The sequence below is a fragment of the Xiphophorus hellerii genome, chromosome 10 (genome assembly GCF_003331165.1).
Source record: "Xiphophorus hellerii strain 12219 chromosome 10, Xiphophorus_hellerii-4.1, whole genome shotgun sequence".
Classification (NCBI taxonomy): Eukaryota; Metazoa; Chordata; class Actinopteri; order Cyprinodontiformes; family Poeciliidae; genus Xiphophorus; species Xiphophorus hellerii.
Genome location: NC_045681.1, coordinates 556,119 through 693,388, shown reverse-complemented (window position 1 = coordinate 693,388; position 137,270 = coordinate 556,119). Strand labels below are relative to the sequence as shown.

Here is a 137,270-nt window from a genome sequence, read left to right as displayed (position 1 = left end):
CTGGACTGACTGACTGGCTGGTAACTGGACTGACTGGCTGGTAACTGGACTGACTGACTGGCTGGTAACTGGACTGACTGGCTGGTAACTGGACTGACTGACTGGCTGGTAACTGGACTGACTGGTTCTCAGTCAGTAGAACCTCCATGACTCCCAGCAGCGCCGCTGTTGTTGCTGCTGCGCAGCGACTAGCAGTTTTTATGGGTTTGGTGCCGCTGTGGAGTTTAGTTGTTATGGTTCATTGATTTTGAACATCTGGATGTTTTATGGCATAAAGAGGAGGGCAGGAACCATTCTCACGGCTGATCGTTGCTGTGGGACTGATTAGCCACGGCGCAGGGCGGAGCTGCTGATAACTGATGTTGGGACGATAAATCATCCTGAAGTTATTGTGATAAATATTGTTTTGTTTTGAAATGCTAATATCACCATAATAATAATAATGCAATGCTAACCCTAACCCTGGAAGACATTTTAAATATCCAAAATAAATAAACAACAAATAAAATGGGCAATTTTAACTTAAATCAATAAATTCACTAAATGATTATTTTACCTGCATTTTACTCGTTGCTATAACTATTCTGAACACATAAGTTTAGCAAAGTATCAGAAAATCAAACTAAAATCCTGCTTTTATTTTTTTTCTCAACAAAATCTTGACAGTGTAATTTCACATTTTTCACCATTTTTTAGTCATTAAACTCAATCTGGTTTCTATTAAATCATTTTCTTGTCCGTTTCAGAAGCAGAAATCTTTTCTCCTGACTGACCGCCGCGTTTCAAACTTCCTGTCTTGGTTTGAATCATTTCACAGACCAGGAAACGAAGCGGGTCGACTGTTTTTGTGCTCCTGCACTAATTACAGTCTTTAGATGTTGGATTAGAGGCTGTTTACTCCAGCTGCTGCTCGGTCAGCTCACATCAACCTTGTTGTACTCCTGCTTCACTCCCTACTGACATTTAACAACAGAAGAAGAAAACATGCTCCTTAAAAATACTCCGTCCAATTAAACCCACCTGGCAGCGCCAAAAAAGAACAAGAAGAAGAAAATCCGTCCTGATCAGCAGACAGAGACGCTGCAGTTCACACATTTCATTTAGCTTTTTATTTCAGAAGGTTGAGAGCAAAAACGGTGCAAGTTAGCTTAAATGTTTTTGGATGGAATCAAAACCAGAAACAGGAAAGAAACAGGAGCGAAGAAAAAACAGGAAATGATGGAAAAAAACAGGAAATGATGGAAAAAAACAGGAAATGATGGGAAAAAAATCAGGAAATGATGGAAAAAAACAGGAAATGATGGGAAAAAAATCAGGAAATGATGGAAAAAAATCAGGAAATGATGGAAAAAAACAGGAAATAATGGAAAAAAACAGGAAATGATGGAAAAAAAATCAGGAAACGGTAAAACGACAACAACAACCAGGAAACGGTAGAAGGATAGAGGCAGAGAAGATCTGCAGCTTCCTGGGCGATCGCTCCAGATGTCAGCAAAAAGAAGAAGGTAAAACTGGACTAAAAATGTAAAATGTTCTGATAAAACTAACATATAAAATATTGATTATTGTGATGATTAATATTGATTGCTCATGTTTAATCATATTTTTATCTCATATCTTGCTAAATGTTTAGCTCCGTCCTGAATATTTATCTTTCTTTAAATCAGCGATTCTTTTCGCGTCGACATGTTAGCTGAAAACAGGAAGTGACGTCTTAGGGGGAACATTTCCTGTTCACGTTTGATTTGCTTTTAAATTGTTCCTGAGCAACTAATAAAGTTTAAGACTTCCTGTTTATTCCAGAGAAGTGTATTTACATTAAAATGAATCAATATATTATTTCTGTGAAAACCTTTTCCCTGTAACTTTCCAGCTCAGCTCCATCAGATGTTATCTGGTGTTTTACTGCAGAGCTGCTCAAACCCTCCTGTCATGTTACAGGATGTTAGGAAGTGGATTTCCTCTCTTGTCTCACAGCTTCGTGCCTCTAACCGCCCATCAGTGACTCAGCGCTGAACTAACATGCTGTCAGCTGCGTTACAGTCAGACTTACAGAGAGCTACAGAATCAGGTCGGAGAATAAAACCCGGAGAAACCAAAAGGTTCAGAACCCGTCCGTCTCTGGGAACGAGCAGCTTTTATTCCCACCATGTTTTCTCTGCTGGTTTTCCACATCAGAGACGAGCTGGAGTCTCTGTTTGTCCCAAAATCTGCCTCATCAAGTTCTGAGTCAAAGTGAGTCAGTGAGAAATTAAATTCCCCTAATTAGGTCAGCAGATTTGCCTCCTTTATCCTTCTGCCTCCCAAACCTCCAATCATCCAGACAAATCTCTAATTAATCAGCGACGCTTCAGAGGCTGCAGCCAGTTTCATCCTTCACTCCAGAACAACACGAGGTGTGTGTGTGTGTGTGTGTGTGTGTGTGTGCGTGCGTGTGTGTTGGGGTGTGCATGTGTGTGTGTGTGCGTACACTTCACACAGAGCAGGCCAGTCATAATAACTGTTACTGAACGATAATCATCCCATAAATTATTGCAATAAACAATAATGTTGTTTTGAGATATTTTCCAATAATATGATTTTAATGCAACACATTTTCAAAGATCAAACTTTAAATTCTAACCTTTTAGCACAGACATTTTAAATATCCAGAATAAATAAATAATTATGATTTATGAAGATCTGTGAACAAAATTATCCTTCAGAAAAAGATTTAGTTGATATAGCAACATTTTTATACAACTTTTTTTTCAGTTTTCAATTCAGTTCAGTTCAGAAATACTTTATTGATCCTGAAGAGAAATTAAATGTTGAAATTTAAATTCTGGCTGTGGTTGGTTCAGAGTATTGTCGGTACTTTAACGTGTTCATTTGTTAAAAACCCGGAGCCGGAACTTTTGAATTAGCGTTTCTGGTACGGCCGTAAATCTGACGCACAAGCTAATCCCGCTAACAGTGACGGAGGACGAAGCGTCTCCTCTGGTCCCACTGGGATGATTTCTGTTTCTAAACCATCTGATTGAGAAACAGTGTTGTTGTGTTCATGTGTGTAAAAGCAGTTAGCCTAGCAGAGAAGTTATTCCAACCTAAAATAGCATCTGAATGCTAGCATGTAGCAGCTAATGCTAATGTTAGCATCCACAGTCCAGATTTCTAAAGAAGATCTGATGATATTGTAGCGGCTAAAATCCTATATTTTAGGCTACTGGTTGTTGTGCTTGAAGGCGTTGTTCTTACGTGCGTTCAGTAGAGATTCATCAGGTCGATCTTTAGTTTGACTTATAAAAAGGTCATTTATTGAACAGAACAATGTCCATTGTTTGCTACTTCAATGTAGCTACACGTAAATTCGACCTCAAAACCTAAACCAAACACAGTGGAAAACTGTTGCCTCTTCCCACTAACAACACCTGAACAGAATCACCATTGACCTTAAATACCCATCCCCCATCAGACACACAGAACTCAAAATGAAATTCGCCCCCTGGTGGCGATAAACACAGAAAAGGTTAAATGGCTCCTACACGCCAGCCCCTAATTGCGTGTGGCAGAAGACATAGCAATTACTAATCTTAAATTAAAGGAGCCACAAATAAAGATATGTCTAAATGTACATAAGAGGCAAATCAGGTTTACACATTCATTATTCTACCAGTTTAACAGTTTGTAGCTTCACATAACAGACAAATTTTTGTTACAGGTCTTTCAATAATGTTCGTTTTTGTTTGAAGATGAACCACTCGCACCAAACCCTTTTTATCTGGAAAAGTTTTAATAACTTTCCCTAATATCCAAGACCCTCGAGGTGTTGTGGAGTCCATAACTACCACAACATCTCCAGGGATGAAGCACCTTTTTTTCTTTATCCATTTTTGTCGTTCTTGTAATAACGGTAGATATTCTCGGATCCAACGTTTCCAAAAGAGGTCTGAAATGTATTGGATTTGTTTCCACCTTCTTTTAGCGTAAAGATCTTTTTTGTCAAAGAGTCCTGGCGGAAAAGCTGGTTTTCCCTTCAGGAGCAGCAAGTGGTTGGGTGTTAAAGCCTCAAGGTCATTGGGGTCCTCTGATAACTTTGTGATGGGACGATCATTAAGTATTGCCTCTGCTTCACAAAGCACAGTGTGGAATCCTTCATCGTCCAACATTTGTTGACGAAGCACTGAGTGCAAAACCTTTCTGATCATTCGAATGAGGCGCTCCCAAACCCCGCCACAATGTGATCCAGATGGTGGGTTAAAACTCCATTTAATCCCTTTGTGTGCCATGGCCTTCTCAATTCTTCCATTATTTAGAGAGGCTAGAGCTTCTCGTAGCTCTCTTTCTGCTCCTATGAAATTGGTGCCATTATCTGATCTCATGTGTGAAACTTGTCCTCTTCGAGAGATAAATCGACGCAGTGCATTAATACATGAGTCGGTATCTAAAGAGTACGCCACTTCAAGGTGCACGGCCCTGCTTGTCATGCAAGTGAACAATACTCCATAGCGTTTTACAACACTGCGTCCTCTTTTCACACCAATAGGCCCAAAATAATCTACCCCAACATTTGTGAATGGTGGTAGATCAGGAACCACTCTTTCCTCTGGCAAGTCTGCCATTTGTTGTTGACCGGTTTGTCCTCCATACAGTCTGCAGAAAGAACATGTCGCTATGACCCTTTTCACAGCTGAAACTCCATTTGTTATCCAAAATTTTCTTCTTACGACTGAGAGGACATGATTTCTACCTCCATGACCAAGCTGTAAGGGAAAATGTCGGAGGATAAGGTAGGAGATGTGCTGGTCCATTATGTCTAGGAATTTTTGTTCCTCTCTTGACATTTCCTCTTGTTCTGTAAAGGATTTCTCAGTAAAGTCATAGTTGTATTGGCTCGTCAGAAGCTCTTCAATTTTATCAACTGTAGTTCTGTTGACATGAACTGAAGAGTAGCCATTTTCAAGATCCTTGTAACCTTCTGCTGAAGCATTTATAACCCATCCTAGGAGGCTTCTGATTGCATAGGGCCCTTCACCCCTACTATTAACCACCTCCCAAGGTTCCATTAGTTTAGATGCATTTGTGCCCACTAATAGGTCTACACCGGCATGTATACGAGGAAAATTAATGTTCTTTAAGTATGACCATTTTGACAGCTCCTCCTTACTGATGATATTATCGGTGGAAACTGGCATTTCTTTTTGTGTAAACACAATGGGAAGCTGATAGAAATGGCTTCCATTTATTTCTGAAATCTCCAGCCCTTTAATGATAGATGTTGTCATTGTTTTACTATGACCCATTGTACGGAGATGAATCTGAGCCTTTCGACCTTGAATGTCGAGTTCATTAAGAAGTCTTTCCGAGCAGAACGTATCAGTGCTCCCTGGATCCAGAAAGGCGTATGTTTTAATGATCTTAGTTCCCTTTGAACTTTTCACTTTCACAGGCAGGATGGGAAGAATGCCTTTATGGTGGCCAGCCCCAGTATGACCACAAGTAGAGGAAGTTTTACAGCCCTTTTCTGCCTGATCCAACTCTTTCTGATGGGGTTTTTCCTTCTGTCCAATGTGCAAAATGCTGGGATGCTTTTGGTTACAGTGTTTGCAAGCGATGCGCTTATCACAGTTCCTGCTTAAATGTCCTGCATCCAAGCAACCAAAACATAAACCTTTGTCTTTTATAAAGTCTAGTTTTTCCCTGTGCGACCTCTTTCCTAATTGTCGACATTGTTCCAATACATGCCCATCCTGTGTACAATACAGACAGGATGAATAATTCGATTTGTCAACAACGGTTACTTCATTTTTGAGAGACGGCATGTTACAGTCATCTTTAACAGAAACATGGGTGACAAAGCTGTTTCTTTTAAACTGCGACTTTATTTGAGGTTTGCTAGGTCTTATGATTCCCCTAGCAGGTTGTAAGTCCTGTATATCTCCAAAAATCGGATCAGAGATTATCCTAATCTGGTGTTCAATAAAAGCAACAATATCTCTGAAACATGCTCTTTGACTAGTTCTCTCAAAAATCTCATTTGCCTTTGTTCTCCATTTTTCTCTTAGTTTAAAAGGAAACTTTTGAACCAAGATTTTCATGTTAGCTGGCATGCTTAACTCATCCAAATACTGCAGTTCCTCCATTGCATTGCAGCATTCACGAAGGAACAGTCCAAATGCTTTTAATGCTTTAGCATCTTCACCTTTAATGTTGGGCCAACCAGTGGCCTTTTCCATGTAGGCTGCAGTAATATTAAATTCATTGCCAAAATGTTCTTTGAGGAGTTCCTTGGCCGCTGCATATCCTCTTTCTGCAGTCATATGAAGGCAACTACGAATGAGGTCTCTTGGTTGCCCCCTGGTGTACTGTTCAAGGTAGTACAAACAGTCTCCTTTACAACTGGTCTTTGCTTCCACAGAATGTTCAAAGGCTTTCATAAAGGAGTTGAACTGTAAAGGATTTCCGTCATAAATGGGAATTTCTCTGTATGGCAGTAACTGGCTTGTTTGCATTTGAACCAGAAGAGCTGTTATGTCATTCTGTTGTTTCAACACATTGTAGAGGTTTCCAGCAGATTGACTTTGGTTTGATGGAAGCAAACTGTTTTGAGTGGTAACATTGGGATTGGAGAAAATACTAGAAGCTTTAGAAATTTGAACAGCAGGGGGAGCCGTTTGTGACACCAAAGTATTGAAAACGGAGTCATCCACCTGAGGTGGAATATGCTTTTCATAGGTTGTGTTTAGCTCTGACTCAACCTCTTTATCCCTCAGCAGTCCAGCATCTTCTTGAAGCTTCTTTACAGGTTTGGTAACCAACTGTGAAGCTTGTGAAAGTAGTAAGGTAGGTTTGATCTTGGGTCTAGCACCCTTTCTAACATATGAATCCATTCCATCAGAATGCTTAGATGTAATGCTGCCTTTAGTGCTGCCCTCTAGAACCATTAGCTTGGCGTTAGCAGCAGCTATTTTGGTGTCCATCTCAAGTTGCTCTTTTCTTTTCTTTAACAAGTATTCCTGCTCCTCCAGCACATGCTTCTCCTTTAAAGCAGCTGCACATGCCAGGAGTGCAGCCCTTTCTGCTTCTGCTTTTATTTGTTCAGAAAGCATTGAAGATTTGCTGGTTGTTATAGAAGAACCCCTTTGACTCCCAGCTTTTCTAAAAGACCTTAGGGAAACATTTGAAATGCTGTCATGAGGTTCAATCTGCAGCTCCTCCTCTATCATGATCATGCCACCACTGGCAGCCTTTGGTTCAGCTTCGTTATTTTTACTCTCATTTTCTTTAATATCATCAGGCACACTGACTGAGCAATCTTGAGCCTCAGCCAACCATTTATGAGTATCAGCAACAAAATCATGAACATTCAACATTTTAGCTTGAAACCATATGTCATGCTTTTGTGCTTCACCAACCGGCAATAATCCCAACAAACCCTGGTGTACCCTTTGTGTTTCTTCAGACAAAACCAAAAACCGTTTAAATTCTACCTTAATGTCATTCACACACCTTTGGTCATTTTTCAACACTGTAATAGTTTGTCTTAATTTTGTGAGCTTATTTAACTTTGTTTTTCTTTCACTTTCTAAGTTACTGATTTTCACCAACAAAGCTTTGGCTGTTAATTTCACTTTTCTTTTTTCAGTCTTCCATTGAGGCCTTTGTGTTGGACTTTCCTCTTCACCCATAATGTTATTATGACCCTCCTGATCCAGATCAACGTTTTCCTCTTCTGCCATAATGGCCATTAATAGATATCAGCGCTGACTCACATATCCCAATGATGCGTTGGCCGGCACTGATAATCTGCGTCCCGAGGTCCGCTGCTACGAATCTCAGTGGCTCCAATAGCTCGATCCATGCAGCTCTGTTCCCAGCGTCCGATGTCGATCGCTCCTCTGCGGTTCCGGTTCCGACGCCTGGTGTCCCGATCGCTCCTCTGCGGTGTCGGTTCCGACGCCTGCTGTCCCGATCGCTCCTCTGCGGTTCCGGTTCCGACGCCTGGTGTCCCGATCACTCCTCTGCGGTGTCGGTTCCGACGCCTGGTGTCCCGATCGCTCCTCTGCGGTGTCGGTTCCGACGCCTGCTGTCCCGATCGCTCCTCTGCGGTTCCGGTTCCGACGCCTGGTGTCCCGATCACTCCTCTGCGGTGTCGGTTCCGACGCCTGCTGTCCCGATCGCTCCTCTGCGGTTCCGGTTCCGACGCCTGGTGTCCCGATCACTCCTCTGCGGTGTCGGTTCCGACGCCTGGTGTCCCGATCGCTCCTCTGCGGTTCCGGTTCCGACGGCTCCAATAGCCTGCGTCGGTGCGGCGTCTTTGCGGCTTCGTGCCTCCACAATGCAGAAGAATCGATGGATCTTCCAAACGAGGCAGTTTTCCACCTAAATGTAGCGGCTAAAATCCTATATTTTAGGCTACTGGTTGTTGTGCTTGAAGGCGTTGTTCTTACGTGCGTTCAGTAGAGATTCATCAGGTCGATCTTTAGTTTGACTTATAAAAAGGTCATTTATTGAACAGAACAATGTCCATTGTTTGCTACTTCAATGTAGCTACACGTAAATTCGACCTCAAAACCTAAACCAAACACAGTGGAAAACTGTTGCCTCTTCCCACTAACAACACCTGAACAGAATCACCATTGACCTTAAATACCCATCCCCCATCAGACACACAGAACTCAAAATGAAATTCGCCCCCTGGTGGCGATAAACACAGAAAAGGTTAAATGGCTCCTACAGATATTTATTCAATAACTGAGCAGCAGAAAAAAGTTTTTGTTTATTGAAAATGTTGCATATTTTGTCATTATTTCTTGATTAAAATGCAATTTATTAATTACAGTCTCACCATTGTTTTACATATATGGTGTGAATTAAGTTTTGATTAAAGTTACAGTTTGAAAACGTTTCTGAGTTTGGCAGAAATAATGTGACTAAAATGAATGGAAGTGAAACGAAGTCCTGAATTAGATGGAAGTATAAGGGGGTGTGTGTGTGGGTGTGTGTGTGTGTGTCTCTTGAGGTTCCTTGTGTTTACATCAAAGGCAGACGCTGCAGGCGTCTTCACTGAAGTTTAGTGAAGTAAAACTTGGCTGTTATATAATCTGATCTTTGCTGGTCGCCGTGGTTCTGACCCAAACGGGTCGGCTGGACCAGCAGCCGTAATGAGAGCCGAGGATGAAGGATTTCTGCTCCAGCCGTTTTCACAAGACGGGATCAGCCACAACGTTCATTATTTACCTGGCAGTTATAATCAAATCGCCTTAAAGGGACGGATCACAGGCTGGTTATGTGTAGTCAGTACCCTACCTGCAGCAGAAAACGTCTTCATTTTGTATAAATCCAGATAGTTGTTCCTAGAAGCTGAAACCAAACCGACCCAATCACCAAATGGATAAACAGATAAATGTCTGGATGAGCAAAACAGAAGGTTTTATCTTTGGACCTAAAAGATAAAAGAACGATCTAGAGTTATAGATCTAGAGTTGTAGATCTAGAGTCAGCTTCAGTTGTTCCAGCTGTAACGCAGAGATCAGGCTGACCTCTGACCTCTGACCCGACCCGTCAGACAGTTTCCAGGCCTGAGGTCGTTTGTCTGATCGGTTCTGCAGCCGTTGATTCATCATGTCTGTGAAAGTCGGATAAAATTCGCCGTAACGGTTCAGACTATATTCTATTAATCAGATTGTTCTTCATTTGTCTAATGAATTCAGAATAAACACCAATATTTATATAAAGTTCTGAAATGAACATTTATTGGGCGAATAGATTGTAGGTGACACAGTTTACTATAAAACTCTGTGATTCACTGGGAGACTTTGAGATCTAATTTCTTTCTGCCGTTTCTCTGCTGTGATGGTCGACTTCAGGCAATCATGGCGCTGCGGCGGCGCGGCGGTCAGAGCTGTTTACGGCGGCGCTGCAGTCAGAGGCTAATAGGAAATTCATCTCAGACTCTCAGCTGGTCTGAAGCAATCAGTCTGATGGGATTCCAGTTGCTGCTGCTGTTACATATTCAATCTGTCTCCATCCTCTGCGGGTAAACATGGCTGCCTGCTGGCTGGAGGACGGCGGCGGCGGCGGCGGCTCCACTCCTCCGCTCTGAACCTGAAGCTGCTGCTCAGAGTCTGAAACATGAGCTGGACCAGAACCAAGGCTCATCTTCTAAAGCTCAAATCTTTGTTCTGCTGATTCTGAAAAAACACAATTTCACAGTCGGATGTTTCCACTAAATAAGAAATAAAATCAAAATTATGTCAATAAGCAATAAAAATCATGGATGTGAGCATGAGATGTTCATAATTCAGCCATGGTGGCTCTAGCGCTCATCTCCTGTCAGCCAATCAGAGGAGACGTCATGTTGGAGCAACAAGCCCCGCCCACCTTTTGGTGAAGCTGCTGTCGGCCATTTTCCAGCAGAGTTCTGTTCTCGCAGCGGCCAGAAGAATCAGAACCCAGACGGGTTCTGGTGGGTTTCATCTGAACCTCTCCAGCAGGAAGCCACAGCCGAGCGCCATGCTGGGTCCGGTTCTGACCCACAGACGGAACCGCCGGTCCGTTCGGACCTGCTGCCACCGCAGGGCTCCGACGCTGCATCCATTTCCTCATTTTGTCCTAATATGATGGAACGGCGGCTGGAATCTAATGAAGCTCTCCGTTTCCATGGTAATGTGCAGAGGAATAAAAAGGCCCGGTTGCCATGGGGTTTCAGGCGTTTTCATTTTATTGAGTTAAAAGCTCCCTAAACGCTCGGCTGGTTCCTCCATCAGTCGGCCGGAAACAGAACCAGAACCGACTGACTAAAACCAACAGAGGGAGGTCAGCCACTAATGAGCCGAGCAAACACTGAAAAATGATTTTATAAATCACTGTGGACCAATCAGCTGCCAGATCGTCTCTGATCAGTCCGCTCCATTTCAGGATGAAAATCAAATTTCTTCATCTGACTGATGAACTAAAGAACATTAATGTAACATTTCTCATGTGATGTCACATTTTAACTGACAGCCATCTTGGTAGGCAGTTGCTATGACAACAATAAACAAGCCACAAGCTCAGAAGTAGCTCTCGTTCCTATAAAGTATAAACAATAAAAGTACTTTATAACTACTACAGTACTCTATCCGCCTGTGTAATACTAAGATAAACATCAGTGATATTTACTGTAGTACTTAATGCTGAACTAGCAGCGTTAGCTTAGCTGATGTAGCTTTTATCTGCTAGCTAACAGGACATGTAGCCTTGTGTTTGTTACTACATGTACTCACTCTGCCAGTCAGCAGAACCTCGTTTTTGATACCAAGAGTTGGTACGTCGTCTAGAAATCCGTTTAAATTTGACTGTATGGATTTCAGGCTGTGAAGCTCCTCCATGCTGGATCAACTCTTCCTGTTCACTAAGCAGTGAACTATGTCACAGTAGGAGGTCAGAGGCAGCGCGTTCACACCGTCTGACATGTTTCCGTTCTCCCTCTCATACGGGTCGATCCCCACAGCTCACATTTTCTTTACATATATTTCTCCCATTGTTCTGATGCTTTGCGCTGCGCTGGACCACCAAGATGGCGCCGGTCACTTCCTGTTCAGATTTGTGTGAACTTTGTCGTGGGAATGTTTTTCTGTTTGTGTTTGTGGGACCGTAATTGCTGTGACACACAGTCATACAGTTACCTAAAACTGAAATAATGATCCTATTTATAATCACAATGTTACTATTAAATATGGTGATAAAACTTTAAGTCCAGCTGCACCGTCTGCATCAGTCAAAGACGTTTCCTCATCAGAGCATGAGCAGGTTGCTGCAGGTTGCTGCAGGTTGCTGCAGGTTGCTGCAGGTTGTTGCAGGTTGTTGCAGGTTGCTGCAGGTTGTTGCAGGTTGCTGCAGGTTGTTGCAGGTTGCTGCAGGTTGTTGCAGGTTGCTGCAGGTTGCTGCAGGTTGTTGCAGGTTGCTGCAGGTTGTTGCAGGTTGCAGGTTGATGCAGGGTGCAAGTTGTTGCAGGTTGTTGCAGGTTGCTGCAGGTTGCTGCAGGTTGTTGCAGGTTGCTGCAGGTTGTTGCAGGTTGATGCAGGTTGCTGCAGGTTGTTGCAGGTTGCTGCAGGTTGTTGCAGGTTGTTGCAGGTTGCTGCAGGTTGTTGCAGGTTGCAGGTTGATGCAGGGTGCAAGTTGTTGCAGGTTGTTGCAGGTTGCTGCAGGTTGTTGCAGGTTGTTGCAGGTTGCAGGTTGATGCAGGGTGCAAGTTGTTGCAGGTTGCAGGTTGCTGCAATGTATCTGCATCTCTTCAGTTCCCTCTGATCTTCAGTTTGGTCTTCCTCAGAGCCAGGCTGGGGTCAAAGTTCAGGTTCCTCTGAATTGTTCCTGAAAGTCCTGCTGAGGAAGGAACTCCATCTGTCTAAACCTGCTCCTCCTCCTCTTCTCTTCCTCTTCCTCTCTTCCTCTCCTCTTCCTCTTCCTCTCCTCTTCCTCTTCCTCTCTCTAACTGAAGTAGATTTTATTTTCTGGAGGATTCAGTGGGATGGATGTGGGTGGAGGCGTGGGAGGTGGATGATTGGAGAGCAGTCGGATGCTTTGGCCTGATGGCGGCTGCCTGCTCAGTAACAATGGTCCGTCTGTAATAAGACCCCCCCCCCCCCCCCCCCCCCCCCCCGCCCGCCAACAAAAGGAAGCGTTGGAATTAGGAACGGATTAAACGTCTATTTTAACGTCTTCTGTCAGGTCCAAACGGAGGGAGAGACAGAAGTGGGCCAAGCTGCGGTTCTGAATACCAAGTGCAGCTAAAAAAATAAATAAATAAATAAAAGAAATTAAATAAAAGCTGCAGCTGATGCTCCGTCTGCAAAACGAGTTAAATAAAAACAGAGCTTCTCCAGCAGGTCCAAACCTTTCGCTGCACATTTCATACATCTAGCTAAACACTAGGGCCTTGTTGCCATAGCAACGGGGATCGGCTGTGTGTGTGTGTGTGTGTGTGTGTGTGTTTCCAGCTCTACTTGTTGCTCTAGTGAAGCAGCCATCAGGCTGCTGCTCAGCTTCACCTCACGATTCTTCTTCCTGTTGACACTTTGCTCTCACTTCTTTCCTTCCTTCTTTACTTCCTCCCCTCCCTTCCTTGGCTCCTCCCGCCCTCGTTGCCGTCGGTTACCAGGTGTGTCGTCTGTGAGCATTAAACAGAGCAGAACGGTTGCTGGAGCGTTCTGGATCCTGGTTCGTCTCTCACGGCCAACGTGTCATGATGCTGCCACTACCAGCCGCTGCTGTGTGGAGCCATGAAACAGGAAGTTCTGGCAGAACGGGAGGAAATGAGAGAAACGAGGAGGGGAAGAACAGAGGAGGAGCACAGGAACAGGATTTATAATCACAGAACGACACTCGACCCGAACAAACTGAATAATTAAAGAATGAAGCAAAGAACATCATTAATTACTAATTATCTGCAAACTCATCAACACAGATCATTTAGCAACAACTGCTCTCTGGTTGTTCATTAAACGCTCTGGAAAGACTTTTTTTTTTTGAACAAAGACTTTATTTTATCAGATCAATATTCAAAATCAATGATTAATACAATAAGTCAGAAACAACAATTTCCAATACAACCAGACAAACAGTTGAACAACAACAACCAAACAAGTCGGCGAGCTGAAATCCAGGATTTTTTACATGGGGGATGAAATAAAGGAAAAATCTTTCTCGAGTGACTTTTGTCTTTATTATAACGGAGATATGTGTTAAATCTACATATAAAATATGTGCCTGTGTGTTTACATTTATCTTACTTACTACAATATTAATTGGAAATATGTCTTCAAAGGGTTCCATCTTTTCTTAAATAAGTCAGTGGACAAGTTTAATTTTGCTGTTATTTTCTCCATCGTATAAACGTTCACTAGTTTCTCTTTCCATTGATTTACAGTAGGGGGTAAAAGTTTATACCAACATACTGTTATCATTTTTTTGGCTACGAGAACAAGGATTCCAAACAAGTACTGTTCTTCTTTACTTAAATTACTTGGGGGAATTCCCAGAACAAAGATCCGGGGGTTCCAATCAATATAAGTCTGCAAAATATTTGAAATTTCCTCTCTAATTCCCTCCCAAAATTTCTTAATCTTTGGGCAATCCCAAAAGACATGAGTGTGATCTCCAACTAGTCCGCACTGTCTCCAGCACAAATTTGATTTAGCTTGATCAAATTTGGAAATAATATATGGAGTTTTGAAATATCTAACGATTATTTTCCAATAAAATTCTTTCCATGTTGGACTGTTAGTCAGTTTATGTCCAGTTACACACACTTGCTCCCACTCTTCATCTTCAATCACAACATTCATTTCTAGTTCCCATCTTTCTTTTATCCCAGGAGATCCCGTCGACAGACATGATTGTAAGCATTTGTATAAATTCGACACAGTATTTTTAGATTTTTTTTCTTTGGTGATCTTTATAAAGAATAATTCTAAATCAGTAGGTCGTGACTTACGAAGGGACCATTCGGTGTGGGACATCAGGTAACTTCGCAACTGTAAATATCTATAAAAATCAGATGTGCTCAATCCGTACTTCTCCTTAATCTGGCTAAAAGATTTCAGAATCTCCCCTTCAAACAAGTCATCAATAAAAATTAAGTTCTTGCTTTGCCAGGTTCGAAATCCTGGATCTTGTCGCCCTGGTTTAAAGTCTATTATATCCAGAATTTTTGTAGCTCTGGATATAGATTGAGGAGCTTTCATATTTTTTCTAATCATGTTTAAAGTCCTTTGAGTGCTTTTCATCCATAAATTTGTAATTTTGTACTTATGCCAGATTTCAGTCGAGCAGAATACAAGGGCCTGTAAAGAAAGTTTAGGGCTTGCGCTCTGTTCCAATGTCAGCCACGTTGTTTCTTTATTCTGTGTTAGCCAGCCTACACTTGCATGTAGTTGTGCTGCCCAGTAATATAATTTTAAGTTTGGTACATTAAGACCTCCATAAGGTTTACCACTGGTCAATTGAGTAAGTTTTATTCTGGCCTTTCTCTTCTGCCAAATAAATGTAGAAATCATTTTTTGCATTTTATTTAATTTTGTCGTTGGAATCCAAATAGGAAGGGCCATAAACAAATACAACAATCTAGGGAGAATATTCATTCTGATTGATTCAATCCTTCCAAAAAAGGAAAGCGGTAAAATATCCCATCTATCTAAGTCTTTTTGAATTTGGTCCAATAGCTACCCAAAATTTGCCTTATATAATTTGGAAACATCTGTGGTAATATTGATTCCCAAATATCGAAATCCGTCAGGTGACCAGTTGAAATTCACTGATTTGGATAGTTCTGCGGGCCAGGAGCCTCTTAGCATCATGGCCTCTGACTTTGATTCATTAACTTTATATCCTGAGACCACACCAAAGTCCTTCAAACATTTTAAAATATTTGGTATAGAAGTTATTGGGTCTCTTATATACAGAATGACGTCATCAGCATACAGTGATAGTTTGTGAGTCCTGATTTTATCTGGTATGCCTAGAACTGATGAGTCTGTTCTTATTAATTCTGCTAGTGGTTCTATACTGATAGCAAACAGGATCGGTGAAAGGCAGCAACCCTGACGAGTTCCTCTTTTTAAGGGGAAACTTTCTGACATATAACCATTAGCGCGTACTCTAGAGGTTGGACTGGAGTACAGCACCCCAAACCAACTGATAAAGTTTTCATTAAAGCCCATCTTCAATAGAACCTGCTTCAGGAACAACCAATCCACCCGATCGAATGCCTTCTCGGCGTCTAGGCCGAGAAGCATGGATGTGTGAGGGCTTTGTTGACCAATTGAAATTATATTTAGGGTACGTCTGATATTATTTATTCCGAGTCTATTGGGTATAAAGCCTGTCTGATCAGGATTGATAAGTTTATTAATAATCTTTTGTAGTCTTTTGGCCAAGATGGCACTTAAAATCTTAACGTTATTACAGAGCAGACTTATTGGTCTGTACGAGGCGCATTGTGTGGGGTCTTTACCTTCTTTGTATATGACCGAGATAATTGCTTCTGCCCATGTTTTAGGTGGATCTTTGGAACCTAAAGCATAATTAAACACTCTGTATAGGAGTGGGATAAGCTCAGCCTGAAAGCATTTATAGAATTCTCCTGGAAATCCGTCCGCTCCAGGTGATTTATTATTTTTAAGCTTTCCTATAACAGATTTTATCTCTTCTTCGGTAATTGTCCCCACTAATGATTTAGCCTCCTCCTCGTCAAGTTTATTAAGATTAATTCGTTGCAAAAATTGCCTAATTTTATTTAATTTGTTAGGATTAGTCTCCGAATTATATAGTTGTCTATAGTATTTTGAAAATGCATTTGCGATTTCTTTGGGATGAGATACTAGTTTTTTGGATACTGGGCACGTAATCTTTTGAACGGTTCGACTTGCCTGCGATTTTCTTAGTTGAAATGCTAATAGTCTACTTGCTTTATTTCCCTGCTCATAGTATTTTTGGTTTGTGAAACGTAAAGCGCCCTCTGCTTTATAAGTTAGAAACTCGTTCAAATCTTGTCTACATTTTCTAAGTTCCTGTAATACATTATCTTCATTTGTTCTTTTATGTTTAATCTCAAGTTTCTTAATCTGTTCTTGTAAGTTTTCTTGTTTTTTCTCACGTTCCTTTTTAATTTTTGAAGAGAATGAAATAATTTTACCCCTCAAGTATGCTTTGGCTGTGTCCCATAGAGTAGATGGTGAAATCTCGTCCTTATCATTAATATCTAAAAAAAACTTTAATTCGTCTTTTATATATCGGATTGTCTCCGGATTATTTAAAAGTGATACATTCAATCTCCATAACTTAAAAGGTTTCTCCAGGTCGACATTTAAAGACATTATCACAGGTCCATGATCTGAGATAGTTTGAGGTTCAATATGACAGTCCACCACTCTGTGAGCTGCTTGTTTGGGAACGCAAAAGAAGTCTATTCTGGAATGGCTTCTATGAACCTTTGAGAAGTGAGTATAATCTCTGATCTTTGGATGTTTTGCACGCCGTATATCAACCAGCCCCAACTCCTCCAATAGGCTCTTCAACGCTTTTGTTTTTGATAATTGATATTTTTGTTCTAATGGAAATTTGTCCATGTAATGATTCAAGACACAATTAAAGTCTCCACCTAAAATAATCGTTCCTTTTGAATGACCCGCTAAAATTTGGGCTAGCTCTTTAAAAAAACCTGGATTATCCTCATTTGGGGCGTAAATATTCATAATTGTAAGAGTGGTTCCTCCAACTGAACCAACAACCATTATCCAGCGGCCTTCTTTATCTTTGAGTACGTTTTCTGCTACAAAGCATAAAGAATTATGAAACAGTATTGCTACTCCTCTTTTTTTGTAGTTTCCATAGGATGCGCTAAATATCTGTCCCACCCAGTCTCTCTTTAATTTAGCATGTTCTATCTCATTTAAATGAGTTTCTTGTAAAAGCCCAATTTTACAATTCAACCTTTTTAATTGCGTTAGAATTTTTTTCCTTTTTATAACGTGATTTACTCCATTAATATTGTAAGTAACAATTTTCAAAGTCGTCATATTTATATGAAAACAAAAAAAAAGTTACATCCCTCCAGTAATATATTGATCCCTATGCAAATATCTCTAACATTCAAAATCAGCTCGCCGAAAAACAATGAACAGAATGAACAAGTAGTCAGATCTTCATCTTCACAGAACTTCCAAGTATCCATGTGCTGCTCTTTTTGAAAACACAGGCAGCACACTCCTGATGTAAAATGGACAGGGATAATGGTCTCCCTGGGCGGAGTACACCTTGTGTGTAAGCAGTAGACCACATAGTCTCCTATTCTACTGCACTAAATGCCCAAGAAAAAAAAAGGGAAAAAAGTAAAACACTCACTGCGAATACGCCAACCGATAGTCCATAAGTATTAATGTAATATTATACCTGCATGTCCTTATTTATACTTTTAACAAGATCCACCTTTGAATAAAATGTCGGCTAAATCAGGATAGAATCAGGTAAAACAGTACCGTCTCAACCCTGCTTGTGCTGATCCACCGAGTTTAGTATGGCCCTGATGTCCATGTTATCCAGACCTGGATCGGCCCTTCCACGTCTCCCCTGGGTCTGCCAATTGTTGTTTAGCAAATCTCTCTCCAGGACGTCCCGCTCATCCACCTCCACCGGGATCCCGAGTTCCTTCAGAGTGGATTGGGCCTCCAAAAGAGAGGAGAAGGTCTTGACACCCTTATCCAAAAACAGTCTAAGTTGAGCCGGGTATGGTGACTGTGCCTTTATGTTGCGTTCCTTCAGCTTTTTAATGACTTCACGCACTTGTTTTCTTTTTCTCTGTACCTCGGTGGAGTAATCTTGGTCAAAGAAAATGTTGTTTCCCCGAAACTCCACGTCCCGCTGCTTCCATGCACACTGTAGTACCAGCTGCTTAACATTGGAATCCAGAAAGCGAACTATTATGGATCTCGGTGGAGATGTCGGCTTCGGCTTCGGAACTGTAGCTCTGTGGGCTCTTTCAATGCAAATGTCCGTGCCTTCAGGCAGCTTCAGCGCAGATTTAAAAAAATCTTTAATAAACGGGATCATCTCTTTTCCTTCTGAATCTTCCTTTATCCCATACACTCTTATATTGTTCCTGCGCATCCTATTCTCTATATCATCCAATTTTGCAGCTACTTTGGCGTCTTTTTTGAGTAAGTAAGCTAGCACCCTTTCCTGCTGTAGGCCACGATCTTCTGCGTTACTCACTCTCTCTTCCGCTGTGTTCAGTCTCTCTTCCAGTGAATCGATTCTCTTTTTTATTTCTGCAATCGATGCCTCCATCCGGGATTGGGATTCTAAAATGTCTCGTTGCGCCGTTCCAGATTCTTCTCGAAATTTGCGGAGCTCTGTTAGCATTAGCAAGTCGGTCCCTGTTTCATTCTGAGTTAAGCTAGCATCAAGTGTTAGCTGTTTCTGTGTCGTCTTCGCATCATCATTTTTCCCCATCTTCTGTTCTCTTCTTGTAGACTTTTGTGACGAGGTCATTGTAGTAGCGTCTTCTGGAAATGTAGGTGGAACTAAATTTTAATAACAGGTAAATTAAAAGATATTTCGGTCAGTGTGTCGTCTGCAAGCGTCTCTACTCAGGCATGCCGGAAGCGGAAGTCCTGGAAAGACTTTTAATAAAATAAATTTAGTAAAGAGCTGAGTATTTACAGGCTGAATATTTCAGCCGAAGGCAGCAGGACGATTTCTGTTTCCTAAAGACGTTTTGCCTCTAAAACCTGTTCCCCTCCTGGCCTGTGGGGGCGCTGCACCAACAACCACTGAAGGAAACGACACAAAAACCTCTGAAGACGCTGAGAGCAACTTCCTTCTTCACCAGATGGAAACAAGATGGAGGCGTCAGATTTTAGTGTTGGAGGATTTCTCTTTAGTCTTTGGATAAAGACCAGGAGCCATTTCTGCTGCTGGCGCTAGGCTAGCATGTTAGCTTTGGCTGTTTTTACTCAGAATGCCCGGTGCTGTAGTCTACTTCCTGCTTTTGGAGCGGTTCTCTGGTCCGCTTGGTGTTCACATTCAAACTGAACCAGAGTTTACTTCAACCGAACCCAGACTGAGGTTTGGTGGGCCAGAGGTCAGAGGTCGATTAGCATTCACACCTCACCACCTGTGACCTCAGTGACCCAATCAGTGTCCTTATCGTCCTGCTCCCCAGTTTTCACCATATTTCTGCCTCTGCAGACCAAATCTCTCCGGTTCCAGGCAGAAGTTCGTTGTTCTGTTTTTGCTCTCGTCTCTTTTTATCGGTCAGATCGTCGATCAGCGCGGCTCTCACAGCTTTTTATCGCTGTTATAATTCCTGATAAGCTGATTAAAGGCAGACTTGACGACCTTCCTTCATATCAGACACAACTGGAGCATTTCAGTGACTGCTGAACCCTGAACGCTGCGGCGCGTTAATCAGCTGCGGCTTATTAGAGCAACGTTGCCAGTTTCTCTGGTGTCCTCCTGATTTGCTGTGTGGCTGTTTGTCCACTTAGTGCTGATGGAGCTCAGAGGCAGCTGTTCAAATGAACTGTGATGGCCAAAGACTTTATATAAACACTGCTGCTGGGATTTTAATGGAGGCAGATGAACACTGACAGCTTTACTGCTGAGGTTTAGTGGAGCGGCGCCCCAACCGGAGAACGGGTAACACCGGGCGGGGACTCACACCGACTGACAGCAAATACTGGAAAATCATCCTGGACAAAACTGGAAACGGCTTTTCAACTTTCAGAGAGCAAAAAACAAAAGTTTATTTAATAGAAACATGTAACAACAAGGTCATAAAAATATCTAATGTCATTTTAACCAGCTGTTCATGGAGATTATATTCATAATTTAACAGAACATCAGAGATGCACTGTAAAACAAAGTTATGATGCATATTAGATCAATCAGAAACAAGCTGATCAACCAGGAAGATAAAAAATACAAAACAGAATCAGAACCAGATCAGAAAGTGGAGGCTGTGTGGATAGAAATACAAATGTTTGTGATTTGATCAAGAAATGTTGAACACAAATAAAAATAAAACTAATTTGAACTCAGACCTGAAATGCCTCCAGCTTTCATTTCTCTGTAAAGAATCATTTTTTCCAGCTTTTTGACTTTTTGTCCTTGTTAAAAGTTTTTTCCCAGGAGATTAAAACATTTATGAGATAAAACAAAAACAAACTTTATGCAGTTCATGTTAAACTGAGAACATCCTGAATGCATCAGTGACTGAACTCACACTGTAAATAAATATGCTTTTAATTTTATTACAATCTTTTTATTGCAAGAGAAGATCTGCCAGACTTTGTGCAGCAGGAAGCGGATTGTGTTTGATTAAATCAAGTTGAACAGATCAGAAGGAATCCTCCAGAGACGCTGAGTGGAAACTGGGCTGCAGATAAAGCTGCTGTTTTAAGAAGCTGAAACTGGTGAAGTGAGTTTCTGAGGGTATTCTCTGCAGAGCGAGTCGATCAGACGGGCGGCTGCAGCACAGAGCCGCGTTTCTGCTTACCTGGCTGAGCAGCGGCTCCCTGCAGGAGCTTCTGCAGCCAACAGAAAAACTTTCTCTTATTTTCATCCTGGGTTTGAATTATTTAAAAGTTGTGCTTCTGTTTGTGCATTCAGAGCGTTTCCCTGCGGAGCGAGGAAGACGCAGCGGCTGAGGAGGAAGAGTGGCTCGGCGTTGATCTGTTGTGCGATTCCTCTGTTGGAGCCGCAGCAGAAAAATTACAGCTGGAAACATGAAAATGATTCTTTGGCCACCGAGCCGCTCTGCTCTCCAGATTATTCTGGAAATGCTCTATTCATGCAGATGTTCCATTATGGGCCTCCTACACACCGGCTTCAGCGGGACGGAAACACAGATGGCGTCTCTGAGTGTGTGTGTGTGTGTGTGTGTGTGTGACATGACAATAATTCAATGCAGGAAAGGGCAGAGAAAGAGACGCAGGAAAATGGGCTGAAAGAGGAACAAATCGAAACCTCCAGCTGAGTTTGGATCCCGTCCAGAACCGGCCCGAATATTGACACATTTTCATGTTTCAGTTTGTTGCTGCTTTCGTCCTGACGGTCCGGTCGACCCGGTTCTACTGGAACCAGAACTCCACCATCTGCTCCACCTCCTGCTGCTGTGGTTCTGAGTCACACCAACCTGTTCCCCTCCTGGCCTGTGGGGGCGCTGCACCAAGAACCACTGAAGGAAACGACACAAAAACCTCTGAAGACACTGAGAGCAACTTCCTTCTTCACCAGATGGAAACAAGATGGAGGCGTCAGATTTTAGTGTTGGAGGATTTCTCTTTAGTCTTTGGCTGAAGACCAGGAGCCATTTCTGCTGCTAGCGCTAGGCTAGCACGATAGCTTTGGTTGTATTTACCCAGAATGCCATGCACTTCCTGCTTTTGGAGTGGTCTCCAGTCCGCTTGATGTTCACATTCAAACCAAACCAGAGTTCAGTTCAACCAAACCCAGACTGAGGTTTGGAGGACCAGAGGTCAGAGTTAGCTTAGCGTTCACACCTAGCGGCGGTGCTGGCCTGTTTGGCGCCCTTGGTGAACAACCCCACCGGCACCCACTTTCCCTCACTTTCTTCTTCTACTAACATCCAATTAGCATTATCTGCTGTTACTTCAGCTGTTAACTTTTTGTTTCTCCCAGCAGTTTCTCTAGAAGCTCCACCTGCTCCGGCGTTCTGTTTTAGCAGTCGGCTAACAGGAAGTTCTGAAACATAGAAAGATCTCCTGGTTCTGTTCTGCTGCTCTGTCTTCTCAAACCTCCAGATGGCAGCTGGTACTGAGCCAGGTTCTGGTTCTGGTTCCTCTCCACTTTCGCCCCCTGCTGTCCAGGAGGACAACGACTCGATGCTCTGCTGAGTTTCCTCAGATTGAAACTTTTTAACCTTATTAGAATAATAAACTAACGCATTAACTGATAACTAGATTAACTTGAAATGGCTTTCTTTGTAAAGTGTTTTGAGCCGCCATTGTTGTGAATTGTCGCCATAGTAACAAACTGAATGAATATACAGTAGATTTTATTAAGATTACACCAAGAAATATCCAATCAGTTCAGTCTGAACATGAATATGAACAGATTCATGTTCAGACTGAACTGAACATAAACAGGTTCATGTAATCAGTCGAGTAATTTTGTTGTTTAATTACAAATTACCTTATTTTCCAGAGATAAAGACAAACAAAGATAAAACATGGATAAATGAACCTTAATAATGAATATTTAATAAGTAGCAGAAAAGTTAGAACATTTTCCAGGTTGACCTGCAGAGAAACGTCCTGCCGTCGCCTCTCCGCGTTGTTAGAATATCACACCAAGTTTGAAGCTCCTTGTTTGTTAAAATTAATATTTTTAGAGGCTCATAATGACAACTTCAGAGGAGAGGTTGGTGAACATCCCACAATCAAAGGAAGTGTGTCCCCGACCCGTTTCCTGTCTCACCCTTCTACTCCCCTAATTGCCCACCTGTGGGCGTCCTAATTAGCCCTAATCAGGAAGAGGAGCTCACCGGAGACCGAGAAGGCTGGGCGAGAAAGCAGACACCACAGAAGAAGAAAGAGGGCCGTGCTGCAGAATCAAGGTTAGAAATGACTTTTAGTAAATTAAAACAAAGTACTTGTGGCATTTTGAGAGACGAGCTAATGATGTGCGCTAAAGCAGAGATTTATTACTGCGCGCTCTGCAGAAGGCTATTAGCTGCAGCTTTGATTTATTCATCGGAGGAACCAAGCGGCACAATAAATATGGAAATAACTGCTGGCCTTTTCAGACGGCGGCTCTGGAGAGGCAGAACCTGGATCTGAAGCTTTCAGATCAGACCAGCTCATCATGGAGCCACCGGATTAATCACAGACACACCGACATGTCGCTCAAATCTAAAACCACATTATCCTCCCAATTTATGTCAGAAATAATCAGAGCAGATGAAAAATAATCTTAAATCAATGCTAATGTTGCTTTATTTACTTCATGATTAATATTAATGGTATTATTGTTTCCTAGTGATTAATAAAACTAATCCTGATTAAACCTGCAGATTTTCTGCCACCATTGAAATGTTACTGATATATTTTTAGTTTTTGTGGCTCTAGTGGCAAATAATAAAGTTTATACAGGAAACGGGACGACTGTAGAGTTACACTGTAAAAAGTTAACAGCAGTAATTAAGAGAGTGGGAATTCATATTTCACCATTTCATTTATTCATCCATAAACCTCAGTTTCAAACTAAATATTTACTCAAGCTAAATGTTTCGCTAAATATTTAGCTCCTACTCTACAGGAGCTAACAAAATATGAAGCTCCTAACTAAATTTAATCTGAAATACTTGATTGAAACTTTGTAACGGCGCCTCAAACCGAAGGTCCCAGGATCACCAAACCTTTTACGATTTCCTCTTCCTCCACCTTTACAGCATCGCCTCAATTTCTAACAATATTTAGTTTAGATGTGAGACAGAAGGACTCACTGTTCCTCAGGATTGTCTCTTCAGTTTGGTTTTCTGTTTGATTATATGATGGATCTATTAAGTATTGATCATTATATCGTGGTTTATCACTGCTGGTAAAATATTCAGCGTCTGGATGTGAAAACCTGCTGGAGGAAAACCGCTGCATGTTTTATTACCAGAACATGTTGAAGTTTCTGAGGTTTGCAGCTTTAATGTGTCAAAGTGTGAAACGTCTGAACCTGTTTAAACGTGTGGAGAAGTTCTGGAGACAGAATATTTACCTGAGTCCGTTTACACCAAACACTGTCAGCCTGCCTGTCTCTGAGGAAAAACCCAACAATAATTCTGTGTGTAATAATGCCAACAACGCCGCTGTGCTTCAGTGTGAGCACAAAGCATCATGGGAGATGGCGCCGCTTCCCAAACACGTGAAAGCTGCTGGCGTCCGGGCAGACATCAGTCTGCTCTGAATATAAAGAGTCATATTCTCTTCTTCTGGAAAAATCAGATATAATCAGTGCCAGCTTCATGTTGCACTGCAAAAAGTAATTCTGGCAGTGTGTTGAATTCAAGTTATTTGTTTTACTTTATTTTTGATCATTTTTCTGGTTGGATCATTGTTCGCTCTGGTTCTGGATGCTGAGCAGCTGGAAGGATTTCTGCTCTGACTGTTTTACTTTCTGACAGGTGTGATGGGTAACCGTGGCAACGAGGTCCTTCCCGATTGGTCAAGAAGTCGAGATTTGTTTTCCATTTATGTTTTTATAAGTCTTAGCAACAAAAGGGAGAAGATGAAACATCAGAGCAGATATTATGTTTTATCTGACAGAGTAAAATATTTTTTTTATGTCAGACAGATGGTTGGAGTAAATAAAGGTCAAAAGGTCAAGGTGACGTTCTTCATGTCATGTGGAGCAGGAAGGTTATCCTGAGGCTTCAGTTGTTTTCTCAGAAAGTTTTTGATTTAGTTTACAGAACATAAGATCTGTTACCCTGCTTCGTGTTGCCGATCAGGTTCTGTTTAAATGACTGGACTGGCTGACCCCTAGTGGATGGAAATGTTCACTACATCAGGATGTAATCTCCTCTTTATCGGGTTAAACTGTTTCAAACCAACTCAAGCGAAACTTTAAAACTTTTTTGCAAAACGGAGGAAGGTTTTCTGATTTCTGCCGTTTTCATCAACTTTTTCTGATGTGATGCTTCAAAATTTGCATAAAAAATGTTGGTGGGGACTCGGCTACAGTTAATTCAGGATTTCACACAGAGCCAGGCATATCAGGCAGAGATGACATCATAATTTAAAACTGATTTTTATATCTGCTGGATTCTCTTTGTCTGATATTTGGGACAAATATACAGAGTAAATCTGTAAGGAAGCCAGCAGTTTTTCACAGAACTGATAACTTTAACTCTTTTTCAGCAGTTAGAACTTCGTTCTGCTTCAACACCAACAGAAAGTTAAATCCTGCAGAGGACGCTCCTCTTCCTAACACATTTCTTCTCTCTTCTTGTTCTTCTGACCTTCATCTGTCTCCATTATTACATTTTCATGTCATCATTTAGATGTCAAGCGACGGCTGCATGCAGAGAACCCAGCCTCACCTTTATCCCGGACATGAAAGATGGCGTCCAACTGATGTTTGTGGCCGTCGGAGTCGGACTGGAGCGGCTGACAGCTACGGCGCTGGAGCTGCCGCCGTTGCTCCGCGTTGCATCACGCCTCGTCTTCGTTGGACTCCGACGGGTTGCTGCAGACTTGCAGATAGATTTAAATGAGATCCGTGGACTGACTGTTTGTGTTGCAGAACCGCAGGCTGTGTGTAAACACGGTGCTGGATGTCGCCGTTCCGGCTGGAGCTGGAATCCTTATTTCACTTCGTTAATTAAAGACAACGGAGAACCGGCTCAAACTTTCTGCCAGAGAGCGGACAGTTCTCAGCTCAAAGTAGCAAACGTTTTTCTGGTATGATGGAATGTTAATGCTGTTTACATGCTATTCCTGTTTTAGCTCAGAATTAGCAAACATATTTCTATCTGCTCACTAACTAGGAGTAAGATTTTGTTTAGATAATTTGTGTCTGAGCTTTGATTCCTTAGATGTTCCTTCAATATTTCCAAAAGTGCACCGGTCCCTCCTGAAGCAAATCCCCCCTCACAGCATGATTCTGCCACTCCCGTACATTACAGTTAGGATGGTGAGCATCCCAGTTTTTCCTCCAAATGTAACAAAACCTTTTATGTCCAAACAGTTCATTTTACTTTCATCAGACCTCCAAACACTATTTGATCTGAATTCGTTCCCAAACTGTAATCTGACTTTTTTTGTTTTCGCGTTACGTATCTTCAGTGTTATCTGTGTTTTTAATCCAGCTAGCTTGTGCAAAAAATGGAACAAATTGCACATCTTTCTGAATTTTCCCCATAATTTGAAACACTCAGATGAGAAATTTTAGTTTTGCCTTTATTGCTGCTCAACTTTGTTTATGTTAACTGTTTTCTTGTTAAACTGAAACCTACGCACCTGACTGGGTCTCACAACTTTCATCTGTTGCTCTTTAATTAAAAAAAGGTGTTTATGTTGTTTACTCAGTTATGCTAACATCTCAAAATAACACCTCTGAATATGTTTCTGGGTTTGCTGAAAGCAGAGGAAGCTGCTGCTGCAGTGGCTGAACTGTTTCTGGAGGTGTTGGATGATCCTGCTACTGCCAGCTGGGCTTCATCTCACAGGTTAACCTGACAACCTGCTGCTGTCACATTCAGCTCCTCTACTGAGCGGCTAAATGTTGGGATGAAGCTGGGTGTTGGTTTGTTGGCATTTCTTACTGCCTGCATCGTGTGTGTGTGCGTATGTGTGTGTGTTTAATCATGTGCATTAATGCCTGCAGCCATCCCCCCCGGCTCTGTGTGGAAACATAATGCGATTGCCACCAGTGGCTCTGATGTCAGTCTCGCTGTGATTCATCATCGTTCAGTCATTTTTTCACTCCTTTAAAAACAACTTTCTATCTCATCAGAGACTTCCTGGAAGACCAATCAGGGACGTTTTCCACGGTGACAGACGCTGAAGGACGACATCCACTGTCAGGAGATCCTGAAATCTTCTCTGGTTTTTATTTCTCACTCACCAAGGTTCAGCGTTAAACACCTGGTCTGATTTCTCGTCTCCCTGTTTAGAGTTTTATTACCAGAATAATAAAACTCTGGTAATGAACGCTAACTATTAGTGTTTTATTAGAATAAAAAACGCTAATAGTTAGTTACAAAACTAGTTCAGACTGATTCTTCATAATAATTTCTGCTTCCATCAATCTGTGATCAAAGGAACCTCATGATAGATGATCATCTATCATAGATCATAAGGATCTATCAGACTGGAGCAAATCTGCTCCATGTGTCTGAACGATACATGGAGACATTAAAGTGTCTTTTTAACATTTGTTAAGTTTTAAATATTAATCCATGCTTGGAGTGAATAGTTCCTCCTTCTCTCCCTCCATCCTCCATTTTGTTTTAACGAAGCGTCACAGAGAGAGAGCACCACCTTACTGCAGACCGTGTTTAAATTTACACCCAGGAGTTTTTCAGTCTTTGGAGTTATTCAGTGAACAACCGTAAAAAATATTCAAAACTCCTCATTGTGTTTGATAAAGGTTTCTTAAAAGTATTCAAGTGGCCTACAGAAACCAGATAGTGAAAGCGGAGTAGTTGAAGCAAAATATCAATATTACGGCATAAGCCCCACCCATAACATTCTAACCAATCATATCCCGCCTCTGTGTTCCGTACCGGCCCTTCTGACCAATCACAGCTCACCTCTCAGAGTTCTGTACCGGAGGGAGCTGCGTAGCGTGGCTCCGCTGTAGCTTCACTAGCTCCGTGGATTAGCGGTGTTCCTGTAGTTCTCCGTCTTCATTTTGTGAACTTTGAACTCGGTGAATCTCGTGTCCAGCTCAGTTTTCTTCCCAGGAATTCAGGTAAAAACAAAAAAGAGTCCAAATATTTTCCTTCAACGAAAAAGAGCCGCTTGAATTTCTTTCATTCTTTTAGTAGCTTCCTCTTTGTTGTGCCGCGCATTCGTATGTTCTAGTACCGTCTCCATGGTGACGTCAAAACCTAACGTGTATTTACAAGATGGAGGGCAGATTAACATTTCCCCGGCAGTTTATTTAAATAATATTATTAAATCCTTCTGTAGCCTTTTGAATGCTAATTTAGCAGAGCCATAAATGACCAAACTGCGTTTTTCTTCCTGTTGTCGGAAGGACTGACTACATTTCCCATTACTCTGACATATGCTGCTGCTTTTTCTCTCCTTCAACCACAGTTATTGGCTCTAGTTCATGAATCATTGCTCTGCTCAAATGACAGATAATCTGTTGCTAAAGAACAGATGTAGTAAATTTTTTTTTTAAAAAGATTCACGTCCATTTCTGGGGTAGAGTGTGTGAGTGTGAGTGTGTGTGTTGCTGCACTCTAACCACTAATTAGGCTGAAGACATCCAGTCCTTATGGCATTTGACTGAAAACTGTGAAAACATGCATAGTAATCTTCTGCTGTTGGTTTGCTTCATGCTGGTGGCGTTCTGCGCTGACTGTTGCTGATGGTTTGAAGGCGTGATAACAACGCATGCAACATGTTGATGCACCATTTATACGACCTCTGACCTCTGCACCACCAGTCCAGATTCGGCTGGTCTGGTTGCTGGAAAATGCAGAATGTTTCTGGAGTGTGGATTGTTGGAAGAATCTCATTGTTTTTGGATGCACCTGATCAACAGCCAGGTTGATGGGAGAACAATCTGAAAGTCTGCAGGAGAATCCATTAACAACACCTTCAGGCTTCAGCGCCTTGGTGGGATTCATTCACAGCGATCGGAGCAGAAACACACAGAAATTTACCGCTGTAATTACTCCTTCTGATTGGACGAGTTGAGATATCACATGAGAGCAAAGAAGTTATTAGTTTTATGTAAAATCGAGTTTTTTGGTCTTTCCTCATCAATTAGCTTTGATCGTTCATGCATGGTTGAGAAATCCTTAAATCTTCATGGCAACCATTCAGTTGTTAAAACGCCTGGGTGGACCTAGCCCCGCCTTCGAGGCGCAGCTCCTCCCCCACTCAGCTCCTTCGGACTAGCCAGCAGCAATTAGCAACCAGCAGGTGGAGCTGCTGAGCTCATTAAAGGAGCTGCTGCTCAGTGTAAAAACATTAAAGGGTTAATAGAGGAACCATGTTGGGATGACTTCCTGGAGGCGGAGCTTCAGAAAGAGCAGGAATTTTTAAAGAGAGAGAGAGAGTTAAATCAGGAAGTTAAATTTCTTTTAAATCATATATTATATATCTAAATAGTATTTTTATGTAACATTTTATCATGGACTGAAACCTCCTGATAATCTGGAGTTGGATCAGAGTTTTAAAATGTTTGGCTTCATGTCGTCCTTAAGGAAAAGCGAACTTCCCTCCACTGTGGCCTGATAAACGAAGAGACGGATCAGAAGTTCTCCTCTGTCTGCTGGCTCAACTGCCATGTTGATCCGCTCCGAACAAAGAGGCTTTTTCCAAGCCGCTGAACAACCCAACTATCCAGGTGTGTGTGTGTGTGTTACCATAGCAACAGATGTGCGTTAGTGAGAAAGGCAGAGGGGGGTCCACTCCATGCAGTAATGTGAAGTTCTTGTTGAGATCAGAGTGTCGGCTGCACTGCCAGAATAAACATGATGAGAGGAACGAATCAGCCTCAGACATTAACATGGGTTTGGGAAACATTTCACCAGAACTACGACTCAAAGCAAACCGAAATACAGTTTAGCTTTTATTGGTCATAGTAGGAGTTTTAGTTTGTTCATACTTTATTTTTTAGTATTTAGTACATAATCCACTCGGTGGATTATGTTTCCATCGAGTGGATAACGAATACTCAGCAGAAGGTACTATTTTCAAAAAATGTAAATTATTGTTGGACAGCCGACTGACTGGCGTTTTCTCCCAACTTTTGCTGTCGCTGTTTTGCGTAGCGCCACCAGGTGGATTATGGAGGGCCATAATTTGCAGAAAACTGACTGAAACTGATTGGTTCATATCAGATTAAAAGGCTAATAAATAGATTCATAAAAAAAAAAACAAGGATGTTATATCTATAGTTTCAGTATGTTTTAGGTAGTTTTATAAACACAAAATATAATTCCATATAATGTTCCAGTTAGTTATAGCTAGAATTATAGCTAACTATAACTAACAGTTATATTTATAACTGGAATTGTTAGTTTTTCCCCGTTAATTATGTTTTCATTTACTCCTGTTAAAGTTAATTGGTTATTAGTTGTTAAAGTTAACTGGTTATTAGTTGTTAAAGTTAACTGGTTATTAGTTGTTAAAGTTAACTGGTTGTCTGTTGAGTCTTTGCCATAACGACCCTGGTTTGTTCCTGTCCTAACTCTGAGTTTAGCTCCCAGTCAGACTGATGTTTCACCTCCCGTCACGGTTTCCTTTCTCCTCCTCTTCTCCTCCATCTGCATCGTTTTGCTTTATATTTCTGTAGTTTTGGTTGACTCATTACCAGGATCAGCTGTCGGTGGAAATTCGTCCCGGCTGCTGACAGCTGGACCGCTGCTGCCTGTCACCTGACCTCATTATCTCCCTGCCCAGCTGCTCCACGTTACTAATTAGTGTCACTTTAATAAATGAGCCGTTGACACTTCCTCCCTGTCAGGGTCCAATTGGTACCGGATCAGTTCTAGTTTTGTCTTCGCTGACCGTAAAGCTGCTGTTTATAATCCGTATTTACTGTCGGCTCGGTTTTAATGAGACGCTGACACCTGGGAGTTACCTGTGGGGTAAGAGGCTCAAACAGGAAGCAGTCACACCTGCCCCACCCCAATCATCCCGGGCTACAGGTCCGTGTCCCGGCAGGACAGGAAGTCATTAAGACTGTCAGAAAAAGCTCAGATTTACATCCTTCAGCTTAATAAGTCCATGCTGCTAGCATACAGTACCAACTTTTTCTATAAAGCTCTTTAGAAACGGCTGAAACAAAAGTATAAACTGTAAAATATAGTAAAATAATAGTCATAAATAAGGCATAGGAGCAATAAAATATTAAACACAGCCAGTTAAAACCAACAAGGTCAAACCATGTCTCGCTTATTACTGAAAGCTGAAGAATAAAAATAGGTTTAAAGCTGAGTTTTATCTGTGAAGGATTAGGAAGCTCCGCCCCCTCTGTGACCTTCACACCTGCAGAGCTGCAGCTCAGCCGACCTGCGGGGCCGAGACGGTAAGCAGGGATGAAGATGTTCAGAGAGGCAAGGCGGGTCGGGAAGGTCGTTCAGACACTTAAAAACAAAAGTAAGAATGTTAACATGAACTGTAAAATCCACCAGCAGCCAGTGAAGTGAGGCCAGCACAGAGGTGATGTTTTCTGTTTTTGGAGTTTGAGTAAAAAGGGATTCAGCAACGACTGACTCACTCCAACATGGAGTCCACTGCAATAAACTCAGAGATGAAATAAAAGCTTAGATCTGGACAGAAAGGATTTTATTTTTCACAACCGGTAAAGATTTTAAAACTTCTCTACGTTAAGATCACTGTCTAACTTAAAACCTGGACCAGCGACAGTTTATTTAAAATAAGCTGTGAGGGATCACAGGTCCACTGTTGCCTTGCAGCGAGAAGGTTCTGGGTTCGATTCCCGGGGTCTTTCTGCATGGAGTCTGCATGTTCTCCCTGTGCATGGTGGGTTCTGTCCGGTTCTCCGGCTTCCTCCCACAGTCCAGAAACACGACTGTCAGGTTAACTGGTCTCTAAATTCTCCCTGTGTGTGTGTGTGTGGTTGTGTGTCCTGTCTGCTCTGTGTTGCCCTGCGACAGACTGGCGACCTGTCCAGGTGACCCCGCCCCTCTCAGAACCTTCGCTGTGGAGGCAGCAGCTCCTCCTGACCCATTAGGGTCAAGGTGTTAGAAGATGGATGGATCACAGGTCCAAACAATATCACCTCTGTTAGGGCTAACCCCCTCGTTTTTCGCGGCGGTTACGTTCCAAAAAGAACCTGCGATAGGCGAAATCCGCGAAGTACTAACCTTTATTTTTTTACAATTATTATACAATAAAATACTACATAATACATTGAAACCAAAGAACAAAACCTTTTTACAGGCCCAAACATTTGTTTAACAAATAAAAAGTACTGTATAAACATTTTTTTTTTTTTTACAAATAACTACTGTACTGTAAAATAATAATTTAATACGAACTGAAAGCGGATTCCTGTGCCCGAATTGCGGAGATCAGCGCCACCCCACCGCGACCCGAGTTATTGGATTAGAACGGGAGAAAATAAAAAATGATTATGAAAAAAAACAAAACAAAGTACAGTAGCACAAATAGTGACTCTCGTGTATTTCACTGCTCTTCTGACTGAGCCGCTGCAGCCTGACTCCGCTCTGTAGCGGTTTTTCTTCTAAAGCCCGCGGTGCAGGTGTGTTTTTTCGAGAGAAGAACATAGTTATCGGTAGCTGCTGTCGCTCTTTTTTCTTCTGGGCAAAAAGATTCTTATAAACCGACATGCCACCATCGATTATGTTAAATTTGGCAAGCTGTTTTACGTACGTGTACATATTAAACCGCAACGTTGTTGACACACAGGTAGAGAAGAAGCGGAGAGACTGTTTAGCCAATCAGAAAACAGAACACAATGCAAGATGCAAATCCACGAAGCAGCGAGACGGTGAAAGGTGAACTGTGAAATAGCGAGGGTTCACTGTACTCTGATGTTTTGTTACTCATTCTGCTGCAAGCTGGCTCAATTGTGACGCGCAAGACGTAACCGGTAAAATCCGGTTTAGGATTTTCAAAATAAAAGATCCGGAAGTAGTTCATTATTTCTTGCGCGGTCCGGTACCAATTGGTCCACGGACCGGTACCGGTCCGCGGCCCGGTGGTTGGGGACCACTGGTCTAAACCAGTGGTTCCCAAAGTGTGGGGCGCGCCCCCTAGAGGGGGTGCAGTGCCATTGCAGGGGGGCGGCGGTATGAATGAATGAAAAAAAACAAAACGTTACACAAAAGTGTTTCACTGTAAAGATGGTTTGTAGTTCTGTTGCAACCTGAAGTGTGAAATAAACTTCAGTGGAGTTTGAAAACAAAATATGTGTTTAGGCCTGTCACGATAAACGGTAAATTAAAATTATCGGCATTATCGTCTCTTCCGGCCTTTTTCTCTTTCTGTTGATGACACCGAATGAAAAAAGGCTCAACTCCGGTGCTCTCCACTGATCCTCCTTTACTTAGTGTAAAGCCCAGCGCACACGAGCTGTCGGCCGATTGTCGGCCCATTTTCAAAACCTGACGGACCCAAACATTAGCCGACAGAAATCCTAGGTATAACGGTTCCATCGGGTTCGGTCCGGTGTTCTGTCAGATAGCCATGCGTTGTCAGATCGTCATACGCGTATGACAAACTGATGGCTATATCTGTCAGATCAGCATACGTTGTCAGATAGTCATACGCTTAGCTCAGACATGTATACGTTGTCATTACCATATGATTTTATTTAATCAGCAACATAGAATCATGACGTAGATCATCATACACTTTGTTATTAACAGTTATATGGCATCCTGACTTAGCGGTTAAGTAGGTTAATGAGTTTTACACGGGCCTGTGTTGTAATTGACTGCAGCTGCAGCCAGACCTGCTTTAAATACACTTTGAAACCATGACAACGCATGTATATTTATCTAGTTATCATATTATGTCATATTATAAACAATTTAATGACTTATTTTCGTCATAACTTGTTGCGTATGCTGAACTGACAACTCCACTGACGGTCGGACTTCTTAATGCGCATGCGCGGGCATGCGTACTGACTGCATGTGTGCTATCCTGACAGCGTATGGCTATCTGACAGAACAACGGCAATTTCACCATATTTTATATTTAATCATCTTTATTAAAACGGTGTTAGATCGTCATAAAGCTGCTAATGTAATAACACTTTATTAGCCACTGTATGACTTCCTGATGCATCTCTTAACCTGTCGGATTGCCATACACTTTGTTATTAGCCACTGTATGACTTCCTGATTAATACCAATGACATCAGTTGTATGATGTACTATATTTAATGTAGAACATTTTACTTCTGTATTTTTAATAATCCACACTGTCACTGGTGGGGTAAAACTGTTTAATTTAAGTTACACTTTTTACATTTGAACATGTCACCCATGTCTGTGGCACATTCTTTGTGTGTCCACCTTGAGCAGCAGTCACACTGTATCTGTGAAGTGGACAGAAAAAGAAAACAGTTATGAGTTAGCAAGTGTAATGTGTTTGAAGCGTTAAGTTGTACAGTTTAGTTGTTTACCATGTCAATGATGTTCTCTGAAGCATTACAGTGAAGCATATTGCATTCCACACAGTACTCTTCCACCTTGTCTGGGAACAAATAAAGGCATTTAGAGTGTACTTTACCAAAAATAGTCAAGTACTACCTCTTTATATTCTGTTGACAAGCCATCATGTTATACTAGTACATAACAGAAAATACTGCAATTTAGTATGTCATATATCTTTGGATTTTTTTAATGCTTTGGACTGTTCCGGTATAGCCTAAGGGAAAATTTGTTCCGTTTGGAATGAAAAATTCGGTGATATGCTCCTAAGCCATCTTGTGTTTTTGATTGTTAGAATATTAACAAAACAGATCAACAGGTTTCACACAGACTTCCACAGTTCCCTGAACAGTGGAACTGGTTCTTAATACCCAACATTAATAAAATTTCATGTGTTCTGACCAAAAACTTCTTAGAATCATAGCTGTCCAAAGCTATAAATCTCCGAACATTCAGCCAGTGGTAAATTTTTCGGCATACTTTCTTAAAGTTTGCCTCTGCCCTCTGTTGAGTGTCAATGGGTAGGAGCCTTCAGAAATAAAACTGAAGACTTCCCCCCATTTGCACTCCATGTTTGCTATAAATGACACAAGAAAACATGTAAATTGCATCAACAAGCATTTAAACAAGACAATTCATTAGACACTGCAAATTGTTCAAATATATAATAATACCCTGCTGCAGCTGCGTACACAACAAAACACACCTACTCCTGCTACTAAACACGCCAACTGGTGCTGCAATAATATGACATTTCTGTGAAATATCAGCTCTTAGGACAAGAAATACAAAATTAAAATAAATTAAAAAAAGTTTGTAGTGAAAGCTTCTTCATATCCATCCTTTTTTATTCCGATTTAATACAAAAAAACCTTGTAATCAACATATTTATGCATGTGCATCCAACAATGCAATACTTGAAATACTGCAGAAAACACAACAGCGAGTTTAAATGCAATTGAGAGATCCCAATTTTTTATTGACAACACTGGTGGATGCCATGTCCTTCCTGGCAACGCCTGGTGAACACAGGGACTTCAAGTGACTCAAGAACATCTCCTGTCTTTTATTAATTGAGGCAAAAGTCACACTGACAGTGACTAATACATAACCCAGGTGGCTGTACTCGTGTATGTGATCTGTTAACCTGAAAAGCCTTCATGTTCCAAAAACAACCTCAATTTGCATAAACTAAATATGTGTAAATGTAAAGCACATATAAAAACAAAATTAACATGAACGCTTTTTATATACATTAATGAAGATAAGGATTTGTTTCAAAAGTGAAACACTGGTTTTGCCCCAGTTTCAGTGTGGGTAAAAATTGCGTTTTCATACGTCTGATTCATTTAATGTTGGTAACGGTGGATGCCAACATTAAGTTCATCTATGTAGATGTTAAAAAGGTGAGAGGACAGTATACTTCCCTGTCTTACTCCGGAACATGAAGGCTTTTCAGGTTAACATATCACATACACGACATGCTATCCAAGTTAGCAGACATGTTATCCAACCCAAAAATATCAAGGAACTGGGGGACGTGAATTTAAACAGGGCGTGTTTTGTAGTTTACTGCAGCTGCAGCAGCATTAAATTTAATTTATTTACTTACTTTTTATTGTGTCTCTTCTCGCGTATGACAAGCTGACGACTCCTCTCAATATCGTGGACCTCCTGCAGAATGCGCATGCGTGCGCATGCGCTCTTACCATATGTATGCTATTCTGACATGTATGGCTATCTGATAGAACACCTGTTGTGTGGTGTCCAACAATGGGCACAAAATAATGGCTACAAGTTCAGTGAACTAATTGTAAAACCAGGCATTAATCAATGCTTTACTACAATCTACCTGCAATGCATGTGGCTAGTGTCAGCGTAAAGTCCTGACTGAATGAAAATCATTATAACCTATTTACGTCACGTTAACGAAGAACAGCTGAAAAGTTACCGGGTTTATCAACTGCGGTAGCAATTTCGCTCCAACTCCTCCTCTTGTCATTTCTATATTCTTTGCATGTTGAATAAACATTAATGTTGTTTCCACATATCATCTCCAATGTCTGCTGGACTTCGGGTTGCTCCGTGTCAGCTGTTTGGGATTCCCCTCCGTAATTTCCCCTCAGAAAACACTGAGGAGAATCCTCGCTTTCTGATTGGCTGCCTGTCGCATTCAACAGGCTGCGTTAAGATCCCAGTCTGGGAAAAACCCTGATTTAGATCGGAGAGGCAACGACGATCTACCGTAACACACCACACACTACAGGATAATCGGTTACGAAATTGCAAGAGTCAATCTTAGAAAGACCAACTTTCTAAGATTGTTGTAAGGGGAAAAATAGGAGCAAAAAATCATGTAGTGTGAACTATTGCATCAGGTAGTCGATGTGCCCATTTTCTCTATTTAAATCTAATTATTACTGAAGGGCAACATAATATACAGACTTCATAATCTGCACTCTTTTGGTTGAATGCAGTATTTATTTCCACTGTGGCTTTATGTTGTTTAGGTTTATTTCAAGTAAATTTTTTGTTAATGGAGACTGAGAATCCATTTTATTTTTGTTTTTGGTTATTTTGTTTATTTTGTTTATCAGTTCCAGTGTTTAGTGTTCTTTTGAAAATAAAGTGTATCTATCTTTGGCAGGAAATCACATGCATTATTACATCATTTCCATTAAATCAGTGTAAAAAGGTCTTCAAACAATATTATCGTTTATCACAATAATTTTTGAGACAATTAATCGTTCAGCAAAATTTGCTATCGTGACAGGTTTATATGTGTTTAGGTTTATGTCTGGTTGAACGATGTGTGACCAGCTGATTTTGTTTCTTTATTGGGGAATTTTATTGTAATCTATAGGGGGCCCAGAAGAAAGTCTTTGGGAACCTCTGGTCTAAAATGACACAGAACAATCGATCAGCGTGATTTAGTCGTGATGGGATGATTCTGTGGTTCATGGTGTCAAACAAGTTGAAATGTTTTTCAAGAAAACACAGAAGAGGTTCTGAAGACCCAGCTTTTATTTTGGTAGTCCACTAACAGGTATCGGAAAGTAAATTTGCATATTGGTCAAAAATTTTGCTCAGACTATTTAACTTCAAACTAAATATAAATTTAACAAAAGCTAAATGTTTAGTTCTGACCTAACTACATATTTAACTACTGACCCTGCCCATAGTCCTCCTTATTGCTGATCATTTCTGACTGTGTAATGTTGAGACGTTTACTCCAGACACGCACCATACATGCACGCACACACAAACTACGGACACAAAGATTCTACACAAAAGCCTTTTGTTTTATATGGAAACTTTCTGTAGAAACGAAACTTAACTTTAGTTAATTTAGAGCATCGGATGACCACTGGGAGGACCTTTAGTGACGTGACACATCAGCAGACCAGGAGGCGGACCTTAGGATATAAGCAATGTGTCTTCCGTGTTTGAGCAGATGCTGTATAATTTCGGTTATATTCACTCCACAACAAATTAGCCTGTGAGGGTAAGCGTCTCTCTTTTCTAGCGCTAAAAAAGAATAAAATAAGTAAAGTCTGATTATTTGTGTCGGCTGATTTCCTGCATGTGTGGTCACATGGTTCCGGTCCGTCAGTAAACTCATAAGATAACAGTAACTTTACAATTAGCATCCCATAATGATCTCAGTCTATTTCACCCTGTAGTTCCAACCTGTGGAGACCTGCAGGTTAAATTCCCTGAACTTTTTCTCAGTGCTTAATTAGCTTCATGAATCAGGGGAGAAATGTCAACAACCAGAAGGAAAAGCTCCTGCATCCAAGCTGCTCTCAGGCGGCGCTGCGCTAAACTTGTTCCAGGACTTTTTTACGAACCATTCAGAATCATTTTTTGTGAACTGAGTGAAAACTATACTTTTACTCCCCCCTTTGAATCCATTTTCAGAAGAAAGACGTGTTTTTACCAGTATTGTCTCGCTGCAATACTGTCAAAGATGAAAAGTGTTGTAAAGTCACCAACGTACAATCATCTTGTCATTTTGCTGCTTTGCCTTAAAGCGTCTGTCAGGACATTGTTCTGGGCAACTTTACTGTTTGTGCTTCACACTCTCATTAATCTTGTTTCTTATTTTCTGTGCCACTAATCAGTTTTTTCTCCGCTCAGCTGATTAAACTTGCTGTGATTAAACGACCCATGGTTATAAAAACAAATCATAGCTTGCAGATTCCTGGGCCGACTCCATTTATTAATTCAATAAGAACAAATTAGTTAGAAAGCAGCGATGCTTTGCATGTCCTGACTGTTTAAATGTTGTGGGATGCTAATTTCATGATACCTGAGGTAAAATGTTTGCTTTGAATGAAGACCAGAGGAGTTCATAACGTATTCACATCCCTCAAATTTGATCTTTCTACCCTTTTTCTGTTTTGTAATCATATTAAAATCTGAAACATAGATGAATTTTTTGGAAGAATTTTATGTGATCAACCAAATCAAAGTGAAAAAATACACATTTTACATTTGAAATGTGAATTGTGAAATTAATTTTACAGGTCCATCTTTTATTTAATGAATTTGCTTATCGGCAACTGAACTTGAATATTACCCAAACACTTAGTGCTTAGCTAGCTAAATACGTTGGTTGGAGCTAAATGTGTAGTTTGCTAGCTAAATATTTAATTTGTCAACTGAATATTTTATTTAGCTAGGATTTAGGTTGCTAGCTAAATGTTTAGCTTCTTTCAGGAAGCTAAACATTCTGGAAGGAAGCAAAAAATAGCTTCCTATTCCTAAGAGGAATATTTAGAAAGCTAAATATTCTTAGCTAAGTAATTATATAAAATATAATAGGAATATGTAGGAAGCTAAATATTTAGCTACATATGTAGCTTCCTTCCTAAACAGTTAGCTTGCTAACTAAATATCTAATCTGGTGCTGAATATCTAGTTGGTAAACTTAACATTAAACTTGCTAATTAAGTATTTAATTTGAAATTGATATTAAAACATGAATGAATGACATGGTGAAAATGTGACTTATGACTCAATAATCCAAATTATTGCTGTTAATTTTGGATTGTGTAACTTTACAAGCAGAGCAGGTATAAATCCTGACAAAAATATAAATACATTCATGAGATCTGGATTGTTAGGGATTTTTTGGTATTATCATTTTATTCTTACTTTAGTTCACATTAAGTCTATAGATCTTTGTGATTTTCTGTTTAAAGTGTTCTCTTCTTTAAATGACCTGGAGGTCACTACTGTCTGTTCAACTTTACGAGAAATAGATAACACTGAGTTTCTCAGCCCTTTTGCAAGAACACCCCCTAATTTAGTAAATACCTGTGAACAGTCGTATTTTGTTTTCTTGACAGTATTGACCGAGATTTGAACCGGGCTCAGACCTTTGATCAGATATCACATCTGGACCTGGGTTGTTAGATGTTTGGGTTAGAAGTTTTACGACCTCTGTTGTTTTTCCTGACTGCCCTCTTGCCTGTTCTCCTTTGACAATAAAAACAGGAGCTCATGTGAGAGCAGTTCAGAATGCTTTGTGGATTCCTCGGAGGAAGGATTCTCAGAGCCTTCTCCCAGGAGTTCTTAAAGCCTTCTCCTTTTGCAAAAGCTTGGCTATAAAATTCATATACGTTGTCTGTGGTTCTTTCTTTTATTTAGGTTCGAAAGGAAAATACCTATCATGGATACTTTGTGACGTACTTTTACAGATTAATTCAACTTCATAGCTTCCATCTGAGCGAAGCAGATTTGCAGCTGCTTGGTGTGGTAGACGAAGGGCCGCCTGTGCTTTTAGCCTGGGACTTAAATATGCAAATATTTCACATACAGTAACAGTGGAGTGATGAGCGAAGTGGATGGCAGACTGTGACCGAGTGACTGCTGGATGTGTAAGAACCGAGTCAGAAAATGTGCAGAGAAACTGCAGAAGCTGAGCAGGATGAGATTGATTTTGTGCTTTGAAGAAGTAGATCAGAGGGGCCCAAAGTGGGTCCTGTAGGCCCGGCATTCTGCACGTTTTAGTCTCTCCCTGGTGGTACCAACAACCTTTTCAGCAGGTTAATGATCTTCTTAGACCTTCTAACGAGCCATCATTGGATCCAGGTGCGTTAAACCAGGGAGAGAACTAAAACATGCAGAATGCCGGCCCTCAGGGGCCACTTTGGGCTCCCCTGAAGTAGAAGAAGAGAAGAATCAGATGGCTGAACAAGTTAAATATGAGCCGCTAGAACACAAAACTCACCGTTCTTCACATTCAGACTGTTTTAAAGGATTATTTCTCTCTAAAGATGGATTAGCCTCCCTTTCTAAAGGCAACAGTCATGTTTAAAGGTGACCCACTTTGCTTTCTTGAACAAGTCAGGATACAAAACATGATTTTTTTTTTTTTTTTCACAAAATCATTTTTAGAAAATGAGATTTCAGTCTGCTCAGTTCTAGCTCCTTTCAGATTGAGTAGTTTTAGGGCGTCTGTCACTTTAAATCCAAATAAGCTGCTGCTCGCCACGCCCCCAACTCAGCGTTTACAGACACATGCGAAAATGGCTGCAAACACATCTATCCATCTGTACACCTTAGAACAGCATCAGTAGAGCATCCTGCACAGCCAACCAGAATGCAGCAAGTGGTTTCTGGAAAAGACAAATCTCTTGCCTTTTTCAGCAGCCGTTGTACAGCGGGAAAACCAGCTGACCACACATACTGGAGCCCTGCCTGGGTTGCTAGGCAATGGGTAAACGGGTCAGGTTTCAGGTTTTAAAGGAAGTCCGTGTTTCAGCTGTTTTGCAGACTGTGGCTCAAACAGAATAACATCAGAATATTCACACCGGAAAAGTTTCTCTCGTTTTCACAGTAAAAAAAAAAGTTGATTGTGTCTGAATGAAAATGATTTCTGTTTCCTCTTAGTCAAACTGTTGAGGGTTAAAAAAAATAAAATTATTGAAAGGATTTCAGTAATTGCTTAGAAAATAAAGGTCTGAGATCACAAATGTTAATATTTTACCTGGTATATAAAACCAATCAACATTCTTTAAGATTTTGGTCCAGGAGCAAAGAAATAAAAACAGTTTTCAGTCCAGGGTTTTTTTAAGGCTAATTTGATGTGTTTCTTTAATCCAGGGTAATCCAGGGTAATCCAGAGTAATCCAGAGTAATATTCTGGTTACACAGAAACAAACTGAATCCTTCAGTTTTCATTCAAACCTCCCTGCAAAACAAAACCTGAGGCCAGAGAAGAGAAGGTTCTGTTTTAACAGCAGTGTGTGAATGAAACGCAATCTCTGTGGGATGGACAGCCTGCCTGCTCTGCGTGTGTGTGTGTGTGCTCTGTGTGGGTGTGTGTGCTCTGTGTGTGTGTGTGTGTGTATCTGCTCTGTGTGTGTGTCTGCTCTGTGTGGGTGTGTGTGTGTGTGTATCTGCTCTGTGTGGGTGTGTGTGTGTGTATCTGCTCTGTGTGGGTGTGTGTGCTCTGTGTGTGTGTGTGTGTGTCTGCTCTGTGTGGGTGTGTGTGCTCTGTGTGTGTGTGTGTGTCTGCTCTGTGTGAGTGTGTGTGCTCTGTGTGTGTGTGTGTGTGTGTCTGCTCTGTGTGGGTGTGTGTGCTCTGTGTGAGTGTGTGTGCTCTGTGTGTGTGTGTGGCAGTGACTCTGTAAGGATGAGTTTAGTCGTGTTGTTTGTGACTCCGGGCGTTTTGACGCCTCCCGGCTCTTCCTGTGGATCTAGCCCATAATCTCTGCCTGACTCCCAGGTGAGATAACTCAGCTTTGTGACATTTCAATATTCTGACTTCTCCTCTGGAATATCAATTAAGACCAGCGCTGCGCTCGTTAATTTCTCTTCTCAGAGATTCCCTGCTGCTCTGCTTTTGTCACTTTAGGCTCATTTTGTTCCAAAAAATAATAAAATGCTCTCACTATGGAAGGATAATTAAATATCTGCAACAAGGAGATTTCAACAAACTTTTGGGAATCTTAACTTCCTGAAATACTTTTAATTTGTCACTAATCCTGAAGACAAAAATGTTCATTTGCTTTTCTCTTTTCCATTTATCAGTCCGTCCAGACTTACATATGTGTGAACAGTTTCCGACCCCAAAGCGACGCGCAGAAGAACGTAGCAGTCACCTGGCAGCGCTTTGTTTATTCAGTAAAGATGGCCGCCGCAGCGCTTTAGCTGCTTGTACCTGGAATCTCGTTCTTTGGATTAAGCTCTAGATAATTCTCACTCTGATAGGTGAGGGTTGTCATGTAAGACACACCAGAAAATCCAGAGCATTAGCTTCTGCTAATTCTCTTTATGTTTAGCAGATTAGCATTAGCTTCCACTAATTATTAATGATTTTTGCAGGTTAGCTTGCTTTATGTTTTTCAAATGAGTTGTCATTGAACCTGACTAGCTGCGCCCACCACTGGCAGTAACATATTTCCTCTATTAGAACCGCAGCGGCCATTTTGAAAAATGTCCACCAGAAAAAGTAAATACAAGAAAATGTGATTGCTATGGTTCAAAATATTTAGGGCTATAAGTTTGTCATGACGACTGCCAAACATTAAAAAATATATATTAATTTGATTTCTTCATAATCCAGTTATTTATGATTTGACACCAAAATATTAATCTGTGATAAATATTGGCACATTTAGTACAAAAATAATTTTTTTTGATGATCGTATTGGATTTGTTAGTGCTGAGGTGTTTTTATTTATTTATTTATTTTAAAGCAAACTCCTGACTCGTCTGTGTCAAGTCAGGTTGTTTTATCCATAGATTTTGCTGAAATATTCAATTATCTGCTGCACTGCTCCTCCATCCCAGGAGGGGAAGATTATTCATTATATTTCATATGAAGATGAAACTGCTGGTTTTTGCCTCACACACCAACAACAAATCAGGAAGGAAAACTTGTGCAGCGTCGTTCTTTCCCGCTAGATTTATGCAATCAATTCCAACACAGTGGGACTTACGGAGCCCTGGGGCTCAGCAGTTCATGAGTTTACAAAATGACTCCAATAACGCTTTCTGAGGCGCAATAAAGAGAGGAATCATCTGAGTCGGTTTTTCTGCTCCAGAGGAAAACAACAGAGAGAGAGCAGACGCTGGAGTGAAGACAGAGGGAGGCAGGAAGAGGAAGTAGAAAAGAAAAGGTGGATTTCTGCGGCAGGTTTACCCAGAATGCAGCTGAAGCAGCCGCTGACTTACTGAGTCGCCTCTGAGCTGCTGATGAAAGAAGCTGCTGAGTAACTTTGTTTGGGATGAAGTTGCAGCAAACAGCCCAGAATCATCAACACCACGGCAACGGCGAAGAGGGAGGAAGAGGAGGGCTCGTACCCTCCTCTTCCTCCCCCTCCTCATCATTTCTACCCTCAACTTTCTCTTTATCTCCCTCTTTAGAGCTCTTCCCCTCCATCTATTCTTCCCCACCTTTCCACAGCCGTTGCCTTGGCAACAATACAAAGAGATTTCCTTTGCAGCTCTGTCACCATGGCAACGCTTGGCTTTCCTCCAGGCCGTTGTTAGAAGGAGGCCACGCTCCGTGTCCACTCCAGCCAGCGAGAGCTGACCGCTGGACGCTAATCACTCCCAGTGTCCACCAGGCGTCCATCATCAGGCGTCCATCATCAGGCGTCCATCAGGCGTCCATCATCAGCGTCCACCAGGCGTCCATCATCAGGCGTCCATCATCAGCGTCCACCAGGCATCCACCAGGCGTCCATCATCAGCGTCCACCAGGCGTCCATCATCAGCGTCCACCAGGCGTCCATCATCAGCGTCCACCAGGCGTCCATCATCAGTGTCCACCAGGCATCCACCAGGCGTCCATCATCAGCGTCCACCAGGCGTCCATCATCAGGCGTCCATCATCAGTGTCCACCAGGCGTCCATCATCAGGCGTCCACCAGGCGTCCATCATCAGGCGTCCACCATCAGCTTCCACCAGGCGTCCATCATCAGGCGTCCATCATCAGTGTCCACCAGGCGTCCACCAGGAGCGTCATGTGCTGCTGCAGACGGCCGGATCGATTTAGCCGACCTCTTTAGTGTTTGTTTCCAGCAGAAACTCGATGGAGTGATTAAAAGGTCTAGACTGGAGTGACGTTCATCTTGTTCAGTTTTTATTCCTCAGAATCTCCTGTGAAAATGGAAACTTTCAGAGTTCAATCAAAGGAAACACACAGCGCTGCCTGGTGGAGGACCAATTATTTCAGTCACCGGCCGACCTGTTGATCTTTACAGCCTCCATGGCAAACCAAACATAGTTTCTTTCAGTCTGCTTTAATCCGACTCCAGTCCGTTTATCGAGAAAGTCCAGTTCTGTTGGTGAGGTGTGAACGCTAATCGACCTCTGACCTCTGACCTCTGGTCCTCCAAAAATCAGTCTGGAAGTGAACTCTGGTTCAGTTTGAATGTGAACACCAAGTGGCCCGGAGACCACTCCAAAAGCAGGAAGTGGACTACAGCGCAGGGCATTCTGGGTAAATACAATCAAAGCTAACGTGTTAGCCTAGTGCTAGCAGCAGAAATGGCTCCTGGTCTTCAGCCAAAGACTAAAGAGAAATCCTCCAACCGCTAAAATCTGACGCCTCCATCTTGTTTCCATCTGGTGAAGAAGGAAGTTGCTCTCAGTGTCTTCAGAGGTTTTTGTGTCGTTTCCTTCAGTGGTTCTTGGTGCAGCGCCCCCACAGGCCAGGAGGGGAACAGGTTGGTTTGGGTCAGAACCACAGCAGCTGGAGGTGGAGCAGATGGTGGAGTTCTGGTTCCAGTAGAACCCAGTGGGGTGTCCTTACTTTTTCCTGAGAACATTTTTGTGATTTTACTCAAATTCTAAAACAATTAGAAAGTTGAGAAGAAGTAAGTTCTCTGAATGATGTTGGTCCATTTGGACCCATTATGGCTCCCAGACAGACAGATGCTAATGCTAATGCTGCCCAGCTGCAGCAGCTGAGCAGCATTAGCTGGATCAGCGCCGGCAGCTGACAGGAGACTTGGCCTTTTGAATCAAAAGCTGGTCGAAGAAGTCGAGGCGTTGGGTTTGTGTTTTGGCAGGAAGGCGGCGGTTGGGAATTTCTCCGCTCAGCCTGGCCCGGTGCTGCGGTGGCTGATTACAGCTCAGTCAGGGCGTTAGCGCGTTGATGTTTCAAACCTTTTGTCTGAATGTCAGAGAGTTGATTTCTCCTCCAAGAACTCCTCCTTCACTCCAGAGACGGCCGGCTTTCAGCGACACTGAAAGGGCGAATTATCACCAATTCTTTCATTTTATGAAGAGGAGGAATCTCTCATTATTTCACTTTTAGTTTCCCTTTAGTTGTAGCCCAAAGGCGGCAAGAAGCTGTTGGCTCAGCCTGATTGGTTTGGTAGATCCAAAAACTCATGAAAAAATTAGACAAAATATCATTTCAGTTCAGAAGCAAAGATCAGAATTTGGACTCAGTTAACAATTTGAAGAGAGAATTTAATTTTAATCAAAATATTGACACAATAAGCAATATTTTCTATTCAAAAATAATTTTTGCTGCTTAATTACTGAATAAATAGAATATGAGCTCAACAACAAATTTTAGTGTCTAATCTGTTCTTGTGGAAGGACTGTAGAACCGTCTCTGTCTTCCTGGTTCTAGTCAGAACTCCAGCAGCAGGTTCTGGTCCAGCAGGTTCTGGTCCAGCAGGTTCTGGTCCAGCAGGTTCTGGTCCAGCAGGCTCTGGTCCAGCAGGCTCTGGTCCAGCAGGCTCTGGTCCAGCAGCAGGTTCTGGACCGTTGGTTTGTCAGTCAGACCTGCTGCAGGAATCAAAGCCTGGATGATGAACCGAGTTAAAAACAGGAGGAGTTACAGGATATATTAGAAACATTTTTTGTTTTATTTTAACCCAAAGATTATAATGACAAAAGATAAACTGAGCTCATAAAAAGGTCAAAGAAACAAAACTGAACTCAGGTAAAAAATGTAAACAAACTTTCTGCACAAACAAACATAACTGACCTACCAAAGAAACGACACCCTGGGTTTATATTCTGGCTGATCGGACCAGTTAAGACACAACAGGGTAACTAAACCAGAATACAATTACAAATAACACAAAAACTAATTTCCGTACAGATAAGTTTGGCTAAACTAAAGACCCAAAAATGAAAATCAAAAATATTAAACTTTAAATACTAATATTTACTTAAATACAACACTTATCTAAACAAAGAAACTACAGATTCCCTCCTGCCAGCAGGAACTAGTGGTTCTGTCCAATCAGCATTTAAACCTGCTGAGCCCTGGCCCATCTTTAGTCTGGCAGCTTCAAGGCAGGTAAGGCAACAAAGAGTTAATCTTAAGCAAACAAAATTAACTAAGTTGATATAAATACATATGCTAACTAAATGTGCGCGCTAACAAATAGAACAAATGTATCCAAATCAGCTAATAAATGTTTTTATTGAAACTAAAGTGTTGTGTTTGTAAGAAAAAATATAAATTGTGCATAAAAAGAGTTACCGACATCGGAGTGTGGCCATGGATTGGCCATCACAGCCTGGATGAGTTTCTCTGATCTGAGACTTTAGTCCTTTGGTCCTGGAAATGTTCTGCAGGTCAGAGGTCATCCATCCTGGACAGACCGCCCTCACCAAACTGTAACAGTGTTCAAAGTTTCCATTTTAACATAAATAATCTGTTTCGTGTTCCTGCAGCAGCGCCTCTGGATGCTCGTAGTTACGGTGGGAGTGTGTGTGTGTGTGTGTGTAAACGGTGCTGTCTCAGCAGGGGGTTAGAGGGACAGTTGGAAATAAAGAGCCATCTGACAGGTCTGTGCTGAAATGCACTCTGGGTAAATAGAAAAAAGGAAAGAGAGAGAGCTGCCCGTTTGACAGCCAGTACCACCTGGTGTGTGTGTGTGTGTGTGTTGTAGTAATTGGGTAACAGTCTGACCCTCAGTGATCCATTTCCTGTCAGTACGGACAGAGAGACCAGCTGCTGTCCAGGTGAGTTAGCAGCTCCAGTTGGCTTCTGGATCTGTCCTACTGACGCCCCGCTGCCCCCACAGGGCAACTTGATGCCCCGCTGCACCCACAGGGCAACTTGACGCCCCGCTGCCCCCACAGGGCAACTTGATGCCCTGCTGCTGTAAAGGTTATAGAGAATAAAACTAACTAAAGCATCAACAAAGAGTTCATTCTGTTAAAAACCGGCTAACATTTAGTTAGCAGATTAAAGAAAATAAAATATAAACTTAGTTTATAGAAAAAATGTTAATACAATTATACGACCGTACATCTTAGAAAAGCAGAAGTGGAGCCTGCTGCATGACCAACCAGAAGGCAGCAAGTGGTTTCTGGATGGTGAGTCAACAAGAAAACTCTTGTCTTTTCCAGCAGCCATTGTACAACAAGAAAACAAGCTGACCAAACCTGCTGGAGCTCAGCTTGGGTTGCTAGGTAACAGTGCAGTGCCCATCCGAATGTGACTTAACAGTTGAAACGGCTCATTTTGCAGATGCCAAAAAACATAAATTCATTACCAAAAATAGTTTTTTAAGCACTTTGGTTGCTTTTGGAAGCAGCAGAATCAAAACATGAAGAACAAAAACCTGCAGAAAGTGAATTTTGGAGAATAGATCTCCTTTAAGTAGAGCAGAAAGCCTTTGAATCTTCTGTTATCTGGACGAGGCGACTCTGAGGGTTGGCTCTTCCTGCCAAATTATCTTCAGAAAAGCCGTTAAATACACCCTCACTCTGACTTTGACTACGCCGCTGTCTTGTCTGACATTGATGTCTCTTTTTTTAACAGCAGCGTATCAGGAGGAGGAAACCGCCGCAGACGCTTCAGGCTGATGTTTGAGGGAGAAACGCCAGCGAAGCAGAATTACAGGTAAAAAAAAACAGATCATCATGTCGCTTGTGGTTATGATTCACAGCCGGCGTGAAACGTGATTTGGGTTCAGGTTGTGAGCATCACTGAGGCTCCAGAGAAACGACCGCGCTGCGTTTCTTTCTGCTTTAAATCCTGGAAAAAGTCTCAGATGGAACGTTTTAAGGATTTATTTTTACTCTATTTTCCATAAAAACCAGCAGCAGCTTGAAACAAACCTTCTGTCATGAACGGTGCGGTGAGACGCAGCAGACCCAGGATGCAGTGAATAATGATGATTTAATGAACAAAACAGTCCAAAAACACAGGCAGCCAGAAATCCCACAACAAGCGACGAGGACCCGACAAAGAACAGACACACAGGTGACACTAAATACACTGGGGGTAATCAGGGAACAAGAAGCACCTGGGAACTAATCAAGGGGAGAACAGGACAACACGGAGACACAGAGACACCGAAAACTCGAAATTAACACACAGAAAACACAGAACACGACACCTTCTTCTAAAAGGTTTCAAAGCTTTCTGCATGTTTCCTCTGATTTATCTCCAGTGATGAGGCTGGAAGGCCTCCTCACCATCACCCTAATGTTCAGTCTCTGTCAGAATACAGTTATGATTTTATTCAGAAACATTTAAAGGCAAACATGAATAACAGTGTGTTCTTACACTGAAAAAAAATCTGAGTAATTATAGTGCAACTAACTTCTAAGTAACTTTTCTTAGTAACTTTTCTTAATATTGATTAAAGAAAGTTAAAAAAAAGTTCAACTTATAACAAGACATTTTTGCAGTAGAACTTGTAAAATAAAGTACAGAATAAAGTTCCTCATCTTTTTGTTTTTACATTTATTTGTGTCTTGATGATGTAATTTCTTTATCAAAATGATTCATTATATTATGATGGTGCAGTTCTCTGTACCAGTTTTTCATTCGTCTTTTATTTGACCTTTACTTTGTACATGTTGTCTCATTCAGATACAAAATCCAATTTTCAAGACAGATTTTATTTAATAAACTAAATTACAAACACAGCAAACAAAACAATCATCTTTGGTCCCTAACCCTAAACGACACAAAGAAATAATAATAAATGTTTAGCTTTTTTCTAGGCCCAGGAATTCAATGCACTAGTTTGGATTAATTACAAAAATTTTATTGCAATTAAAACATTTTTTCACATATAAAACTCCCAAACTGGAACCCTTCCTATTCACATGTTTCTGGTACGTCTGAAAATCTGACACACAGCTGCATCCGCTAACAGCTACATTTAGCTACTTCCGCTAACGGCTACGGTTAGCTACATCCACTAACAGCAGCGACGCTGTTTCTAAGCAATCTGATTGGACTATTGTTGTGTTGAAGTTGTGCTGGAAGCAGTTAGCCTATCAGAAGCTATGCTAGGTGAATGGAAACATGTAGCAGCTAACGCTAATGTTAGCTCCATGAATGGTCAGAGAAGCTCTGGAAAGATGAACTTTGCTTGAAGAACCTGAAGATTAAAAACTAGAAATATCTTTATTGTTTTGCTCTTATTGCTATTTATTCAATAATTTTATAGCAAAAAAATGTTTATTGAATTGAAAATATTGCTTATTTTGTCAATATGAAATGCAACAAAAGTTTACATTTTCCTCAACATAGTTAGTTTTAAGGAAAAGTTGCAGTTTTTCTTAACATGATGCATCTTGATATTATCTGTGTATGAATCTGGATGGTTGGATGAACCTCAGCAGGAGAGCCAAGCCACAGTTTGCCATGATATTAAAATAGTTGCTGGATGCGATGTGGCAGGTTCAAGCCTTTAACAGAAGCCATTAGGACACGTTCCTGACGCGCTGCTGGATCCCAGAGTTCAGACAAACAGCAGAGCGAGGCGTCGCTGGTTTCCTCCAGGCTGCGCTCAGATTAGAGACGACTCCTCCTGGGAGGGAGCGCTTCATTTCCACACAGGCACATTTCAGACGCCCTGGGCCAGAAAAATAACAAACACTTTCTGAAAAGCTGAGTGATTTTTTTTTCCATGCTGTGTAATTGATTGAGCAGCGAAACGTTTCAGAAAAACGTTGAAGAATCTTCAGTTTGACGAAGATGATGAAGAGCAGAAACTCGCAGTTGATCCGAAACAGTTTTAGAAACAACATGGCTGCTTTTCCATCATTTGAATAACAGGAGGTTCTCTTGATAAAACTGCCCTGGATAGAATAAAGACCCTTTTGCTGTAAATCGTCACTTGATGTTTTATATGGTTAAAGCAAACTGAGCTCCAGATCAGATTCGCCTACAGAACAAAGTGTTCCTAACTCTTTTATTTTTATTCACCTTCGTTCTTCACTGGAGTTTATTTTATAAAGCTGCTGCAGCCTCCAGAGGAGATGTTTAATTTAGAAAGTTTACGCTCTGCAGGGAGCTGCAGGAAGATGACTGCAAAGAATGACCGTCCAGCGGAACCGGTCCGACCCAACATAACCGGTCCGACACAACATAACCGGTCCGACACAACATAACCGGTCCGACACAACATAACCGGTCCGACACAACATAACCGGTCCGACCCAACATAACCGGTCCGACACAACATAACCGGTCCGACACAACATAACCGGTCCGACACAACATAACCGGTCCGACACAACATAACCGGTCCGACCCAACATAACCGGTCCGACCCAACATAACCGGTCCGACCCAACATAACCGGTCCGACACAACATAACCGGTCCGACACAACATAACCGGTCCGACACAACATAACCGGTCCGACACAACATAACCGGTCCGACCCAACATAACAGATAAATATATACACCATGTTCCAAATTATTATGCAAATTGGATTAAAGTATCATAAAGATTATATTTTTCGTTGTGCTATTAAATTTATAGATGCTATTGTGTGTCTTTGAATCCCTATAATTAATTTCAGAGAGCTGGTTGATTAGATTGTCTGATGAGCTCAATTAAAGGAACCTCAGCAAAGTATCTGGACTTTCTGACTGATCATTTTCTGTCATGGTTCTAAAAGAAGAGCCGAACCTTCAGTAGCAAAATCATCTTCATCATGACAATCCACCATCTGATGCTGCCAGGAAAACCACTGTGTCATTGGCTGCTATGGGCATAAAAGGGAGAAACTCATGGTGTGGTCACCATCCTCCTCTGACCTCTGACCTCTACCCTACTGAGAACCTTTGGAGTTTCCTCAAGCAGAAGATCTGAATCCAGTTCATATCAACCAGCAGCTCTGGAAGGTTTTCTGACATCCTGCAGAGAAATTCAGCAGAAACTTTCCACAAACTCACAAGTTCAATGGATCCAGAATTGTGCTGTGATATCAAAGAAGGTCCAAAGTTAACATGTAACTGGGTCTGTTAAGATGGTTCTGATTGAAATAGCTTTTGATTTTAGTACATGTGAACATTTAATGCTGCACATTCACAGAATGACCGTTTAATGTTCTTTATAATCCATAAAATGTTTATAAAATCTGCTGTGCATAATAATTTGGAACATTTTGCATTTTGAGTTTTGTTTCTTTGTTCAGTAAACTTTGATTTATACTGTAATAGTTCATGACTTGAAACTTATACTGACCATCATTTACATTGAACATTTAGGAAAATCTGAGAAAATATCACCTGCATAATAATTTGGAACAAGGTTTAAACTGCAGAGTTGCAGAAATTTATGGGCTCAGATTTCCTTCATTTTGGGACATCAGTGACCTGCTGATACTTACATGTGAAGTCGATCTTATTGGCTGTCCTTCTGCTCTGCACTGCGGTTTGACTGTTAGCCCCGCCCACATATTAGCCCCGCCCACCAAGTTAGACGCATGAACCGTTCCCTCAGTGTTTTTATGTTATTAGAATTCATATCCAGCAATAATAAGCTGGAACAGTGGCAGTCAGATTCTCCCAATATTAATGCATTGATAAGTTTAGTAAAATCAGAGTCGGGACCAGAAACGTGGATGTGATAGTAATGAAACTCTGATGCCAGATGGCTGTAAGCACTCAGAGCGGGCTGGTTGCTGCGTTGCCCCACCGCGCCGCCGCGTTGCCCCACCGCGTTGCCCCACCGCGCCGCCGAGCGGGACTCTGGGACGTAACGAGGGATTAAGGAGGCAGCCGGAGGGAAAGCAGGTCGCTCTTTGTTTCCTGTTAAACTCCCAGGTTCCTCTGTGCCAGCAGCTCTGGCAGTCTGGGTAATTAGTGTAAACTCACAGTGTGAGCAGGCATGTCACTTCCTGTCTGGATAGGCATGAAGGTAACATTAGAGTAGTTAAAAGATGTTTCCCCCGTTTGAAAACGGTTCCTGGCTGCAGCACAGAGACGTTTTACAACCAAACAGCAGGAGGGATTTTCTCCTGCATGGAGGGACAGATAATAACTTTAATAACTTCAATGAATTTAATAACTTTAGATTTATAGCTGGACTGGAGGATCATATGATCTCTGAAAAGATTAATATCAACATATAAACACCTTAACGATCTGTTTAGCACAGACAGCTGCACTGACAGCAATGAAGTCTGTGGAGCCTGTTGTTGTTTTCAGCCATTAATAAATGACAAGATGCAGCAAAAACAAACAAAACTTCTGCTTTATCACTCTGGACCAACGGATCCTTGACCGATTAATCTGATGATCAGCAGAACCCGGTTATTGATTAATGAGAAATTAGAAAATGAGGAGCAGGAAGTCAGTGACCGACGGCAAAGTGATACTTCAGGTTTTAAATAGACAACATTCCTCCAGGTCTGATCATAACCTCTGATTGATTCCTGAACAGGTTATCATCCATTAAACATCCCTTCAGTTATTATTAGAAGAAATTATTTTAACATTTCTTCATTATTAACTAAACACTGAACTGTTTTTCTGTTTCATTTCTTCACTGTTTTATATCTAATAATTAAATCAGACTGAGAGAGAAAACAGAAAGATCCACAAAGAGAGGAGAGGACAAACATTAACATGCAGAAACAAAACGATGATTAAGAAACTAATGGAACAAACCCGTATGGCAACACCCAAATGACAACAATCAGCACACAGAAATCAACAGGATATGGAAAGACATTATTCACAAAAAACAACAGAAATAATCAGAAAGCAAAAATAAATAAAAACCAAACCCAAACATTGGTGCATCATGATAATGAATAAGAAATATACATACACTGCCTGGCCAAAAAAAAAGTCGCCACCAAAAAATGGTCACACTCTCTAATATTTTGTTGGACCGCCTTTAGCTTTGATTACAGCCGCATTCGCTGTGGCATTGTTTCAATAAGCTTCTGCAGTGTCACAAGATTTATTTCCATCCAGTGTTGCATTAATCTTTCACCAAGATCTTGTATTGATGATGGGAGAGTCTGACCACTGCGCAAAGCCTTCTCCAGCACATCCCAAAGATTCTCAATGGGGTTAAGGTCTGGACTCTGTGGTGGCCAATCCATGTGTGAAAAAGATGTCTCATGCTCCCTGAACCACTCTTTCACAATGTGAGCCTGATGAATCCTGGCATTGTCATCTTGGAATATGCCCGTTCCATTTGGGAAGACAAAATCCATTGATGGAATAACCTGGTCATTCAGTATATTCAGGTAGTCAGCTGACCTCATTCTTTGGGCCACAATGTTGCTGAACCTAGACCTGACCAACTGCAGCAACCCCAGATCATAGCACTGCCCCCACAGGCTTGTACAGTAGGCACTAGGCATGATGGGTGCATCACTTCACCTGCCTCTCTTCTTACCCTGATGCGCCCATCACTCTGGAACAGGGTAAATCTGGACTCATCAGACCACATGACCCTCTTCCATTCCTCCAGAGTCCAATCTTTATGCTCCCTAGCAAACTGAAGCCTTTTTTTCTGGTTAGCCTTACTGATTAGAGGTTTTCTTACGGCTACACAGCTGTTCAATCCCAACCCCTTGAGTTCCCTTCGCATTGTGCGTGTGGAAATGCTTTTGCGTTCACAATTAAACATACTCCTGAGTTCTGCTGTTGTTTTTCTTCGATTTGATTTGACCAAACGTTTAAGTAATCGCCGATCACGATCATTCAGGATTTTTTTCCGACCACATTTCTTCCTGGAAGACGATGGTTCCCCACCATCCTTCCAGTTTTTAATGATGCGTTGGACAGTTCTTAACCCAATTCTAGTAGTTTCTGCAATCTCCTTAGATGTTTTCTCTGCTTGATGCATGCCAATGATTTGACCCTTCTTAAACAGACTAACGTCTTTTCCACGACCACAGGATGTGTCTTTTGCCATGGTTGTTTAAGAAATGAGGAGTTACTCATTGCATCAGCTGGGGTTAAATAACTTGTTGCCAGCTGAAAGATAATCGCCTATGCAGCACTTATCCAATAGGAGGCTTGTACCTATTTGCTTAGTTAAATCCAGGTGGCGACTTTTTTTTTGGCCAGGCAGTGTATATAGTTAATTGCAATCAAAGTACAACTGAAGAAACACAAATTTTAAATAAGAAAAACAAAAAACATAAAATATGTCCAAACATTCCCAACCTGGTATTAAGAAATATTATTTAACCAAAAGCTGAATAAGATGAAAAATAAATTTCATGTGATGAAATGTAAGCCAGTGCTAAAAATGGTCTCTATGGGGCACTGTTTGTAAAGTTACACTGTAAAAAATTAACAGCAAGGTTTGGGCTATATTTAGAGATAAAAAATTTAAATTTTCACCTTGTTGTTCATAAATATCATAGATCCAAACTAAACATTTAATTCACAAGCTAAATACTTTGTTTACACACTAAATATTTTGTTCCAAATTAAATATTTAACTTAGCTAAATATTTATTTTTCCAAACAACATATTTAGGTCGGATCTAAATATCTAACTTTATTTGAAAATATTTAACTTTTTATCTAAATATTTAGGTAAAATCTAAGAATTTGTAAACTAAATATTTAATTCCAAAATAACTATTTATTTTCCAAACTAAATATTTATGTCAGACTTAAATATTTAGCTAGTGAATTAAAAATGGAGCTTGGAACTGTGCCATTTATAAATGTATGAATAGAATGGAGAAATTTTGACACCATTTTTTCTCTGTATGACATTTTAATATAAACCAAAAATGTAGCTGTTAATTATTTTAATTTCTGTTCGGTTTCCTCGGCTGCCGGTTTGTGGTTGTTTCTCTTCAAACGTTTTCTTCTGATCCGAGGAACAAAGAGGAGCCAAAGGAAGGACGTTTTTTACAGAAGTCATCTTTTATTGCCACGTAAGAAAGTTTTATATATAACAACGTAATTTACTGTTAGATGACAAATTAACAACAGTGGAGCAGAAACATCCCTGTAAGCCCAAAGGAAAATTAAAAACAGTCATAGCAACACTATGGCAATATATTTCTGGAACAATACATCTGCTATACTTTTATTTCAGTTTACTTTTTACAATAATCGTAAAGTACCAAAATACAGCTTTTTCATAACTTACTCTCACAAATTATAAAGTCAGTGAACAGTAGAAGGACAATGGGGCGTCACGCTGCATATTATTAGAAGCTACTGTGCAAACGATGGTGGGAGATGGTTTCTACCAGAGAAAATATGCTTTCAATGCTGCGAGGGGCCATACTGAACGTTTCCATATACACATATGCATAAATACCACAGACTGCTCTGGACATCAAAAATAGAAAGTTGGATTTCATAGAGTTTGTATGTAATGAATGTTTAGCACTAAAATGAGTTAATGAGTTTAATATAAATGGATAATCTGGTTAAGCGATGGCTGGTTTCGCTCATATTGCAAATAAATAACAAAAATGATGGGAAAAACCTTCAATAAAACAGTCCAGGGTTGTTTAGGGAATTCCTAGTAGATTATACGCAGTCAGTATTTTTTGTGGCCCCAACTACAGTTCAAGAATAACAACAGATTGAATCAAAACAGGTGTTTGGTGTTTATGATCAGGTAAAATTACAGTTTTCTTACAATGGAAAATCTTAAGTACAACACAAAGTATAACTTTTGTTTATAAACAGGTTTTCATAATAAATAGAATCACAATCATCCAGAGACTTTTTCTGAAAAACCAACTTTGCTGCACCAAAATCAGCTTTTATTGAATTTATTGAACTTGGCTAAATGTTAGCTAGCATTTTGAAAGAAAGTGACCCAGATCCTGTTCTTATAACTAAGGATCAATTTAATCAATCGAGCTCAGAGGAATTTGAAAACGAACTTTTTATTTTAACACAGCGAATGTGCAAAATATCTTAAGTTTTTGATCTATGATGAATAAAAAAGAAAAAATATCAAACTTCTTAATTTGCTTGATTTTGGTCGACTTGACAATAAGTTTGGACTAAATGAAGACAACGTGATAGTTTTCTGTTGCAGGTGAGATATTAGCTGCCTAAATCTCTCTTCATAACCGTACTTGAAGAATCCGGTTGAAAAGCTGCAGTTGAATCCGTTTCCTGTGACGTCAGGTAAACGTTTTACGCCCAGGAACAGGCGCTGTTGAAGCACACATCGAGCGCTACTGGGCAGAGAGAAACGGAAACATTGTGCTTAAAAATAAACCTGACACGAAGCGGAAACCCAGGCGGAGATGGTTCTGCTGCACAGCTCAGCGTCTCCAGCAGAACAGGAAATAAATCAGGATGTTTTTGAACGTGTATCTTGTGTTGGAGCCCTTTTATGAACTGTACATATCATGTCTTCTAAAACAAAACGCAGCTGCGCCTCAGCTCGTTGCCGGACTGCATCGTAACTCGTTCCCAACAAACAGATATTTACAGACATCGTTTTCTGGTTCAGGATGACATCAGCAACAATCCGTGCTTTTAAATCTTCAGCAGAAATAAGATAATAGTCAGAAAATTACCCAAAAAAACAGGAGCTGACCAAACCGGTACCAGCAGGGTCGGTTCAGGAATTCATTGATCTGAAAAACGTTCGGACCGTAGAAACACGTTACGTTTTATTCACTGAATAATTTGAAGCTGGTTATGAACTGAACTCTGTTGGTCGAGTTTTACAGAATAAAGAGCGCAGTGAACTCATGAAGCCTCTGGACATCAGTCCTGCTCTGACGCCGATGATGAAGGCTGCTGCGTCAGCGTCTGCTGCTGCTGCGTCAGCGACTGCTGCTGCGTCACCGACTGCTGCTGCGTCAGCGTCTGCTGCTGCTGCGTCAGCGTCTGCTGCTGCTGCGTCAGCGACTGCTGCTGCGTCAGCGACTGCTGCTGCTGCATCAGCGACTGCTGCTGCGTCACCGACTGCTGCTGCTGCATCAGCGACTGCTGCTGCGTCACCGACTGCTGCTGCGTCACCGACTGCTGCTGCTGCATCAGCGACTGCTGTTGTTGCGTCAGCGACTGCTGCTGCTGCAACTGCTGCTGCTGCATCAGCGACTGCTGTTGTTGCGTCAGCGACTGCTGCTGCTGCAACTGCTGCTGCTGCATCAGCGACTGCTGCTGCTGCCACTGCTGCTGCTGCATCAGCGACTGCTGCTGCATCAGCGACTGCTGCTGCTGCGTCAGCGACTGCTGCTGCGTCAGCGACTGCTGCTGCTGCAGCGGCGGCTGCTGCACCCAGCTGAACATCGCCGGCTGATTTCAGGGTAGCTTGATGCTTTGTTTCCTCTTTCTGAGCCAAACTCAGAGAAAGGAAATCTGTGCATCCCAACTGCATCTCCTGTTAGGTCAAAATGATTCATACTGCTGGCAGAGTTTGATTTGAAATGATTTTAATTGAACTAAGAAGTTTGTTTGTGACAGGCTGAGGCAACTTTTTCCTGGCTGTACAGTTTTGTCTAACGTGAGATGAGCTCCAGGCCTCCTGACCATCACCCTAATGTATAACTCTCTCCATCAGATCCAATCAGAACTCTGGATGGATCGCTCTAAAGCATTAGCATTACCTCCAGTCAAAAGAAAATGTAGGTCAAATTTAAAGTTTAACGGTAAATCTTTCAGAGGTATGAATAGTTTTGGCCTGCGGCGCCGTGACGTTCCGCCTGTTTTCCTTGCATCATAGTGAGAGTCCAGCTCTGGTTAGCTAACTGCTAAACGTCAACGCTCCCTCTGTTAGCGTTAGCACAACTAGCTAAAAGGTTAGCTGGTCTAACCCTAAAGCACCCATTGACAACATGAGCTATGCTATCGCTAAAGTGCTACACCAACACTGTAACACTGTAAATTAACGGTTCAGAATTTACACAGAAAAATTAATTCAGGAGAAGCTTTGTGCGCTAAATGTTTCTAAAGTTATCAAAATGCTAAAGCGAGGGAGCGTGCTGTGGTGGCGCAGGGGGTTAGCACGCCCCACGTTTGGAGGCCTTAGTCCTCGACGCGGACGTCGCGGGTTCGACTCCCGGTCCCGACGACCTTTACCGCATGTCTTCCCCCCTCTCCTCACCGTCCTTCCTGTCTGCCTACTGTCGAAAAAATACGAGCCGCTAGCGCCGCAAAAACTCTTCGGAGAAAAAAAATGCTAAAGCGCTAAATGAGAAATTAGCTCTGGTATTAGTGCTTTAGAATTTATCCATAAGAATTAATTTAGGGGAAGCTAAGTGGGCTAAACAGAAAAATTAGTGTTGCTAACTAGCGGATGAATCTTTTCCAAACTTAACATTTTCTGATGTCTCAGTGTAAACAAAACATTGAATTTAGATTCATCAAGAAGCATCACTTCTAGTAAATCTGACTAACTTTATATTTTGGTTATTTTCATCCTTTAAAATCATCGTTTGAAGAGCAGTTCCACCGGCTCAACAAAGAACATTTATGAAATAATTTATCCCCATTTAAACTCTAAAATTAATCATAAATGAGTTAAGAACTCAGTCCTGATCGCAGCTTTTTGTTCATGTTTTCACATAAGCAGAACGTTTGTGACCCACTGTTTAGAACAATTTTTGGCTTAAATTTAAACCAAATTTCCATTTTAGGGGAATATTAAGTTCATCTCTGACGTTAATGTATCAGAAGGTTAAATACGGAGTAATTTTGTAGCCCAAACAGCTAAAATTAGCTTCAGTGTAACTTGTTTCTGTGACGCTATTAATAGAAACCATAAACGACAGATTAAATGCTACATGATGCTAATCAGTATTTTGGTTGATCTGCCAGGATGAAACAGGAGAATAAACAAATGAAGGAAGGAAAATAATAAAAAGCTTCTGGGGAAATGTCCCGGTGGTTGACTTCATGCCAGCGTCTTTTCTACCTGAGCATCGTTTCCTGTCTGAATGATGAACGCCGTCAGACATGGCTGGCCCAGCGGCGGTTCTGACCCAGACGGAGCAGCAGATCCCGGCGTTCTGCCCGGTTTGTTTCGGTTCCTAATTGTGAGCGACGATGGCCCCGTTTCCTTCCCGCTCTCCGTAATCTGGCGTTACGACGCAGCAACAAAACGTCTGCAGGTTTCCTCCTGGCTGCCTTCAGTCAATTGGTTCTGATCATGCACATCCAGCGACCTCTGACCTTTCCGCTCCGTCTGGAGCAAACTGAGCTGCGATCCGTCAGGAAAACAGGAAATAAACCCGAGGATCAGAGATTCTTAGATTAATTTTGCTCAGTTTGGGTTTGGAAGCTGCAGATGGATTTACGCAGCTGAATGAACAGAAACACAAATAACTTACTTTGTGTTTTAACATCTCTGGTGTCTCTGTTTTGTATAACAAGCAGTTGCCATGGGAACAGCAGCTTGTTTTTCATGTTTCTGCACTGAAATGCCCTCCATCAATAGTAAAGCATGGTGGTGGCTGCATCATGAGTCAAAACTTACAATAGAACAACAGTTTGATTAAAAGTTTTTTGATGCCAAATGGATGTTTGCATGGATGGAGTCAAACTGAGCAAAGAGTAGCTTCGCCTGAAGGAAACAAATGCTTTTATTTTGAAAATCTGAATCTACGGTCTGTGAGATGAGCTGCAGAGAGTCTGGTCTGAATTAGATTCATGGAGTTCTGACTGAGTCTGGATGTTCTGTGATATTAAGATGGATTCTCACACAAACGCAGCAGAAAGTGAAATATGATCTGTGTCGTCTAACCGGCAGCTCGTTTCTCATGTTGTTTGTTTGAGTCCAAAGTTACATTTTCTCTGCAGTTTGATTAAAACTGATCAGTTTTCTGATACCAGATTCCTGCAGCAGCTTCACCTGAATGAACGTTTGGAGAATCTCAGCCAGTCTGGAGTTAAATCTGAATTTCTCTCAGTTTGATCTGAATTGGATTCATTTAGTTTTGATTGTTTGGATTTTCTCAGTAAGTGGATATTAAAGATGGATTCTGTCACCGCCGCCGAAGCAAAGGCCACATCGTGTTCAAAGGGACAGGAAGTTGTACAAAAGTGAAATAAAATTACACTTTTTTAGCTCACAACATTTCTCAGGTAGTTTCTCAGATTTCTCTGTATAAAAGGAGAAAAGATGAATAGAAACGGATCAGAAGAGAGAAAGGGCCGAGTTACGAAGGGCCGATGTCTGGAGCTTCAGTCTGTCCTGGACACAGGAGCAGAAACGGCGCCGACTCTCCGCCTGCCTGCTGCCAGGGGCAAAAATAAAAGCCCCGCTGCCGGGGGCAGACCAGACCCTCTCTGGTTCCACTCAGTGTGAATCTGGTTTTCGTTCTGCAGTCGTGACGCGTTTTAAAGTGACGTAACTTTTATAAAATGTTTTTATATTTGTTGAAACGTTGTGAGTTTAATCTGAGACAATCTGTGGAATAATCCATCTCCTCTGCCTCCCAGTGCTAACCATAAACAACCAGTCAGATTCAGTGAGCGGGTCTTAGCGCTGTCAATCATGGCCATTTACACGTCATGAATGTTGTGAATGCTAATGCTAGTTAGCATAGCCACAGATGACAGAAGATGAACAGCTTTTCTGTAACAGTGAGTTGTTTCTCCTCTACTAGCACATTTAGCAGCAAATACATGGGAATGATTGACAGCGCTAAGCCCCTCCTCCTGGCTCTGATTGGTTTTTGGTGCGTTTCTTCAGAAGGCAGTAGCAGCTCAGGGATGAAATGTAGGAGATCGATCTTTTCACAGATTATCTGCGTCGTGGTGAGCAACATGTGAAAACATATTCTTTGTAAAGTGACGTCCTGTTTTAATCCTGCTGGGGGCCTTCGGTCGGGCCCCAGGTGGTTTAGTCCCGTCGGGCCCCAGGTGTTGGTCATGTGACCCTGGAAGGAGCAGCGTGTTGCACAGCGTTAGTCAGAAACATCCTGCCTCAGTGTCAGGTGATCCTCTGCAGCTCTGATTGGTGCGGCGCGGCGCTGGCAGTAACGTTAGACTTTAACAGGTTTTCTGCTCAGCAGATTGTCACATGCTCTGACTTCCTCCATGTCTAAAAGGAGATTTTAGCGCCTCTGTTTGCTTCCTCCCACCTGAACGGCGCTGCTGTCTCTCCAGCAGCTGTTTGTGCTTCTGCCTTCTCACCTGAACTTTTCTTCTGCTTTAGCCACGGAGACGGAAACGTTCCGGATGGGAGAGCTGGAGCTGGAAACATGCAAACAGGCCTGAAGAAGCCCTTCGAAGATTTGGCCTATTTGTCACACTCACGGGTTTATTTTTATATTTGAGTCATTTAACCCACATAGATTCTTCCAGATGGTTTTTCTCTCTTTCTGTGGGTAAAACTGGAGTTCAGAGAATGATCTGATAGAAAAATAAGAGGTTTAGAAAGGTTAGGACAATTCTTTAAAAATATTTTATAGTTTTTGCATTAAATTGCACAAAATGAGTCCAGCCGTCTGAAAATGAATCTTTGAAGCAATTTAAGGTTTAAATTTATGTTTGGTCCCTGGTTTAAAATGTTTCAGGCGAGAAGCTTCACTTTAAACTCGATTTTTTTATTCTGCACAGATTCTGTATTTTATACTTTTCGTCCGTTTTTGTTTGATATTCTGTCTTCATTAACCACGGTTGGTCAGCTTCGGTTGTTTTTAACGTTTCTCCATAAATAAACTTTGACTAGGTCATTATGGTTGAAAACATTCATCCTGTTTAGTTGTTTAGTTATTGTGTTAAAATAGCTGCCAGATTATTAAAACTGAAGGATCTCAGGGATTAAGAGGATTTAATCACAGATTGAATCTTTGGGATCCAATCAGATTTAAAAACCATTTGAAATTTTCTGTTTTTGCTGCGTCTACCTCAAATCTGAAGCCCATCATCATCATCATCATCATCATCACCTCTGTGTGCGTCTGCTTCAAAGCTCTCAGGAGAAACGGTTGTGAATCATGAGCGAACGTTTCTTCCTCCAGACCGTTTGGTGTTTCGTTGAGGAAGTCTCTCCTAAAGGCTTCTGGGTAATAACTCGGTTTTTCTCCGTTACCATGACATTGCTCTTCATCTGCGATATTGCTATCAAGTTTGGTTTCTGACTCTCTAACTTTGGACATCATCACAGAGAAGGAGACAACTCGAACATCGGCACAAATGTACAAACATGGCCTCGGGTACGTACTGTCTGTTGTCAACGTCTGAAGCGTGATCTGATTGGTTGGCTCTGACTTCAAGGCAACGTTCACTCAGACTACGAAGCTCCGCCTCCTCCGGAGCTCCCCAGGAGGCGGCGTCTCCAACCAGAGATTATTCGCGTCTCCTCTCGCTCTCACACAGTCACCTCTGTCTTGCTGTTGGTCACAAAGTAGGGCTGCGTGGGCAGGAAGTGCTGGCTGTGGCTCTGGCCCCGGGTGACGTGCAGCTGGTTGGGCTCCAGCACCGTGCACTGGGGCCTCTTGTGCCCGTAGCTCTTCCTCCTGCCCACCGTCTCCGTCCCATCCCAGCCCTTTATGCCAAAGCCCACCGCGTGCCCAGCGATGGTGTTGGAGCTGTAGGCGAACGGCCGGCCCATGGTGGCCGAGCTCGAGCCAAAGGCGGTCTCCACGGCCCTGGACATGCCGCCTGGCATCGTCCCCACCATGTGCGCCAGGGAAGAAGCCCCGAGTCCTGGCGCCTTGCTACTGTGGGTGTGGGTGTGGGTGTGCGTGTGGGAACTGTAGGAGCTGTAGGAGCTGTGGGCCGCGTGGCCGCCTTTGGGCTTTTGGCCGTTGGGCTTGAGTCCGCCGCTGCCGCCCGCAATGTGCCGCTCCGACGGCAGGGTGGAGACGGACGAGATGCTGGGCATCTCCGTCACGTAGGTGGCCACAGGCTCTGGAGTTAGTGGACCTAAAGAGGTCATGGGGGTTATGGAGAGCATTGGGGAGAGTGAGGTCATCTGCGGCACAGATGTCATTGCTGTCATTGAAGCCATTGGGGCCATTGAAACCATTGGGGCCATTGAAGCCATTGGGGCCATTGAAACCATCTGCGTCATGGAGGGGTTCAAGGAGTTAGAGGTGAGGGGGTTTGACGACATGGTGTTGGCGGCCATTGACTGCGTCATCGACAGGTTGCCCATGGCGCTCCGAGAGTTTCCCATCGGTTGGAGAGGAAGGCCGCCTTTCGTCGGGAGCTCCACCATCAGCCGCCGCTTGTTGTAGATTTCTCCGTTGTACTTGGCAGCTGGTGGGAGAGAAAAACACAAAAATAGACTGAAGTTCAATGCCAACAAGCTGCTGAAGAGCAAATCAGAACCGCAGAACCAAAGGTAGAAAGTGCTGCTTACTGAGAGGAATCACATAAAAACATGAAATACACTGAACTGCCAGAGACAGAGCAGATAACAGACCGGAGGCAGTTTAACTTTTAGTCAGCTTCTTGTTATCAAACCGCCTGCAAGGAGAGGCCGGTTCTGATCCTGGAGGAGTGAAACCTGAGGAAAAGCCAGGATGCATCTTACTTTCCTTTTAGGAAGATTAAAATGGTGAAAAATGTCTCAGAGGGAGAGAAAATTCTGAGAACCGAGCCGCCTGAGACTTTCTAGGTGCAACTTAAAACACAATTATCAGGTTAGCTATTAAACTTTAGCATCTTTTAAAATTCATTCTTGGTAAAGTTTTACAGATTTATTCTAACCTGACCTGATGATTTCCTTTATTAAACCAAACCACCAAGCCAACCTACCCTGACGTGAAAAAGGAGTTGCCCCTTTAAGCCAGTTGCTGGTTTTCCTGCCTTTGAGCAGAGATTGCCAGAGGAGAAACTTTGATCGATTCTTGGAGAATTAATTCAATTCAGACACTTTGAGGGATTTTCCATAAACAATCTGTTAAAGTTTACAACTCAGCAACCCAACCAGATTTAAGTCTGAACTTTGACTTAGCCACCGCATACCTTCATTTAGCTTTTTAAGTTTTTTCAGAAGGTTCTGGTTCTGGAGTGGTTCCTGGTTCAAATGAGGTTCTCTGGAGTCCCAGAACCTTAGAGGAGGTTCTGGAGCCATTTCCACATTGATGGACGTCAGAGACTTTGGGTTTTGACGATCTTTAGCCTACTTCATGTTGTAAGACGGGTTCTGTTTGAATGGTTTCTTGATCCTAAGGCTGCATTCACACCAGCCCTGTTTACTCTGAGTTCTCTGTATTTGGGTCGAGCTCCTCGTAAGCGAGGGATGAGACGAAATGGTGAATTTTTCCCACCTGTCCAGTTCAGTCCACTTCAATCCGACTCCAGTCCATTTGCCTACAAAGTCCAGTTAGTTTTTTGGCAGTATGAATGCTACTTGACCTCTGACCTCTGGTCCTCCAAACCTCAGTCTGGGTTCGGTTGAACTGAACTCTGGTTCAGTTTGAATGTGAACACCAAGCGGACCGGAGATCACTCCAAAAGCAGGAAGTGGACTACAGCGCAGGGCATTCTGGGTAAATACAACCAAAGCTAATGTGCTAGCCTAGCGCTAGCAGCAGAAATGGCTCCTGGTCTTCAGCCAAAGACTAAAGAGAAATCCTCCAACACTAAAATCCTCCATCTTGTTTCCATCTGGTGAAACAGGAAGTTGCTCTCAGCGTCTTCAGAGGTTTTTGTGTCGTTTCCTTCAGTGGTTCTTGGTGCAGCGCCCCCACAGGCCAGGAGGGGAACAGGTTGGTTTGACTCAGAACCACAGCAGCTGGAGGTGGAGCAGATGATGGAGTTCTGGTTCCAGTAGAACCGGGTCGACCGGACCATCAGGAATAAAACACATTTAATTTACTAAAATCAAGTGAACAAGCATTAATGAGGTTTGTAAGACAGTCAAAAACATTTGCTTAATTCATTTACTGTTCATTCTAATTATAAGAAAAATCTGATGGATCAACAGTAAGATTTGTGAGAAATGTTCTTCTAAACATTTCAGGCAGCAGATCCACAAAAATCCACACCAACAGTTTGTTGTTGTGAGCATCTTCTGCCCAGTAAGCGTGTGTGTGTGTGGGGGTGTGTGTGTGTGGGCGTGTACGTGTGTTGGGGTGTGCGTGTCTGTGTGTGTGTGTGTGCTAAGCGTCTGAGCAGTCAGCTTTAAAGCCTGATATTTATTCCTTCCTCTGTCAGTTAGCGTCACCCAGCTCCAGTCTCTCTTATCTCTGTGAAATGTGACCTTTTTCGCGGCCGATCCGCGCTCACAGTCGACTCATTACTCTTTGCCTCCTCGATGCCTCCCTGTCCTTGAAGATAAAGTTTACACACTCAGTGAGTCTGCTTTGCTGCTGTAACTATAAATCTAGTTTATCACTGTGAGCAAAGGAGCGAGGCTGCAGCCGAGGATTGTGGGTGAGGACTGCGGCGGCGGGGGGAAGCAGCATCTCCTGCCAAGCCGCTACCAGACCTCCTCCTGGGATCAAACCTGCTCAGGCGACAGGTGAATGAGTCTGAAGCCAGGCGGCTCGGTGGCGAAACATCCTGGGGAACATGAAGAGGAGCATGGAGCTGGCGCCGCGCTGAGTGAGAGGTAGAAACCCACAGAGACAAACAATCACCTCAGGAAAACTATCCGAGTGACAAACCTGGTTCTCCTCAGCTGGTCATATATATTTAGTTTAAAGATCTGATTGATCTGTCACTCCTGCCAAAAGTTATTTTTACAATTAGTCCTAGTTTGACATTTAATTTCCTGCCTTTTTTCCTTTAAAAGCCCCAGACTCGTCCTCATAAAACCAGATTAAGCTGCCTGGTAGCGTCAAACATCAGTAACCTTGTTTAAAACATTCTGTAATAACCTTCTATGTTTTAATGTCACACATGGTTCTTAATTTGCAGTGGTGGGCACACTTCCACTAATCAGCTAATGTGCTAATTATGGAGCTAATTTTAGCGCCATTCTCGGAATGTGTTGCTAGTTCTACAGTAAACGGCATAAAATCTATTTATCTCCTGCTTGGTTTGTGACTGAAGCCGTGTCGGCGTCAATTAGGCAAAATCAGCAATAGAGTTAGAGAAACTCAACAACTGAAACCATGAAAGACCTGATCCGAAGAATCACTTCCTGAAGCGGTAACCGTGAAGATCGGTGCGCTAAATCTGACTCTGTTGAGGGCTATGCATTAGCACAATGTGACACATGGTGGAATTTAGTGTTTTAGCATTAGCTTCTGCTAAACACTGTCATGAGGTAGTGAAGTGGTGAGGCAGACACTGAGAATCCAGGTAGACGTGTGAATGATGGTTTTTATTGATGAACAGTCCAAAATTAGTCCACAAAACCAGGCAGCACGACAGAGCGGAAGCCAGGGATCAACATCGGTAGCAACTGCTACATAGAAGACGGAAACAAACGCGCGCACACAGGACAGATGCCAAAATGAGACTACGACCTGACAAAGACACGGAGACACAGGTGACACTAAATACACAGGAGGTAATCAGGGAACGAGACACACCTGGGAACTAATCAAGGGGAGACAGGACAACACGGAGACTCAGAGACACAGGAACTCAAAATAAACACAGAAAAACACAGAATTCTGACAAACACTGTGCTTGTATTATGTTTTAGCATTAGCTTCCACTGTGTGCCATGTTGGTATAGCACTTTAGCATTACTTTAGCTAAATACCGCATTGGTGTAGCAAATTTAGCATTAGCTTCTGCTTAATTCTGTGTTGGTATATTGTTTAGCATTACCACATCCACGTTTATTCAGCTTTAGCATTAGCTAAACAGCATGTTGGTGTAGCGCTTTAGCTAATGTGTACGATTAGTGCAGCTAACCTTTTAGTTAGCCTGCTACGGTTAATTTCAGAGCTTTCCAAAACTTCTCTCTCCCTTCAGGCTTTTTATTTCCTCTTAAATTACAACCAACTCCAGAAACTGGGGCGTTTCTGTGACCAGGAGAGACAGATCAGTAGGTTTTACAAATAATCATCTGTAAGGTATAATTTCATGATCAGAAAGTTTTCATACACTTAGATCGGTGGAGAAGCCTGGATGATGTCACTGCTTTGTAAGATTCTGGATGGATTTGGTTTAAATTCAGACCTGGAGATGGAAAAGGTCATAAAGCTGCTTTACTTATACATATTTACGCTAAGCTGTAGATTCATCTGCAAACAGGAGTTTAGCTAGAAATCTGTTGAGACTTTGGGGAACATCGCTGATGTTTTTCCAGGTGCTGCAGTTTAAACATCATGAAACATAACAAGCGACTGCGTTGGAGGAAATTTCCAAGCAGATTCTGCCTCAGAAATTCAATGAAAGGTAAAAATGTCAATGATTTTCGCTTTGAGCTCCTTTCCCTTAATTGCGAGGGTTTTACTGCCTATGGAAACTGGATGTACAGCAGAAATGACTGGTGAGGCCCAGCAGGACGTTTGTTCGTAACACAGAGGCCATAATTGGTCATTTGTTCCAGCAGGAGAACAAGTGGTGGATCCAAGAGATCATTAGTTGCTTCTGCGTCTCGAATCCAATAAAGTGACCTTCCAGAGGTGTCCGGGGGGACGGAGGAGTGGGCCGCCGACCGACAGAGGGGAGGCTGATCGGGCCGCTGGGGACGAGCAGAGGGGCAATTAAGGGGGGGGGGGGGGCAAATCTGAGGCCTGGTTCCACTTTAATCAGGTCAACAGGCAGAAAAAAACAAAAATCTGCTGCAGACAGATGATGCACTCCTTCCTGTGTATGGCAGGCTGTTTTACCATAAAATCAGCTTTACAACATTCACATTCCAAATATCTGAAGGTGGTTTATGAAGAGACGTATTAGAAAATGAAGTATGTGATTACATTCTTATTGTTATTAATGACTCAGCATTTTATTTTATGGAAGCTTTAAATCCAGTAAATTACTGACTGAAACATAAATCAACAATTAAATTATGACGTCACAGAATAAATAGGAGACATTAAACTTTTTGTTCTGACTTGTTTTAGGGAAAGCTAAGAGTGCTAACGGTCAACAGTTAGCAAAAAGGCTAAACTGCTAAATGACAGATTAGCTCTGCTGTTAGCGGAACAAGGTTTGACATCAAAACGTGAAAACAGAACTGCAAACAAGATTACTGATGTTTCCTCAGTGAGGGCGGTGCCAATAACATCCCAATAGATCAATATCTAACCACAGCTTTATGATGTCAGCACTTAGCGGACGTGTAGCCATCACTGGGTGACGGATTGGTCCAGTTTTTCTCCCCGGTTTCCCGTCATCTTGGTGCTTATTGGAGAGATTTCTGTCCGGTGCTGAAGGAGAAATCTCCCTTCAATTAGCAGAATGACATGAGCGGCCATAGCAGCAGATCACAATTAGCTCTCAAACGATTCTTTGATGAGGGAGACGGAGCGAGGCGGATTAGGGAGGAAAGCAGATGGCTGTGAGGAGGAGAGAGGAAGAGGAGGCCCAGACATTAAAGGTTACAAAAGCAGGCAGGAGGAAGAAAGATGTAAAAGATAAAGAGTCTGCTTCAGAAGCAACCACAACGTTGCTGGTAGATTTGACTTTCAAATCGCTGCCTGAACCCGTCGTGATGTTCAAAAGTTAGACACAGAAGATAATTGTGTTTCTGTGAGGAGTCGCGGCGGGGGCCAGGCATCTTTAACATGAAATAATGGAACCTTGAAAATGTTTCCAGACATTTTCAGACGGGTTGGATTGATTCTGTGGCCTGCAGGCAGCCGCCGTCGCTGCGACTCTCCCTCGCTCTGCCGCGTTTCTGCTCCTCTGCTTTCTGCCAGTTTGTCATCAGCTTCCAGGAAATTTAGTGTCTGAAAACGACTCGCTTTCCTCCCGTCTTCATTTCAGAGAGTAAACAGCAGCATCCGCCTGAGGCGCAGACAGGTTACTGCCAGGCAAAATGTCAGCGCGTTTCTCCACACACAGACTTTAACTAGACACCTGCGGCTGGTCTTCAGAGCTCTCTCCTCATCTCCACCTCAGTTTGTAACATTATTACAATAACTGTGAACTGGAAGGAAAATAATAGATTTCTTGTAATTAAAATCTGAAAATGGTGGCATGTTCTTGATACTGTCGTACAGAGGTGGGCGAGTCATGCTGTGGGGAGGCTTCAGCTGGTCAGAATGAAGGAAAATCCTGGAAAAATGATCACAAACACTCAGCCAGAGGTACAACGGGGTGGTTTAGATCAAACAATGGCCTAGTCAAAGTCCTGAATCCAACGTGCCCATCTGACCGAGCTTAATAGAATGAACCAAACTTCTGCCTGAAAGTGGTTTTAAACTGGGGATATAATACAGATACAAGCCACACTTTTCAGATTTTTATCTTTAAAGGGCCGGTATCATGTAAGCTAAAATGTTTGATCTTTCATCATGTTTTTCCTGCAGTGTTGCTTTAATTCTGCATGCCTGAGAAATCCTCTAATCTCCATGGCAACCATTCAGTTGTTAAATGCCTGGGTGGACTTATGTTTAATTAACAAATAAAATGCTAAATATCCAGCTGAACAGTCAAATCTGAACTCTGACCTCATCCTTTAAAGGTCAACAGACTTCTGTTATGTTAGAATTATTCACACCTGTTGCTCAGGTTTCATAAACTCTGAACAGAGATGATGAGCAGCGTCTGTCTGCTGGGACGGGATGAAGGGCGGCCTTCATCATCCTGGAGGGTTTTCCGCTCAGCTCTCACTCTGATCTGCTGAAGCTGCTGTTTGGGGAAAACTGGCATGTCTGCCTTCTCCATGGTGATTGGGATTTTTCTCCTCTTGTTCAATGCAGGTGTGAAATGTTGAGTTAAAAGAGAATCCATTTATTGTTTGCTCTTCAAAGACTGACATCCGGATGTTCTCTGGTGGTTTTCACCAAACAAAACAATCCGAAATACGCAGAGAGCATCTGCCGACTCATCTAACCTTCAGGGAATTATGAATCATCCCACCAGTCCAGTTCAGTTCGCTTTAACCCGACTCCAGTCCACTTCAACCGAACTCCGATCCGTTTCAACCCGACTCCGGTCCGCTTCAACCGGACTGCGATCCGCTTCAACCCGACTCCGGTCCGCTTCAACCCGACTCCGATCCGCTTCAACTCGACTCCGGTCCGCTTCAACCCGACTCCGGTCCGCTTCAACCCGACTCCTGTCCGTTTTAACCCGACTCCAGTCCGCTTCAACCCGACTCCTGTCCGTTTTAACCCGACTCCAGTCCGCTTCAACCGGACTCCGATCCGCTTCAACCCGACTCCGGTCCGCTTCAACCCGACTCCGATCCGCTTCAACCCGACTCCAGTCCGCTTCAACCCGACTCCAGTCCGCTTCAACCCGACTCCTGTCCGTTTCAACCCAACTCCAGTCCGCTTCAACCCGACTCCAGTCCGCTTCAACCCAACTCCAGTCCGTTTCAACCCAACTCCAGTCCGCTTCAACCCGACTCCTGTCCGTTTCAACCCAACTCCAGTCCGCTTCAACTCGACTCCGGTCCGCTTCAACCCAACTCCAGTCCGTTTCAACCCAACTCCAGTCCGCTTCAACCCGACTCCGATCCGCTTCAACCCGACTCCGGTCTGCTTTAACCCGACTCCGATCCGCTTCAACCCGACTCCGGTCCACTTCAACCCGACTCCGGTCCACTTCAACCCTACTCCGATCCGCTTCAACCCGACTCCAGTCCACTTCAACCCTACTCCGATCCGCTTCAACCCGACTCCGGTCCACTTCAACCCGACTCCAGTCCGCTTCAACCCGACTCCAGTCCGCTTCAACCCGACTCCGGTCTGCTTTAACCCGACTCCAGTCCGTTTTAACCCGACTCCGATCCGCTTCAACCCCACTCCGATCCGCTTCAACCCGACTCCGATCCGCTTCAACCCAACTTCGGTCCGCTTCAACCCGACTCCGGTCCGCTTCAACCCGACTCCTGTCCACTTTTCTATAAACTTTGGTCCGTTGGTGAGGTGTGAACACTAATCGACCTCTGACCTCTGGTCCTCCAAACGTCGGTCTGGGTTTGGTTGAAGTGAACTCTGGTTCTGTTTGAACGCCAAGTGGACCGAAGACCGCTCCAAAAACAGGAAGTGGACTACAGCGCAGGGCATTCTGGGTAAATACAACCAAAGCTAACGTGTTAGCCTAGCGCTAGCAGCAGAAATGGCTCATTGTCTTCAGCCAAAGACTAAAAAGAAATCCTCCAACACTAAAATCTGACGCCTCCATCTTGTTTCCATCTGGTGAAGAAGGAAGTTGCTCTCAGTGTCTCCAGAGGTTTTTGTGTCGTTTCCTTCAGTGGTTCTTGGTGCAGCGCCCCCACAGGCCAGGAGGGGAACAGATTGCTCAGAGGGTTTGGTTGGTTTGAATCTCTTGCTATATTTAACCAAGTTTAATAATTAAGATAAAAGCTGATTTTTTTCAGCTTTTCAGTCAAAGTTCTGCTGGATGATCGTGTTTCTACTTATTATATAAAAGTTTGTTTATAAAACAGGTAATATTTTGTATCATACTTACATTTTTCCGTTGTATGGAAATGATGTTGGTAATAATTTTACCCTGATTAAAATTTTTTCTTTTCTGAAAGACCAAATTTGTATCGTTCTTGAATTATATTTGGGGCCGGACAAAATCAATGTATGGGCCACAAATGGCCCCTGCGCTGCAGTTTGGATACCCTGATCTTTTGTGATTTTCCTCTCTGCTGATATATGAATTTATGCCGTTATTCATCAGTTTATGCAGTCAGGCATCCAAACCGCCTCCTGTCGCTTCATGCAGAGATGCTGTTGCTGGTAATGAGCGGAAACTGGACTAAACAGCAGCTGGAGGCGGAGTACCTGTCAGACAAACACAAACTGAATGATTTTAGTCATCTGGGAAGATGCCGGTTTGTAAATGTGGGTGAATTTCAGATGGCCTGCGCTGGCAGGCGCCTCATCATGCGCCAGGCTGTCTGCAAGCGGCGGTTTGTGTCTTCCAGCGCGCTCAGGCATGCGGTGCAGTCAATAACAGCTGTCAGACTCCAGCAGGAGAGTCGCAGACTGGCTGCCCTTTGTGTTCAGGTCATAAAACCTTCAATAAAATCTACTGGAAGGAAAACAAATCAATAAAAGCCTAATTGTGATGCTGTCCCGTCTCGGTACAGCCGCTCCTGCTCGGACCGGAGCCGCCCGCTGCATTTGACGCGCTGATGGCTGAAGCTGTCACTCACCTACGGCCTTCAGGGAGGCGTACTTGTTCAGGTCGGTGTTCTGCTGCTGCTGCTGCTGTTCGTAGGCCTGAGCCAGCTGGCTGAGCGCCGGGTAGGGGTGCTGTGGGCCAACGCTGGAGCTCGCTGCCACGTTGGTGTTCAGCTGGCCGCCTTCTACAAACACAGGACAGGACCAGGTTAGCATCAGATTAGCATCAGGTCAGCATCAGATTAGCATCAGGTTAGCATCAAATTAGCATCAGGTTAGCATGGCTTCATTCATCCACGTTCTCATGCCATCGTTCTCCATCTGCAGCTCATTGTTCTGCTGAAACATGCTAACCATTTTATCGTGAATTTGTTTATTATCTGGTTTAAAACACTTTAATGTCCCTAAAGCTGCACAAGTCAGTGTTTACAAAAATGTTTGTTTTTGTTGAATTTGTCTCCATGTTGAAAGTTCATGAGACAGATAATCTGTGAAACGATCGATGTCCCGGAGCTGCTGCCTGAAGAAATGCACCAAAAACAACCAATCAGAGCCAGGAGGAGGGGCTTAGCGCTATTAATCAGTCTCATGTATGCGCTGATTAATGAGCTCATGGCGGAGAAACAATTTACCAAGAAAACTGTTTTCCCGCCATCAACGGTGGTTATGCTAATTAGCCTTAGCATTCCTGACAGGCTTTGCCATGGTGAACCAGCTGTATAGTAGCAGAGAGAAAGGGGGAGTGGGTGAGCACCAGCATGATTGACAGCACTAAGACCCGCCTCCTGGCTCTGATTGGTTGCTTCAGAGTGTCTTAGCAACCTCCACTAGCACGAAGAAGGATTCGTTGAAACGACAAACGTAGCAAAGCGCTAAATGCTAATAATGCTAAAATCACAATAAACTTTATTTCAGACATGAATTTAATGTGTTGGTTTGACATCCTGGTTGTTGTTTTGCTAGCAGTAGCATTATGCTAATGTTAGCACTGTGTGCTAGCTGTTAGCTCTTCAGGATATAACTGCATGTTTTGAATAATGTTGCATAAACTGTTATGCATTGTTTTTACTGTTTAGAGATTAAAGGTCAAAGTTCAAAGGTTAGGTCATGGTACATACTGATGGATTATTAAATGAGCTGAAACTTTTCATCTCTTTAGATAAGAAACAGGATTTAATATCTGCCTCAGTTTAATATAATTACCATAATTCAATATAATTTCTAATAAAAATGTATTTATACAGAGAGTTACTGTTAGAACAAAACTCATAAAATAATAATCCTGTTAATAATTTGGTTTAATGTAGTAATGAAAGAATAAATGTGTGTGAAATGTTTGGGTCATGAATCATTTTTATCTCAGAGGAATCTGCCAACATTGACTCCGTTGTTGTTTTGCGTCTCGTCTGCTGCAGCTCAACGTCTCCAAGTCGTGGATTCGTCCCGCTAAAAATCTTCTCTTCTGTCATATTCATATTAATATTTATGCTGTATTACCATAAAGCTGCTGGTTACTTTGCTTTCAGCTATTAAACATGTTTAACAAGCGTTACTCTGAAATACGTCTGTTATTATTGTTTTGCATTAATGATTACAGACATGACAAAAATATTCATATCCTTTATTTTAACATTTTGGTTTGCTGCAACAGCAGTGGGTGATATGGAGTTAAAATTTTAATATTTGGAATATTTTAATGATAAAAGTGACGATATGAACTAGTTATAATGTCATTTTTATTTAACTGTATGTCTGTGACTGCAGGACATGATTTATATCCACTGAGATATTTCATCATATTTTTGAATTTACTGATATTAATGTGTTTGTGGAGAAAATAGTAAAAATAACATTTTCATCAGTTTTCTTTTTCACATTAACTGAAGTTTGACAATGATAAATCAAAATTTGTGTCATGATGAGAAATTTTTCATGATGAACAATAAACAATGTAATAAATGTCCATTCCTACGCTGCAACCAGGGATTAAATGTGTTAAAACGACACAAAGCTGCAGGAGGTAAACCAGCGTTAACATTTCAGCCTCCATACTGAATGATGCTGCATTCAGGCATTATGCCCACATTTCACTGTATTTTCACCGTGTTATTTATTCATCCATAAATGTCAGTTTGGATCTAAATATTTACTAATCACTAAAAACTTGGTTTCTGCAGTAACCAGGAGAAGAAAACTACCTGGACAAGTTCCTCAATCCTGATTCTTCAAACTGAGAGTAATCTGATTACTTTCTGCTGAAGGTAAGATACTCCCTTCTCAGACATACTCCACAGAATCCCCACTTTAAACACTCAGGCAGACAAAGCAGAGCTCATGTTACAGCAGAAATCTGTTCATATTTGTAGTGATTATCTGCCTTTATGGCCATATTTCACTGTGTGTGTGTGTGTGTGTGTGTGCGTGTGTGTGTGTGTGTGTCTGTGTGTGAGTGAGTGTGTGTGTTTAGCTTGTGATTATGGTGCATTAATCCTAACATGGTGGTCACATAATGGGCTAATAAAGTCTCCCTGTAATTAGATTAGACCTGAGAAGACGCACGGCAGCTGAACGAACGATTCGTTCCTCTCATGGAACGAATCGTTCGTTCGTTCAGAGCAGATCGATGAGGTTTCCTGTTTCTGCTAAATTCATTTCAGAAACATTTTATTAACCTAAACAGGTGTGGATGTTGCCACTTAGTTCTTCAAAGAGCCGAGTTTTTACCGACAGTTTAAACTGTGATTTTTATTTGAAAACATCTTTTTGTATTTGATCAGGTTAATTATGGTTTAATCTGAAACATATGATCAGGTCATAATACCGACAGATGCATCAGAGCGAAGCGTCATCTTCTCCTCCATGAAGGCTTAGACCTGAATAATCAATAATCAATAAATCAGTTGATAAACTAAAGCCAACTCAATAGTTTCCATTTGCATGATTTATCGTTTTTCTCTTTCGACCAAAAACTGGATGATAAAAGTTTCATTCTGGAGTTTTGGTCTCAGTTTGGATAATTTTGTTTATGTTGGATATTTAAAATGTTTTCCAGTTCCAGTGTTAAAGGTTCATCAGAATTTAAAGTTTATTGATATTTGATAATGAGTTCTTGCATTATTATGCCATTATTTGAACATGCTAAAAACCAACATTATCGTGATAACTTCTGGAAACATCAGTCACTGACGGTTTGTTGAGTCTGCGGCTGTTTGGCTCTCAGTGGAGGTTTGGAGGTTTGAGCAGAGGAGAATCGGGTTTCTCTCTGCGGATCCGAGCCGAGATCTCCAGGGATCTCCAGGGATCTGCAGGGATCTGCAGGGATCTGATGGAGCTGCGACACAAAGGCAGGTTGTTTCTGCACTAATTAAACAATTATCCCTGGCAGCAGCTCCAGTCACACCAAACACCCACAGAGAGGGAAACTGGAGGAAAAGCTTCCAGAACCACTTCCTGTGAGAGCCCAACTGCGCTTGGTGTCAGTAGAATGAAACGGGTTATTTAATGAATCCTGATCGACCCAAAGCCTCTGAGGTATGGAGACAAATTTGGCCCAATAATATCACAAGAAAATATCATGTTTTAGAAATTTAAATGAGGAAAAAATGCATTTCAAAAATGGAACTTTGAGAAACCTGTTAATGAAACGCAGTAATTTACGGTAGTTGGAGCTGTGTTAATGCAGATCAGTGTTTTCAGATGTTTTTCCCAAGATTTTATTTTTTCAAATAGTTTTTAACATCTAATTTTTTTTCAGATTTTATTTTATTCTTTTTTATTTTCATATGTATTTAGTTTTGCTTTCTTACATTTTTTCGAAGATACTTTCAGATTTTATATTTGTTTCACTTTTAAAATCTTTTTCACTGACCGAGTTTTACGAGGCGGGACTTCCTGAGGGTCGCAGGAAGTGACATCTTTGTTTGTCTGAAACGTGTCCTTTACCCATCCATCCATCCATCCATCCATCCATCCATCCATCTTCTTCCGCTTATCCGAGGTCGGGTCGCGGAGGTAGCAGCTTCAGAAGGGAGGCCCAGACTTCCCTCTCCCCAGCCACTTCTTCCAGCTCCTCCGGGGGAATCCCGAGGCGTTCCCAGGCCAGCCGAGAGACATAGTCCCTCCAGCGTGTCCTGGGTCTTCCCCGGGGCCTCCTCCCGGTGGGACGTGCCCGGAACACCTCACCAGGGAGGCGTCCAGGAGGCATCCTGGCCAGATGCCCGAGCCACCTCAACTGGCTCCTCTCGATGTGAAGGAGCAGCGGCTCTACTCTGAGTCCCTCCCGGATGACTGAGCTTCTCACCCTATCTCTAAGGGAGAGCCCAGCCACCCTACGGAGAAAACCCATTTCGGCCGCTTGTATCCGCGATCTCGTTCTTTCGGTCATGACCCAAAGCTCATGACCATAGATGAGGGTGGGAACGTAGATCGACCGGTAAATCGAGAGCTTCGCTTTTTGGCTCAGCTCTCTCTTCACCACGACGGACCGGTACAGCGCCCGCTTGACAGCAGACGCTGCGCCAATCCGCCTGTCGATCTCCCGCTCCCTTCTTCCCCCATTCGTGAACAAGATCCCGAGATACTTAAACTCCTCCACTTGGGGCAGGACACCCCCCCTGACCCGGAGAAGGCACTCTACCCTTTTCCGGCTCAAGACCATGGCCTCGGATTTGGAGGCACTGATCCCCATCCCGGCCGCTTCACACTCGGCTGCGAACCGCTCCAGCGAGAGCTGCAGATCACGATCTGATGAAGCCAAAAGGACCACATCGTCTGCGAAAAGCAGAGATGAGATCCTAAGGCCACCAAATCGGATCCCCTCAACACCTTGGCTGCGCCTAGAAATTCTGTCCATGAAAGTGATGAACAGAATCGGTGACAAAGGGCAGCCCTGGCGGAGTCCAACTCTCACCGGAAACGAGCCCGACTTACTGCCGGCAATGCGGACCAGACTCTGACACCGGTCATACAGGGACCTGACAGCCCGTATCAAAGGGCCCGGTACCCCATACTCCCGGAGAACCCCCCACAGGGCTCCCCGAGGGACACGGTCGAACGCCTTCTCCAAGTCCACAAAACACATGTAGACTGGTTGGGCGAACTCCCATGCACCCTCCAGGACCCTGCCGAGGGTGTAGAGCTGGTCCAGTGTTCCACGACCAGGACGAAAACCACACTGCTCTTCCTGAATCCGAGGTTCGACTATCCGACGGACCCTCCTCTCCAGGACCCCTGAATAGACCTTGCCAGGGAGGCTTAAGAGTGTGACCCCTCTATAATTGGAGCACACCCTCCGGTCCCCCTTTTTGAACAGGGGGACCACCACCCCGGTCTGCCAATCCAGGGGAACTGCCCCCGATGTCCATGCGACATTGCAGAGTCGCGTCAACCAACACAACCCTACAACATCCAGAGCCTTAAGGAACTCCGGGCGGATCTCATCCACCCCCGGAGCCTTGCCACCGAGGAGCTTTTTAACCACCTCGGCGACCTCGTCCCCAGAGATTGGAGAGCCCAACCCAGAGTCCCCAGGCTCCGCTTCCTCAGTGGAAGGCATGTTGGTGGGATTGAGGAGGTCTTCGAAGTACTCTGCCCACCGGCCCACAACGTCCCGAGTAGAGGTCAGCAGCACACCATCCCCACTATAAACAGTGTTGGTGCTGCACCGCTTCCCCCCCCGAGACGCCGGATGGTGGACCAGAATCGCCTCGAAGCCGTACGGAAGTCTTTCTCCATGGCCTCTCCAAACTCCTCCCACGCCCGAGTTTTTGCCTCAGCAACCGCCCGAGCCGCATGCCGCTTCGCCCGCCGGTACCCATCAGCTGCTTCCGGAGTCCCACAGGCCAAAAAGGCCCGATAGGACTCCTTCTTCAGCCTGACGGCATCCCTCACCGAAGGTGTCCACCAGCGGGTTCGAGGGTTGCCGCCGCGACAGGCACCGACAACCTTGCGGCCACAGCTCCGATCGGCCGCCTCGACAATGGAGGCACGGAACACGGTCCACTCAGACTCCATGTCCCCCACCTCCCCTGTCCTTTACCATTTCCTGAATTATGAGATAAACACGCTTGGTTTTTTTAATCACATGTTCTCTTGTCTTTGTCATTTTGAAGAGCAACTATCAAAAATGTGTTGCATTAAATTAATTCCCCAGAGGAAAAGGAACAGATGGACGACTAAAAGAAGTTCCTCCACTCTCGGATCAGCCTGAAAGGTAAATTAAGAAATGATCTTGGATGAATTAAGTTTGAATTTTTGTGAATAAGTTGGGCGTAATTCATTGTTTCTTAACATGATGCCATGAAAAAAGCCCGCAGCATCACAGATCCTCCACCGTGCTCAACAATGCTTTTTGTGCCAAAAGGTTTAAAGTTTGATCTGAAACATTTAAGTGGGAAAAAACAAGAAATGCACAGGATGGATGAGATTTCAGTATTTTATAACTGTTAGTAATTTCTGAGAATATTCAGTTATAATAAAAACAGCGGATAGATACTTAGTAAACAGGAACAAACCAAATGAAATGCAGGAATTAATCTGGAGATGGTTCATAATCCAGATTACAGCTGAGCCACATTATGAACTTCCTTCCAAACAGATTAATAAAGTTTCCTGTCCAATCAGAAAGCAGGATCCAGTTACCGGGTAGAAAACGTTTAAAGTCCTTCCTGCAGTTCGTTTCTGATGCCAGACTTTGTGGCTGAGTGATTCAGCGTTACCCCTCCCCCACATGTTGCTGCACCCTGCCTGTAAATGACTGAAGGTCTCCAGCATGTTTACAAAGCCGGTTGCTAAGGTAACGCTGCGTGAACGGCAGCAGGTGGCCAGGTCAGTGCCGAACTCTGGTGTAAATATTCTGAAAACATAATAATTTAACTGAGTTATTGTGATGAATCTCCTGCTGAATTCACAATAATCTGTATTCTAATCAAATCCCTCCAGATTATTTCAGAGTTTTTCTGATGAGGATTCAGCAGAACCTAGAACTTTGCTGCAGCTGCTGGAGGTTTGATCTGAAGGGACAGAGAGTCAGGATGTTTCATGTATGAGCCGCTCTGCAGAGATCGGCTTCCCTTCGCTGTGGATGCCGGAGAACAGCGGAGCAAACAGCGTCCGCCTCCCAGGAAGAGACGATCATCTGCTCAGAATGACTGAAATCACTCAACGTCGGAGGATAATAGGAGTGACAAAAATGAGGAGAGATGAATCTGAGCCGCCTCGCCTGATGCAGTTTGGAGAATTTAAATAAGGAAGGATTGAAATGCAGAACCAGAACGCCGAGTTCTGAAAAGTATCCGACTCCAGCTGAAACAAACCGGGACGCCGTCAGCAGCAAGAAATATCTCACATAGAAAAACTATTTCTATAACACTTTTACAGTTGGAACACAAGTAATAGATGAATCACTTCCTGCTGCCACTGTTGGGGAAATATAAGGTATGAAACTTGTTTACTGTAAATGTTTATCAGCTGAGGTTTCGTTCAATAATTAAAATAATAGCAGTAATAACAACAATAATAACGTCTAAAACAGTTCACTTCTCCTGAACGGTTAAAATAACAACAGTGGCCATTAAAAATCACACTAATGATAACAGAATATAACCAGAGTTTATCAGTAACTGGTCACATTTACCACAGCGCTGGTTCTGGTTCTGGTTCTGTTGGACCTCAGAGTCGATCAGGACATGTTACTGAACTGACTGGAGAGCTGGGTCGGACTTTCTGGTCCAGAACTCAACTGGTTCCAGTCTGACATAAAGAACTGGGATTTCTTTGTTTAAATAGGAAACTTCTCATCGAAGAGGTCAGAGGTCACATGTGGGGTTCCCCAAGGCTCAATCCTAGGACCCTTTTACTCTATATCTATATCCTCCCACTGGCTCAGGTTATAACAGGAAATCAGGTCAGTTACCATGACGACGTAGATGATACACAGCTCTACATTACGATGTCACCAGGTGACCTTTGACCCCATTCAGTCACTGAACAGATGCTTAAAACAGATAAATGTGTGGATGAGACAAAACTTTCTCCAGCTGAACAGAAACAAAACTGTAGGAACAATCTAGAGTTATAGATCTAGAATCAATGCACAGCTTCAGTTATTGCAACTAAAAACCAGCAATCAGCCCGAAACCTGGGAGTAATGATGACCTCTGACCTTTGACCTGACCATCCAGAGCCACATAAAGCCGGTTCCACAGTGAGCCTTTAGCAGCTGCAGAACATTTCCAGGACCAGACGACTAAAGTCTCGGATCAGAGAAACTCATCCAGGCTTTAGTTTCTCTTTAGTGGCTTTGATTCCTGCAGCAGGTCTGACTGACAAACCAACGGTCCAGAACCTGCTGGTCCAGAACCTGCTGCTGGTCCAGAACCTGCTGCTGGTCCAGAACCCTGCTGGTCCAGAACTTGCTGCTTGCTGGAGTAAGGATATGTTGAAGTGGTTCTACTCTTACTGAAGTATAAGTTTTGGGTCTCTGCCCATCTCTGGTTAAAACTTAGGAACGATGAAGTATTCGGTGTTAACATATTATTATAGGGGCCCCAAATAAAAATCCGCTTAGGGCCCCTAAAATGCTTGGACCGGCCCTGCAGCTGGACTTCATGTTTCCAGATTTGCAACAAGCAAAACGAGACGTGAATTTCCTGAAGCAGCTGAATAAATGACTTCTCTGCTCTCTGGACCAAACGTTGCTCTACGTCCTGAGCCTCCGTTCAGCCACAGACTCATCTGCAAAAAACCATAAATTATTTCACAGATAGCGACGTTCAACAAAGCCGCGTGTGGAGAACTCTCTGCTCTGCGGCGTCTGAAGCTATTTAAAATACTCATTGTTGAGCGCGGATGTAATCCTGTACGGGGATATTCAGTAATCCTGTAAAGGGCTTTCACTCTGACAATGGGAGGGGATCACAGGATCCCCTGATTTATTTCAATCACACTGTGTTGGTGCAGCAGGGCTGCAGAATGCAACACATGATGGACAACTCACTGCCGATCACAGGTAGAAAATAAAAACTCAACATTTACTCACTATCACCAGCAAACATTTCTTTACTAAGATCCAGTTTCAGCTAAAAGTAAATTATATGTCTAGTTTATCAATATTTAGCTCTAAGCTAGCTAAATGTTTAGCTCGACAAATATTTAGCTAACAAGTTAGCAATTTAGCTCCAAAGTAATAATTTAGCTAAATAATTTAGTTAGCTCTTAGCTAGATAAATATTTTGTTAATAAGCTAGCTATTTTGCTCCAAGCTAATTGCTCAATTATTTAGCTCTGAGCTAGCTAAATATCTGACTTCACTAAAAACTCCATCAGTTAGCAAGCAAGCTGTTTAGTTCCAAGCTAAATGTTTAGCGCTGAGCTAGCTAAATATTTTAGTTAGCTCTAAGCTAAATACTTAACTTCAAACTAAATATTAAGTTTTAAACTGTGACGTTTATAAGTGAATAACATGGTAACTCCTTTTTATTTTCTGACCATCTTAATAAATGTTTGCTGTTGATTGGTGACCGTAGCTTCGCGCCTGCTGGCGGCGCTTTTCTCGGTGACGTTCAGCAGGTTTAGATCTCTGTGAGTCTGATAAGATGGAACTGAGTCACGAAATGAAACAGCCCGGTTTTCTGTCTTTGCAGAAGTGTTTCTGTAAATGTTCTCCAGGCTGAATCATTGCTGCTCCTTTCAATTAGCCGCAGCGGGAAGCGGCGCATTTACACCCAGAACCGGAGCGGCGGAAGGGCGAGTTGCTGTTGGGCTGAGATTCATGGCGGAGCGCCAGGTTCGTCAGCGCCGAAGGGCATGTTGACATGGATCTGCTGAGCGTGGAGCGTCAATCCTGGGATTACATTAAGTGTGACCGCGCTGATGAGCCAGTTTATGACCGGCAGGTAGCAGACAGGCAGCGGGCGCAGGAAGCTGGGGAACCTGGGCAGTCCGCAGCATGAAGCCCGACCCGGATGGTTCTGGCCGTACAGAACCATTCCGGACTCATCCATTATTCCCAGTTTGTGCTCCTCTTCCTCCTCCTGCAGCAGCAGAGCCTCTTCCTCTCCATCCCTCGTCATGGCAACAGCGCTCTCTCCTGTAGTACCGCTCGGCGGGTTCGCATTGTCCCGCAGTCACCGGCGCCCACATATTAACACGCAGGCTGGCGGTTCTGAGCGCAACAAGTCATTGTTATGCAACCTGAGTGGAGCTGCCTGCTGCTCTCTGGGTCCGGTTCGGTCCGGCCCGGTTCGGGTCTTCACACTATCCTGGTGAAAGATAAAAAAGCTCCGCGGTTCATTGAAACACCTGCTTTGCTCTGGTAAAAACAAACAAAGCAGCGTTTTCTGATTCACGGTTGAACGCTGGAATCAATATTGACACAAACAGTGAAACCCGGAGAAAACAGAGAAACTGAGAAAGACGAGCAGCAAACAGAAACGTTGCTGCAGCAAACAGAAACGTTGCTGCAGCAAACAGAAACGTTGCTGCAGCAAACAGAAACGTTGCTGCAGCTGTCTGCAGACATCATGAGCTCATTCTCCAGCTATTAGGAGTCTCTCCCGCCGCTTGCTGTGTGCGCTCCTCTCTGTTTAGTCACACTGGAGACGCTGAGCAGGTTTTGTGTGAGCCAGACTGTTTGCAGCCTTGACCCGCTCCCTGCAGCTCCTATCTCCCCCAGCCAGCCCGCGGAGGCCCGCCATGCGGCCGCTGAGCTCCGCGCTTCAGCCGTGAAATCCCGTTTGAGTTGTTGGTGGAGGGAGGAAGCTACTAAACCAGAGAGAGGAGCTGCTGAAATAATCGCTCCAAAACGTTTCAAAGCTTTCCATTCAGCTCATAAATGTAACGTTTAGTAAAATATATGTTGTTTTCATATTAGTTAAAGGGCCAGTATGTAAAATCAACTTTTTTATCTTTCCATCATATTATAAAAACAAACCTGGAGTTTTGCTTTGATTCTTTTATGTTTGTGAAATCCTTTAATCACCATGGCAACCATTCAGCTGTTAAAACGCCTGAGTGGACCTAGCTCCGCCTCTGAGGCACAGCTCCTCCCCCCCTCTGCTCCTTCAGACTAGCCAGCAGTAATTAGCAAACATCTGCTGAGCTCGTTATAGGAGCTGCTGCTCAGAGCAACGCTGGTAAAAATAATAAAGGGTTAATAGAGGAGCCGTGTTGGGACGACTTCCTGGAGGCGGAGCTTCAGAAACAGCAGGAGCCTCTTAAAGAGACAGAGACCCAAATTCAAGACCTTAAATCATGAAGTCATCTGATATAAATAGCATTTTTATAACTGAGGGCAACATAACTAGATTAAACACGTCAGTTTAATCTTTTTTTTTTTAGTTTTGGTGCAAACATGATGTCGTTTTCTGCCGTATCCACTTGGTTTGTTTTGCAAAACTGCAGCTAAAGAGCTAAACATGTATTTTACAAACCAAGTGTTTAAATATTTATCTAACATGTAAATTCACTGATAACCAGAAGGAAATTGTTTTAAAGTTCTTATTATGAGAAACTGGAACAGGAGAAACAGCGTAACTTTAAAATTCATAATTATGACTGAAGGTTGAAATTATGACTTTTATTCTTGAGTTTATGTTATTTATGTAGATTTTGTTTCATGGTGGAAAAAGTTTTCCAGACTAGGAATCATTTAAATAATAATTTAATAAACTGAAACTCGTTTCCATCATGTAAACTTCACAGCTTTAAAATCCTGGTTATTATTTTTCATTTATTCATTTTGCAGCTGCTGAAGTCTGAGTTTCCTCTCACAAACTTCTTCACAAACTGTCTGAAAACTTCGTTTTTATTTTGAGGATTAAGATGAAATGTATCTGCTTACATGGATATTGAGTCAGACCCGACCGGTTCTGGTTCCTGAAACAGTGACAGGTTCTGATCCGGTCTGACTCACCGTGTCAGACTGGATCTCTGGTGATTGGCTGCTCATTCCCTCTTCAACTTTCTTCTGGTTCTGAAGGTTCTGAGCTTCATTCAGAACCTGTTGCATCATTTCCACAGAGAGCAGGAGGGAAGCCGACAGAGTGAGGATTAAAGTTCTCCTTAACGAGCCGGTCAGGGAGCTCAGGTGATCCGGCAGCAGCAGAAGAAGAAAACCTGACTGAGGAAATGAGAAACTCAAAGCCTGCAGAGAACGGCCTTAAAAATCAACTAACACCAGGAAACAGAAATAAGAGGAAAAAACCTGGAAGCTGCTTTGTTCCTGGATCGGATCCGTTCAGTTTTTAGCATCTTAAACCCAAATTCATCACATTTGATCATCACTGAAAAAAATGAGAAGTTTAAACTAAAGAAATAAAGTATTTTTATTCAGAAGATCCAGAAAAGAGCAGAAATATTGTCGGAGTGACGGGTCTGTTGTTGGCTATCTGTGTTCACCGATCAGCGCAGAGTGAAGGTGAACTCTGTTATCATCTGAATACTTTAGGAAAATTAATAACCGGCTGCCTGACAAAGACCTGGACGGGTTGGAGGATCTCAGGAAAGTTTCTCATCCTCGTCACTCTAGAATGTTAAATCTAGAATCTGTCCTGGCAGATCTGTGGCACGTCTTCAGCAGGTTTCATCTCGGCTCTGATTGGTTGATTCATGAAACAAAATAAGAAATAAAAATAAATCTTCTGCTCCCAGTGATCAGTTATGAATCGATCGTTGAACCTAATCTGGACTGAGGAAAGTTGGTCATGATGATGAAACTGAAGCTGAACGAGTTTCCACGCAGCAGAGCCTGCTGCTGGCAGAGCGCCGTCTGTGTCACAGACAGGAAGGAGAATGTTTCTCCTTCCTCTCCATCTGTCCTCCATCTTCCCTCCTCCAGACTCTGAGGATCTCTGAAGCTCTTCCTCTCTTAGGCTTCAGGAAAAACTTTTATTTTACTGAGAAAAATCAGAGAAAATCCAAAGATTTTCCTGAGTTTCTTTAAGTTTCAGGATTCTTTATGAAAGTTTTTAATATTCAACCTTTAGGATGAAAGAATCCACAGCCAGCGATCAGCGAAGTCACAGGAATGTCGTTTAGTTACGGTGTGTCTGGCATCAGCAGCAGGTTGTTTTTACCCAGAATCCTCCAGGAGTCAGCCGTGAATTACAGTTCGGCTCCAGCGCAGTCAGGCGGATCCTCGGCATGTTTTCCAGACAACCTTCATCTCATTATCATCGCCATATGCTGCCAGCTTTGTCTTCACTCATTAGTGCGTAGCGCTCCTGTTTGGGAGGAGACGAAGCTGCAGGGGCGGTGGCAGGGTGGTGATGCGGGGTGAGGAGCCGTGCCAGAGGGAAACCTGCACCGGATCGCCATCCTCTGGGTGGTTCCCAGGAGGAACGGCGTGAAACTCAGGATCCATCAGCTCTGGTTCGTTATCGCCAGCCGCTGAATGTTTAAGGAGGAATCGTCTCCTGACGTTGTTTCAGAGCGGCGTGGGAGCGCGGCCCACGCCGCTTCACTAAACCATCAGTTGCGTCCCACGAGGAGCTTCACTTTATTACAACGCTGCTGCAGCTGCTGCTGCAGCTCTAAACGTCTGAAGGAGCCACAAACACAACCTCTACACCAGGATGAATATTTACAAATAAATATCTGAGAAGTGTGGCATCGAATTCCCTAAATAAACTCAGTTGGAGCCAACTGCAGGAATCAGAAAACAAAAGATGAAAAAAACCTTCAGAGAGAAAGATTTTGATAGATATTAACCCAGTCTGAGTTCCACCAAACCAGTTCAGTCCGCTTGAACCCGACTCCGGTCCGTTTCAACCCGACTCCGGTTCGCTTGAACCCGACTCCGGTCCGCTTTAACGTGACTCCGGTTCGCTTGAACCCGACTCCGGTTCGCTTCAACCCAACTCCGGTTCGCTTTAACGTGACTCCGGTTCGCTTGAACCCGACTCCGGTTCGCTTCAACCCAACTCCGGTTCGCTTTAACGTGACTCCGGTTCGCTTGAACCCGACTCCGGTTCGCTTCAACCCGACTCCGGTCCGCTTTAACGTGACTCCGGTTCGCTTCAACCCGACTCCGGTTCGCTTCAACCCGACTCCGGTTCGCTGCAACCCGACTCCGGTCCGCTTTAACGTGACTCCGGTTCGCTTCAACCCAACTCCGGTCCGCTTTAACGTGACTCCGGTTCGCTTCAACCCAACTCCGGTCCGCTTTAACGTGACTCCGGTCCTCTTCAACCCGACTCCGGTTCGCTTGAACCCGACTAAATAAAGATGAACACCGCACTTTTAAGATTTTCCGTCCACTGCCCAATCAGTCACTTTTTCGGCTGGATGGTTTTCCCTCCAGGAAGTTCGGCGGTTTCTCTGCTGATCGCTGCATCAGAGGAGCTTCAAGTCAAAGTTTTCCAGTTTTCTGACAGGTGAGATGAGAGCAGCAGGTAGAAACAGAAGGAGCTTCATGTCTGCACAACATCTCAGTAAACTTTAATTCAGGTGTTAGTAACATGACAGGAAGCCAGTCGGCCGGGTGTAAAGGTGTCTGAGTGGCGGACGTGGAATATTATGGGATGTCTGCATGTAGTAGATCTATATGCAGTAGATGCTGCTGATTAATTAGAAACTAAATAACTCCTGACCTCCGTATGATAAGAAAATAAAACTGATTTGATTAATCAGAAAAGCTGAAAACCAGGAGAGAAAAATGTTCTTTTTTAAACAAATCATAAAAAAAGATGAATAACATTTTGGTAAAGAGCTGGAGGGTTAAATGAAACCAGGCGCCTTATTAAAGTATTCACACCCCTAAACGTTTAACTTTATGACTACAGATTAAAACCAGGTAGAAAATCAATTTTAAAAAACTAAAAAGTGTGGCATGCACATTTAATTACCCCATTAACTCAGATAGGAACAAATAAAACACAAATAACCTCCAAAAGTCTCCTAATAAATACATTGAGTCCAGTTCATCTCAGTTTAAAGACTTTTACTGTTAGAGGAGAGAATAGAGGGGAAACTGTCGCCATCTTGACCTCAAAATGTTTCTGTTTTATGACTAATAAACACATGAGTTAGAATGGCCTAGACCAAGTCCAGGTCCAAATCCTACAATTGAAAGTTCAGACATTCTCCATCCAATCTGAGAATTTGAGCTTCACAAAGAATAATGAACAAAAATGTTCAACTGCTCACCAGAAGGTGGTTCTGACTCAAAAGCATGCCGCACTTTTCAGTTTTTTATTTGGAAAACTTTTGAAGATCTCCGTTAGCCCCAGAAATTCTCCTGCTTAACCCATTAAGATCATAAAGATAAACTTTTTAAAGGTTTCTTGCATCACATTTTTCCAAATATCTGAACAGAAACAGGCATCTGATTGGCTGAGAGTCATTTATCGCCATGGCGATGGGCTGGCGGCAGCACCGTGGTTTTCCTGACGATCTTCCGTAGAAGATTATTTGTCAAACAGCCTCTGTTTCTGTCTGACTTCCTCTAAGATGATTATTTTGAAAACAGGAAATTTGATTTGATTCTTCCAGCAGGAAGCAACCGGTGAACTTTGACCTACTCGGCTGACCCCAAGTCATGAGTCGGCAGCCGGCCGACCAGCATCGGCTGAGGGCAACGTGTTGCTGGAGACGGTTGACGGCGTGTCAGCGGCGCCGACCCAGATTAAAGGTTGGGCAGAATTCAGGTTTTGATGTTGGATTTTCGAACATGAAGTTTGGTTTGTTTGTGAAAACGATCCGTCACAGGATGTGATCATCGTTTGGGTTTAGATCTGGGATACAAACACAGAACCGATGAGTTTCATTATCGTTCAGCTCACAGTCTGATTCTGAAGAAAACGTTGTTCAGTTTTCAGGAATCAGGTTTTAACTGGGCTGAGACTTTAACACATTAATTATGATTAATGGACTACACAGATTTTAATGCATTACATTTTCCAACAGTTAATTGCTTTTTTTGGTGGAACCTTTATGCTCATGCGTTTGTGGTACACCTCTAAATCTGAAGCTAAAGCTACATCGCTAACAGCAGCCATTTCTCTTTTCCCTCTGGGTTCATTTCTGTTTCTAAACGATCTGATTGGACGCTGGAAAACCTACTGCTGTGTTCAAGTTGTGCTAACAACAGTTAGCCTATCAGAAGCTATGCTAGCCAAGATTAGCATCTGAATGCTAACATGTAGCAGCTAATGCTAATGCTAATGTTAGCGTCCACAGTCCAGATTTCTAAAGAAGCTCCATGAACGATGAGGGAAACTCTGAGATGAACTCATCTGACGTTCAGATCTGATCATATTTATTCAATAATTTAGCAGAAAAATTTTTTTTTTTTAATTGAAAATGTTGCTTATTTAGTTGATAAATAGTTTGACTAAAATGTGATTGATTAATTAAAAACTTGACTCAGTCTCAGCTGGAGTTTTTCCTCCCGGTTCTGAACACAACCAGCTGAACTGCAGTCATGTTTTGGTTGTCAAAGTGGAAGAGAAACTAATTAAAATGATCCTCTGGTTTCCATTACTGGAGTCTAATGGCTGTGACCTCCTGACCCCCAGCAGGCCGTCTTTATGTGTTTAAAGCTTAAAGCCGGCTGGGTGCTGGCAGGTTAAAGCGTCACAGCCAAATGAGCCGTTAACCCCTCTGACCTCTGACCTCTGACCCGCCGGCTGCAGGAGAATCAGAACAAAGTCTGTTAGATTCAGATAAAAGGTTAAATTTCACAGCGACTTGACTGAGGAAAACCTGAGAAAATCACTAAAAGGTTCTTTAGTTATCCTTCATTTTATTATTTACTCTTTGTTTTGCCAAATTCTTTTATTTATTTATCCACTTCTGCCCAGAATATCAGTGACCCTGGGTTAATATTAGAGCAAAGGAAAATAATAATGCAAATCAGACAATAACCGCCAAGACTAAAGAAGAAATAAAGTATTTTCTAACCCTCATAACTATTTCACTGTTTTTGTTATCACATCATTTGGTTATTTTCTGTTTGTCCTGAATGTATTTTCATGTTTACTTTCTTATTTTGTTGTTTCTTTTATTTGTTCTCTTATCCAGTTATTTATTCTGCAGATCAATATGTAATATTTGTTTTATATAAACTGATTAGTGAACAAAATAATAACTTTTCTGCTGATGTTTTTTCTGGGTTTCTCAGTGAAGGCAACAAAATGCTCCACACACTCTTCATCATCTTCTTCTTCTTCATCCTCTTCCTCCTCCTCAGATATGACCTGTTGAGCTTCCAGACTCATAACTTTATGACAATCAGCGCTTCTCAAAGCCGCTCCTTCGCCGCTCCATCGCTGCTCCATCGCCGCTCCTTCGCCGCTCCATCGCTGCTCCATCGCCGCTCCTTCGCCGCTCCATCGCCGCTCCTTCGCCGCTCCATCGCCGCTCCTTCGTCGCTCCATCGCCGCTCCTTCGCCGCTCCATCGCCGCTCCATCGCCGCTCCATCGCCGCTCCATCGCCGCCATGTCTGTCTGTCCTGCAGGAACTCGGCGCTTCATCCAGGAGTTGCTTCGCTCCTTTCCTCCATTTTTAGGGTAAAACTTTCCTCCTGTTTCTCTCGGGGGGAAATCTGAGTGTCTGCTGAAGTGGTTTCAGTTAGCAGAGAGTGAAAGGCCAGGCTGACGCTTCCGCCTGATATCAGCCCATGCTACCAAACACACTCTGCTCCCTCCAGGAGCCGCGCGGTGTGTGTTTACCTGTTCAGCTTTCTAACCTGCTGTCAAAACCATCCTGAGGTTTTTCTCTGTTTTCTGTGTGGAGCAGCACAAAGAAGCTCAGCATCACTTTTTGCAACATTCTGGACTGACCAGTGTAAATGCTGGGTTGGAACCAGGTCTGATGGAACTACAAAACCCTGACGAAGTCATTCTATGAAAAACTAAAAAACATAATAAATATGAGAATAAATACTTAATATTAGCAAGATAAAGTAAACATCTTGACTTAATTACTGTAAGTTATTTATTTTTTATTTTCTTAGCGTGACCCTGATTGCAAATATCAAAACTGAAATCTAGATCAGCGAACTGCGCATGCGCCGAGTCGGCCTTATTAGTTTCGGACAAACGTGAAGTCTTTATAGTGAACGAAACGAAAACTATTCTCAACAGAATAATGGTGACAATAAAACACGGCTGCTGAGAGACTGAAGATATGACTGGGAGCGAAAGGGGCTTTTTTTAAATTCCATCTCCAAAATGCCAAAGGAAAACAGGAACATCCTGGCTGGATAGTTTGTTTACTAGAAATGCGACCAAAGTCGCTGCTGTTTCATCACATTTCATCGGTGGAAATAAGGAGCCAACAGCTCATTTTCCAGACCAAATACCCGCAACATCTGTTCAGGTATGTTTTTATGATTTTTCTTTATTGTAATTTCATTTTTATTTTATCCAACTTTTATGTCGTTGACGTCACACATGCGTCATAATTATGCAGCAGAAAAAAGCAGACAGTAAATCTGGACTTAAAAATATGTCTGAAAATTCTAATAAAGAAGTGATGAAAGAAGTCTGAGTCAGTGAACGCATCACATCCAACCCGGTTGGAGATGGTGATTGGGTAGGAGGCATTGCGTCACTTCCTGTTGTCGCTGTTTCGCTCCGTGTAGCTGGTGGGTTTGAGTCGCTTTTTATTTCTGCTCTTTTATTTGTCCAGAGACGTTACCTACAGATTCTAACACATAAACACGTTAAAACACATTTTCTGTTGCTGCGCGTTACGTTTTGGAAACTCTTCGTATTTCTCACGGTTTTTTCTGGGGCAGTAATGGCTCGTTAGCTTAGCTAGGCTAGCGCTAGCTTAGCATCAGCCCTTTTCCTGTCTCTCCTGTTGTTTCCCAGAGGACATGGAGAAAGTTTGTTCTCTTGCGTTCCCTCGCAATAATCTACTGATCAGTTATGCAGCATAATTGAATCCTGTAAGCCTTTCTTACGGTGGCCGTCGTACTTTCTGCCTTAATACAAGTTATGTAAGGTTTTTTCCATGAATGTTAATATCTCGTTGTGAAATATCTGAAGTTTTATATCTTTCTTTAGGATAAAATGGCACCACAAACCTATGACATACTGTAAACAGAAACTTTCTGTAAGTAGGAAAGAAATAAAAATACATCCTAATTTTGATTATTTCTGAGTTATTATCGCGGGTAATAAATCATCTGACAGTTTAATTGTGTCTCTGGTTGTCTGAATGGTTTAAGAGCTGCTTTCATGTTCAGCTCCATCTCAACCTTAACAGACATAAACATGCAGTGAAGAAATCGATTTTCAATCAGTTTTTTGTACCAAAGAGTTAATAATAATAAACACGTTTTATTATTATAAAACAAACTAATGATGGTAAAGGGCCACACTGGGTTAACTCTGGAATCTCATCTGTCGGTTTATCAATCAACTCCAAACCATTTCTTTGTTCTGTCACAATTATTGATTTATTCCATTTTGATAATTATGCTCCAGGCTTTGCATGGACTGACCGCCCCGCTCACCGCTTCCTCATAAACACAAAGCCAGCAGGTCAGTCACCTTCCCATTCAGACCTGATGACGTCACCCCCAACATTGACACGCCCACATCGTCACGCCCAACATCAACACGCCCACATCATCACCCCCAACATCGACACGCCCACATCGTCACGCCCAACATCAACACGCCCACATCGTCACGCCCACATCTTCACGCCCAACATCAACACGCCCACATCATCACCCCCAACATCGACACGCCCACATCGTCACGCCCAACATCGACACGCCCACATCGTCACGCCCAACATCAACACGCCCACATCGTCACGCCCACATCTTCACGCCCACATCGTCACGCCCACATCTTCACGCCCACATCGTCACCCCCAACATCAACACGCCCACATCTTCACGCCCAACATCAACACGCCCACATCGACACGCCCAACATCGACACGCCCACATCGACACGCCCACATCGTCACGCCCACATCGTCACGCCCACATCGACACGCCCACATCGACACGCCCACATCGACATGCCCACCACTCAGGTGTCAAAGCCTCCTGCTCCTGTCATATCAATAATTACTTATTTCATTCATAAGGTTCTTACAGAGCCTCAGTGAAAACTTGTTTATTATTATTAACTGTTTGCTGCAACAAACTGATTGAAAATCGATTTATTTACTGCATGTTTATGTCTGTTAAGCTCTTTAAACCATTCAGACTACGAACACAACAGAGACACAATCAGAACTGTCAGATGATTTTTTACAAACGATAATAACTCAGAAATAGTTGAGAAGTGTTTTTATTTCTTTCCTACTTACAGAAAGTTTCTGTTTATATCATAGGTTTGTGGTGCCTTTCTATGCTAAAGAAAAAGATATAAGACTTCAGATATTTCACAGAGATATTAACATTCATGGAAAAAACCTACATAACCTTGTGTGAAGGCAGAAAGTACGACGGCCACCGTAAGAAAGGCTACAGGATTCAATTATGCTGCATAACTGATCAGTAGATTATTGTGAGGGAACGCAAAAGAAAAAAAAAGTTCCCATGTCCCCTGAAGGGCTCCGTAGTTTCTGAGTCTCCTCCTCTGTCACCGTGCTGTCCACTCTCAACTACTTAAAAATCCATCCATAGACGCGGCGGCCATTTTTACTGCCCTAAACGGGGCGCTGCTGTCATACGTTCACTGTCATTCATTCATTCATTCATTCAGACATTTCAGTTTCAAGCTAAATATATATTTGGTTTGAATCTTAATATTTAGTTTGTGAACTAAATTAGACAGCTGGAAGCTAAATATGTAGCTAATATGCAAATTACCTTGCAGATAGGTGGAAGTAGAATGTCAAAATAAAAGCTGCGTGTTGAGAATTTGGATATAAACTCCTGCTGGTGAGACTGAGTCCTTCAAAGCTGAAGTGAAAATGTATAAATGAATAAATAAAATGGTGAAAATTTTACCTTGAAAATGAACTAATATTTTCCCCCTTTTCTACAGGATAAATTATTGTTGTTAATTTTTTACTGTAGCTTTAGAAACGGCATCCCATAATAAGCTGTCACCAAGTCATATCTGTTTTTAACACACTGCTATAATTTCTGTTTTCATTCATGTGTAACAGTGTTGGTTAAAAAATACAATTTTAGCAACACAGATTGTGAGTAAGAGCTGCATGACGCGTCATCAGATCTGCATTAAGGCGCAGGGGTCAAAGGTCAACAGGACTGTAATCATAATTCAGTCCAGTTCCCTGATATGATGCAGCTGAACTGGATTCATTTCACTGAAACAACAGATGATTTAATGTTTTATTATTCAGTTCAGTTGCCAGAATAGATTCGATTTTTATCATTTTACACTCTTATCAACAGCCAATAAAGGTCACATTTGTAGGGATTATATAGAAATATTTTATACAATAATTATTGTATAAAATTAAACTTTTTGTTTCTGACAACAAAAGGTTAATTGATTTGCTGAATTTAAAATCTCATGACAGGAATATTGTTAAACCTTTAAAAAACGTTAAATAAGGAATAAAAACAGAAGAATATTTTCCCTGACGGTCAGAAACTGAACCTCTCACCACTGCAGGACCTTTATTATTAGAAACTCTAAAATAAACCGGATGTTATTGATGGGCCTCATGTGGGGACTGAAACCCGGAGCGCTTTGGGATGGAAGTGAGAGGAAGTAGGTTAGAGAAGAAGCTGCGTTCGTTGGTTCTGGAGCTGCTTTTATGAGAAATATTCAGATCAGGAAACCACCGTGTGATGAAGCCGAACTTCTCACATTAACACCTCTGCTCTCCTCTGACCTCCATGTGACCGCAAATCAGGAGAATGTTCCAGCGAAGCGCTAAGTCTCCTCTGCAGCTGCATGTTTGGCAACTGGGGCAGCGAGAGGCAGCCGGCGAGCGCAGAGTAAGATCCTCCATCTGCCTGATGATGGAGCGCAACGGCGGGCGGCGCAACGGCGGGCACAGCGGAGCAGAGTGGCGGGTAGAAGTGGGTCATAAGGAAACCCTCTGATGGACGCCCCATGCTGCCATGATGCGACCCCAGAGGTAAACCAGAGCGCTGAACAACAGGCTCTCATCTGCCAGGACATGAAGTGATTAGTTTGTTTTAAAGGGGCAGTGCTCTGTTTTCTAGAACAATAAATCAACTGTTTTTTTGATCAGTTTCAGTAACAAATATTTTTGGACGATAAATCATCCAAGAAGTTATTCCGATAAACAGTAATATAATTATTTTGAGACCAATTTCTAGTAATATAACGATAATAATTATATAATAATGCAGGAACACATTCTCAAAGATCAATAAACCTTAAATCCTAATCAACATTTAACACTTAAACTGGAAAACATTTTAAATCTCCAAAATAAATCAACAAAACAAAAAATAAAATAAACTATGAAATCTCTGTAAACAAAACTGTCCTACAAAAAATGCCTAGTTGAGACCAAAACAACAGAATAAAAACTTTTTTCATCCAGTTTTTAGTAGAAAGAGAAAAAAGATAAATAATGCAAATGGAAATAATTGAGCTCTTTTAATTTCTTGTGAGATTAATAGATTTATTGCAACAGGCTTAAATGTTTCCCTCAGTTGAGATAAAAGTGCTACACATATCAAACATAACATTAAAAAATGCTACTTCCTGATTGAACATCTGTCTCTTTAAGATCTCCTGCTCTTTCTGAAGCTCCGCCTCCACGAAGTCCTCCCAACATGGCTCCTCTATTAATACTTTAACGGTTTTACCAGCAGCTCCTATAATGAGCTGTTTGCTAATTGCTGCTGGCTAGTCTGGAGGAGCTGAGAGGGGGAGGAGCTGCGACTCAAAGGCGGGGCTAGGTTCACCCAGGCGTTTCACAGCTGAATGGTTGCCATGGAGATTAGAGGATTTCTCAGACATGAAAGAATCAAAGCAACACTGCAGGTTTTTGTTTTTATTTACAACATGATGGATTTTAAAGGACACTGGCCCTTTAATTTTTGGTCTTTTTATTTTTCTGATCCAAATTGAGGCCAGAGTTTCTCACCATGAGCCTTTTCTTCATCTGTTAGTGAGGAAAGGTTCTGGTGTTGGTTCTCAGGGCATCGTTAGCATTCGGAACCGGCTTTCGTTTGGAAAACTAATCAGTCTGACAGGAAGCAGAAACATCAAGTGAAGAATCAGCAGCAAAGAAAAACCGAAGGCTCCAACGTTCGCGCCGAGCTGCCGGGTGATTACAGGAGTCTTTATGTAGCGGAGAAACACTCCAGATCCACAGCGCAGGACTGATGGCTTCCACCAAATCAGGTGTATAGTCAAAGTAACACGCAAGGAAAATCATTAGTATGAGGAACGGAGAGCCAGGTCAGAGACGCTGCAACGTTTCAGGAACAAACTGAAGAGGAAAAGTAGTAAAAATGGGAAAACATTTCTCTAATGGAGCAGAAACACCGGAGTGAAGCTGGACGGGACCGCTGGCCGATCGGATCAGAACCCTTCTGTTCCTCTGAACAGTGAAAATGTAAAAACAGTCTAAAAAAAAGTCAAAATTGTCCAACTTTTCAAATTCAGAAATGTTCAAGTATTTTTTCTTTTTTAAGAAAGTTTCTGAATCTCAAACGTTCTTCGTTTTCAAAGCTTTTGGCAGAAAGTTACTTTTTTATTTTCTACCTGTAGTGGCGCTAATGCATTGCTGTAGAACAAACTTTTTTAGATTAATTTAACATATTTATGAGAAAAATGTTCCCTGATATCAAAAAATAATAATAAATTATGATATTAAAACCAGGAAATTCTCTGGCCAATAAACAGTCTGAGTGTTGATGAGTTCTGGTTCAGTTCTGGAAGTTTGTGTGAAAATAAACGAACCGCCAGAGAAAACGTGTGAATGCTGGTTCTGTCTGACTGGACCGGTACCAACGGGCTGGAGCAGAACCAGCTGGTCGACATGCTGGGTCGTTACTTCATACATAGAGCTAATTAGCATAAAGCTAACTAACATAAAGCTAGTGGAACAGCGGCTACATGGTTTCTAGCTTCAGCTGTGGATGTGAGACGCTGAGGATCGACTGAGGGAGGATTAAAATCGATCCCAACATGCAGCCGGACCAAATGACTCAGGTACTGCAAGATGGAATCCAATAAGATCCAAAAATATCCAGGCGCAGATAAAAGGCAGCAGGATGAAAGCGCTGCTGTCCTCATGTAAACACTTTGAGATGCTAATCCAGACGAGAACCGGACCGGATCTAACCGGGACTTCATCCGAAACGCTCCAGCTGAACGAGATTCCTACCTGAACTTCCCAAAATGCATCAGGGACGTGAATCTTTAATAATTGGCGCTCTGCAGCTTCTCTCATCTCTGAGTGCTAAACAGGTTTTTCATGTTTTCATTTCTCCTGATAAAGAAAGAAGAGGAATCTAAATATCAGCAATGCTACCAACAAATAATGACTGAACTAGCGCTTAGCTTGTTAGCAGCTGATTATTAGCTGGTTGCTAACGACTACAAAGAGATTTTAGTGGTTGATCAGAAATAATAGATCATAGTGATCTAGATCAGGGCTCAAGTTTTTGTCAGGATATTTTAACACCAGACGTATTATTGGCTTTAAAGATGCAGGAAAAAAGGAGTAAATTCCTGCAAAAAACTCAGAAATTTTGAGATAATCTGGGAAATTTTCTAGAAAAAACTTGAAAATCTATGAACTTCAAAAGTTAAACATTTGGTAGAATTTTTTGTTTTTAAATGTAGAGATTAATCTCAGATTTTCTAGAAAAACACGTTAAAATTTATTTAAAGTGATCCACTCCAGTCCGGTTCTGGACGATCGGCTCCAGTCCGGTTCTGGGCGATCGGCTCCAGTCCGGTTCTGGACGATCGGCTCCAGTCCGGTTCTGGGCGATCCGTGTCCCCCGGCCACATGTCCTCCTTCCTGGGCCAGGACCCGGCAGGAGCTGCTTCTGTCTCTGTGTGTGTGTCCATATGCACGGGCGAGCGAGGGAGGGAGAGAGAGAGCCAGGCCATACTGAGGCCTGAGGCAGAGGAGAGAGAAACAGGTGGGGCTCACTCTGCCCCGGGCCGAGCAACTGTTGGTGTTGATGTTTGTAAAAGCTGTGAGCAGGGAGCAGGAGGATTCTGCCTGGTTTCAGGCGGCCGGCGTCAGCCGCCAAGCCGCGGCGCCGCAGGCCGCCCCCGGGCCGCGTGGCCCTGGAACAGAGCCGCTCTGTTGAACCGGGCCTGGTGTAACCGGAGTGGGCCACGAACGGACCATGTTGACACTCGGCTGAGACAGAATGGAGAGAAAACGATCCTCCATTTTAAAAACGCTCTGCACACACAACGCCCTCTAATTACTGTCACCATGGAAACGAGACGCCAAACACCAACAGGCTTCAGCAGCTATTACTGCAGCGACATGCTAATTCACCTGCCGTACCGCCAAAATAAAAGCTGGGTCTTATAAATCCCTCTTCATCATCTTCATCATCGTTTAATTTCCTCTTTTCTGGTCCAAAAAACAAGCTGAGCCGTTTTAACAGCAACCTTTACTAAAGATCAACACCCAGCTTTTATTTTGATAGTCCACTTCCTCTTATTGACACGTACGTATTAGCTAAATATTTAGCTCTAAGCTAGCTACATGTTGTCCTAGCTTAGAGCACAATATTGAGTTTGTAAGCTCCATATTTATCTAATTCAGAGCCAAATATTTAAATAACTCAGAGAAATTTATTCTAATTCTGGATTAATGAGCGATCTGCGCCGTGAAAATAATCACATTATAGATAAACTTATAAAGACTGAATCTCAAACAATAATAACAATTTCATAAGAAAAGTTGATAAAGATTCATAACAAACATTTAGATTTTTTTACTTCAGTTTTTTTTGGCCATAAAAACTGAATTTCAATCTTGTTTTTATGAGATGTGATCATCAGTTGTTTATTAAATAGTTCTAATCGTTGAACTTTAACCCCAGTTTATTGGTTTAATGTAATTACAGCCTGCAGACAGTCAGAGGTTCCTTCGCTGTTCTAAAGAATAAAATGAGAATTGAGTCAGAAACGCAGCAGATTATGGAGGATTTAGCGCCGCATATTTCAGCGTGTGAACGTGTTTCTGTCTGAATGCTGCGGGTTTTAAACTGGAAACCTGGGATTGTTCTGACCAACACAGATGTTTGCTGCTCCGCTGTGACCGACACCAACCTTCAGAAAGCAACAGGAAGTTGCTGATAATCCTCAGGATTATTAATTAAAACTTTGAGATTGAACTCAAGCAGCAGAAAATGCGCCAATATTTGCAGAGAGGCTCGGCTCATTAGTCTGAATCGATGATTTGGAGAAGTTAGTGTTGCAGTTAATTAAAAAGCGGCGGTGATGAGCAGCGGCTCATCCAAAGGCCGGCCGGCCGGGAGGAACCAGAACCCAAGATGGATGGCTGTAATATTTGCTCCGGCGTTTCGGCGCTCAGATACCAACATAATGAGCTGTCAGCAGCGGGACGCGACTTCCTGCTGGGAACCCAGTGATTATTTTCCTGAGGGGCGGGGCTTCCTGCTGGAAACCCAGTGATTATATTCCTGAGGGGCGGGGCTTCCTGCTGGAAACCCAGTGATTATATTCCTGAGGGGCGGGGCTTCCTGCTGGAAACCCAGTGATTGTATTCCTGAGGGGCGGGGCTTCCTGCTGGGAACCCAGTGATTATATTCCTGAGGGGCGGGGCTTCCTGCTGGGAACCCAGTGATTATATTCCTGAGGGGCGGGGCTTCCTGCGATTCCAGCTGGAAACGTCGTCATGCCTCCTGAACGTCTCCATGTTCACATGAAACGCCTCTAACTGATGTGTTTTGTTGGGTTTTTATGTAACAGACCAGGAAAAGTTTCAGGTTTAACTATGAACTCTAATAAAACTGAAACTTTTTCACAGATCAGAATCTGAAAAGTGTGGCCTGCTTTTTTATTCAGTACCATCAGAACCATGTTTCACATCGCACCAGTGAACGCTGATTCGGTTTAAATGTGAACGCCAAGCGGACTGGAGACCGCTCCAAAAGCAGGAAGTGGACTACAGCGCAGGGCCTTCTGGGTAAATACAACCAAAGCTAACATGTTAGCCTAGCGCTAGCAGCAGAAATGGCTCCTGGTCTTTAGCCAAAGACTAAAGAGAAAAATCTGACGCCTCCATCTTGTTTCCATCTGGTGAAGAAGGAAGTTGCTCTCAGTGTCTTCAGAGGTTTTTGTGTCGTTTCCTTCAGTGGTTCTTGGTGCAGCGCCCCCACAGGCCAGGAGGGGAACAGGTTGCGCTGAGCGTTTGGTTGGATGTTGTTGTTTTGGACCCAATAGAACCAGGTCTACCGGAAAACTGTGTAAAAAGAATCCAGGAAGCAAATCTTGTGCTAGAAGGTGAAATCCTTTCCTCCTCATTTCTAAACCGTATTTTTTCCTGCGGTGCGTCCGGAGCGCTCCGTCCGATCCTCTGCTGGTCGCCGCGAGTCCCGGTCAGTCGGAGCCTCATGGCTGCCAGGGCTCAGAGCGCCGGCGCTTTAACAGAATCACACAGGAGGAGAAACTCCGAAACCTCGGCTCCATTCAGTTCGTTGAGGTTTACAGAGCAACATCAGGAGAAACTAAAATATAGACATGCCAAATATTGTTGCCATGTGGAGCTAACAACTGTATAGTAATATTTCTCTTGATCTGCGTACAAGTTTTAATCCAGCCTGCTGTCAGCGAGCATCATTCTGAGTTGTACTGGTTAAGGGCGGCCGGGTCACTGGGGGTCAGACAAAAGGAGCAACTGCTGGACAGCACTAAGTCCCGCCTCCTGGCTCTGATTGGCTGTTTCTAGTCAGCGCTGGGACAAATCAGAGGATCTAGAATCTTTTCACAGATTATCCGTCTCATGTTGTCACAAATGCTGACAGTTTGAGTAAATCTGATGTGTTTTCTAAAAGTTCCAGCAGCTTTAAGTGTTTTTCCTCTGGATGTGAACAGATTGTTGAGGTAATTTCTCCTGCCAGGTGTGTACTGAGTATGTGTGTGTTTAGCTCTGCCCACCTCTTAATGCGACGCCTTAAGTGACAATTACAGGACATTACTGAGCTGGAAGACGCTTTCTCAGCAGCACTTCACAGATTTGAGCTTATTGGTTTCATTATGAGGGGAATATGAGACTGTGATGCTTCCTCAGTTCGTTTCCTGCTGCCTGGATTCTCCTCAGATTCTCCCGCCTCAGGATCTCACATCAATCAGACAGAAAAGCTTTGAAACCGGTTTGACACAGAAACAGACGACCACAAAGCCGTTCCTCCAACCACCACGGCGCCGGTGGAGACGTGACTCCGTGTCTCACGTCTCTGTCCGCTTTGATGCCGGATGTGAAAGAGACGCCGGACTTTAATTCACATCAAAGGGTCAAAGGGTCACCGTCGGTCTGGATGAGCTTTGGCCGCCATGACGGAGGAAACGGTTTACAGAGACAAGATGAGCAGAAGCTACAGAAAGATGAAGCAGTACGCTAATGCTGCTTTGCTACGCTGGTTCTGATCAGTCATGATTAATTGATCGGTTCTGATTTGATTGGTTGAATCCAGACACGTTGCTATGAAACATCTCTACTGTGTGGATGTTTAGCTGTTAGCATGTCATACAGCAGTCTTCAGAGGCCTCCCCGGATTGACTGCAGCACTGACTGCTACTGGAGCGTCACCATCGACTGTTGGAGGGTCTGAGTTTATTTTCTGTTTGGGGTAAATAAATATTCCTGAATTGAGCTGATCTTCATCTCCTAAAGATGAGCAGAAACCTTTTACTACAGATCTTTAATCTGAGAACATTTATTATAAATCTTAATACCCAGAAAATAACTAAGCAGGAAACTGAGAGTTTGACAGAAATATTTTCTATTTTTCTTATAATTGTTGGGGATTAATGTCACAAAAGTTAGTGCTATTTTTTCTGATTGCATAAATTAAAGGTCTGATTTCTCTGTCAGGCTGAGACGATAAACTTGGACTAAATGTTTCCTGTCAGGTCGTTTCCACCAGAGGCGACGATAAACGAGGTCAGGATATTTACTTCCTGTTTATCACTTTAAATGGAAAAGGCCTCACATGTATGTAAATATGTGACCCATCGCTTCAGCTGGAGATCTGATCTCTTCCTCAAGACACACACACACACACACACACACACACACCGCCAATAACGCTCTCCACTAAAACACTGATTTCTTCTTCTTTCTCTTTGTGAGATTAAATTTTGTTTGATGATCTGAAACCTTTAAGCTCAAAATGTCCAGAAATCTTTAATCTGAATAGATTCATGAAACTGAACATTTAACCCTAAAACTCAGAGGAACCAGATTCTGGTGGGCCGGTTGTGGGTCGGCGCGTCGGTTCGGATCGTCTGGAGCAGAGGTGCCCACAGTGGCCCCTGAGGGCCGGATCCTGCACGTTTTATTCTCTCCCTGGTTTTAGTAACAACCTTCTCAGCAGGCCCATGTTCTCCTGAGGCCTCTAACGAACCAGCACTGGATCCAGGTGAGTTAAACCAGGGAGAGACTGAAACATGCAGGATGCCGGCCCTCAGGGGCCACTTTGGGCTCCACTGGTCTGGAGCTTTGAGGTGTTTTCGGTTTGCATCGTGCATGGATGCTGCTCTCAGCATTTTCATGTTTCTGTTTGATCTTCGCTGCTAAAAACACAAAGAGGAGAGAAGCTGAAACGGGAACAAACCGGATCCTTTACATCAGCCCATTAAAACACCCAAAATAATCAACACACAACCAGAGCAGCACCTCACACACACACACACACACACACACACCTACACACACACACACACTCATACACACACAGAGCTGCTGAGTGGGAGTTGAAACTCACGGAGGGCTGGCGGTCTGGAGACGAAGTGCTGAGAGTGAATCCCGAGGGCCTCCTCCCCCCGGAACGGCTCACCTGGGCCCCTGCCCTGCAGCACGTTGGCTACGGCCCTGCCGGCCCCACACACGCCGAGAGAGAGAGAGAGGGGGTGTGTAAGTGTGTGTGCAAAACCCAGCTAATTCAATTATTCACTCTGGATGCTTCTTTTCATCAAAGTGTGCAGTGCAGCAAAGTGGAAAAGTGAAACATGATCCTCACGGCGTTTCTGCACATCCTCACCTGAGCTGCTGCAGCTGCTGCTGCTGCAGCTGCTGCTGCTGCTGCTGCTGTTGCTGCAGCCGCCGGTAAGAACTCAGTGGAGCTAACCGCCACCGCTGGACACCTGAACTACTACACATTATTCTGCAAAAGCAGCAGCAGCATGGAGGAACTTACTGCAACTTTATTCAGACGTTTCCCTGAAAACACAAAACGTTCTGCTGGATCCTGACAGAAAACAAACCTGAAATCAGCTTCATTTACTGACGTCACTCCTCTGATTCTGATTCTGATTCTGATTCTGTTTCTGATTCTGATTCTGATTCTGATTCTGATTCTGTTTCTGTTTCTGATTCTGATTCTGTTTCTGATTCTGATTCTGATTCTGATTCTGATTCTGATTCTGGACGATAAATCATCCCAGAGGTTATCACGATAAACAATATATTGTTGTTTTTAAAAAAACATGACAGATTCTCAAGATCAATAAACTTTAAATTCTAACAAACATTTAAAATAAAACAAATAAAATGAATCATAAAGTTTCTCTGCTGGTTGAGGCCAAAACTCCAGACTGAAACGTTTATCATCCAGTTTCTGGTAGAAAAATCAGAAATCCTGATTTATTGTGGGTTTGATTGATTTATTGATTATTGTGACAGTCGCTGCTTAAAAAGCAAAACCAAATAAATTAATTTGGTTTTTCTAGTAGAAAAATAAAAATGCATTTTAACTGAAAACCTGTGAATTAAACTTATTATTCTGTCAGAGATTAAAATCATTTTTCCACTAAATATCAATAGAAATGAAGCTGATTGGGTCCAAACCTGTTTTAGAGGAAATGTTGGGACTCAGTTTGACCTAAAACTGAGTTATTATTATTCCTACATAAACAGGAAGTTTAAATGCTGACAATAATGAACTTCCTGTTGGGTTTATTTCTGATGTTTCTGCAGACAGAAACGGAATCAACCTGAGTGAAGAGTGAAACTGGTCTAGTCCAATCATGGATGAAGAAACATAATAAATATTTCTAAATGAGTTTCTGATGGGTCCGGGCTGCCTCTCAGCTTCAGCACCGGGATGTTCCGGTCCATTTGGGCCGGAAGTGAGGCGAGGAGCGGGTCTCACCTGGACATGTTCTCCCTCTGCGGCCGGTGCGCCTTCTCCAGCCCCAGCTTGGTGAAGATGCCGACCAGAGCCATGATGGCCACCACGCCGCAGATGATGTAGACGATCAGGTTGGTCTTGTCTTTGGTGCTGTCGTGCATCTTGTTCATCTTCTTGTAGGGCGTCTGGCCGGTCTTCATCCACACCGGCGTGTCGTAGTTCTTGCAGGTGCTCTGATCCAGCCGCGAGTGTTTCAGGGAGCAGCAGAAGCGGAAGCCACAGGTGCCGCAGCAGTACAGGTAGTCTCCGGTCTTACAGACGAACGGCGGGTCCCACTGGCCCATCACGTCGTAGTAACCCCGGCACTGCTCCTCGGTGTGCGGCGCCTCCTCCGGCGCGCCGTCCTCCTCCCGGGACCCGTTGGACGTGGCGATCATGACGAAGCCGCCGAGCAGCCCCGGCTCCCCGTCCGCCTTGCACACCAGAGCCGTGAGTTTGAGCAACAGGAAGGCGAGCAGGAAGAATCTGCCCCCCATCGCGCTGGCTTCCCGCCTTCAACTTCACTCAGAAACGAGCAAACCTGGAGCGACGCGGGAAGGCGCACGATGCTGGCGGGCGGAGAAGTCCGGCAGCGCCGCGCCGCCTTCCGACATTTTACCAGCAGATCCTGATCCAAACAGGAGAGAAAACAGGAGCGCGGATGGAGAGCAGAAATGAAATCTCCGCGGGCTGAAGTGGAGTTTGGGGAAGTTGCTCCGCTGTACGTCCGTCCACTGCCGCTCTCAGCTGCTCCGATAGCGCTTTTTCAGGAGAGCATCCGTTAACATTCCCATCTGTGCGCTCTTACGCACGGAGTAGGCAGAGACACAAGCTACGGCCAGGATGAGAGCGCAGTGAGCGAATGGAGGAGCGAGGGTGGGAGAGCCTGGTGCGCAAAGAGAGGAAGAGGAGGAGGAGGAGGAAGCAGGAGAGAGAGAGAGCGCGGGAGGAAAAGCATCGTAGTGAAATATTATGGTAAAAGCCTGGAGATGCTCATCAGGATCCAGTCGGTTCGGCTCCTCTGGACGTTTTACAGAAACTCAAATGTTCCGGAAAACCTGCAGGAACTTCCGGAACCAACCCGAACCTGATGTTCAGAAAACGGTTCAAAATCACAGATAATATTCACAACATCCAATAATTCCTAAATCAATTTTTTATGTTTTACATTTGGATCTAATTTTTTTCCTAAACTTTAGCAAAATGTTTTGGTTTTTTTCAGGATGAAAAGTCATTTAAAACCCGGAACAGATCATTTAACATTTTATTCACCTGTTTTATCAAATCACAACGAGAAACGTTGAAACAAAGGAAAACAAAGCTGCATAAGGACTGAAGTTCACTGAACTTTTAAAACATGGCGGAGGCAGCATCATGCTGTGGGAAGAAGCTGTTTTACTTTTTAACAGTCAGTTTATTTTTTCTTCTGCTTTATGATTTTTATATTGACTTATGAGGCACTTTGTGGGAAAAGATGAGATTAACAGTAGATCAAAAGTTCTGCAGCTGTCATGGCAACAACACGGTTCTGATGGTGCTGAATAAAATAGCACGCCACACTTTTCAGATTCTGACTTAATTTTTTTTATGTGGACGCTAATCGACCTCTGACCTCTGGTCCTCCAAACCTCAGTCTGCGTTCAGTTGAAGTGAACTCTGGTTCAGTTTGAATGTGAACACCAAGCGGACCAGAGTCCGCTCCATAAGCAGGAGGTGGACTACAGCGCAGGGCATTATGGGTAAATACAACCAAAGCTAACGTGCTAGCCTAGCGCTAGCATCAGAAATGGCTCCCGATCTTCAGCCAAAGACTAAAGAGAAATCCTCCAACACTAAAATCTGACGCCTCCATCTTGTTTCCATCTGGTGAAGAAGGAAGTTGCTCTCAGCGTCTTCAGAGGTTTTTGTGTCGTTTCCTTCAGTGGTTCTTGGTGCAGCGCCCCCACAGGCCAGGAGGGGAACAGGTTGGTCTGACTCAGAACCACAGCAGCTGGAGGTGGAGCAGATGATGGAGTTCTGGTTCCAGTAGAACCGGGTCGACCGGACCATCAGGAGGTGAATAAAGATGAACACCGCACTTTTAAGATTTTAACGTTTCCTTCAAATACTCGACAAAGAAGATAATCTGGTTTTTATGTTTCTGTGAAAAATGTTTCTTTGACTTTGCTGGTGGGATCAAAAAATCCAGACGGTCAGATTTTTAAATCATTTTAAGGTAACATGGCCGCTGTCTGTGGTTCTGGACGGCTCCAGGTTCTGTCCATGGTTCTGAATAGCTCCAGGTTCCGTCCGTGGTTCTGAATAGCTCCAGGTTCTGTCCGTGGTTCTGAATAGCTCCAGGTTCTGTCCGTGGTTCTGAATAGCTCCAGGTTCTGTCTGTGGTTCTGGACGGCTCCAGGTTCTGTCCGTGGTTCTGAATAGCTCCAGGTTCTGTCCGTGGTTCTGGACGGCTCCAGGTTCTGTCCGTGGTTCTGGACGGCTCCCAATCCACCGTCAGAAATCAAACTAAACCAGGATTCACTGAACAGGAAGTGAAGCTTGAGACCATTAATTGTGATCATTTATTGAAATAAAGATCAACTAATACAGTAATCGATTAGAAGTCAATCGATTAAATGGTAATTGGAACATTCAGGCTCAAGTTACCAGAAGAACTTTAGGCCAAAAATGCACAAAACATATAAATACTCTGGATATACGATGAAAACCGTTGCTGCTGTACTGAACCCGGTTCTGTTCTACCCAGAAATCATCAGAATAACTAAAATAAAAATAGTTTCAGTTACAGGAAACCGACACGTCAACACAAAAAGCTCAGAGAAAAATAAAATAAATGAAGCTCAGGTAGAGACTGGAGGACATTTTAAAGGTTTTACAGAAATAAGGTGAGACTTTAAATATTTCATAATTCTGACAGAGCGTCATTTCTTTCATATTTCTTTCTTTTTGAAATATGCAGAGAAAACCAGACAAGATATATTTTTAAAAGATGAATTAAGATCTTAAGGTCAGTTTCTGCTGCAGGGTTTATTAGCTGAGCTCCAGTAAATATCAAACATATCAAAATATTATTTCTAACATTTCAGCCTTTCAATCCTAACTTTTGTCTCGCAAGATGAAACATGCTCTTCATTCATCAGCCCAGAAAAATCTTCTCCCATAATGCTTCACTGGGTTTTACTGAGGATGTCTGAATCATTTTTACTTTCTAGAAAACATTTGAACAGAGTAACGGCTCCGATCATTTAAAATGTCTCGCTGACGTTCTGGTCCGTTTCAGTCAACATGCTGGATGAGAGAAACAGAACAGGAACCGTCTCCTCTGATTGGACGGCTTCACCTGGACAGGAATCTGCAGAGCCTGGACCCAGAGTCCAACATCAGTGTCTGACCTCACAAATGCTCTAATACATTAAAGATAAATAAAATATGGTTAATTAAAGTCCACATTTTACGGAAACCCATTTCTGCCATGAAAGAAAAATCAATCCAACAGGAAGTCATAATTTCGAGTATTAAAGGCATAGTTCTGAGATATAAGGCATAATTTTGACTTTCACAGTAATAATTTCACTTTTGAAGTCACAAGTGTGATAGTCATAATTTTGAGATTCAGTGATATGTAAGAAATACAAAGTCATAATTTTGACTTTTGAAGTAATCAATTCAACTTTTGAATTTTTAATTGTGAGATAAAATGTCATAATTTCAAGATATAGGGTCATTATGTGATACTAATCATTTTGAGATAAGTCATAATTTTAAGATTTAAAGTCATGACATAGAAAGTTTTAGTTTTGAGATTTAAAGTCAAAATCATGAAATATGAAGTCATAGTTTTGACTTTAAAAGTCAAAATGTACATTTTGAAAGTAATAAAACTAAAGGTCACGCTGTTTCTCTAAGGAGACTTTTCTCCAGCTGCTCTGGTATCTTTTAATCATGACTTTGAATCTTGTAATTCTAATGTTGAAAGTTTAAAATGTGACTTCCTGCTGGGCTTTTATTTTTTTCTTTCATAGCGGAAATGGATTATAGTCAGAATTGTTTGTTTTTTTCTAAATAGTCTTAAAGAAAACAACACGTTTTCCTTTGATGGAACAGCTGACAGCCGCAGTAGAAGTCCGAGCCTGATCGCCAGGCTGTGTAATCGATCCCCGATAAGCCGGCAGGTTCCCAGCAGTCAGGCTGCTGAAGCAACGCAGCAGGTTAAACGGGTTTGGATCGGAATCAGGCTGACAGGCAGCTCTGGAAGTCCGGCAGTAGTTGTTTAGTTTTCTGGGTCGTTTTCAGCGGAACCAGCCGGGAACATGGCGGACACAGAAGAAATGTTCCTCCGAGCCAAACATCGGACTTTCAGCGGACTGACTGAAGGTAACCCCCCGCCTGTAGCTAGCTCCTTTAGCTCGGGCTAAAGCTACCTGATGTTCTAACTTCACTGTTGTTTAAATGTTCTGCGGCTTTTATTACAGCTTTTGCGTTTGTTATAAACTTTTTGTCACTGTTGTCATGGTAACACTTAGCTTGCAGCCGGTCCTTGTTGGTAAGAAGTCGGATCTATTTAGCTTATTACACAGGACGTGTTTCTGCCGTTAATTTATTAAATATTCTTATATTTTTTCCAGTTGTAATGGTGAATATTTAAAGTGATGTATTAACTGCATCTAATTAAATTAAATATATAAAATATTTGATACATTTATCTCAGAAAATTAATTAATTAATATTAATGAGTTACAGCAACATTTAATTTCCCTTTGGGATTAATAAAATATTTTTGAATTTGTATGTATTAATTTATGTTTAATGGCACAATTTAAATGTCACTACAGGCTTTCTCAATGCCCAGCCACACAAGTACAGACATGTAACGACTCAAGACTTACCTGCAGAACACTCACCTGTACAGTGTTGGCCACGCCCACTGACTGTAAGGACGAAATTAAACAAATAACTGAATATTTAGATGTGCTTAAAGTTTAATCATTCAATTATGTATTTAGTAAAAATGAATATTAATAGAGTATAAATGTGCTTTAAAGAGTTCTTAAATATTTATTTCTTCAGTTAATACTTTAAATATGATTGTTATGCATAATGCAGATAAATGCAGTGATGTTTTTAGCTGGAAACTAAAACTTTTGGCCTCGTCGCCGTCGGCAGCAGATTCATCAAAACGTTCTTCAGGTGTGATTGGAAGGACAAATACAAGTTGGGCTGATTTTCACTGACGGCTTTATGAACTCAGACGTAAAGAAGAGAATGTTTGGAAACTAACGGATCCATGTTCAGCTCTGACCAAAACCCTCTCTGCGCTGACCTCTGACCTCTACAGGATCCTGTGGAGCGACACCTGCGGGGATGCTGAGCGGCTAGCTGAGTGGCTAGCTGAGCTGCTAGCTGAGCGGCTAGCTGAGCTGCTAGCTGAGCGGCTAGCTGAGCTGCTAGCTGAGCAGCTAGCTGAGCGGCTAACTGAGCGGCTAGCTGAGCTGCTAGCTGAGCTGCTAGCTGAGCGGCTAGCTGAGCGGCTAGCTGAGCGGCTAACTGAGCGGCTAGCTGAGCCTCTGAGGGAACCTGAGGGTTGGTTTTGATGGCAGCCTCTCCTCAGCAGCTGTGGAAGCTAAATGAGTCGAACAGAAAGCTGCTGTTCACACCTGTTCCTAACATCTGTCCGTTAGCCGCCAACAAGCTGGATCCATTTGCATCTTGTTTGTTTTTCCACTTTGGTTCTGCTCCAGCGTGAAAACTCCTTTCCTACAGAGGAATGATTGCAGGAGCAGGATGACGTGGCTCAGTGTTGTTTACTGCAGAGATTATCCTGGTTAATTATTTAGGACTGTAAATGACGTGAATTTGCATGTCATTTACATGAAGTTTATCTGTTATTGTGCAATTATTATGGTTGTTTTTGTCCATCTTATCAACTGAGACGTTAAAACAGAACCAAGAGTTTCTGTTAAACGGTTATTAACCACCTGTTGGTGACGATCCACCTCTTCAGTCTGCAGCACGAAAAACGGACAAAGTTTAATCTATAAAAACAGAACCTAAAAATAATTAGAAGTTTAAAAGAACCAATAATTTAAAACAAAAATGAGACAAAATAGAAATAAAGCAGCAGAAATATAAAGGTCAGAAATCGAAGCTCAAATAACATCGACTCTGATTGGCTCTTGGGTTCTAACCCGGTGTTCTGGGTCGGAACCGCTCTGACCCGGTGTGTTGGTGCGTCCCCAGAGGCGGAGCGGCAGTGGACCGGGCCGTTCTGCTTCGTCCAGGCTGCGGACCCCCAGCTGGGCCTGATGAAGGCGTGGCGGATCGGCGACGCGGTGGGCGGCGGGGACGAGTGGGAGGAGGAAGTGGCGCTCACCAAGCAGGCGGTGGCGGGGGTCAACCAGCTGCGGCCCCGACCCCGCTTCATGGTGCTGTGTGGGGACCTGGTCCACGCCATGCCGGGTAGGAGGCTTTAACTAGGCCACTTCAGCTATTTGTGTTTAATGGCCAATCATAGCCCAGCAATTATGTGTCACATTTATTACATTTTACAATGAAAATCTTAAAATCATTTGTTTCTTTCCATCATGTTTTAAAATCAAACCTGCAGTGTTGCTTTGATTCTTTCATGTCTGAGAAATCCTTTCATCTCCATGGCAACCACTCAGCTGTTCAAAACACCTGGGTGGACCTAGCCCCGCCTTCGAGGCGCAGCTCCTCCCCCACTCAGCTCCTTCAGACTAGCCAGCAGCAATTAGCAACCAGCTGAACTCATTATAGCTGCTGCTCAGAGCAACGCTGGTGGAAACATTAAAGAGTTAATAGAGGAGCCATGTTGGATGACTTCCTGGAGGCGGAGCTTCAGAAACAGCAGGAGTTCTTAAAGAGACAGAGGCCCAATTTGAAGTCATTAAATCAGGAAGTAAAATTTATTTTAAGTCATATTTGATATAATTTTACTCCTGAATGTTTCAGGGTCACATTTCATTCACTACAAATCAGCTTGATTTAACAGTGAGACCTGCCATCGAAATGTTTCAACGGTTCTTTAGTAGTGACCTCTGACCTCTTCCCTGAACTTTGAACATGGCAGGCAGTGACTTTATAGACATAATAAAAATAAAAATGTTCCATCAGGTTCCAGCTGAAGCTGCAGGAAGTTAAGACATACAACTTCCTGCTGCTGCTCTCACAGCCTTCATCATCATCATCATCATCTGTCCTCTTCAGCAGCTGCAGCCACATCTTCCTCAACATCTTCATCCTCACTTCTCGTCTTTTCTTCTTCAACAGAATTAAAGCTTCAGTTTGTAACTTTTATGAAAAATGTTTTTACATATTTGTTTAAACTGTTGCTATGCTAATGCTAGTTAGCATCTCCACAGAAGACAGTGGATAAATGATTTTCCTGTAACAGTAAGTTGTTTCTCTGTGGCATTGACACAGTAAGCAGCGCGTTCATAAGGCTGATTGGCAGCGCTAAGCCCGTCCTCCTGGCTCTGATCGGTTGTTTTGTTCAGACGGCGCTGGGAGGAGGTCGATGTTTCCGCAGGTTATCTGTCTCATATTGAAGCGTAACGGCATGCTGACAGTTTTAATAAATATGTGAAATCATATTTTTATTAAAGCTACATGCAGTGTCCGTGTTTCTTTCCTGTAACTTTCCTCTGCTCAGCCCGTTTTCCCGCCTGGCTGCAGCTGATATTTATCTATGGAAACGTCGAACCTTGGCGCCGCGCTCGGCTGCAGCTGCTGAATATGTTCAGCTGTAATCAGTCCAGGGATTTTATCTCTGTGTTGCTCCTACCAATGTTGTGGAAATAATATCAATGAGTGGACAGCTCTGGTTCGATTAATTCTGTCTGTGGCCGGTTGCCTTGGTGACCAGATCTGGTTGTTAAATAGTTTTGGATGCAGCAGTAAACTGTTTACTCATCCAGGTTTGATCCAGGTCACGTTACGCTCTGAGCTTCAGGCTGAATTACTTGATGTGAACAAGCGGTTCTGACCGTCTGCAGCTCCTCCGGCCCGAAGAGTCGGTCCGTTTGCTGCCCTTCAGGCTTCAGCTCAGGAAAATCTGACGTCTCTTTTCTTGGATTTGCAGCTGAAACTCAGATGTGCATTTAATTCAGACTGTCGGCTCAGTGAGGTCAGAGTCTGGACGGCTTTAAACAATCTACAACTTTATTTATACCAAATTTGATTTCCGACTTTTTTTCATGAAGAATTTACAAACAACAACAAAAATCTGGCTGTTTTATTCCAGTTACTCCTTCTGTAAGTTGAATTTAAAGGTAAACTAAATAGAAAGTGTAAGAAACGCTGTTCAAACTGGAAAATCCAGCTTTGTCCAAAAATCTAATCTTCAGAAACAGAAAATTTCATTAATTGACAAAACCGATTTATTGCTCAGTCCTGGTTCTTATTGGTGATTGTGTTGTTTGTCAGATGTAAAGGTTAAGCTGAGAGGGTCGGGTCGGGTCGGGTCCGGTTGTAAACCGATGGCTGCAACTAAAAATTATTTGATCAATTAATCAATCAATTTGGTGATTAACCAAATAAACAAGCTGCCACGTTCTACAGATTTTTCATTTAAGCCTTTTTATACAATATTAGAAATGCATTCCCTTTTTAAAAAATTAAAACCAGCATTTTATTGCCTAAAATTCAGTAACATTTTAACTAAAACATCTTCTAACATCAAGATGAGAAAAGCTGAACAGAGCAGAGCTGATCAGATATTTCATATATAATCCCCAGATTATTTTAGATTAACTGATTGGATATAAAATGTGATTAATAGTGAAGCTAAATTTATTTTAAATGCAAAATGTTCATTTTTTCTGAACAGTTTTTGCTTCATTTCTGCTGATTCTGTTTATTCCAGTTAACGATTAATTTACTAAATTAGTTGACAATTATTTCAATAATCGATTGGTCACGATAAACCGTTTCCGTCCTGCTGATGACCTGAGCAGCAGAAAGAACCAGAACCTTCAGTTTGGACCCAGCAGAACCTGGTTTCCTCTCATCCACTCACCGAAGAGAAAAGCCTCTCTCTGCCAATTATAGGTTTCCACGGTTACGGAGCAGCGAAAGGGAAGTCTCCAATCAGCCTTTAATTCATCTCTGCGTGTTTCAGAGAGACGGACCGAGACGTCAGCGCCGGGCCCGGCGCCGCTCGGCGCCCCGGAGACGCAGCAGAACCCTTTGTGGAGCTCATTAGACAAGTGTCAGGTCCAGAACGTTCCTCTAATCTAATCAGCTCTCCATCTCACCCCGCGGCGCCGTCCTCGCCTCGCCAGCGCTCCTTATCCTCTTCATTTGTCAGCTTTAAAAGTTAGCGAGGGAAGACGCCAGGCGGCGAGGGAAGACGCCAGGCGGCGAGGGAAGACGCCAGGCGGCGAGGAAGCGAGGCTGATTGAAGGAAGTCCTTGAGATGAGAAGAGTCTCTGGAGAGGAAGCCGGTCGGTTCAGAGCTTCGTTTGCCTTCAGTTTGGCCACAACTCCAACAATTCATCAGATTTATTCGATTACTGAAATAATATCAACTAATTTAGGAATCGATTATTTAACTAAAATATGGCATTTGCTGAAAAAACTGAAATTAAACCAAAACTGAACAAAACGTGAACATTTTGCATCTCTAGGTGTAAATCTGTTCAGAACTCGCTGTTTCAGGTTTTGCTTCTTCTGGTTTCAATTCTGTAAAATTAAATTTCTTTTGCTTAAATCTTTATCTAGTTCATTAAAAAATAGTTAATAGATGTTGAATCAAGCAGGTTTAACAGCTATTTAGTATTTATTTAGCTGCAGATGGATCCTTTGCTATGTTACATTTCAGGAAAGAAAATGTTTTATTTTAATATTTAAAAATAGGAATTAAATGATTTATTTTTTGCTTTTTACGTATAAAACAAGCTTAAATGGTCAAATTAAAAATCTGCATAATGTGTTATTTTTTTTAAGCTAATTACTCGATTAATCGTGAGAATAATCAGAGAAGCTCATTCATTTATAACCAACAAACAAACCGAACCTTTGATGGGTCCTACAGAGGCGACAGGGGCCGATCAGGGATCGATCAGAGGCCGATCAGGGGCCGATCAGGGGCCGATCAGGGATCGATCAGGGGCTCAGCATTAATGAAAGTTTCTGTATGCTCTCCCATGTCAGCGCTTCCTCTGAAGCTGCGCCAGCTGCGGTTAAGGGGAACGGACAGATAACGGGGAGGACAGACAGACAGACGGGAAAACTCAATGTGAGAGCGATGAAAAGGAGCAACAGGGAGTGAAATCTCTGCTACAGAGACACTTGCCAATTTCCTGTCACCTGCAGGCAGCGGCGTCGGTAATGCCGCCTGACAGCCAGCTTCCCCCGGCCGCCACCGATCCATTCCGGACGGTAAATAAACACTTTAAGGGGAAATGTCAGCCGGGCGGCTCCGGCTGCAGAGGCTCATCCTCCGTCAGGCCGCTTACCGGCACCGTGACGGACGTGGCGAGTAATGAGGATGGCGCGCGCAACCTGCTGCGTGGGGCCCGACGGTAACCGACGGTGACCGGGGCCGACCCGTTAAAGGGCCTCCAGGCCTGCGGGTTTAAACGCCGCCTGGCGCCGCGATACATGATAATATGAATTTAATGTGTTCACCAAAAACATTCACAAAGAATATGTTGGTTTCATTTATTATGTTTCAAAAGAAACTTTGAACAGGTTTTAGTCTAGATTTAAAGACTAATGGAAATTATTGAGCTCATTTTAATTGATCATGATTGATTTATTGATTTATTACTCTGGTGGATCATCTCACTGCCAGGTGTAACAGACCCAATCAGCCGTTAGCCTGGTGCTGTTAGCTTGATTCTGTTAGCCTGGTGCTGTTAGCCTGGTGCTGTTAGCTTGGTGCTGTTAGCCTGGTGCTGTTAGCTTGGTGCTGTTAGCTTGGTGCTGTTAGCTTGGTGCTGTTAGCCTGGTGCTGTTAGCTTGGTACTGTTAGCCTGGTGCTGTTAGCTTGGTGCTGTTAGCTTGGTGCTGTTAGCCTGGTGAGCCTGCAGGGCCTCCTGTTCCGCTGGCTGCCGGTCAGTGTGACCCAGAATCAGCAGAGCGACCCGGTGGGCCTGAATATGAATAACCTGCCTGGAGTCCAGCAGGAGGCCAAGGACGTTCTGATACGCCGCTTTACCCAGAGAAGATTGACCAATTCTGATTAATATGTGCGGCGACCTGCAGCTCTGATCGCTGCTTTAGATGCCAGCAGGTCAGTGAGACGGCATGAAGGCAGGCAGCTGCTCTTCCCTCGGGCCCTTTAGCAAGGCAGGAGCCCTGTGCTCATCCCTCATTGTCATGCAGAGCTAGTTAGCGCCGGTCGGCGCCTCCCGGCTGTTGCTAACGCTCCTTCAGCTTCATTTACACAAAAAGCAGGGAGGATCGGATGGATTCTTCATGCACACGTCCTTCACAGATCACAGCTGTTTACACTAAACTCATCCTCATGTGATCAGTAGGCCTGCCACAATAAAAAATTATCATATCATAAATTAAAACAAACTCTTCCTTTATCATTTTTAAATCTTCACTCTGGTTCTTTGGACTCAACCAGCCATTTTCTGAAGGACAATTCAAACCTTAGAATTCATTTTATTTCTGTTTCTGTTGTTTTAATGTTTATTTTGGATATTTAAAATGTCTTCCAGTGTGAAATGTTCATTAGAATTTCAACATTTATCGTTACTTTAGTGAAAATGGTCTCAAAACAACAACCTTATCATTTATTGTAATAATGTCTGAGATGCTTCATCATCCAGAAGCATTTGGTTCTGGTAAACGTCAGGTTTATGATCAAGAAGAAATTTAAAATCTCCATTTTTCAGTTTCATTCTCCAGCTGTAATATGATGTAAAATATTAATAATAAACGTGGTGTGAGGTCACACTTCTATCTTTATTGCATGTATAAAATGACTATCTACCGTGTTTAAAACACAGTCTAACAACAGGTCAAAGGTCAGAGGTCTCTACAGGATGATCTGTTAAATAAAATCTCATGAGCGTCGCCACATCGTTCCCTCATCGTTTACTCATCGTTCCCTCATCGTTTCCTCATCGTTTCCTCATCGTTCCCTCATCGTTCCCTCGTCGTTTCCTCATCGTTCCCTCATCGTTCCCTCGTCGTTCCCTCATCGTTCACTCGTCGTTCCCTCATCGTTTCCTCATCGTTTACTCGTCGTTCCCTCATCGTTTACTCGTCGTTCCCTCATCGTTCCCTCGTCGTTTACTCGTCATTCCCTCATCGTTTACTCGTCATTCCCTCGTCGTTCCCTCATCATTCCCTCATCGTTTACTCGTCATTCCCTCGTCATTCCCTCGTCGTTCCCTCGTTGTTCCCTCATCGTTCCCTCGTCGTTCCCTCGTCGTTCCCTCATCATTCCCTCATCGTTTCCTCATAGCTGCTAAGAAATAAAACAGGAACTGTCACACCGGCAGTTTGACACCATTTCAGATATTTAAAACACTAAACTAATCAATAATTATTGATATTGGCTGATTTGAAGCGTTTATATGGTGATTTATGCCAAACTGTCCCGCCCTGGTTGGAGATTAAAACGGAACTATTTCAGGTTATGTTTCCCGTCTTCATGGCGTCGAAGCTTCCTTTATGTTTGTCGCTGCAGAGATTTTATATTTTGGCAGCGAGGTCGCCACCACATCGATTACTGGACTCCAACATGGCGTCTCCACCACATCGATTACTGGACTCCAACATGGCGTCGCCACCAGAGCGTTTACTGGACTCCAACATGGCGTCGCCACCACATCGATTACTGGACTCCAACATGGCGTCGCCACCACATCGATTACTGGACTCCAACATGGCGTCTCCACCACATCGATTACTGGACTCCAACATGGCGTCGCCACCAGAGCGTTTACTGGACTCCAACATGGCGTCGCCACCACATCGATTACTGGACTCCAACATGGCGTCGCCACCACATCGATTACTGGACTCCAACATGGCGTCGCCACCAGAGCGTTTACTGGAATCCAACATGGCGTCGCCACCAGAGCGTTTACTGGACTCCAACATGGCGTCGCCACCAGAGCGTTTACTGGACTCCAACATGGCGTCTCCACCAGATCGATTACTGGACTCCAATATGGCGTCGCCACCAGAGTGTTTACTGGACTCCAACATGGCGTCTCCACCAGATCGATTACTGGACTCCAACATGGCGTCGCCACCAGATCGATTACTGGACTCCAACATGGCGTCGCCACCAGATCGATTACTGGACTCCAACATGGCGTCTCCACCAGAGCGTTTACTGGACTCCAACATGGCGTCGCCACCAGAGCGTTTACTGGACTCCAACATGGCGTCGCCACCAGAGCGTTTACTGGACTCCAACATGGCGTCGCCACCAGATCGATTACTGGACTCCAACATGGCGTCGCCACCAGAGCAGCCTGAATCTCCGTCTGCTCAAACACGATCAAATAACTTTTTAGAGTTAAACTCATTCAACTTGCCGTCTCTACCCACCAGGAACCGAATTCAGAGAAGCCCAGGAGCGGGACCTGAAGGAGGCCCTGAGGGAGACGGACCCGTCCATCCCACTCGTGTTCGTCAGCGGGAACCACGACCTGGACCAGGTACCGACTCCCAGCACGGTGGAGCAGTACTGCCGGGCCTGGGGCGACGACTACTTCAGCTTCTGGGTGAGCAGAACGAAAATAACAGCAGACAAAAACAAGATGGCCGATTATCACTGGAGAGGAGACACTGGTTTTCATCTGAACCGTCTGGTAATCTTCTGCTAGCTATTCATGTTTTTCCTTAATTTAATTAAAACTACATTACATATTAGGATTAAAATGCTTAATCTACCTTTCATATAAGCGTCAGTGTGTGTGAGAAGCTGATTCATAAATAAAATGGTCTTTTTCTGCATGTGAGCCATAAAATACGATAACAGAAGTTATAATGTGATAAGATGAGACTTTATTGATCTAAATAGTTAAATCAGTTTACAAAGTTTCAAAGTTCACTGATTGGCTGGGAGGCCCAAAGAACAGCCAATAAAAATAAAGCATCCTTCCTGGTTAAAGCCCAGTTCACACGACGCGATTTTAGATTTGTTGGCCGATTTTCAAAACCTGAGAGAGACCACACTGTAGCCGACAAAAATCATATTTATAACAGGTTCAATCGGTTCGATCGGTTCAAATAGTTCGATCGATTCGATCAGTGCGATCGGTTCATCGGTTTGTGTTTCCAGCCACAAGACACGAGAACCGATTTCTCTCACCAACATTCAGATTCCAGACAGAAAATCTAGTAAAAACCTCTATATCACACAAGTTTAGAGCAAACAAACATGGCTGATGATGTGGAAGCAATAACGATAGTTTGAGTTTATTTTAAGCATAACAGACGTAACGGCGTTGGATAAGAGTGGAGACGGGCGGCGGCTCTATTTGCTGCACTATGGAGGTGAATCTGTTTTTCCATCGTCACCATTTGTGTGTTTAGATCATTTTCTGTTCTGTTGTTTCTTTAAGCTTCATTAGTTAATTAGTATTTGTCATTTAATGTTTACAATCACATTGAGAAAAATGGGCACAAAATACAAGTCCAGTTAATTCATTTTAAAACCAGCATTAATCAATGTTTAATTAATCAATCAATGGAATCTACCTGCAGTGTCAAGCCCTGACTCAATGAATATCCTTATCGTTGTATCATGTCAGGTTAATGAAAAGTTACCGGGTTTATCAACTGCGGTACCAGTTTCGCTGCAGTTCCTCTCATTATCGTTTCTGGTGATGTTCTTTGTACGAAATGCTGAATAAACATTCATGCTGATCCTCTGATGTCACCGGACTCTCGGTTCGCCGTGTTTGGGATTCCCCTCCGTTCTCACTTCACCGCACTTTCTGATTGGCTACCTCTCTCATTCAACAGGCTGCGCTCTCCCAGTCAGGAAAAACCCACAGGCTGCGATAATCCGGCCAACACGATGTTGAACATGACCGATGTTAGATCGGAGCGGTCCGACGTTCCACCGACTGGACCCGATCAGCTGTAACAGGATGACCGGTTAGGATTATCGCAAGCAACAATCTTAGAAGGTTGCATGTTCTAGGATTGTCATGAGGGGAAAAATCGGTGCAAAAGATCATGTTGTGTGAACTGGGCTCAACAGGAGAGGAAGACCAGAACCTGAGACGGTCCAAACCGGATGTTTGTCAAACATTTTGACTGTTTAGAATATTAAAACAATATGACGTCAATCAGTTTTCATTCCTGAAGTCATGTATGTCCAGTGGCTTTCATTCGTCTGCAATTTAATCTGGTAAATCATTTGGCAGACGAGAAGTTTGGGCTTCATGACGGAGAGAAGAACCGATAAAAACTTCAGCCTCTAGATTTTCAGTTAGTGGAAATACTAAGGGTGGGTGGACGCAAATAAAGATTTTTATTGGTTAAAAACTGAATTTTCCACACCTGCGTAGGGGCTAAACGGTGACCTGAGGTCATGTGATGTTGGGATGTTTTGCTGGTCTTATCGTTTTGCTGTTTCCCAGGTGGGCGGCGTTCTCTGCCTGGTCCTGAACTCCCAGCTGTACTTCAACGCCTCGGCCTGCCCGCAGCAGAAGGAGGCTCAGGAGACGTGGCTGGAGGCGCAGCTGAGCAGGGCCTCCTCTGCGGTACGGCGCCGTGACGCTCTCTGATTCACGCTGATCTACTATGAGATCAGCTGTTCCTGAACTGAACTAGGATCCGGTGGTTGTTTCTGTTTTGTGCGTAGGAACCCAAACCCAAACACATCTTGGTTTTCCAGCACATTCCTCTGTACGTGAAGAGTCACGATGAACAGGACGAGTATTTCAACCTGCCGCAGGAAGCGAGGCAGAACCTGATGGAGCGTTTCAAACGGGCAGGTAGGGCGGCACTTCATGGTTTCATCTTACTGTGAACCATTCACAGCGCGACCCTTGATGCTATAGACGCATGTTATTGTTTACATCCAGACATTTGGAGCAGGCGCACGGCGCTGGAGGGTAAAAGGAATATTCTCTGCTCTGCACGGTTCTGCGCTGCCGGCAGAACCGTGAAACCTGGAGGAGAAGCGATTAATTCAGAGTGCCAAAAAATACCTGGAAACTCAAAACCACTCATATTCTTTGTTTTTCTCTAGCACTTTATTGGCTACGCTGCATACAAACCTGTTGCCTTAGCAACTGTCAATAACGGCGCTTTATGTACCAAAAACCACAAACACAAAGATCAGAACATTCAGTCCGTTACAGTTTTATGTTTTTAGGCTCAATGTTTATTGCGCCACTTTATTGTTTAAATGGTGGATTAGCTATTGCTGCTAATAGCTAAGCTAACACAGCAGTAGTAGATTAGCTAATTTACACTCTAGCGATGATCTGTAAAGTTGGTGTGTGGATTTACGGAAACAAACCGAATTCTGCAGCACATCTACATGTTAAGTTGTCACAGTCAAGCTAGCATTGATCTACTTCCCTCATGACTAGTCGCACTCTTCGTGACAAAACAGATTTTTCCAAGAAAATAAAAGAAAGTGAACCAGGTGTGTTTGTCAGACAGCTCAATTGTATAAAAATGTAAATAATTTACCAAAGAGAAACTGAAAACTTCAGTAAAGGCTACCGAAAGGCTACCGGAATAGAAGCGTTGCGTGGCGCAGTGGTTAGCGCAGCGGCGCAGTGGTTAGCGTTGCGTGGCGCAGTGGTTAGCGTTGCGTAGCACAGTGGTTAGCGCGGCGGCGCAGTGGTTAGCGCAGCGGCGCAGTGGTTAGCGTTGCGTAGCAGTGGTTAGCGCGGCGGCGCAGTGGTTAGCGCGGCGGCGCAGTGGTTAGCGTTGCGTGGCGCAGTGGTTAGCGTTGCGTAGCACAGTGGTTAGCGCGGCGGCGCAGTGGTTAGCGTTGCGTGGAGCAGTGGCTAGCGTGGGGCGCAGTGGTTAGCGCGGCGCCCTGCATAGAGAGACTGGAGACCGGGTATCTGCAGTCCGACTCCCGCCCTCGGGTCGCTGGGCCCAGGCCTCTCTCCCCTCTCTGCCTCCTTCCTGTCGGGTTGCTGTCAAATAAAAGCAACTAGTGCTGAAAAACGTCTTCCTAGAGACTACAGGAGTGATGTGGGACAAGGCGTCATGATGTCGGGCTTTTTTATCCCTCCAGCTGATCAGCGGAGCGTCCTGCTGCGCTGGATTCAACTGTAACCAAACGGGATCCGGTCATGATTAGTTTGGTTTGTGAGGTTCCGCTGTGGTCAGTGAGATAATTTAACTCCTAAATGTGCAGCTATCCAGAGATCAGCATCAGCCAGTGTTTGAAAGAAAAAGTCAGAACCGACTTTGTGCAACTTGTCGGACTTTTCTCCGCCGCTCAGGAAGAATTCCAGGATAAAGTTCTGTTTCTTGTTCTATTAATTCTGCATAATAATTTATTAAAAGCTGGTTTTTATCAATATTTGCGGTGAATTTAGCTGATAAAGTCTCTAAGCTGCTGTGAGGCGTTTTGTGCTTACGTCACTATGACATCACAGCGACTTTTATCATGTTGTAGTCGACCTTGAAGTCATTCAACCCCTAATTCACACGTACATTTATGATTTTATATATATATATATATATATATATATATATATATATATATATATATATATATATATATATATATATATATAAAACTTAACGGCTAAACCAGCGTAGTCATCAGCTAGCTGGTTTTTGCGCTGGGGGCAGCCGGCCTACATGAGGTGGAGATGGTGGCTGTAGGAGCCATTTCCCTCCTTTCTGATGATGGATCCAGGCCTCAGTGAGGCAAAGCTTCCCGTTAAAACTGTTCATATCTGAGAGGCAGCGCTGGGATCGCAGCCCAAAGCATTAATACGCCATTAGCAGGAAGAACAAGAGAAGCTGCTGGCTCACACGCGGCGCTCCGCTAATCAATTAATGCTCTCATGTCCTGTAAGGGAGTAATTCCCTAATCAGGATCCATTGTTGGAGGTTTAGGAGAGCGAAACGAGGAGCTCAGTGAGGAAACGAAGACCGTGAGACTCCACTAAGACACACATCGTCTCATCTGGACCTGGACGCTCCAGAATCACGCATCAAGGTGACTGAAGGACGCGGCGTTAATGTCACTAAGCAGCTGATGGTCCAGATGATCCGACCAGTCAGGAGCTCTGATGATCCACTGACTGGATCGCTGCTCTGAGCTGCTGCTTAACACTGACGGCTCAATTACTGGACATGATGGGACATGGCGGACCTGGAGGACATGGTGGACCTGGGGGACATGATGGACATGATGGACCTGGAGGACATGATGGACATGGTGGACATGATGGACATGGTGGACATAAAGCAAATAGTGATTTCATGTAGAATTACCCTCTGAAAGTCATCAGAGGTGAAACCAAACGACTGGTCAGTTTGGGATTTTATAATTCAGTTTGCTTTAACCCGACTCCGGTCCGTTTGCCTATGAAATCCAGTTCGGTTGGTGAGGTGTGAACACTAATCGACCTCTGACCTCTGGTCCTCCAAACCTCGGTCTGGGTTCGGTTGAAGTGAACTCTGGTTTGGTTTGAATGTGAAACTCCAAGCGGAGCAGAGACCACTCCAAAAGCAGGAAGTGGACTACAGCGCAGGGCATTCTGGGTAAATCCAACCAACGCTAACGTGTTAGCCTAGCGCTTGCAGCCGAAATGGTCCATCTGGTGAAGAAGGAAGTTGCTCTCAGTGTCTTCAGAGGTTTTTGTGTCGTTTCCTTCAGTGGTTCTTGGTGCAGCGCCCCCACAGGCCAGGAGGGGAACAGGTTGGTCAGAGTTTGGTTGGATGTTGTTGTTTTGGTCCCAATAGAACCAGGAAGGTGAAGAAGGAAGTTCCCGATGGATGGATGGATGGATGGATGGATGGATGGATGGATGGATGGATGGATGGATGGATGGATGGATGGATGGATGGATGGATGGATGGATGGATGGATGGAAACTAGTGGTGTAAGACAGACTTCTGGTTCTTCAAAATAAAAGCACTTCCTGTTGCGTTCAGGAAGTGGCTGAATGTTTAAAATGCTGAGTCATGATATTCTCATCATGTCCGTCTGGTCTGATGAACCTGATGTGATTCTAGAGGTTTTATGTAGGAACAGTTCTAATGTGCTCATTTATTCATGTCCATAAATCAAACTTTATAGGAAAATTAAGATATTTTCTCAACTCTGCATATTTAAATCACATTAGATTTAAATATGTGTAAAGCTCAGGAAGTCCTTTTCCTCATGTCGGTTATTAATATAGAAATATAAACATGATAAACATTCAGCTAAATGTTTGTGTGATATTTGTGCCCATGGCAGCGAATGAGTTTTGCTGATCAGTCGATGTGAGCGACTGCAGCCAGAATATGGGACGACCTGGTTCCAGTAAATTGGAAGAAAAAAGCTGGTTTTCTCCAGTAAATGTGCAAGAGTCATTTTTTCCTCTCATCTGTGGTAAATGATGTTATTTGTGAACATCCATCAGCCTGGCCATGTTTCCTCCACATTAGCCTGCATTAAGCACTCATCAGGTCCTGCTGCTGGGCGTGAACCCCCAGATGTGCTGCTGATGGGATGGAGCCGTTATTGCTGCAGCCGCTCCGGTTTCTGACGTTTATTACGTTTTGTAGCAGAGGAGGTTCATAAATCATCCTGCCTGTTGGAGAAAATCATGCAAAAGAATCATGAAAAACATTACTGGAAACCCCTCCACTGACTCCAACGTGTCTTTGTGACCAAACGGCCAGACGGAGGTTAAAGAGAAGCAAAAGCAAAGGAGGAGGAATAGCAGAGCTGCTAACAGCTGATGGACTCATCCAGGAAAATCGTCTCTGCTGCCTGGATGTTGAGCTGTTAGCATGTTAGCATGCCGGCACAGTGATGCAACACTGACTGCGACTGGAGCATCAGGATCCAGAGCAGATGAGAATCAGAATCAGCTTCTATCATCAATTTAATCATTCAACTGGTTAACCGTCTAACTGGCTAATCATCTAACTGGTTAATCATTTAACCAGTTACCTGGTTACTGCCGCAGCCGTTTCTTCTGTTGGTTCCATAAATCTGACGTGAGCTGCTGGGTTTCCCGTCCCAGTAAGAGTCTTACTGGCATTTGTTGAGGAAGAACGGCTTTGAACTGAGAGTCCTGGTGAAACTGGAACCCAGCCTGCAGCTTTTACTGGTTAAATGGGAGAGCAGAGACCTGGCAGCCATCTTTCTTCTGGGAGTTTCATTAAGCTAGCCGCCAACACGGATCAGCTTAGCAGAAACTTCTAATGCGATTTATCCGGGAGATAAACGAGGCTTCAGCAGCAGCTGGAATATTTCATCTTTTATTGTGTAAAATCACTGAAAACTCTTTATGATGCACCAATAAAACCTGAACATTGTTCAGAACCGGGAAATAATTCATCTGCTTCTGCCTGAAAGTTGGTTTCTGTACTTTGAATGAACCAAACGGCGTTTCGCTCCGACCGTCTGGTTCCTGTCGCTGGACTCGCTTTGCTTCTGACCTCGGATAAGGCGCCGCAACTCTGTGTGTGTGTGTGTGTGTGGGTGTGTGTGTGTGTGTGTGTGTGGGTGTGTGTGCGCGTGTGTGCGTGTGTGTGTGGGTGTGTGTGTGTGTGGGTGTGTGTGTGTGTGTGTGTGTGTGTGCGCGTGTGTGGGTGTGTGTGTGTGTGTGTGTGTGTGTGCGCGTGTGTGTGTGTGTGTGTGTGTGTGTGTGTGTGTGTGTGTGTGTGTGTGTGTGTGTGCGCGTGTGTGGGTGTGTGTGTGTGTGTGTGTGTGTGTGTGTGTGTGTGTGTGTGCGCGTGTGTGGGTGTGTGTGTGTGTGTGTGTGTGTGTGCGCGTGTGTGTGTGTGTGTGTGTGTGTGTGTGCAGAGAGATGATACTTCATATTTAACACATCAGGATCAAATTATTATCAGTAGCAGAACTTTGAAATGATCGACCTGGAGCTGACCTGGAGTGACCTGGAACCGACCTGGAGTGACCTGGAACCGACCTGGAACCGACCTGGAGCTGACCTGGAGTGACCTACAGCTGACCTGGAACCGACCTGCTTCCAGACAAAATCTGTTTTCATAGGAATAATCAGGTTTCATTGATCTCTGATGCTTCCTCTGATTTTAGTGAGCAGTTCTGGTCCAGACCGGGTCCGGACCCGGGTCTGGACCCGGTCTGGACGCCGTTTACGTTTAAACTGAATATTTTTCATCTTGGTTCAGTTTCCATCATCAAATAATTTTTGTTTCATTTTTTTCAGTGTAATTGTTAAATATCTTTTCTCATTATCAAATCATTTATTTCTTTCAGTTTTTAATGTTTTTCCCAGTTTAATTTTTTTTACAGTTCGGTCTCCATGGCAACCGGGTCAATGCCACTCCAGTATCCAGGACCGGTTCTGGTACAGGCCCGCCGGGCCTCTATATATTTCTGAGGATCAGTGTCTTGTTTAAATCCACAGATGACGCGTATTAAATATTTTTAGCTGGGAGTGTTACTTTATTTAGGCCGCCTGGGTCACATGACATGAATATTTGAACGTTTTGCTGTTTTTAATTCTGTTCTTTATTTAGCTTTGGTTCTGGACAGAACAAACTCAGTGATGAATCTTTTGTCTCTGCGTCTCCCAGGCGTGACGGCCGTCTTCTCGGGTCATTACCACCGGAACGCCGGCGGCTGCCACGACGGCCTGGACATGGTGGTGACCTCAGCCATCGGCTGCCAGCTGGGCGACGACACCCACGGCGTGCGGCTGGTGGCGGTGACGGCCAACGCCGTGGTGCACCGCTACTACAGCCTGGAGCAACTGGGGCAGCGCGGCGTGGACGAGGAGCTCAGGAAGATGTTGCAGGCCTGCTGACTTCCTGTCTGCTGACTTCCTGTTTGCTTCGAGGAAAAACTAAAACCAAAACTAAACCACTCCCAGCCTCTGACACTAATACTTTATTTTAGGAACCTTTAAATCATCTTCATGTTATCGTTGAACTGTTAGTCACAAAACCTTGGAGGCGGTGCGTCACCAATAATCTTCCTGTGGGAAACAAACACTGAGAATTGAGCCTAACAGAAAACAAACTTAGTGTGAAAATCAACAAAATTAGCTTTGTAACCTTTTTAGTATTTAATTTTCACACTGGAAGATCATTGTAGGTACAATCCTCAGATTAGCCGTTAGCTTTAGCTTCCTGGACCAGCTCAACAAGGAGAAAACAAAAGAGACATAAAATATTACCTGCTTATACCTGGTCTGGAGAACCCCAGATCTGTAATGTTGACCTCGTTAGCAACTCTATGCAAGCGTTTCCTGTTAGTGAGTCTGATCTAGTTCTTAATTTCTGGAATATTATGATTTGAATCTTTGCAGAAAATTCATCTTTAAAAAGCCCAGTTATTGAATTTGATTATGATCGGACGCATTATACAGCAGAGAATTGATTATTTAAACTAAATCTGTAATATGCAAATACAAACAACAACTGTTAGCTGCTAAACAATTCAAGATGGTCGTCAAGGACAATTTATGCTGGGACTAAATCTCATCAGACATTAATACTGTCAAATACTACATAATTCAATCCATAGAAATCATATTTACTGATATTTTTATTATTCAATATGGCCACCATGGTTACCATAGTAAATTTTTTCACAAATATCGGCAGTTAAGTCATAGCCTACATAAATATTTTCTTGATCTTGTTTCTGGAGGACATTTCTCAAAATGGTCGTCATGGAGAATATGTGTTGCAGTAATTACTGTTATTTGTCATCACAGCTAACCAAAAGTTAGCTTCACTAACCAATAATACGCCAAACAAGAATGGTATCTCTGCTAATGCTAAACCATCAAGCACATAAAAATATTAGCAGAAGCTAATGCTACACACAGAAAAAATTAGCTCTGCTATCGCTAAACAACTAAAGACTTAGAAATACCTAGCAGAAGCTAATGCTAGCCATTGAGCCAACTGTCTCATATCTTCTCCTTCCAGTTGACCAGTGTGAGACTCGCTAACAGCAGAGTCCTCAGTTTGTGATTTTTACTTATTATTATTTTAAAGTTGTATAAATATGATGACCAAAACATCTGATGTGACATAAAGTTCATGGGGAACATTTTGTGTCAATAATTGATTTAAAAGACTCAAAAACAGCGGCCATCTTGAACAATGTCTGCCTGAAATTGAAGTGGCTGATGGGAAATATGGAAACACCTGAGAGGCTAGCATGCTAATTTTTGAGACTGTGTCCAAACTATAAAGATTTCTTCAGTAATAATCTGCTCAGGTTTACTGTTCTGAAGCGAACACACGACTCCGTTACAGTGTCCGCGCCTGCTGCGGCAGGGTTACCACGGCAACCGTTAGTAACGGCTCTGTGGGGGGCGGGAACCTCGTTTCACTCCGACCGTTCTGGGTTGGTGTGTGGAAGACGACGGAGTCCATTTCCTTCATTTCCTGTCTGAAGGAGCTTCACTTCCTGTTCGGTTTTTATGTCCTGGTGGTGCCAACACACACACACACACGGCCCCCAACAGGAGAACGTCGGTCGCTTTGCTTTGTCTCCATGTTTCTAATGAATCCTCAAATTCACTCGACTGTTGGATGTATTTTTATAATAAATGTTGATTTTTATTAAATTACTGCATTGTGTTGCTTATTTTATTTGAATTTAACATCAAGACTTAATCAGTGCATTGAGTTCTGTTATTATTATTGGTTAAAGAGTTGAAGTGTTACGTTATAAAGTTTCCCTGCAGAACGTTGCATTGAACAGTTGGTTCCACATGAAGGATCAGGATGATCGGACTCCAGATCCGGTCATCTGGATCATTTCTCCATATTTAGTTAATATCCAGACTTCAGTTCATTAATAATAATTGGGACAAAATGATCAGAAAGTAAAATCTTCCTAAAATAGAAAATATTAGTAATATTATAAAGTATTTGTCTTTAAATCTGGAGGCTTTCTGCTTCCTGTTGGAAGGATTGGCGACTTTTACTCAAAGTATACTTTGCTGCATACAAATCTGCTTTTAGTTAATTAATTTGAATAAATACAGGAAACATTTTCAAATAAAGATATAAATATTGATTTTACTGGTCAGAATTGACTAAATTGTGTTCTTTTTTCCAAAATCTTGGACCTAAAGGCCTTTATGGCCAAACTAAAATGTTTTTTACCTGCTGAACAATAAACTAATCGTGCTGTACTTTAATTTAACACATAATGGAGTCACATCTGCTGCTGGAAAACGAGTGTAAATTATTCTAGATCTCAAACCTGAAGATGGTTCTGCAGGTTTCTGGGAATCAACTGGAAAAGATCGAACAGTTCTGATATAAAACATAAAGTAGGTGAAATAATAAACTGTGATCCTGCATTTAAGTTCATTTTGATCCTCCGGACACAGATTCATAGGAAATCTGATTATTTCAGGTCTTAGTGAAACTCGGCAGTCGGTGGAGGTGAAACCGATTTGGAGGACATCGAGCCGCTGAAATGATGGAAACGCTGCAGCTTGGCGAGCGACCCACCAGACCTCCCAGTCCTCCCAGTACTTCCAGTCTGGCCGGCGGCCCAGAGGGCGGGCGGAGGAGCCCAGATGGCTCGCTCTGTCAGCGGGCGCAGCGCCATGATGGGAGGCAACCTGACGTCTGCCATGACTGGAAACGCCAACTTTCATTTGCTTCCCTCCCAAACACCTGCAGAGAGCGGAGGTGTGTGTGTGTGTGTGTGTGTGTGTGTTATAGAATCCTAAAGAGACGCAGTTTCCACTTGTTGCACAAGTAGAAAAGGTACAGAAACATCTAAATGACATGTTTTTATATTTATTTACTAAATCAAACCTTTTCATCTTTATTACGGTTTGTTTGTTTCTAATCACCAACACTGAATGAAATGTTTCTGCTCAGTTTTTTACTCCTAACTTCAACTGAAGGTGTCCAGTCCACTTTAAACCAACTCCAGTCTGTCTGCCTAGTCAAAGTCCGGTTCGGTTGGTCAGGTGTGAATGCTAATTGACCTCTGACCTCTGTTCCTCCAAACCTCGGTCTGGGTTCGGGTTGAACGTGAACACCAAGCGGACCGGAGACTGCTTCAACAGCAGGAAGTGGACTACAGTGCAGGGCATTCTGGGTAAATACAACCAAAGCTAACCTGCTAGCCTAGCGCTAGCAGTCCACTGGTTTTAAAACCTTTCTGAATCTTTTGGCTGCGTTGTCAGGTTCATTTTCTGTTTTTCTCTGTAAATGAGTAAAACTATGAGCCACCAGACTGAAAACGGAGAAGTAGAAATGTTGTTGGCTCCTTTCTGCTGAAATCTCCCTGGAAGGATTTTGGTTCAGGCTTTATGACATTCAGCATGTGGCCGGCTGTCGAGTTGGAAAGTGAGACTTTGACATTTTTGCACCTCTGAAAGGTTGTGTTGTGTTTTCCAGGCTGCTGACAGACTGAACTCTGCTCCGTTTCCCTCATCAAACAGCGGTTAGAGAAAAGGTTCAGGGTTTTCCTTCTTCCTCCCGCTGAGCTTTAGCGACCCAGTGGATTCATGGACAGTGAGTAAACCTTTAAAAAGTTTTAATTTATATCTGATGTTATAAAGAGCGATAGATGTTTTGTTCTTTATCTTTATAGCTTAGGGTGACCATATTTTACTTTGGGAAAACCCGGACAACCTGCAGCGGGAGGGGCCTACAATGCACTGTAAGCTATGTAATGTGTTTGAGGCAGTTGACCAAAATCCCGGACAATTTTTAAATTCCCCCCGGACATCTTTTTAGGTCTGAAAAGTAGGACATGTCCGGGAAAAAGAGGACGTCTGGTCACCCTATTATAGCTAAATTTTATTAGCATACTGTCCAGAATGATGCTAGCTCGCTAGCTGAGGGCGTTTCATTTAATTCCTGGTTAAAATAAAGAATTATCTCTATTTTTCTTTCATATTCATGGTGAAAAATGTTTTTAAATACGTTTATTACTTGTTGAAGTTTACTGTAGCGGTTGCTTTGAGTTGAATTAGCACGGCTAATTAATGCTAGCTATGGTTGAGAGGGAAGAGTTAGCTTCAGCTAAAGCTTATTGCTGTGCTAGAATGTTAGAAACTATAATGTGATAAAATGTGAAAAGAATAACAAGTTTATGTACAAGGTTGTAATTATTCTTTACATTTATTTGGAATTATTGCTTTATTATTATTATTATTATTAATAAATATTGCACATGTGCAGAGCTGCAGGTCGGTTCTGCCAGGTGTTTATTAGGAAACACTTTTCACATTTTTATTTCTTCATTTCCACTGTCGTGTCATCATAACAAATCTCAGTGAATTTTATTGGGATTGCAGTTTGTAACTCGACATTTTCCTCCAAATGTTATTAAAAATCTGAATGAACAGACGAGAGCTTTCATGTAAATGTGAAGAATGTTTCAAGAAGAGATTAAATGTAAAATATTTCAGAGGACAGAGCAAACAGAACCAGAACCGGCAGAGGTCAGCTCCCAGCTAAATGGTTCTGGTGGGTTAAACACCGACAGGCAGTGAGTGTAAATCCTTGCTGCCGTTCTGTCTGTCTCCATCTGAACCTGACAAAATGTTTTTTCTCCGTTCACTGAGTCAGATCTAGAACAGAAGGCTCTCTGTGACATTTACCCACAATGCCGTTCTTCACACCACCAACTGGACTCCCACTCTCTGGGTGAGGAGGGAGGTTTGTTTTGGACACAGAGCTCAACAACAAGCCGCCTGCTGACTAAAAACAGATAAAAGCTATTAGCAGCGATCTGGGTGGAGGAGGAGCGGTACCGCAGTGTTCCTCCAGGGGGCGCTGTAGCCCTGCAGCTACCTCACAGCATCAGGGTTCACTGCAAACTCTCTGCTCTCATTGAATCATTTTATATTAAAGCTCTACGTGATTTCATCAAAATAATTCTACTAGGGCGTGCCGTGGTGGCGTAGCGGTTAGCGCGACCCATATTTGGAGGCCTTCAGTCCTCGACACGGCCGTCGCGGGTTCGACTCCCAGACCCGACGACATTTGCCGCATGTCTTCCCCCCTCTCCTTCCCCATTTCCTGTCAGTCTACTGTCATATCAGGGACACTAGAGCCCACAGAAAGACCCCCTGGAGGGGTAAAAAAAATAAATAAATAATAATAATAATTCTACTAGTTAACTGAACCGCAGTTTGCGTAACGTTTTCCGACCCCAAAGTGACCCGAAGAGGAAGAACGCAGCCGTCCCCCTGCAGCACTCTGTTTAGGCAGTAAAGATGGCCGCCACAGTGCTCTGTTTAGGCAGTAAAGATGGCTGCCACAGCGCTCTGTTTAGGCAGTAAAGATGGCCGCCACAGCGCTCTGTTTAGGCAGTAAAGATGGCCGCCGCGGTCTGTGGATGGATTTTATAGTTGTTGACAGCAACAGGCTGGTCACCAGATGAAGGAAGCTGATAAAACATTTATAGTAAAATCATGAAACTGTTGAATGAAAGTGAGCCAAAGTGGAGCCCTGCGGAACGCCCCACACGTCATCATCACCAAACTGGTTCCAATCCGAACCATTTCAGCACCGAACCAACCAGAACATGTTTACAATCTTTCGATCCGGTTTGGGCCGCTCCAAGACCTCCAGGACCGACCAAACTAAAATAAATGTGACTCATAGTGTGGAAGGTACCGGACATTCCTGTCATTGTTTAGTAAAATAGCAGGTCAGGCTTTTGAAAAGAGATTAAAATGAAACGTTACAGCGCTGCAGTTAGACGCTGACTGCTGAAGTCTGCTCCACATGACCTCTTTTACATATAATTAAATGGGCTGATTGTTGTTGTGATCTGCTGACTAACTTTTCTCATAATTCCTTAATGAATATTAGCACCTGAAGAACTTGAAGTTGATGAAAATAATTTCTATTTGTTGATGATAATTTCATTTAAAACTCAGATTAAAATTTCATCCTAGTTTTAACAGCCGTTAAAAGACGCCGTTTTCTGTGTTTCCAGTGAACTTTGTTACGTTTTATGGAGGTGAAGCAGGAATATTTCTGCAGGCTGCAGTTAACTGACTTAGAGTTTTTCTCTCGTCTGTTTTTGCCAGGATAGCAGTTTGCATGTTCCTCGCCGCCGTCCCAGCAGCCTCTCTGCCGTGGCATCAGTAGGAAAAGGTAAATCCATCTCCCTCATACATTTACAGACAAACTCACCTTTTAACTCGGTTAGAACCCAAACCGCATCGCCCTGCTTTCTGGGACTCAGCAGTAAGTTCTGCTGGAAAATCCGTTTCCTTTTCACACAAAGATGTTTGAATATTTTCTGCTCTCCTGTCAGTCAGAACATCTGAACAGAACCTGCTTCAGTCAGACCGGCTCCAGCCCAACGGCGCGCCCTGATCAATATGAGATCAATATGTAAGCCATCCTCTGATTGGTTCTGGTTCTCAGATATAAGGAGGAATTAATTAGTCAGTAAACAACCATCTGATCTGAAACAGGAAGTCCACCAGGAGCTCAGGAGAATCTCTTCTTCTGTTTGGTCCTCCATCATTTCTTTGGTTTCAGGTTGATGTTGCAGGTTTTGGGTCAGAGTCTCACCTGAGAAACAAAAAGGTAAATAAATACAAAAAAAGAAATAAACATTCGACCTGCCGGGTTTTTAGCATTTACAGGATCTCAGTGTTTCGGCTGTTTTGCAGTTTTCCGGAAGTTTGTTCCAGATTTGCAGTGCCTAGAAGCTGAAACTGAATTTTTGTGTCTGGTTCTGGTTCTGGGGAAACAGGTCAGATCAGCACCAGAAGATCTTTTTTACTTTTGGAAATCAGAAAATTTCCAAATTTTTTTGTGGAAATTTTCTCCATTTTTATTCGACCTACAATGGCTCCAATTCACTGTCGTTGGTTTTAGTGAGAACACCAGCAGCAGCGTTCTGGATTAACTGAAGTGGGGCATTCTGGGTAAATACCACCAAAGCTAACATGCTAGCCTAGCGCTAGCAGCAGAAATGGCTCCTGGTCTTCAGCCAAAGACTAAAGAGAAATCCTCCAACACTAAAATCTGACGCCTCCATCTTGTTTCCATCTGGTGAAGAAGGAAGTTGCTCTCAGTGTCTTCAGAGGTTTTTGTGTCTTTTCCTTCAGTGGTTCTTGGTGCAGCGCCCCCACAGGCCAGGAGGGGAACAGGTTGGTTTGGGTCAGAACCACAGCAGCTGGAGGTGGAGCAGATGATGGAGTTCTGGACCCAGACAGAGATTTGTGGATGAACCGGAGTCGGGTTGAAGCGGACCGGAGTCGGGTTGAACTGGTTTCTGTGAACTGAGCCGTAATCAGACCTGGTGTTTTGGGCATCGCTGCTTGTTGTCATGGTGTTTGTTTCTCAGTGTGGGGCGGTTCTGGTCGGTGGACCAAAGTGGGCCGTGATCCAGAGAAGCGTTCTTGTTAAAGTAACTCCCCTTTGTGAAGGTAACTGAACATGTTTACAGCCTCATCGTCCTTCTCTCCTCCACGGGTAAAAAATAGAGGCTCGGTGATCAAAGCAGTGAAATCCAATCAACATGCCAGACGAGCTGCTCTGCTGGTTCTGGTTGTGTGAACAATTACCTTCTGATTCACGCCACAGATGCTGTTACACGCTAATATCTGCACCATTCAGCACAAACAAACACAATCCTAATTAATCCACATATATTTTCCAACTCTGGATATTTTGGGCTTTCATCTTGTCCTCAATTACAGGAAACTTCCTGCGGTTCCGTCAGCGCTGGATTAGCAGGGATTATGGAGAAACAGTCCTGGTCCAAATCCTTTCCTGCATTTAATTTACTTCATCTAATTATGAACTGCTGAGGTTCTCACAACCAGAGGTGTGTCTGCAGTTTGTTTTCACTAGAAATCATATTTATTCAGGGTTTTTTATTATCCTTCTTCATGGTCAAGTTTCTCCACTGGCCTCCAACTTTCCTCGGCAGTTTCTGTTTCACTAATGTCTCTAAATTAAAGTCATAATGAGTAAAGTTTGTTATTCAAAACTACCCAGCTTCTAGTTGGCCTCAGGATTCTCAGCAGAGAGTGAAACTCTAGCTCTGTTAGCTCGTTAGCTAGCAGGCTAATGAAGCTAACCGTCTGAACATTGTCTCCTTACTGGAAGCTGCTGGATTATTTATTGAACCCACAGGAAGATTTTAGCTGCTCTGAGAGCAGCGCAGTTCCAACCACATGTCGGGTCAGAAGCTGCGGTCCAGTTTGGTGCATTGGAGGAGAGAGAAGACGGCGGCCATTTTGAATTATAGAAACAATCTGATCCGACTTTCTGAACGTCTTCCACAGGAAGACGCTAGAAAAGATTAAATAATAAAATAATGTTGATCAGTGGAGTGTGGAAACAACTTTAACTCAGAGAGTGAGTTTGCTAATTTAAGCTAACATTAGCCTTTTCCTGCTAAGTAGGCTGAGAGTTGAAATGTTTTATTTTTTGGGTCAATGCAACACAAATCTGGAACAAACTTCCAGAAAACTGCAAAACAGCCGAAACACTGAGAGTATTTAATCTAACCTGGTTGGAGTTTCTTTTGAATCATAATTAATGAGACATTGTTGCTGGTTTTTACTGACGCTATGATAAGTTTATAGAGTTTTTATGACTTTTTATTATACAAACAAACTTGATTGATAGATTATTGGGAGCAGTGATGGTTCTGTGGGGAGGAATCAATCAAACTCAAAAAGTATTCACATCCTGCTGTTTTTTTCTACTGGTAAAAAATCTTGTTTGTTTTTTCAGCACAAATCCACATGCAGGTTTTCTACATCAGATGATTCTATTTTAATAACTGCTCTGTGTTTTCTGTGCGCTGGCTGTTCAGTCTGTTCTTCTTATTTGTGTGTAAATCTCCACGCTTCGCCTGAGCAGACGGATAATCGTCTTTTCTTTTCTTTGCTAACCAGCCGTTGGCTCTGTGGTGAGTTTTGTCATCCTCCATCGCTCCGGCTCCGTCTCCGTCCCTCATCATTTTCTCTATCAGCATCTCTTGTCGCTGTGATTTGCCACAGTGTGTGAGACTGGCAGCCTGTCGTCTTTGTGTTTGATTTTGCTCTCTCTCTTTTGGACGCTGACGTTGGCCAGCCGGCTGCGTCTCCATTCTCCTGTTTCTGTCCTCATTATATGTAAATTTCCTCTCTGGAAGAAGCGCCGGTCTCTCTGCTGTTGGTCATCAGCGGCCGCCATTATGACCAAACAAAGCCGCTGCTCGGTGTGTAATTAGGGCCGCTTGACCCGGTTCCTCTGCCTGATCCGCGGCTCGGCGCCGTGACGATCCGCAGCTTCACGTTTCATGGAGGCAGCAGAGAAAAAGAGCCAGAAGGCTTTGGGTCGGTTCCGGTCGGGTTTCTGCTGCTGCTGTGTTTGGTTTTTATTACTCGTGACCCTCTTAGCGCTGAGAGGCTTTCAGTGAGTCATGTGTTTCTGAGTCCGACCCTGAAACAGCGGATCAACAGATGTGTGCAGCTTGTGGCCCGACTCTTTCACCGCAGCAGCAGCGATATTATGTAGAAACATTCACAAATGTTTTATCTCTGGCAGATTAAGAGCTTTTCAGATAATCCTTCAAATCAGAAACGGATCAAACCAGCAGCAGATCCACGGTGGAGGAAACAGGAAGGGAAACGGTTAAATGATTCAAACAGAAATAAAGGGAGGAGAGATATTTAGAGAGCAGCACCTTTCCATCAACTACACAGAAAACTGATGGATGGTTGGATGTACCATTCAATCATCCAACCATGAATGGATGGAATGTTGATGTGCTCCAAAAATAAAATGATTCTACTAATTTTTGTAAGTGTATTTTTATATTTTCATGAATCGGATCTGATCTGCACTTCCTCTGAGAATCGGACAGAAACGTTTCTAAACCAGCAGAATAAAATCAGTCACTTCATGAAATCCTTTAACGTTCATTTCCAGGTTTCCAGATCTTCAGTCCCAGACAGCGACTTGGTCAACGTGAAATAAAAACGTTAGTTTTTGCTCTAAATGACGTCATAATGCTGCGAAGGTCACCACATCTGGATTCACTTTTATGTTTTTCTATAAATGAGCGTTGGAAATGTTGACATATTTCCAAAGCTAATCAACTGTAAACAGGCTGATTAGGGTTCTGGCACAGAGGCTCAGTCTGGACGGTTAAATGCTCCACACGTTGTTTAAAAACAGAAAATAACTCAGTAACAGTAACTTCTGGTGTTCAAACATCAGACATGATGTGAGGACTAAAGGTCGTGAACTCTGACTCTCAGGTTTGTACTTTCTGCTGCAGAGCGGCACTAGCAGCTGATTTACGGTTTTGCTGCGTCTCTAAGCGAACCTTCTCTGTTCTGCTGTTGGCTGCTGGAGCGAAGCGTGAAGCTCTCAGCTGTTTTCTCTGCTCTGCAGCGTTAAACATCTCGTCTGATTTCATCCTCCGTGCTGCCACCAGTCTCAGGTTGGGGTGGAGATCCTCCTCAGCGGCTCCATTTTCAGCTCAGCTCTTCTTCACTTTGCCTTTTTCTCCTTCCTGCATCGTTTGGTTTCATTTAATTCGTCACAAAGTCAAAACAAAGATGCTGCGTTTCTCTTCCTGATGGTTTCATGTCAGCTCTCCATCTTCCTCCTCCTGCATGATGCTGCTCAGACCAGAGGAAGGTCTGAAAGTGCTCCGCTGCCCCCTGCTGGCCTGCCCATGAACTGCAGCCGTCTGCAGCATATGTGAGCGCAGTTGTTGATGTGTTTGTGCTGGCTCATCAGAGAGGTGATGCCAGCAGTGCAGTTTGTCATCTTGTGTTTATCTCTGACACATTGAAGTCTGTAAAGTGTAAAACTCCAGCGCTGTGGTTCATCTGACTCGGTAACAGATCTCTGAGCAGCACAAACATCAAAGCAGCTTCAACTGAGCAAATCAGAGGCACAGAAAAAACTGAAGCAAAACATTTAGGATTTAAATAGGACTGAAAACACCTGACAGCTTCTTCCTGTTGGGTTTTGTTCCCATCGGTTTGATCTGCTCTGGTCACACCTGTCCAGGTGAGGCTGCTTGTTTCCTCAACATTACCTCGATCTAATACCTACTTATTGTTTTATCTCTGAAAAATCTGCAGTTTAAATATGAAGCTCTGACGCAGAGCAAAGAATGACTTCGATGCTTCAGGACTAAGCAACTGATTGTATCTGATTTAATATTTAGAAATGTTATCAGACAGCAAAATATAAAGTTATGTGCTGGTATTTTAAAGACTAAAATAAAAAACTAAGAAAATATATATAGT

At 43.0% G+C, this 137,270-nt stretch overlaps 2 protein-coding genes and 2 long non-coding RNA genes across 7 annotated transcripts; 2 read left to right on the top strand and 2 right to left on the bottom strand.

Moving 5' to 3' along the window:
* Positions 1-22,591: 22,591 nt before the first annotated feature.
* On the top strand, positions 22,592-26,601 carry LOC116726688 (uncharacterized). The gene is made up of 2 exons (XR_004340645.1): positions 22,592-23,098; positions 25,535-26,601. It is a non-coding gene; the product is annotated as an uncharacterized LOC116726688 (long non-coding RNA).
* A 7,546-nt stretch (positions 26,602-34,147) lies between these two features.
* LOC116726643 (uncharacterized) lies at positions 34,148-35,101 on the bottom strand. Its single transcript, XR_004340634.1, has 2 exons — positions 34,342-35,101; positions 34,148-34,254 (listed from the first exon to the last, which is right to left on the bottom strand). It is a non-coding gene; the product is annotated as an uncharacterized LOC116726643 (long non-coding RNA).
* A 23,989-nt stretch (positions 35,102-59,090) lies between these two features.
* On the bottom strand, positions 59,091-105,686 carry shisa9a (shisa family member 9a). Of its 2 annotated transcripts, XM_032574258.1 has the most exons (5): positions 103,891-105,686; positions 102,505-102,611; positions 72,676-72,828; positions 63,538-63,737; positions 59,091-63,501 (listed from the first exon to the last, which is right to left on the bottom strand). In XM_032574258.1, the coding sequence occupies exons 1-5, from the start codon at positions 104,403-104,405 to the stop codon at positions 62,845-62,847; spliced, it is 1,632 nt and encodes a 543-aa protein (XP_032430149.1). In that variant the 5' UTR covers positions 104,406-105,686; the 3' UTR covers positions 59,091-62,844. The 2 variants fall into 2 exon arrangements, with proteins under 2 accessions (XP_032430149.1, XP_032430148.1); XM_032574257.1 differs by having other exon boundaries at positions 59,091-63,737; positions 103,891-105,685.
* A 2,044-nt stretch (positions 105,687-107,730) lies between these two features.
* On the top strand, positions 107,731-127,628 carry cpped1 (calcineurin-like phosphoesterase domain containing 1). 3 transcript variants are annotated; one of them, XM_032574663.1, is made up of 6 exons: positions 107,783-108,282; positions 110,146-110,364; positions 117,451-117,623; positions 119,493-119,615; positions 119,750-119,849; positions 125,617-127,628. In XM_032574663.1, exons 1-6 carry the CDS (start codon positions 108,219-108,221, stop codon positions 125,844-125,846), a joined length of 909 nt encoding a protein of 302 aa, XP_032430554.1. In that variant the 5' UTR covers positions 107,783-108,218; the 3' UTR covers positions 125,847-127,628. The 3 variants fall into 3 exon arrangements, with proteins under 3 accessions (XP_032430555.1, XP_032430554.1, XP_032430553.1); XM_032574662.1 differs by having other exon boundaries at positions 107,804-108,282; positions 119,717-119,849; XM_032574664.1 differs by lacking the exons at positions 117,451-117,623; positions 119,493-119,615; positions 119,750-119,849 and having other exon boundaries at positions 107,731-108,282.
* Positions 127,629-137,270: the final 9,642 nt, after the last annotated feature.

Excerpts from the sequence above, each read along its gene's own strand:
- shisa9a (XM_032574257.1), bottom strand. The coding sequence starts at position 104,405 with ATGGGGGGCAGATTCTTCCTGCTCGCCTTCCTGTTGCTCAAACTCACG. Across the intron at positions 102,612-103,890 it reads CAGAGGGAGAACATGTCCAG|GGCCGTAGCCAACGTGCTGC; the intron begins GTGAGACCCGCT and ends TGGGGCCGGCAG. Across the intron at positions 63,738-72,675 it reads CGCCTCCCTGAAGGCCGTAG|CTGCCAAGTACAACGGAGAA; the intron begins GTGAGTGACAGC and ends CTCTCCCACCAG.
- cpped1 (XM_032574662.1), top strand. The coding sequence starts at position 108,219 with ATGGCGGACACAGAAGAAATGTTCCTCCGAGCCAAACATCGGACTTTC. Across the intron at positions 110,365-117,450 it reads CCTGGTCCACGCCATGCCGG|GAACCGAATTCAGAGAAGCC; the intron begins GTAGGAGGCTTT and ends TCTACCCACCAG. Across the intron at positions 119,616-119,716 it reads TGAGCAGGGCCTCCTCTGCG|GAACCCAAACCCAAACACAT; the intron begins GTACGGCGCCGT and ends TTTTGTGCGTAG.